At 35.0% G+C, this 119,979-nt stretch overlaps 5 protein-coding genes across 14 annotated transcripts; 4 read left to right on the forward strand and 1 right to left on the reverse strand.

Annotated features, from left to right (window-relative positions):
- Positions 1–7,769: 7,769 nt before the first annotated feature.
- Positions 7,770–14,672, forward strand: LOC123525875 (innexin unc-7-like). Its single transcript, XM_045305037.2, has 3 exons — positions 7,770–7,916; positions 9,286–10,225; positions 13,651–14,672. Exons 2-3 carry the CDS (start codon positions 9,306–9,308, stop codon positions 13,880–13,882), a joined length of 1,152 nt encoding a protein of 383 aa, XP_045160972.2. The 5' UTR covers positions 7,770–7,916; positions 9,286–9,305; the 3' UTR covers positions 13,883–14,672.
- Positions 14,673–19,783: 5,111 nt separating this feature from the next.
- LOC123545290 (innexin-17-like) lies at positions 19,784–25,148 on the forward strand. The gene is made up of 3 exons (XM_045331628.2): positions 19,784–20,303; positions 21,515–22,184; positions 24,618–25,148. Exons 2-3 carry the CDS (start codon positions 21,535–21,537, stop codon positions 24,880–24,882), a joined length of 915 nt encoding a protein of 304 aa, XP_045187563.2. The 5' UTR covers positions 19,784–20,303; positions 21,515–21,534; the 3' UTR covers positions 24,883–25,148.
- A 3,722-nt stretch (positions 25,149–28,870) lies between these two features.
- LOC123545252 (ephrin-B2-like) lies at positions 28,871–29,368 on the forward strand. The gene has a single exon (XM_045331600.2). It carries the CDS (start codon positions 28,871–28,873, stop codon positions 29,366–29,368), a length of 498 nt encoding a protein of 165 aa, XP_045187535.2.
- A 7,374-nt stretch (positions 29,369–36,742) lies between these two features.
- LOC128551286 (monocarboxylate transporter 14-like) lies at positions 36,743–42,791 on the reverse strand. The gene is made up of 4 exons (XM_053532099.1): positions 42,665–42,791; positions 39,185–39,565; positions 38,531–38,656; positions 36,743–36,933 (listed from the first exon to the last, which is right to left on the reverse strand). Exons 1-4 carry the CDS (start codon positions 42,789–42,791, stop codon positions 36,743–36,745), a joined length of 825 nt encoding a protein of 274 aa, XP_053388074.1.
- Positions 42,792–49,056: 6,265 nt separating this feature from the next.
- On the forward strand, positions 49,057–113,019 carry LOC123525784 (centrosomal protein of 290 kDa-like). 10 transcript variants are annotated; one of them, XM_053521712.1, is made up of 30 exons: positions 49,057–49,116; positions 49,528–49,622; positions 54,891–54,973; positions 55,505–55,616; positions 57,921–58,056; positions 62,028–62,105; positions 65,322–65,376; positions 65,886–65,984; positions 66,511–66,566; positions 66,948–67,011; positions 67,644–67,753; positions 68,270–68,351; positions 68,949–69,021; positions 69,269–69,332; positions 69,655–69,765; positions 72,701–72,811; positions 79,207–79,278; positions 83,945–84,080; positions 85,875–85,904; positions 87,926–87,976; positions 89,792–89,923; positions 90,267–90,405; positions 93,642–93,721; positions 97,386–97,538; positions 97,898–98,000; positions 98,722–98,765; positions 99,120–99,282; positions 106,136–106,171; positions 108,834–108,870; positions 112,533–113,019. In XM_053521712.1, the coding sequence occupies exons 2-30, from the start codon at positions 49,562–49,564 to the stop codon at positions 112,645–112,647; spliced, it is 2,586 nt and encodes an 861-aa protein (XP_053377687.1). In that variant the 5' UTR covers positions 49,057–49,116; positions 49,528–49,561; the 3' UTR covers positions 112,648–113,019. The 10 variants fall into 10 exon arrangements, with proteins under 10 accessions (XP_053377687.1, XP_045160875.2, XP_053377695.1 ...); XM_045304940.2 differs by lacking the exon at positions 108,834–108,870; XM_053521720.1 differs by lacking the exon at positions 106,136–106,171.
- Positions 113,020–119,979: the final 6,960 nt, after the last annotated feature.

Consider the following 119,979-nt stretch of genomic DNA (forward strand, 5'->3'; position numbering starts at 1 on the left):
TGATACGTATTCTTCCTCATTGTTTCCGGACTTCTACATGTATGAATGGTGAACTTGGTGAACTATAACACCGGTCCTTGCTATGCATTTTGCAACATAATATAAATGTCAAAACCGATTTAATCAAATCGGCACTGGTAGAAAGAAATGACTTTTATCATTCAACTTGCACAGGCAGAGTTAATGCAAAACACAGCCGAAGCCGAATGAGAAAATAAGGGATAAAACTACGAAACAGGGTAATTTTAGAGTTCATGCATTTTGACTGGTTGAAAAGAAAATGCAAATTCTGTAGAATTCTAGAATTCACTTTCGTTAGAATCTAAATGACAAAACATCATTTTACATAAAATTATATAAATTTACAAATTGAGAGTGGGACTAAGCGGACATACGATGTCGATGTAGACGATTCTACAATAACTAATCATAATTATATACTATGCATTCGGCTGATTTTTAGTGCAATTCGAACAACTTCCTGTATCCAATTTCAAGAAAATATTGATAAAATGTGCATGCAAAACCTAGATCAAATAATGAATGGAACATATCAAGTACAAATATTTTTCGGAGGCATGCTGTGTATAATATGTGCACGGTTGGTCGTGTGACAAGGATGGACGTACCGGCGACAATAACCATCAGAACAAATCAACACCCTTTACAATATTTACAAATTTATTTACATAAAATGATTATTAACAATGAATAAATGATCAATAGAAAAAAAAAACTGATTATAAGAAAGAAAAAAGAAAATCAGAGTTCAGTATCTCTAGATACAAAGTTTTAACACTGACAGTTTCGTTGTAACGTGACGCGGCACAGTTGTTTCAGTTAATTTCGAACTTTAAGTAGCACAAAAATATAACATATCTTCAGATAAAGTCCCTTTAAACCGTGAATACGTTGACTCCGTTTTGGCTCCCTATGATGGTAGGTGATTGCATCCCTGAGCTGACTTCAGGGGATAACAAAAATCAGCGTGTTTGCGGTTTACGGCACAACCATGGGACGAAAGCTCTGCGCTGGGAAAATCACATCCAGGCGAGTAAAGACAAGTAAACCTCGGGCATTGTACTTCCGGGTTATGACATCACCAGGTAAAATCGTCTGGCGGAAGAAGCTAAAATATATAACATATGGTAAGCACCATAGCAAGACAAATAAGTCAGGGCATAACACTGCTCCTTTGGGTACACCGTACCTCCGTAGGCTCCCATAAATAATACGTGCTACTTATACAAAATATATGTGCTACTAAGTTCCTTCGTCACGTGAGTAAAATACGTCACTAATTACTTTCATTATTACAAACATTAATTACTTAAAAGACTTAAGTTAAAGTATAAAAAAGATATGAAAAGTTTATGATGAAAAATTAAAGATACGGAAATGATAAACTGCAGCTATTATTTACAACTACAAATTAACAAAATTCAATGCAAATCAAACGTTATACCATAGTTGGCATCAATATAACATCAAATGCCATACAACAAAACGGACATTATATGTATATGCTATAGACTGGCACACAATTTCAAATTACAGTAACATATTACATACATGGTACTGGACTTGCCATATAGATTTATACATTACAGTGCAATGCAGTATCGGCGTTCCATAACAACGAAATGACATATGTTTTTGAAACAGTACTTTACAATTATCATGTTACACAAATTTCAGTACAAATCTTACATCTTATATAAACGAAACATTTTAGACTCTTCTTTCGAAATAATTTACAAAAGTCTGAAAAATTTAATAAATTATCCTGACATACCGAAACTAGCCAAAATCACATGCCGAAAAGTAAATGTTACAGAATTATGCAGAATGAACAAAAATTTACCAAATAAAAATCGTAATGCAAAAATCATACAAAAATCTAACAAATAAATTTCTTACCTCGATCGAGCATAAATTTCTAGCAAGAAAAATTAATCTGACATAGATTCGTCTAATGTCGGAATGTGGTGTGCGCTAGGCATATCTAGTCCAGTCTATTTGTAGGGTAATGTCCCGCCAAATACTAAATTTCATGGGACTCACGGCTAATGCGTGAGCTCTGACTATTTTTATTTTCGCGGGATTCACGATATAGCCGGGAAATCTGACTACTTTGGCGCGGATTGAAATTGACAATTTGAGGCCCGTTATAATGGTTTTGGGGATAAAAACATGAATTACTGAAGTTTATAAAATATCAACTTACTTATTACTGAACCGAATTTAATAAAATTTACATGGAAATTTAAGTTATGAAATACCGAAAAACATGAGAGGTATTTTATGCGTGAAATCTGACATTTACCTCAATAACTCAAAAATTTACAAAAAGATGATGCAATACCTGCATTTACACTACAGATAAAATAAGGCCCGTATGTCAATTTGTGACAGGTCGTATTCTTTTAATCAACACAAACGTCATTACCGCAACCAACAAAGAAATGACTTTAAAAGCAGTTTCTATCACAGCTCAAATGATCCACTCTAATCAAACTCAAAATATATCACGCACACACGCACAAACGCACACACGCACAAACGCACACACACACACACACTTCCATTAATCAGGTGTCTGTGTATGACCGTTTTTTTTACCAAAACCGATAACACTTCGACAGATAAGATTAATATGAAATCGCTTGATTAATAACATTATATAACTTTTAAATCAAAGCAATTTAATTGAATAAGAATTTCGAGACTGTCTGTATAAAATGTAGAAAAACCTGTATTAAAGGATAGTGCTTACACCAGTCTCTCCAAATATTCACCCTTAACAGAACCAGGTTACACAATGCATACACTGATACACTACCAAGGGCGCTTCTGGAATTGTAGGGATGCCAAGTCAGCATTTTTGTTAAGCAAAGGAAAGAGAAAATAATCCCAGGGTCTTATGTCGGGCAAGTATGGAGGTTGCGGCAATTGCCTGTGAATGCAGCTGTACAATATTGCGCTTGTGTAAAGATGGGTTGCCATGTGTAAGGCATATTCCCTGTAAAGGCGTGTAAAGGCGTGTAAAGGCGACGTTTAACGTAATGTTTTCTAACTGATATTAGGACTATATTGTTTCTGCAGAACTTTCCATTATTAGAGCAGCCGTGTGTATTTGCACAACAGGGCCTTTAGAATTGAAGAAAAGTGTGTAAAGACTCCGTTTGCAACTTTGAGTTTTTTTATGATAACTGATCGTTCTTGCCATTTATCAAGCCACTGTTTGTTGTTTATCCAACTTCGAGGTTCGAAATGATATACCCATGTTTTATCCCCTGTTAGACGTTCATTACACCTTCTTTTAACTGTATTTTTTAATATTTCAAAAAGTTTTTGCAACACTGAATGAACCCTTCGGGCTTTTTGCGCTTTGGTCTAAAGATCGAGTTAAAGGTGTTTAGTCAGTATTTCATGAACACGTTCCGATGAAATGCTCACTAATGTAACTATTTGGGCAACTGTATTTCCCGAGACTTCTGCTATAATAACTGCTGACGTTTTAGAGCGCCCAATACAAGTTAGATTTAAGATCCTTCTTCACTTACCCATCTATGGACAATGGCTTTGGGAGGGACAGAAGCTCCGTAAATGGTTTTAAAGTCTGATTAGCTAGTATGTTCAGAGAACAACACATCCATAATTCTTTTCTACAATGAGCCGCCATGCTTACGATAAAGTAACTTCAGTGTATACGAATGTGGTGTGTTAAAACACATGTAACTCAACTCGTAAACAAAATCAGTTTTGTTGAAATTTTCAACAAATTTACATATTTTTTCAGTTTGTGGATATTAAAAAGCTGATTGTACTTGTAATAATGTCTACGGAAACAAATTCTGAATTCCCCTCGTTAATCCAAACTATGCATCTTTCTATTTGATGTGTTCGTACCGGCGTTTGGATTCAAAATCAAACAACACCGAGATCACACTATTTTGGCTTCTGTGCTTTAGATAGGGACACGTGTGATTCTTCAGGAAATGTTAAATTCACAGCTGACAAGAGGTTTATGACGCCTGACTGACTTATCAAAATTAATATTATAAATATTAGCCAAATCAATTACATTACAAGTAAACACGTACGTCGGTGGCTAATGCACGTTATTGACATTTTAAGCTTAAAGCGGTTTAGACGATCGATTTACTAAGTAACAAACTTTAAGTCCGTTTTTTTTCTGAATATGATGACATTTTGTTAAAAAAAATACAACACTAAAATATAAAAATGATTAAATAATTTCGGCAAACAGAAAAATGAAACATATTTAGGCAAGCGCTTTTACTGAAATATTGTCACGTAAGTTACAATTTATCAAAACTGCCAATTAACTTATTGCTTAGAAAATCGAAATTAGTTAAACGAACACCAAACTAAAATTTAAAGCAAAATTAGTAATATGCTTTAGTATACTACCTTTTAGTTTGCAAAATATGTAATAAACTAAAATGATGGGATAATATCCAACCGACTGGTAGGTTATCTATTGCTCTGATCAAGATACTAGTATGTCATTTTAAGCGCATTTTGCATCAATGCACGAACCGTTGGTTGCCTTGAACAACACGAGAGTCATCCGGCGTACCAGAAAGGGTAAAATCACAGGAAATGCCGGTCTCTTAAACAATTTAAGCAGGCTATACATCCATCTTGCTTTAACTGGCGTCTTAGCAAACTTCATTTCGTAATGTATGTTAAAATTAATAGCCTGTTATAAGAAAAACAAACACAAAAACTCAATTATCATATTATGTATAAAGGTTAATAATGAATATGTTTAGGTGGAATAGTGGACGAAACAAAATCCTCTACATTATCATAATAGCAATTTTCTAAGATTTGTTATTGCCGGACAAACGAATGAAACGAATGATTATTTCTTACTCGGAAATCTCGCTGTCTTCAAGATTTTGCTTACTCGGCCTACATCAGTACATGTGATAGGTTAAGGTAACACCTGAAAAATACTATAAAATATCATATTCCTTGTTTCTTTCTCAACTTTGCTGATGTTTGCCATCGACAAAGCAAGACTTTAGTGATATATGTTTGGTTCTTCAATTGTCAGTTTGTCATACATTTTAGTCACATTGCAATGCTTATGGATAGAATAGTTATTAACTGAGTAAATAATATAAGCTTATCATGGATCTTTCTCTTGGAAAACAACTGACTATCTCTTTTCTATATTTTTCATTGCATTTTAAGGTACAGACAAATTGTACATATATCTAATTTTATAAAAAAGAAAGACATTTAGGCATGTCTGATATAAAAGTATAAAAAAGAAAAATGAATGTCGGTGTTTTTAGAGGTTTAGAGTTCACGCTCAAACAACAAATAAAATGAAATATGTTATACATATTTGTACAAGGAAATGACATGGAGCAAAAGTAAACGTAATGAAGACAAAAGTGTAAGATAAGAAAAATAAGGCTAAAAAAAAGCAACACACGCGGAAAAAAAACATAACTAAAATAATGAAAAACGAATAGAGACATATTTATGCTTAACTCGTCTTATTTTCAAACATTCTTGAGGTTGACCGATTTTCACTTTCAAGACGGCAAAGGGAAATAAGCTGCTATTTTTTAACTGGAAGAATTTATCCGTCTTCTTGTAAATAGGTAAACATTTTCCCACAGTTTTATGTTAGGAGAGAGAGAGAAATTTATGATTGACTGTGCTTCGGGTTGTTCTCCATAATTGTACAATAATTGCAAGTATTTCCGTCTAATTGATATGATGACCAATTACCTAGAATTGTTTCAAATGAAACATTACTGACTGCTAATTTCAAATTATTGAAATTAATATCAAATGACTCAGCCAAAATTTAATTTAGGCCTATCATTACATCGTTTTTCATCCCAGATTTATATTAAATATATTGAAATTTGGCAGATGCTTTTTTTTAGTTAGTAACAGCAAAAAAAAAGATTGTTTTAAAGGAATCGTGCCGAAATTTCACATTCTAACACGATCCGATTCATTTTCCTTTTAAACAAAGAAGGCAGAAAACAGTGAATTATTATACAACAAATCACTGTTCTGACGTCACAATTATTACGTCATGGCATAGCGCCGCGCTGGAAAAGAAACCGATTGAAAACGGGCAAATATTTAATGAATGTCACCAACGATGTACTTAAAAATCCTTAACGTGTTAGAATCGAAATAATATATCTCATTTAGTGATTTGCTCTTGAATAAATCATTGTTTGTCGTTCAGGTGCGTATTATTATATCACGCAGGCTGCGCCCTCGTGATATAATTCCTTCGCATTTGAACTCCAAACAATTATTTATTCAACGAAAAATCACTGGATGAGATATATTATTTCTTAATTAGAAATAAATGAGCATGCACAAATCTACTTCACGTCAGTTATGTGCACAAAATAATTAGGTTTGGTTTGTGTGTATAAACAGTACAGATTGCTGGGTAATAAAAGTGCAAAAAGAACCAGCTGCATTAAGAATGTGTACTATCACTAAAATGCGACTGTTTTGTAAGAAATGACTGTTACTGTATAAAGATTGATTCTGAAAGCAGCTCTTCATGCTATATTTAGTCAAGTTAAATACATTTAATGAGGACATTCTACATTTAAAGTTAATATCTAATGATTAAATATTGCAGTGAACTATAAGAAACTGTGTATTAACGTCAACTTTGTTTTGTTGTATAATGACTTTAAGAATTCATTATACTTATTACATAAGCATTATTCATCTTGTTTTTCGGTCAGTTATAGGTCATACTGAAAAGAATTTCGGGTTGCTACATAATAAAATAATTTCAACATTGGTCATAATAGAAACTGTCAGGTCGTGATGTTTCACTTAGGTTAATTACCCTCTGGCCGCGTTATTGGCCGCGTTATGATTGTTGTTTTGTTACTAACTAATCGCTTTGACAGATGACTAAATGAAACAATGACATGTTTATATTATTATTGTCAATTTGTGTGCCCCTTTTTGAGAAAAACAATTTAGTCACTCCTATGAAGTTTTCCTTAAATACCGCTAATTTCTAGGTGAACTTCAGTATCAAACTTGCTCGTCTGAATGTTAGTTACGTATGCTGATACTCCATACGATATAAGTTAGTTTAGGACCGAGGCAATTAATGATGAAATATTATTGTTTAAGACATTCATGTATTATTAACTCAGAATTTAGTACAATATTAAATAGTAGTTATTATAGTGAACAGTAGTTGTTGTTGTTGCTGAAACTTAATAGAGTGAACTTTAGACCCTGTTACACCACAGTTTTAATTGATACAATATGAAGAAACATCGTACAAGCGATAGTTTGATATATAAAAAAAAAGAATCAGGAATTTAGCTGTCCTTTGAATCACACACATTAATTAAATGTTATTGGTTTGAATAATAATGGTTTGTCTTAGTTATAGGTTATTTGTTTTGTATTGGGAAATATGCACGAGTTCTGCAGCGGAAATATTGCGCGACTTTAGGAGCTAAGGAACGAGTGCGCATATTTCCCGACCTTTTTATCATATAGTACGTATCTTCACGTATAAATGTAATGAAAATATTACAATTTTGTTCAATAGCCTGAATAAGATTGACAATACTGAGCTAAATAAGTATCTGTTTGGTATTTATGTTGATGTGGAGGCATGTCCCTTTAAAACATCCAACGTCACGTAATTTGCAAACCATTTCAAACTACACTACTCATGACCTTTTAGCATTATAAAATAATACTAGATTTTATCAAATAACACATTTCTGTGTAGAAATTTACTCCCGGAAAATTACAAAGCTTTTATAGTTAATTGCCTATTAGTTAGAATGTCAATTGCTAGAGCACATATGTGATATCCACAGATATAGTTGTGAATTCCGAAAACGGCTGGGCTGGTGAGTAAAGCTTTTCTTTTCTATTTGATATATTGCTCTTCTTTTCAAAAAAGTAAAGAGTGAGTTTATGTTGGGAAAACAATACTATTTACATTGTCAGTATTTATGTAGTGAAACAGCATATTTTCCCGAAAAAAAACAAGTTATTTGCCCGTTTTTAAGGTTTAGTTGTGTTGGTTTCAAAGTAAAACAAACAACATTTTAGGTCATGTGATGGCTTTACAGCTTTTGATGGCGGAAGAAGACTCCAGATAATAATCCGGACATTCCTTTAGCCATGAGTACATTCCTGGGAAGAATCAACCGTCCATAAGTCTGACTGTTTATTAATTCAGAACTGAACACTTCAAATGAACAGCGTTGAGAAGTACAAGGTTGTAAGGCAGCACCATAACTATGTAGATCCCGTTTTTCATAACCAGTAAACTCATAACATAACTTCAAAATAATTGACGCTAAAAACTGTTGATCGAAAGTTTCTTATTTATTTTACAATTTTATATAACTTCTGCTTTACAGCAGCTTCACAAGCAATAACAAAAAAGAAAGAATGGTTTTTCGGGATGCTTTTTCAGAAACAGGGGGAACATTTTATTTACCCGGACTGGCGTTTCAGGTAAATTTACCCATGCCGGCAAAACCATCTGGCACCCCAATACCGGATGACTCTCGTGCTGATAATGACAACTAGCGATTCATGCATTGATTATGTATTGTTTATGTTAAATACGAAAACATGTACCTTAATAGTTTCATTCCGTTCCTTTCGATTCAAAATACCTAATTTTACGGTGAGAACATACCGTTACACTTCAAACGAAACAATTTGAGTGGAACTTTATTACTGTGCGTCACTGAAACGTCATGACGTCATTTCTGCTTACGGACGTTAATTTCCCGCGCTTTGTATACATACTCTACTAGAGTGCTACAAAGAAAGTAATTTATTCTATAATTTTTATAAAGGGTATGCAAAAATATCAGTCAGAATAAAGCTTATATGCAAGAAAAAATATCATTCATGTTTTATAATCGGATAGGAACATCCGTTCTTCGGCCACCTGCGCTCATTACCGCCCAATGCGCAGGTGCCCCCGGGACGGATACTTCTATCCGATTCGTAAACACATGACATATATTATTAATCTTATGTTACGAAATAAGTGTAAAACTATTGTTTGAACTATGATTTCTTTGTTGCGTAATGAACAGTGGACCATATTTTCAAATACGAGCGTAAAAGAGCTCGTAACGAATAAGCCAATGGCCTCCCAAAAGGTCACGATTTACATTCTGTATCTGCATTGCAAATTCTTAATAAAAACTGAATCAAGAAAAGAATTAGAAATTATTTGTATTTCCTTTGCAGATTCCTGTTGATAGCATACAATGCCGACTGTAAGTCATGGTTTATTTAGATGGCTACTCTGGCGTGGTGCCACCCTGGAAAACTTTGCCGACAGACTGAACCACTTCTGGACCTTCGGACTCCTGCTTCTACTAGCCTGCATAATTAGCTGGAACCATAACTATAACAAACCTATAAGCTGTTGGGCACCAGTCGAGTTCACCAAAGGTATGCAGCAATATGCTGATGAAATTTGCTGGCACAAACAATTCGTATATCTTCCTCTAGATGCTGAACTACCATCTTACGCTCAAACCAGATTGCCCATGAAAAGATCATTGCATATGTGGCTACCGATTATCCTTTGCTTCCAGGCTTTTCTATTCAAACTGCCAAATCTTCTAATGTATATTCTACATCAGTATTCTGGAATAAGTTTTGACAAGCTCGCACGTTTGACCAGCGGATTTGAGAATATGAACATGCAGGAACGTATTATTTTGAGTAAGCAGACATCACGTTATATCTACAACTGGTGTAAACAGTTTGCAAATTGCTTACCATGGCGACTTCTTACGATCCTCTGGTTGATCGTCAAAGTTCTATACTGCATCAACATCATTGTACAAATATGTCTCGTCAACACTTTCCTGGCTTCAAGGGATCCACTGACTGGATATTCAATATCATATGGTAAAGCTATTACAAGAAATATTTTTTCTAGCGACTCAAGCTTATGGGCGGATTCACCAGCCTTTCCTCGTCTGATTTTGTGCGATTTTCAAATAAGAAAACTAAGAGTTGTTCAAAGATATACTGTTCAATGTAACCTAAATGGAAACAACTTCAACGAGCTTGTTTTTATGTTCCTGTGGGTATGGTTTGTGTTTGTTGCCGTAGCAACCTGTCTTAGTCTCGTGGTGTGGACACTAAGAACAATTATCCCAATCTTTCGGAAGCGGTAAGTAACTGTCTTATTTATGAAGGATTGAAATGTATGATTCTATCGTCATCTTAACCTGGTGCAGTCGTATGGCCAGTAACGTTATTATTACTTTACACATAGGTAGTAAGTTCTACCCTTACTGTGGTGAAAGGTCCCAGTCTGGCTTATGAAATGTAGTACAGAGACATTGATAAAAGCGAGTTTAAACTCTAGAGAATAAACTTATAGAATAGGGCTATGATGGCCCGAGTAGCTCACCTGACATTGACTGTTTACCTTTGAGTATATATGATATGCCAAAGTGTATAATAAAAGGTAAAATTGTGTTTAGTACGAACTAGAAGAAAAAGAACGGTTTATGGTGCACCTAATCTCACTCTTACGCCCACCATGTTCCAAAGTCACAGGACAGAGCAACAAGGGAAACACCCTTAGGGGCCCGACGAAACAGGCCAGAAGACGGAAATCAAAATAGCTCAGTCCTGGTAGGATTTAAGAACTACCTATCATAGAGTCCTCCACCTGTTCCGTCAGACACAACCAAAGAGGAAAACGTAGCGTCCAACTGTAAAAGGACTGAACATGCGGTGTGTCTGAAAACAGTTAGGTCATAACCTCTTTTAATAAAACGTTTAATGACTTTACTTAATACAGTTGGAAAATTGCCATGACCCAAAATCTTACGAAGTTTGTAAACCACATCCTAATAAAAAACGGGTTTTGATATACCTTCTCGCAGAACTGTCTTTAAATTGCTACTGTATTTAAAAACCAAATCTGAATTACGATACTAAAATTTAGCAAAGTATTTACGAAATTTATAATAACGGTAGCCCTGTTGAAGAAGCTTACTTGTAATTTATATTGGTGACGTTCATTGAAATCCACTCTTGCAAACCGAATTAACTGAGAAATATATATCCCATAAGATGTAGCCTGTAGTACATCCCCATCCAAATGGGGGAAAATTACAATACTAAAATTAAAATCATCCCTCTTGTCGTAAATAGAGAGACGTAAATCTAGTAGTATCCAAGTTGTTATTTTCATTTAACTGCAGCTCCCGGGGATAAATAGTATCCACCAACTGAGCAAAAAAACGGATTATCATCTAGATAGCGTGATGTACTATTAAATGCAGTAATAATGTCTGCTTGTGTATCTGGAGAAAGGCCCTACATAAAATCTCTTTCATAACAATATAAAAACAAATCTGCGACAAGGGGTGCACAATTTGTTCCCATGGGAATACCAATTACTTGTCTGAAAACTGCATTCCCAAACCTGACGTAAATATTGTTCAATAAAAAGGAAAGGGCTTTACAAACTTCGTCACAGGTCCAATGCAACTAGTAAAAAATGCTTTATCGAAATTGCAAGCGAGAAAAGTAGCATTTTCCCTGGCAAAAGTCTTTTGAATTAGGGCAGTTAGTTTTTTATTTATTAAGTTATGTGGTAAAGTCGTATACAAAGTAGAAAAATCGTATGTGCTGACTGAAGACACCTTGTAATTATTAAATCTAAATTTATCCAGGATTTCGCCAGAATTTTTTACCGACCAAAATACGTTTTTACCAGAGTTTTCGTATACTTTGTCACAATAACTTTTCACGTGGGCTTTTACAGCAGTAAGGCATGATGTTAATAACTTGGAAATATTTTTGGTGGTACAAGAGCTTTGATAAGCGATAAAACGAGCTTTATATGGTTGTTTATGTAGTTTTGGAATCCAGCACATTGTAGGAAGTTTAATTTGCCGGTCATCTGTTGGAAACTTCAGTGATGTGATCAGTGATCATATGTTGTTCAACAGAAGACAAGTACTCAGTGTATACACTTAAGTACTATTTAGTTCGTTTCGTAAAACATATATATATAATGTAGGCGTCAAATGATGATAATATTGTTAGCCGCCTTGTCTGCTGGAACTAAAACATATTTAGAATGAAATTCTTGGATTTCTTTTTTCAGATGTCTTAAAGTGAACTTGGGCTTAGGTTGAAGTAGGCGCTCATTTGTTTATAACATTTAATACAAATTTGTTTAGTTCCGCTCAATGTTTTCTCGCTATGGGCGGACCCATTATTTTTACTTGGGACCATACGCCGCATTTCATGGAATTGCACTTCGTGTATCATTGAAGGTCCAATGTACACCGCCGTATGAATACATCTGCGGAATACTCTAAATAGTATTTTGCACTTTTAACATGTAAAAAATGTTACGTTCTGCTCAACCCGGGGCTAGAAGGGATGGAAGGTGGCTTGCACTTCCACTACCGTCCACGAAGAGGCTCAGTTTAACCTAGCCTGCAATAATTTCATTTTTGTTGCGTCTGGCGACCTGTGGTTTTTCCACTTTTTTTTTACTGTTTTATATGTTTTTTTTTTTCTATTTTATTTATTTCAAGATGATCCAGTTTTAAAAATGTCTTTAACATACAAGTTATGACCAAGTTTCATGTCGTTCGAGTAGGTAATATGTCCTCCAAAGAGTTTCTTTGATGTGACATAGTAACCTTTGTGTAGACCCAGATTACCCACTTTTAAAAAATATCAATATTTTTACCAATTTGTTTCATATAATTTTTACAGAAAATAAGGCCTCTATAAGGTTAACATGGATTTTCTGATTTAAACATGTAACCTACGATTTTTACTCTTGACAACCCAGTTGTGCATAGATTTCATAATAACAAAGACGAAGTTTCAAAAAATTTGGTAGAATATTTTGGCCTTTAGAGTGTTAACAAGTTTTTTCTATGATTTGAGGAAGTGAAGTTTTTTCTGATCCCCGATGACAAAGTTCGAAATTTGTCCTAGATATTCTGACCATGTTTCATATAGATCAGTTAGAAAATACAGTCTGTGTGGTGTTTCAATGATTTTGACAAAGTGACCTAGTTTTTACCTAAATTGACAAATATTTAAACTTGGCCTAAATCTTACAAAGGTAACATTCTGACCAGGTTTCAAACTAAATTTATGACATCTAGATGGGTATCAAGGTTTTTCTATGATTTGATCTAGCGGTCTAGTGTTTGAATTAAGATTACACATAAGATTTCACAAAAGCAATTATTCTGACAAAGATTTGGGAAAAGCAAGTACATAATATGTTCTGATGTGTTAATAAAGTTTTTCTATAATTGACCTAGTAACCTTTTTGCTACCCAAGACGACCTAGATTCAAACTCGTCCGAGAGTTTATTTTTTTTTAAATGGCCAGGTTTCATTAAGACTAGACTACGATTATGACATTTTGGGTGTTTGTGTTTACAAACACATCGTAGACGCCGGAAGATTGAAAATAGACGACGAATGCCGGAACATTCGACTATACTTATATGAATGGACAGTGGAAATGATTTAAGTAATTAGTAAATCAATCCTAAACAAAGATATCGAAAATACAGTCCTATGTTGTTCAATCCATTACAGGTATATAAAGAAAGTGATGGAACTTGCAGATGACCCTAACTTCACAGTCATTAGGCCACATGACCTAGATCAATTCTGTAACTTCATTGGTGAGGATGGCACTATGGCGTTGAAGTTAATTGGAGCTAACTCATCGGAACTATTTGTCGGCGATGTCGTCTACAATATGTGGATGCTTAGAAGCCGAGGAGGCAATCCGCAGCAGGCGTTACAACCTAGTGCCCCAATTTGACATGTAACATTACGAAAACATGTAAAATATTAAATAAAGATTTCTGATAGAATTCTGTAGGTTACAATCTGCAAACTCTGTAAATTACTCTACACAAAAATAGCCCTAATATTGCTGATATAACAATTACTGATGTAAGTGACATTGCCGTAATTATCAATAGACTGGTAGCCGAATATCCCATAGATCTACAAGTGTTTATTGAATTTAGATGCCATTCGTTAGTCGGCAAAATAAATTCACGGTACCCATAGCTACGACACACCAGGACATTTCTTTAGGATTATATCGGGCATTTTGCATTAAATCGGGTAGGAAAACTGTTGCAGGACCAAATATGAACTATGAATGCAGTTACACTCGAGATAAAGAACAGCATGAATTTATAGTTTCACAGAACTTCCACTAAGATCTTCTTCACTTCAGTAGTTTCAGCCCTTTGTCCCTGTTTGTCTATGAGATTGAACAAAAATATTGATACAACAATAAATGATATGTAAACATTTTTAAATGAAAGACATCTATTTAGCCATCAAACTATCGAAGGAATTCAGTAAAAACAAGGACATACGTCTAACAGGAAAAGCCACATTCAAAGAACACTGTCCTCCATACAGACTGTCGAAGCAGAAAACAGTTCGACGTTTAAGTGATATACATGTTAGCAAAGAAATGATAATGCGTTAACATGGGTGTTTTGATTGATTTGTACAAATGACTTTGCAACCCCAAAATAAGGTGATATCTGCTGCACGTTTGCTTAAATAAATAAATAAATGAATTATTTGAGTCTGATATGTTATAGATATTTAACAAATAGATAATTTAGTTTAACGTGAATTTAAAATGGATCATCTCGCTCTAATATTGTTAATTAAAAATTATCTTAATGAAAATTACAGATAATTCAAAATAACATTAAATGTGAACATTACAGATAATTTTAGATTACATAAACTGTGAAAATTACGGATTTTAAAATTACCCAAGATGTAAAATTACAGATACTTTGAAATTACCTAAAATGTGAGAAATTACAGACATACATAAGAATAACGGTTTTAAGTATTTCTACAGACATATATCACTTGGTGTATGCCTTCGCGGGAAGTAATTTCGGTGGTTTGCTCGCTACCATTGTAACAGTTATATATTCGAGTTGGATTCATCAACCGGTGAACAATTCATATCTTAAAAATGAAAATGTACATGTGGAATAGTGGACGAAACAATATCATAATTATTACAATATTTCTAAGATTTTTATTGCCGGTCATACGTAGTCACGAAACAAAAGACTTGCCATTTCTTACTCGGAAATCGCGCAGTTTTGAAGAGATTTTGTTAGCTCGCCCTACATATGATAGGTTATAACACAGAAAAACGAAAAAAAAAATCATATTCCGTGTTCCTTTTTCAACTGTTTACCGCCGACGGAGCAAGATAATTAGTGATAAATAGTTGGTTTTTTAATTGTCAATTTGTCATAATAATGGTTACGCGACTTAACATATAGTCATTTTGCACTTTTTATTCAAATTGATAGACTTAATTTCTTAAAATTGTAATTGACTGAGTAAATTATTTAAATTTACCATGGATCTACCTTTTGAAAAACAAAAACTGTTTATCTCATTATATATTTTCATTGCGTTATATGATACAGACAAATTATACAAACATCTTGTTTTATAATAACAAAACACATTTAAGCATGTCTGGTATAGAATTTGTACAAAAAAAAACATGAATATCGGTGTTTGTCAGTTAGAGTTCTCAAACAACAAATAAAAAGTAAAAAACTATGCATATTTGTATAACAAAATGACGTCTACCAAAAGCAAACGTACTGCAGTAAAGTGTACGATTCGGAACACATAAAAAAAACTAAAAAGCAACACAAGATAAAAATGATAACTTAAATAATCGTGTTTTTTTTACCGGTGCTGGAAAAATCCAACTTACACCCTAACGTGTTGTACATGACGTATATCGAACTGCATACATGTTGAAAATTTATGTAGTAATTTATATTTAATTTCATCAACAAATACCTTGACAGTTCCTCTTTGTTCCTGATTGTATATTTCTCGATTTAAAAGTACGGTATCTTATCAGAAAGTCATACCGTTACGTTGTTACCGGTAAAACAAAACCGGAACTTAACATTATTGGTCATGGCATCCTTCCTGTTTACGGACGTTGGTAACCCGCGCTTTGTTTAGATACGCTGCTATAAGAAATAGTTCTAAAAATGTCGTTCGATTTTTTTTATCATTATTTTTTGAATATGGTATGCAAGAAAAAGATTCTATCACTGGCTGTAGGTGCAGATAGAAATATCCGGCTCTCGGGTAAATGTTTAAGCGGTAAATCGGCAGCGCCTCGTTACCGCCGAAACAGTTATCCTCGAGACCGGATATTCTTACTTGTACCTACAACCAGTGACATAATCTTATATTTTGGAACTGGAAAAATTTGTCTGCCTTCTTGAAATTTTGTTAACATTTTCTCTTGGTTTTATGTTTAGCAAGATTGAAAGAAATAAGGAGAGAGAAATGTATACTAAATTGTGCGTGCTGGAGGGTGTTCTCCACATATAATGTATATATATTACAGAAGAATGTGTAATAATAGTATTTTTCACCAAATTGATATAATGATCAATTAACTTCATGTAGAATATTTCAAATGAAACATTACTTACTGCTAATTTCATGTTAGCGAAACAGCAACAGAAAAAATCTTTTAAAGGGATCTTGTGACCATATTTTCCATGAAAAAATGAATATGTACTATACATCATTTATGTACATATATATGTATGATTAGTTTGCACTATAGGTAATGAAAATGCAATCTCTAGGTTTATAACAAGCAGTAATATAATTTTGTACTACCAATAAAGTATTTTGTTACAAAAATGACTGTTACTAACGGTACATTCAATATTTAGTCAAGTTAAAAACATCACGCCATGTACCCGGATAATCTTAACTCTGTTCAGCGACCCTAACTCAGTGCCAACATGGCGGATGTAAAGCCGATACAACTTTGTTTTCTGTGTAATTACGATGTATAAAGGAATGTTCCTGTTGTTATATCTATCTCCATTGATCAAGTGTATATTTATTTCAAAATGCATCATGTTTAATATATCAACCCTTGTGTTTTCAGGTGGAAAAACGACGAACAAGGCAACTTTTTCAATAAAAACTTTTACAAAAAATCTTTAAAAATACTTCTATGCTTTTGATGCCTCGAATATATTGTTGTTTGAAGGCAAAGATATACTGCTTTATAGGCCCGTTTACACTATGTTGTTAACCCACTACATGTTGACACAATACATGTTCAAATGTACTGACAGCAAGAAAAGGGATAAAAACCTAACTTTGAGTTGATAAAAACCGAACTCAGTTTACATGAGGAATGGATAAAAACCTAACTTACACGAAATTGCGTGATGGACAAACACCTTACTGACTAGTATTCTATAGAAACGAATGAGTTGACATGTACATGGTGTGATTATTGTAAACATTACTTTATAAGCGGTATTGTCGGTTTAATTTCCGTAAACAAGTGAAAAATGTAAGGATAAAAATCTTCATTAATTATTTTGTCATTAATTTTACAAGATGTTATATGTATGCCCACTACAGTCAAATATTTTTTCATAATTTTAATATTGTGCAAATAGCAATGTTTGGAAAAATCTGGATAAACCCTCAAAAATTACTCCCCCCCCCCCTCTCTCTCTCCCTCACACACAAACACACACACACACACACACACACACACACACACACACACACACTGTTTCAGAAGAATTGTGTTTGTTTCAAATCTTGTATATCGTATAGTGTAAGAGATTTTTATAGAGGTGCTAATGGAATATTTTTGAAATTGTTTAAATGGGATTAGATTTATGATTAATTATTAAATATGATATTTTTCAGACGGTAAATAGGGAAGAAAAGTGTGTGTGTGTGGTGTGGTGGGGTCGGGGAGTGATGCATGGACTGACGGGACAGGGGTGTGGGTATCCTTACATTTTTCACTTGTCCACGGAACTTAAAAATCCACTTGTCCATAGTCAAATTTCATTTGCTCTGATTTGTAATATCATACCTTCATGAAAGCGCAAATAGACTGGAGATCGAGTTCTTTATTTAGGACAATGAAAAGAAAAGCATATCGCAGTAACTGTGGTAAAAAATAAGCTGTTGAAATATTTGCCTTTAAACGTTTATAAAAGTCTGAAATCGCGTAAGCAGTTTTTCGGGATCTTTTGAGGTCATGCCTGAAACACTGCCCACGCAATGGGGCAAAGCCAGATGAATTCAGCGAAAGACTCTTAAAACGTTCCGACTTGTTTTAGTCATACTTGCGATCTCTGTGTGCTTTTGATTTTAATTTGGCTCACTACTGGCTCAAATATTCCTTTGACAGTGACTTATTGTCTCAGCAGTTGGAATTCTACTTACAAACTTGTCATAATACTTTTTTTTAAGTTGTTTACGTTTCTGATGTCTTTAAATGTCCTTTTAGTTCTCTGTGTGCAACCCTTGTTTTCCTTTTTTAGTTTTAGTTACAGAATGCTATATGCTGATGATGAAAATATTTTTCTTCAGCTACTTTAAGTAGTTCTTATGTTCCCTTTAGCATGTATATGATTTCTTCTTTTTTGTTTTTTTTTAAATGCAATTGTAAAATGTGACTCTTCTTATTTTTGTGTAGTGTCAGCTAATCTTTTTTATGTTGCTTTAAATGTGCTAAATCTGTATGTGGTAAATTACTTTTTCCTTTTATTTGCTAGTACCTATGTGCTATTTTGTTTTAATGCGCTGTAACATGTATGTGATAATTTGTGATTTGTTTCTTATCTACTTAGAGCCAGATGCTTTATTTGCTTTGATGTGCTTTAACATATTTGCATTTTATTACAGCTGATTTACTTATGTCGAGCTTATTTACATGTGTTTGCCGGAAAATAGCTTTAAGCTAGTGTTATATGTTTATACTTATCCGACGTTAAATAAATCTTCTTGTATCTAAATCTTCTCTGATATTTTATCATAGTCACCGAGTTACAGTGTGCGCGAGAACTAGTCAAAGAACCCATTATCTTTATCACCTCCATACACTTGAAGCAACACACAATCTAAATGATATTTTATGTTTTCTCATTTTATACCTGAAAAAGTATGCTTGTCCGCAGACACCCAGAATGAAAAATGCACTTGTCCGCCAGCAAAAAAAATCACGAGTCGGATAAGTTGGACATAGGAATCCCACAATCCCTGCAGGGATGGGTAGATCAAAGAACTTCGAGCATCAACAGTCCATAAAAAAAGCACAGACGAACAGCCGTTTTCGTTTGGTTAGGTGTTTATCCGTTCTAAGTTCGTATTTATCCAGCACTGTTTCATATACCAGTTAGGAATTATCCGCAAATTTATACCCACCTCATAATCAATACAATTTTAAGCTATAAAAATCAATTTCAAACTTTGATACTGTTAAACATTGTCAAAGAGATAGTTATGGAACTAATACATTTAATAAGTAAGGTCTTACTTCAATTTCTGGTACTTTAAAACAGTTAGAAACATAAAACATGTTCATTTTGAAGACTTTTTTCAGTACATTTCAATGAATTCCAGCCACATAATGTGACATTTCGATTGAAATATTTAGTACACAAAACATGTTATCAATACAGGATATTATGACTATCAAAAGTTTTAAGCTAACATTGCATACTCACATAAAAACATGAAAAAGACAAGGAAATTAACTACATACATTGTCTTTCTGTCAGCCATGTTGGCACTGAGTTAGGATCGCTGAACAGAGTTAGGTTTATCCGGGTACATGGCGTGAACATTTGATGAGGATATTCTACATTTAAATTTAATAATGATGATGATGAAATATTTCAGTGAAAGATGTGCGATTCTTTGCGTTTAAGGAACTATTTATCAATATCAACATTTTTTCCAGTCAATGCAATATGTAGAAAACTCTGACTGGCGTTAGGTACGCAACTGAAATTTAATACAAAATATAAAGACACACACATTAACATGATATCATTTATTTGAACACTACTGGTTCATCTTCTTCGTCGTCTAACAATTATTTCTGTCTGTTTGATATTTTTAGTTTAATTTGGAGGCACTCCCCTTTAAAACACTCAATGTCACGCATCTTGCAAAAACTTCACACTAGTCGTGACCTTTTAACATTAAAAGTATTACCGTTTATCTAAAGTTCACATTTCTGTGTAGAAAATTACATCCAGAAAAAATAATAAGAGTTTATAGTTAATTGCCTATATGGTAGAAGGTCAATTGTCAGTGCACGTACTTACTATCCTCAGATACAGATGCGAATTTCAACAAGTGGTTGGTTGGTGAGTTTAGCTTTTCTTTTTTATACATTTGATGTTTTGCTTTTCTTTTTTAAAACTCAAGGAGTATGTTTAAGTCTTGAAAAAATACTACTAAAATTTGCAGGATTTATGTAGTGAAACAACAGATTTTTCCTGAAAAGCTGCGTTATTTGACTGTTTTCAAAGGTTTGTTTTGTTGGGTTGAAAGTCAAACTGACATATTTTTAGGTCATATGGTACTTTCCAGTATTTGAAGAATAGAAATACTCCAGGCCCCACGTTCACAAACTATTTTTCAGCCTCAGCTGAGTTTGAGTTTGAGACTGAAGTTTTGATTGCAAAGTTTACTATAACTTCATGATTAGATTCCAGTTGAACTTACAAACAAGACGATACTGTCACTTGAATATAGTAATTAATTTAACATATAAACAAGCAATTTTGATATATATGGCAAATAAAGTTTCATTATCAAACTCAGTTGAGACTGAAATTGTTTTGTAAACACGGGGCCAGATGCCAATCCGGGCATTACTTTAGGCATGGGTAGGTTCCTGGGTAGGACTACCAGCCGTCGATAAGCCAGCTTGCTGGCTGTCTCGAAAGACGGAATCAAATTCACAGCGGTGAGAAGAACGAGGTCGTAAGCCGGCAGATTAAGTCACAGATCCCTTTTCCGATGGTGCAAGTCATCAGTGACTAGTAGCTTATGTTTTATTTTATAAAATAGCTGCGAAGCAATTGATGCAAAAAAACTGTTGACTGCAAATTTTCTTAGTAATTTATATAATCTTATAAAATTTCCGCCTTAAAAGTGGTATCGTAAGTCTTATATTTTGGGCTAGGTATTTTCTGGATGCTTTTCAAGAAACTGAAGGAACAATTTTTTTTCTAGACTGATAAATACTGGATAGGAAGAGACCGTAGTTTAACAGGTGTCCAGCATATCATTGGATAATTATCTGAATTGTTTTCAAAGGGATACCGCAATTTTTCTAAGACATTGGAGTATTATCTTTAATGAAATATGTTCAATACTATTGTTTACACATTAATGCCTTTACAGCGTAATGAAAGACGGACCCCTTTTGTCAAGTACGAGCGTAAAAGAGCTCTTGAAAAATAAGCCAATGACCTTTTCCAAAAAGTCATGACTCTAATTCTGCATTACAAGTTCTTAATTCAAACTTATTGAACAAAGGAATTCGAAATTATTTGTATTTCCTTTGCAGAATTGTGTTGATAGCACAAAATGACGACTGTTAGCCGCGGTTTATTTAGATGGTTATACTGGCGTTGTGCCACCTTTGAAAACTTTGCCGACAGACTGAGTCACATCTGGACATTCGGACTCCTGCTTCTGCTAGCCAGCATAATTAGCTGGAACCATAACTATAACAAACCTATAAGTTGCTGGGTACCAAACGAGTTTACCGAAGGTATGCAGCAATATGCTGATAAAACTTGCTGGCACAAGCAATTCGTATACCTTCATCCAGATGTTGAAGTACCATTATACGCTCAAACAAAATTGTCAACAACAAAATTACTGCATCTATGGTTACCGGTTATTCTTTGCTTTCAGGCTCTTCTTTTTAAACTACCAAATCTTCTCATTAATATTCTACACGGTTTTTCTGGTATAAGCTTTGACAAAATCGCAGGTTTGACCAGCGGATTCGAAAATCTGAACATGCAGGAACGTAACATTTTGAGTAAGCAGACATCACGTTATATCTACAACTGGCGTAAACAGTTTGCTAGTTGCTTACCAACAATTTCTTACGGTGCTCTGGTTGATTGTCAAAGTCCTACACTGCATCAACATCATTGTACAAATAAGTCTTGTCGACACTTTCCTGACATCAAGGGATCCACTGACTGGAAATTCAATATCATATGGTAAAGTTATTACGAGAATTTTTTTTCTAACGACTCAAGTTTATGGGTGGATTCACCAGCCTTTCCACGTGTGATTATGTGCGATTTTCAAATTAGACGACTACAAAACTTTCAAAGCTATGTTGTTCAATGTGAACTAAATGGAAATCACTTTAACGAGATTGTTTATATGTTCCTTTGGGTATGGTTTGTGTTTGTTGCTGTGGCAACCTGTCTCAGTCTCATGATGTGGACACTCGGAACAATTATTCCAATCTTTCGGAAGCGGTAAGTAGCTCTCTTGCTTTTGAAAGATTGAAATGTATGTTTTACCATCACTTTTACCCGAAATGATACAATGGCATTCAGTAGTATGCTAAGTAATGTGATTATTGCTTTACACATAAGTAGTAAGTTCGACCCTTACTTAGGTGAAAGGCCACGGTCCTTTATATAGAATGTAGTCTAAAGACATTGATAAACGCTAAACTTTTAAAAGGAGTTTAAATTCTTGCGAATTAGCTTTTAGGAAAAAGGGTCGTGATAGCATCGACTGACTATGACTGTTTACCCTTGAATATATGCTATGCCAGACTTTATAATGGAAGGTAAATAAATGTTTTTAGTACGAACTAGAAGAAAAAGAACATTTTAATGATGATCCATTCAGAAACGTGATTTCTACATGTAAATGTTTTTATCTATCATTTGACCAAGTGACCTAGACTTTATGCCAATGTGACACAGTTTCGCAATTGACATTGAATGTCATGTATTCCTTCCGCTTAGCTCAGGAAGTCGCGAGGAAGTGAGTTCATAAAATTTCACCGGGCGAGGCGTTTGTTCTCCTTGACAACTGTTAAAAGACACTGTGTCTGAAATCATTCGTTCTCCACCTTTGATTTATGCGAGGACGTTGGCAGTTACTTGCAGAGAACAGTTTTAGTAAAGGTACACAGTCGAGGAACACTACCAACCGTTTAAAAACGGAGCTATAATTAAAAATGATGCTAAATAAAAACGTTTTCATTTACATCAGATAGAAAACCATGGTCTCTGATGTGATATTTGTTTCTAAAAGTTAACTTTATGAACTCATATCACAAAGTTTCATACTTGACATTGATATTGTATAAATCACATCTCATGGTCAAGTTTCATGCAAAGCATGTAAAATGCCGCTACTGAAGTTTTATTCAATCTTTTCTATTTCACCTAATGTATAGAATTTTTGATACCAACTCAGCGATGTCGGACCTTTTTGTGTCAATTTCACATAAAATCCTCCTCGCTCATTTTGATCTAGGATGACGAGTCTCCACTTTGGTCTAGATAACATTAAGATAAATATTCTTACAAAGTTTTTTTTAAAAAGTTAGGTCTCAAGAGTGTTTATGTAGTTTTTTCTATGATTGTTTGATATCTAGATGATCCAGTTAAAAAAAAAAATAAACATATAAGTTTTGACTAAGTTTCATGACGTTAGAGCTAGTAATATGTCATCCGAAAAGTTAACCATGCGAAAAGTTAACTATGATGAAACATAGTGGTCTTTTTAGATTATCTAGATTTATGAGGATTACTGTTTGACCAGTTTTCATGTAGATCATTATTAAGAATAATGTCAATAAGTTTGTAAACTCAGATGACTTACTTTTAAAAGAAATCAAGATATTAACGGCATGTTTCATACAATTCATGTAGAAAAAAGGCCTCTGTAGGGTTTACAAGGATTTTCTAAGTTCAGCTTGTTACCTGCGACCTTGACTCTAGACAATCCAGTTGTGCATAGATTCCATAAAGACAAAGATTAAGTTTCAGATTGGTTTGGTAGAATATAATGGACTTTGGAGTGTTAACAAGTGTTTCAATGATTGGTCCAAGTACCTTGTTTCTGAACCAAGATGACAAATTTTGAACTTTGTCCTAGACATTGTGACCATGTTTCATATAGATCAGGTAGAAAATACCATCTGTGTTGTGTTCATAAATGTTTCAATGAGTTGACCCAGTGACCTAGTTTTTTACCAAAATTTCCATATATATAAACTTGGCCTCAATTTTATAAAGATAACATTCTGACCCTGTTTCAAGTTAAATATATGGCATCTAAATGGGTATCAATCTACAACATATGGTTTTATGTGTTAACATTTCTTTCCTATGATTGACCTAGAAACATTTTTATTACATAAGACGACCTAGTTTCAAACTCTTCCGAGATTTTATTAAAACATTTTTGACGAGGTTTCATTAAGACTAGACTACGATTATGATATTTTGGGTGTTTAGGAAAAAACATGTAGACGCCGGATGATGGAAAATGGACGACGAATGTCGGCACATTCGACTATACTTATATGAATGGACAGTGGAAATGATTTAAGAAATAAGTAAATCAATCCTAAAAAAAGATATCAAAAATACAGTTCTATGTTGTTCAATCCATTACAGGTATATAAAGAAAATGGTGGAACTTGCAGATGACCCTAACGTCACAGTCATTAGGCCACATGACCTAGATCAATTCTGTAACTTCATTGGTGAGGATGGCACTATGGCGTTGAAGTTAATTGGAGCTAACTCATCGGAACTATTTGTCGGCGATGTCGTCTGCAGTATGTGGATGCTTAGAAACCGAAGACACAATCCGCAGCAGGCGTTACAACCTAGTTCCCCAGAAGTTTTAGGAATCCCACATGGAGCGAAAGTGGTATAGATATTCTTAATGTTGGCAAGTCTTCGGACGATGTTAACAATTGCAGACAACAGTCTATTTGAAATTAGTTTTTGAGACTCACTGCGGCATAATTTTGAACAGAATAATAACAAGAGGGATATGAAACCAGATATTCCTGTTTCCTCTTTGACCTGTATTTCATTACGACAAACATTCTTACATCGTTTTATGTAGATCTGGTAAAACGTGGACTCAAGAGTGTTGACAATATACTTATCTTTTACCCTAGAAGACCAAGTCTCCTATTGCAAATAAATTCTTCAACGTAGACATTCGTATCATGTTTAAGATCAAGTGGAAAATATGACGTCTGGAAATTTGACAAGTTTTTCTCAGCTATTTTACAGAGAAACCTCTTTTTGCCTATTAACCAGTATTTTTGCCTCCGTTAGATGACCAAGTTTCAGTCCCAGCATAGAATTCATCGAGAAAATTTCAGAACATGCTTCCTATTGATGTCTTTAGCGTTTTAAGTCAGTTGTTAGGTCTTTTTATGTTTTGACAAGTGATCTTGTTGCCCTCGTATCAATGCGTGTGTGTGTGGGTGGGGGGGGGGGTGTATGCGTCTGCGTCTGCGTCTGCGTCTGCGTCTGCGTCTGCGCGCGTGCGCGCGTGCGTGTGTTTGGGTTTAACGCCCAATTTTAAAGTGTGTGTGGGGGAGGGGAGGGGAGGGGAGGGGGGACAATGCCCAATTCTAAACTGCCCTCGTATCAAAGTATGCGGGGGGTGGGTTCGTGCGTGCGTGCGTGCGTGCGTGCGTTCGGGTTTAACGTCTTTTTCAACAATTTTTCAGTCATATAAACGACGGTGTCTACTTGTACCAGTGAGCACAATGCCCAATTTTATAGTACTGACTCACTGGACTATCACACCGTAGACATGGAACATGATACCCCACCCAGTCACATTATAATGACTCAAGGCTGACCAGTCCTAGTACTATCCTCTTAATGCTGAGCGCCAAGCGAGAAGCTACTTGTACCATTTTACGTCTTTGTATGACGCGGCCATGGATCGAACCAACGACTTCACGCACTCGAAGCGGACTGCTACTAGACTACCGAGGCGGTCATATCAAAATGTTCCTGAATATTCTTGAGACAAACATTCTTGCTAAGTATCATTAATGTTGGGTCAAAATTATAACCTTTTTTTGTGTTACCTGTTGAACTGTTGACGAGGTACAAAGACAAACACACCATAAAACACACATAGGTGAACGAACTAGAATAAAGACATTCATCAAACATGTATTGTCTAGAATTCAACAGATTGTAATGCTTGATGGGATAAATTTTGTATCGTCCAGATTCAAAATACTCATACTTTAGGAATTAACGTTTCTCTATCAATGAATAATTGCAAATATAGTTTTGAGTACTCTTGTAATGCATTCTATTAGAGAGCCACCGCCCTTCTGTTTACCATCTTATCAAATAATTCTACATACGTCCACAGCGGTGCGAGTGAGGGGTGATTCGAAGTCAGTCATCTTAATCACCCTATCTCCGTTATACAAAGTTACAGGCTAAAAGTATATATAACTCAGTAACCAGTCTCAGAATGAATTGCCACTAGTCAGTTTGAAGATTGCAACTGTATATGTTCAAAACTCACATTTTTAACTTTGGACATGGGCAAGTCTGGCCTTCTTTAAGGATATCTGTAAACATAAATAGAAAAATAATCAAACTTTGGACTTTATTGTATGCTTCTGAAAGTTCAGCAAACACTTTAAACATACAGGAGATGCAAACATTTTCACAAACTATGTAATCAAATGTTAAGGCGATGCCCCTGACTCAATGTTATTGTTATTCTAGCCATTTGTGTTCATGGAGTCCTTCTATACTTCTGTATAATAGAGTTACGATCATCGGTGCTAGGAGCGCGTGTTATTCGTTCTCATGAAACAATATTTCTAACCAAATCTGCTATCATTTTGCTTGGTTGAGATCTTTGCTTCAGAAGAATCTTATTCGAGATTGTATAAACTATCAAAATTTGTAACAGCAGTTATCCTCGGTTAGAAAAACAGCCCTCAAACCATGGACAAAATGAACCACTTTGATATCATTGAGTCTACTCAATGTATTTTCGGTAGCCGTTACACAGGGCCTTGAGGCATTTTCTTTACCCCTCTCATTATCATACAGAATAAAAATGAGTCAGCATATGTACTTGGTTAAAAAAATGAAATAACTTACAACAAAGAAATATATATAAATCTAGTTTTAAAGTCGATAAATTGATTATTCAATTGCTTTGGTTTTGACATCTATTCAGGTAGTGATCAAAAAGTGCCATACGAAGGCCAAAGTAAACTATCACCATTCACTGTTATCATATATTTCACAACCGTGCCGTGAGATAATTCTATATTCAGTCTTAATGTTCACATTCGCTGCACTTAAACACTATCATTTGATACGATTAAATGACGTTACTTACTGTTTACTTACTGTTTACATATTAATAACTTTTGTTACTTAATTATATATATAGAAGAAAACAGGTCATATGACATTTTCAAGATCCTTACAATACAGAAAATCACTCTGACAGAGTAAGTCGCTATGCAATTTCCCTAGTAACTTTTCTTCTGTTTATATTCATTTCTATAGATTTAAACATGCTACACGGCATAATATTAAAGAAATAAAGTCGCGGCCATTTCCTATCTAGCTGTTTGTGTTTGTTGTTATTGAATGTTTATAAGAATACTCTTAGAATATTTGGACTGACGTCATGCAACGTCTGTCATAGATATAGTGAATCCTATAAAATATTCTACCTTGGTGGTAACCTGTCTTAAGTTGGTCCTTGCACCAAGCAGTCACGGTAGTCACACTACCCGAAAGATGTTATTCTCAACGTCAATTGACTTGGGCAGCCACCTGCCTTTGGCAGCCACCTGGGTTCATTCTTCTGTGGACTGCTTAATACAGGTCTTCTTGTGATTGAGAGGTTGCGATTTTGAACTTGTGCGGGTACGCATACGTGTAGGTTCAAAGTGCATCTCATGTGATAAAATACACAACATTCTTTCATTTATTCGTTTATTTTGTCCTCTTGTATTTGCTTTGTATAGGCAAATGTGTATTTTGGTCTTTTGCACGTTAGCGTGCTGTGTGTTTCAATTCAGGGAGGCTGCATTTTTCGAACGTGGCATTCCCTACCGGATATTTATTCTTTTTTCTGTTATAATCCGGCTGTAAGTTAATTGTTCGCTTGACAGCCCCTTTCCCGCCTCAACATTCACGCTCAAGTGGGATGTTACTTTGCGCAATAATCTTATATTTTTCTGCCTTCTGATTTTAAATGAAATAGTTATCTGTTGGACTTCCGTGGCTGAGTGGTTCAGGTCACTTTTCCCAAACAGGTCTGAGATCGAAGGCACTGGGAGTCTAAAATTCCTTTACGCGAGGAAGCTATTCCAATAGCTTAAGGTAGGTCGGTGGTTTTACTCAGTTATCTGCTCGTGACTGAAGTAATGCCCGGAAATCTTCCACCACCATGTAAAACTTTAAAGTCGCTATATGACCTATAATTGTGTCGGCAGTGTGACACTAAACCTAACAAAAACAACATTCAGCAAAAATACTAATCTTGTACTAATCAAGCTTGTTTGATTGTTTAACTCAAATATCTGTTTTCTTTTTATTTTGCCTTCATAGTCTCTCATCCTTTTCATATATGTTTCGGGTATATCATGCACAATTCATATTGCCAGAAATGTGTTACAGAAAAGGTTGTGGATTTTATATTGAAACGTCATTTTATCTAGTCTTTGTTCCACTCTGTTGTAAGTAACGAGAATAGACATCATCTTACCTCGGCTTTACGATATAGAGCATATAGTAAACAGTTGGGTACGGTTACACCATTGAAATATTTTCATACTCCATTTATTTTAACCTTATACAGTTCCGATTAGTGAACAAAAATTTTAAACGTGTCTATAATCATGACCCAGGATATGATGCATGTTTGGATTTTATCTTTGTGCGTGTGGACCACTGTGTTAGTATTTGTATTGGGAAAAGATGAAAATTCCCAAAGTTCTATAAATTTATGGTGGAATAGCTCAAACCCAATGTTTATGACTGGTGGTGCAAAACTCAAAGTGGTCATATATACCACTCTTGACATAATATGTCCTTATACACCGGATACTACAGAATACGAGTACTTCACGCTGTATATGGTATCAGAAGAAGGATTTCGGGACTGTGTTTTTGCTGAAGGTAGCATACCTGTGGTTATCTGTAGTACTCCTGACAGACCAAAGCGATATACTCTTTTGTTTGAGCCATTCAGTTCTCTTCCCGATATTATGGAATTTAGTTATAACAAAAGTTATTACGTTGCAACGTTCTCATCGGAAAGCAAGGATGATCTGAATACGGATAGGCGCTTGTGCAGCGAACAAAACATGAAACTCAACCTTACTGTTGTCCCATAAAGTCTCCTAACATCACAAGAAGCACTCGCTCATGAATGACAGAAATACAAAACAACACAAATCTTCGGTTCTACTTCATAATATTAACTGTCAGACAGACATATATAAAAGACAATACGAGGATAACTTCTGCTTAGTCTTTGCATTTAACACGTTATAACGTTGGTCACCTTTTATTTCACGTTTATCACGTGTTTTATAGTTACAGTCGCATTGACACAAAAAAAAAGTTGTGCGTCCGATAGAATGAGTCACACCGGGGGTTGATGGATATTTATACATGTTTAGGAGTTTTGTTCTAAGAGAAATTGCAACTTCTTTTTCAACAACTTTTTACAAGAAAAGGGGACTATGATGCATTTGAAAGCATCTTAAATTTTAGAAAAGATTTTGGTTTCAAATATCTTGACAAATTTACACATTGTGTGAAATACCATTCTCCGACTGCGTTTCTTCTGTTTGGAACATACGCAATGCTACGATGTATTTACTTGATTCACACCAATTCTCATTACGATTAGAGACACTAGGTGGATATCAAGTTTATACAGACATTGAATCGTATGTGTTTAGAGGCGGTTTGACCATTTTCGGAAAAAAATAAAAGGTATCTTGAAAGTTTCTACAAGACTATCCATAGGACTGAAGTGTATGGAAAACTCATCATAAATCGCGAAATAAAAAACAACAACATTATATTAAAGGCGAAGAGGTCAGCGGCTGCTTCCGAGAAATGCGGTATTGTCGCTTTTACAGAAGCTGTGGTTCCAACGCCGTGATGATTAAAGATTTATTGTCGCTTTTACAGAAGCTGTGGTTCCAACGCCGTGATGATTAAAGATTTATTGTCGCTTTTACAGAAGCTGTGGTTCCAACGCCGTGATGATTAAAGATTTATTGTCGCTTTTACAGAAGCTGTGGTTCCAACGCCGTGATGATTAAAGATTTATCGCAGCAAACTTGGATAAATATGACCGGATGTTAGTATTTCTGCTATCATCGGTAATAAGTTTTCAAATAACATTTTTCTTTTTTTGTGTGTCTTCCTTTTTTTTTTTTTTTTTTTTTTTTTTTGCTTTTAAAGGTAGTCAGTCATATTTGAGCAACATTTCATGACATTTTTCAGTTTTATTATATTCTTTTAGAGATTTATTTATGGAACAAAAAGGTCCGTTACCTAGAGTTAGATTCCTAATGGAAATATATATCTTATTAGTTTTTATGCAATTGTGTAATTACCTCCCTTAAATATGAAATTATTTAAATATTGATGTTTCTTTTGATTCCAATGTAATTTCTAGTTTTACATTTGCATTTGATAAATATTGGGATATTTCAACTACCTAAAACAAAAAGCAAGTTTTAAAACAGCGTGTAGCTTCGGAAATCGTCTATATTCACTCTATCTTGGGTGTGTGACCTAGATAGACAAGGTAATGATAATTTTATAAATTTGCATTTATAACTGATTTTGGCAAAACATGTACTTTTTAATACAAATCTTTGACCATTTTAATACAGCAGTGCTTTTATTGTTCCTAAGGCAAAATATGTTTATTTTATTTTACATATGCTAAAATAATGCTATCGTGGTTGGGCAACCAGGATAGGTAAGAACACTTCAGACATTTAAAAAAATCTGACATGTATTAAGAACTCGGTGAACATAAGTAAACTGCTGAAGTTTTGAACAAATCTATTAGTTGACCAAAATCTTCTTAACCATTATAACAAGTGGGAGAAAAGCCTCTACATAGTATCTTATCTAGCCACATACATTTGTTAACTGCACACGCTTCACGCTATACACCACCCGCCCGCTTAGCTCATTAGGGAGAGCGTTGGTCTACGGATCGCGTGGTCGCGAGTTCGGTCCCCGGGCGGTGCGTATGTTCTTCGTGACGATTTGATAAAAGACATTGTGTCTGAAATCATTCGTCCTCCACCTCTGATAATTCATGTGGGGAAGTTGGCAGTTACTTGCGGAGAACAGGTTTGTACTGGTATAGAATCCAGGAACACTGGTTAGGTTAACTGCCCGCCGTTACATGACTGAAATACTGTTGAAAAACGGCGTTAAACCCAAAACAAACAAACATCATCACGCTATACATGCAGAAATGTTTAAATCAATTACACAAAAATGCACTGAATAAGTGTAAATGGCTTGAAAACAAATCTAGACTCCTGACGCACTCCTTGTCTCCAATTAAAAGCAAAAATGTAAGGTAGCACTCCTTGCACAAATTACCAATGACAACGACAATGCTGTCTACCATATGTATCCACCTCTCCAGGGACTAATTCTCCATCGGCGCGTCGTTAGAACCACCGCTTTTGTGAAAACTATTGCCAGTGTGAAATATGTTCAATCAAATTATAAACAACAGAAAACTTGCTTTTCGAAATTATTTTATTAAAGCATTATAACACCCCAGTGTCTAAAATGTTACGCTGATTTTAATATCCGTCAAAATAGAACGTAAGTCGAGGTAAACAGAGCATAATTTATACGATATTTCATATATGCTTGAATAGTACATAAAAAGATATACTGACAGCTTATTTAAAAGAGAAAAGATGAAATGCACTTTATATTTTAAATTTTTAATAGTTTGGAAATATTATTAACCGTTCTATGTATTCATAAAAACCTTTGCTCATGCGGCAACTACTTAACTGGCATATTTAAGTCATTTATACATACAACGAGATCAGGACTTCAAAATGAAATTATGTTCGTTTATGATTTAAATACAGATAAAGCAAACTGCTTGCATTAAAATCATCTGAGGCCTATTTATGAAAATGTTTGAGCTTATGATACTGTTCTATGCCTGTATCGTTAATGATTCAATATGAATGCATCAGTAAATAAACATTAACTGTTGGTATAATTATCTTACATATCTTGAATGAAAAATGAAACAACTCAGACGTGATCATGCCAATATGATATTACATAAGTATTCTATCTAGCATGTTTTATGGGACTCCAACATTGCACACACAATTTTGCCACATTTAAAAAAAAAGTTCTTCAGAAACTCATCTACCCCGAAATAAAGACGCCATTTACTGACAATTTTGTTAAAAGTGAAACTTACAGGTTCACAATCCCTTCATATTTGGCAAGCAGAAATCAGAAAGATATGTTTGTTAAATACGAATGCCCACTATGATGACCTCCCGAGATCACACTGACATTTCTCCTTTGACCAACTGACCGCAAAAACAATAATGCGTTATCTACTGACCACACGCAATCACCCTGACCTTTGACCCAAGAAAAATAGGGGCCATCTACGGACCACAGGCAATAATCCTATGAAAGAGACACCATCAGGCCAAATCGTCCAGAAACGGTTTAAAGTCTCCGGGCTACTATGACATTGACCTTTGGCCTAGTGACCCCAAAAACAATTGGGGTCTTCTAAACTCACCACGGGCAAACATCCTATGAAGTTTAATCGCATGTAGGCAAAAGCGTTCTTCAGTTATCAATGTTATCGATCGGAAATCATTTTCAGTCAAGTCTGAAGGACACTATGACATTAACCTTTGATCTACTGACCCCAAAACAAAAGAGTTTATCTACTAAACACTGGTTCAGATTTATACTGTCATGAGTCTATATTTGTACATGTAATATAGCGGTAAGACGCTTCGCTAAATGCGTCAACCGGTTTATTGTGTGGCGGTGGCTAAGCTAATAATTTGCGAAATTGCTAAAGATAACTTAAGGACTATGCTATTTTGAAATAATGAATTAGGTGGGTAGGGGTACATGATATTACTGCTGAGGAATTTCGAAGTTACTGTAAAACAAACTTTTTTCCAATGTGACAATACATTAAAACCATGAAGTGCTGAACTCTTACTTTAATTAAAAGACTAAAGTGGGAAACTTTTCTAAAAAACACATTACAATTTACCAGGTGTTGGCAAAATTTGTCATTTTAAACTATAGGTATGGTGTGCGAGATATATATAAAACTTTATCATAAGTCCGCAAAGTGCAACAAAAGAAATAGCAGTATTAACAATGTAATAATATTATTTATTTACAAGGTATGTCTGACAAATGACATCGAGAATTCTTACTGGCCTTTTAGAAAGCTGCATTTTCCAGTACCTGATATTTTCCACTTTGGTTAAAAAAGCATTTTTACAATAAATAACTGACTACAGAAGGTAATCAAAATACCCTTGACCTAGGGAATGCTACAACTTACTAAACTTCAAAGTTTAAGTTTAAAATTATATTGAACACGTTTGCTTTAATCTAAGGTGAAAAATAAACTAGAACTCTATGATAAAAATCCAATAGATCATTTCGGACATGTTAGACAGTGAGAAAGCAAACATTTCGTACGTATTATTTAGCATGGATGATTTTCACTGTGAACACATACTTTTTACACTTAACATATAATTCCACGAGTACCTACTCATATACATATAAATGAAGGGTGTTTGTCATGGAACTCGATCCGATAAGGCCGGTCCTCTTCTATCTGCATGGCGCCTGGCATAGTGGTAGGAGTTGGGAGGTAATTGGAAAGCACACAACAAATTGGCTGGCCCTTTCAATAGAGGTGGCACTAATAAACAAGACCTTTACCTTTACCTTTTATACACTAGGAATATGTTCGTTTTACATGTAGGTCAAAGCATTAACCCCTCGTGAAAATATAATGCATGTGACGTTCACTGTTGATATATAATTGTAATAATATATTTTCACGTTACACTGAAACAAACAAATACCCTTTTGCATATTCATTTATATAAAAATATAAATAAACAAACAAACAAAAACGGGAACAATGTTTATTTTGTTTGATTGAGAGCAACAGCGAAACGACACAATGAACTTTTCCCAGGTTTATTTGGCGGGGAAAGACTCCAAGTGCCCCTCCAGACATTTTTGGGGGCTCAGACTAGTACCTAGATCGAGACACTAACCTCAGCTGAATGGCTTCCTTACGTGAAAAGTTTTACACATCAAGTGAGGTTTCCATCCCACGCCGGTGATGGGCGGAGAATTTGAAGCCAGCGACCATGACCATCACGTTTTTTTGTTGTTTTTTTTGCAGGTATAAAATTTAAATATTCAATTAAATTTCGTGAACATAAATGATACTCTCAATGATATTTACCGTCAGAAATTACAAACATTTTGCCGAATACACCATACTTTTAATTACAAAACGTTTACACACCATGTGGGTCGGAAAGCACGAAATTACGTTCTTGAAAGTATATGTGAATCGTCATGTTTGAAATGTAAACAAAGGAATAAAAGTTACTGTTTTCATATTCGTGGAAATAATCGAACTGTGATTGTCAATGTTCCCGATACGGAATATATATGAATGTATAAACATGAGCCGTTTCATTTTACAGGACTTACAAGGACATAGTAAGCGATTGTTTATTTATTGTATTTATGTTCTAGTAACCTTTGACACTGAATTCGCGGACAAGCCGGTTTTGTGACATATACATGTCTGTTGTTGGGCTGGAAAAATTTAAACTAAAAGCTATATTGCATAAATTCTTCGTTATTTCTGTGCATACAATTCGGTTGTTTAAAGGTTAGAATATCAGAAAACTACAGGAAATAAAACATATCTTTGAAAAAGTCCCGATCTTTCATTATTTGTTTAGTTGGCGCATGATTACAAATTTAATATTAGTAGGCCATGATGTCCATGAAGCCGTGTAAAGTGATAATTTTGATGACACGTTGGTTTTATTTTGTAATTGTGAGTGGTCGTTAAGTGATCAGAAAGATCGGACAGTGGGATGTTATAAAAAAGTGATGCTTTTGTAACGGTTTTGACTTTTCTTTTTGCTAATGTGAAGTTTAGTTACTCCTACTTAATTTTGTAATATCACATGAATTAACTCCCTTTTATTCTGAAAATTTAGTTACATTTGTTTCACAGCAAATATAAAGTTTGTTAGAATTGCATATGAATTCTTACAGCATTTTTATTTTTCCTTAAAATGTAATAGAATTGTATTTATGATATGAATTAAATATTTATTACTTATGAATATATTATTAAAAATATGTTATATGCTAATTTCATACCAGTTTAACTGTTACTGAAAGTTTACATATATACTTAGGAAATTTCTGTATCTAGGTCAGCAACTCTGACCCTACGTCTAGTATATTTGTTTGTCACAAATCCGGGTTTTCTGGCAGCCAATTTCTGTCATAACCCTAGTTGGTACAGACAGCCCAATTCTGTCATAATCCTCATATAGTATATGGTACAATATGGGTTACGGACGGCCCTCTTCCGTCACAACCCGCAAGTTCCTTAGCAAAGCCTCATCTATGTCCTGTACATAGTATTCATGATTTTACTTATCACATTTTATTTTATGATGGTATTCTCGTATAATAACTTAGCTGTTCACTATTGTTAAGGGTTTTGTAAATAAATTTGAAAACTGTTATTCAGCTTGATCTTTACTTGGTCTAACTTTAGAGTAAACTTGATATACCAAGTGTACGAACCTAGGGTAGTAACCACCCTGCTGAAATATCTGCTCTTTGGAGCTATAGCATGGCTGGAAAGTTGCATGCTTAGTGAACCTTGAGTGTACTTGAGGGTTGCTAGTTACGTGCATCCTACAGGATCAGCTTAAGTTGGCACTAATTTCGCCGTTTAATCTTTATGTCCCGACATTTACGTGAGGGCATACAGCGTTGCTGCTGTTTCTCTGTACGTCTGTATGTCCATACGACCTGCGTATGTACATCCGTACGTCCCGTAATCTTACGTGTCACACACTATTAGCCCGCTTTGCTTAAGACATTCACAGATGAACAATTTTGATGTGCAAATGATCACAAGGGAAGGAATAGTGCTGGGACTATTTTTACCGCAGTTATGGTCCTTTGTAGAAAGGATATGTTTGAAAGTTTACAGGTGATGGACCTTGATGTGAAGATGACCATATATAATAGAACTTTTTGTCTGTGGTTATTTTTCTAGAAGTACGGCCCTTTCTTAATTTCACAAAATAGGTCATATAAGACATTTGGTGTGTTCAACTCCTCATACACTTTTTGAAGGAATGGATTCAAAATTGCTAAGATGCACAACCGTATCTGAATACAATTTGATTCAAACTTTTAGTCGAACATCCTTCATGTAAAGATGGTCTGAACTAAGATATTTGATATTTAGAGGATTGTGCAGTATGCGGGGGCATCCGTGTCCTGTGGACACAATTCTTGTTATAAACACATTTACTGTCATACAATGATAAGATCAGACACTAATAGTGTGTTATATCACAGTTCTAGTTATAAACACATTTACAGTCATATAATGATATGATTAGACACTATAAGTGTGTTATTTCATTTTCATAGTGAACTTCAACGTTATATTCATCTTTAGCTTCGACATCAGAAGTCCATCGCACAAAGAACTCTTTCACCATGTTGACGGATAAAACCAGAGCGGCGATGAACATCACGCAACCTCCAAACACAAACGAGCCTTTTTCACCATCGAATGCATCAGACACCAGACCTAGTGAATATTAAAAAAATCAAATATACATCTAAAAGGTTATTTCTACAAAGTATCAGTTTATACGTACATTTTGTGTTTGTAAATGATATTTCTTTTGTATTACTGCTCAGAATATTCCTTTTCACTCCTTTAAGACCTTGAATGAATAAACAAGAAATACTTGAATAAATCTAGTTCTTATAAAGCAATTATGTACTAGTATGTTCCCACAATTGATTTTAAGCTATTCTTACATGTATAGACATTCTAAAATATACTTATTATAAATTGTGTAGTTACTATTTTTGTATAGAATCGTAATGAATATTATACCTATATATACTTCGTTACTTTGCTGTTTACAATGTGTAAGCATTATTTAATATAGAACATTTAAGGGTGACCTTAATACCTTATTGAATGAAAATAATAAATAGTGGTCCAATCCACTTGAATACTGTAAGTGTACTTATATTAGCGCAGCTAAATTTTAGCGCAAACGCCTAGAATTAAGTAGTTTCGACTTATTAGCGCGTACTTGTACTAACGCAGTATCACCAGCGCTAAAATAGCCAGTTGGTGGCTGAATGGTATTCGTAATGAAATCGACCAGGCACGCAAATAAAAATGCATAGGTCTAAAGTATGCAGAAAATCTACATTCGTTTAGATCAGTGTTAATCTGTATACTGTAAATTTGTACATTTACACAGTGCAGAATGGTAATAATTGTTTGTTTTCAAATTTACACTTGGTTTTCAAAGCAGTAAAATGTTATGGTGACACTTGTTATAAGCGCGACCGGTCAAACTTGCGATCTACTCCGAAGGTGTTATATACCATGTTTATGGACTATGGCGAAGAAAAAAAATACAGATTAATTTACAAAAATAGATGACTTTTGTACTAATATTCAAACAGCTTAAATTATTCTATTCAAAAAAACATTCTGCAGAATAATAGTTAGGAATGCATTTATTGTCATATTTACACAATAAATATATATTTCTCTGTGTTCTGTTGCATTGTGATTACGGTATTTTCAATACTATAAATATCACTTTTTTAAGGAAAGCCTTTCATTTCTGTCTAATATTAGCGCTAGACATGAATTAGCGCATGCCCGATCCCGCTAATAGCGCGAAAATTAGTACTCCGCTAATATTAATACACTTACAGTATTTTATTGTTCTTGTTCTTATTATGAGTCATGTTCCTTGAAAACAAATGCAAAGAAATGTTATCAATAACAAAACCGATATGCACACGCTGGCCAACAATATGTACACATACGCAAGAGAAACGCATTATTTTTAATTATTGGGTCTGTTAGTGAGCTTCCCTGGCAATATGTAGGGTCAGTATGATAAATGACAGGCGAGGTGTCAGCCGAGTCCCCATAATTATCATACTGACCCCACATATTTCCGTGGAGGGTCACTAACAAACCCTATAATGACCACTTATTTGTAACTAAGACAGACATGAAAATCTACTGACACTTCACAGAAATATAGGGAGTCACCACGTGACCGTCTTTTAACAATTGAATTATGATCACTTTTCTTCAATCTAGAACGTTTCTATCAAACTAATAGAAAAGGGCGATACATTACCAGCGAGTGGAACCCCAGCGGTTGACGAGACACCATTTGCTGCTACTATCATTCCAAAACCAACTGGGATCTGGGATCTTTTAAGGTAGTGGGCAACTACTGCCATATGAAGACCAAAATAACCACCTTAAACACAATTATTACAAGTAACATAGTAAGCATTTATATATTTCATAGCAATGCCGTTAAATAATTCTATATTCAGTCTTAAGTTGTTCAAGTATTTACAGTATATACAACTAACATTCTATACGTTTAATTGATTAATTTGCTGTACGCTTTAACTATGATCAGCTATTTTCTTTAAATACTTCTAGATCTACAGCATTCGTATAGGAACGAACCAGTTGTTTAGGTCATATGGTAACGTTCTCCGGATGGATACCTGATTAGAGCCACCGCTTCTGCAAGCCAACTGGAAGTTTGCAGCAGGTGAAATAAAACGATTTTACCAGCTAGGCTCAAAAGATGGACAAACGACTAGAAGTCAGCCATGTTTACCTGTAAGCCACAGAGGCCTCTAAATACTTTAACATATTTTCCAGGCAATATTATAAAAACAGGTGTAAGATGTAAGCTTATCCGGTAAGTATATGTATTATTTATATAACTATCTTACAATATTTCATTTGCTAATTATGTATATTACTTTACCTGAGAACAGTCCTAACAGGGCCGATAATACTATTAATGATGTTAACGAATGTGACGTAATGGTCAATGTAGTGGTAGCAGCAAATCCTAAAAGTGTGATTCCATGGATCCACGGCACGTGGTTGTTGAATTTAGATGCAAAGGTACCATTTATTAGGCGACCAATTAAATTTCCGAAACCCATTATCATGACACACCAGGATATTTCTTGGAGATTATATCGGGCATCTCGCATCAAATCCGGTAGGAATGTCGCAGGACAAAATACAACAGTGAACGTAGTTACGCTAGATACAAAGAACACCATAAATCTACAGTTCTGGAGAACTTCAATCATTATTTTCCATATGTCAGTAGCTTCTGCCTTCTTTCCCGATTTGTCTGTGGAATTAAACAAAAATGAGTAAATGTAACAGTTTAAACATCTAATATAGTTAAAAAGGAGCTGCATAATCAAAGGCAATTGTTATTCACAAACTATTTTAAACTGGTAAATATAAAATATCACAAAATTGTGATAACATGCTTTTATAAACAAGACTTGATGTATTGTCTCTACTTTGTAACTAGCTCTTCAGTTTTGCACATGTTATACTATAAGCATAATACTTTATTACAAACATAACTTGATGTACAGTTCGTTTTTGTAAATATCATGTTTGTAAACATTAAAGATTGCGTTTTGTAACCTTAACTCCGGCTTCCATATTTTAGTATTTATAGTATAAGAAAAACGTGAGCTCAAGCTAAGACAAAACATAAGCAAAAAGTAGAAAGGTCATTTTGTAAGTAGAGAAATTTTGGTGTGAAAACGTGTAAACACGTATGACCTAGTAATCGAACTGTATTGTCTCTACTTTGTAACTAACTCTTCAGTTTTGCACATATTATACTATAAGCATAATACTTATCATAACTAGCCGTCTACATAACTTGATGTATTGTCTCTACTTTGTAACTAGTTAACTCTTCAGTTTTACACATGTTATACTATAAGCATAATACTTATTGGTTTATTACAAACATAACTTGATGTATTGTCTCTACTTTGTAACTAACTCTTCAGTTTTGCACATGCTATACTATAAGTAGAATACTTATTGGTTTATTACAAACATAACTGATACGTTGTCGTTACTCTGTTACTAAGTCTCCATTTTTTCACAGCATAATTACTAATTTGTTTATTACAAACAGATTATTATAAACAAGTCTTGATGCGTTGTCGTTACTTTGTTACTGACTTTTGAATTTTGCACAGTAATATCTATTTTTCTTTACTTATTAGATCTTTTAAAGGCTGTTTTTTTTTGTTGTTGTTTTGTTTTGTGTAGAAATTCCTGCTTTTGATAGAAATTACTATTTATTCTATGTAGCATTCTTCCTGCTAGTAATATATCATTATATAATAATGTTTTATATTAAAACTACAGGTATGAATTTGAAGTTTATGGCTGTTAAAACTTTTGTTTGAAATTACTGTCTTGATTATTCAAAATTTACATTTGTAGATTTTATACAGTATCATTGATTTTACAATTGTAGATTTCACTTCACAGCCGTAAAACGACTAAAATATTTCGACTTATGAAAAATAGTTGCAGTTGCTAAATTTAGTAAGTGTTAGACTTGTTACAACGGAATACTTGCAGCTGTAGATATTATACAGGTGCTGAAAGGGGAATTTTATTGCAGCGGACGAATCTTTAGGTACAATACGTTTATGTATGAATAGTGATCCTCTAGAAAAGGCATGGACTACTACAAAAATGGTTAAATTAACGACTTATTAAGTGAAAAGAAGTAAGCAATATGCTTACAGTATAGCAATTTCAAAATTCAATAGTTACAAGGCAGGACTTTGTTTTTAAAAACCTGTTTGTCAAGAAAACGTTTTACAATCTTGTAATTAATTCACTTTTACTTACCAGATTACACAAATATTGTAAATACTTAATGTCTTTGTTAAAACAATTTCTGCTAAAATTCCATTAACTAGTATGGAAGTTGTGGTGTCTCTCTGAATGCCAGTTACATGCCACCAAAGTGCATTAAAGATGGTGGAAAATAGTCCTATTTCCCTCCAAAAGTTTACAGCTGTAATTTTGATACATGAAAGTTTTGCAACTGTAATTTTCCGTTTTACGCTAGGCAAGATTTGTATGATGTACCATTTTTGTCGAAAGTCTACTTTGCATGCGCGCACATTTCAAAATATACATGCACGTATAAAAATATGCGTGCACGCGTAAATATATACGTCTACCTTTATAGTTTATTTCGTGCACACGTAATTATGTAGATGCACGCTTATATGTACGTGCGCGTGTATATATACGTGCACTTGTAATAACACGTGCACGTATTATAATTTACGCGTGGACGTCCATATATGCGTGCACGCGTATATATACGAGCACCCAGAATTACGCGTGCACGCGTAAAATTATACGTTCACATATATATTTACGCGTTAATTTGTAAATATGTAGGTGCACGCGCATATTTAAGTGCGACTAGAATGTGCGTGCACGCGTAAATATATACGTCCACGTGTATATTTTCTTACGTGCACGCGTAAATATGTAGAGGCACGTATGAATCTATACATCTCTATCTTCCAATAAGAATGCAAACCCCTGCTGGGGACCTAGACTTGACGCGCGTCAACCGACAAGAAATTAGTCAGATAAGAAATAAAAAAAAGATGATAAAATATTGAAGGAAGTTGGTTAAACGGATCAGGTATATTATGGAGAGATATGTTCAATCTGACTTATGGCCAATCTGAACTCAGGGTCAGACAAAGTGAAAACGTCCGGGGGCAATGCATTCCAGTGGACAACGGTTCTAGGGGAAAATGAGAATTTGTGATAATCTGTTTTGGTCTGGGTATGCTGGAATGCTAAGGAATGACATGAACGTAAAGATCTAGAAACAGAGACAAGGTAGTCTGGAAGAGCGATGGCAACCTGGTTGTACAAGATGTTGTGAAACATGGCCAGGCGTTGGTCAATTCTGCGAAGGTCAAGGCTTCTCCACTGAAGGGAAACCAGCATGTCTGAAACAACTGACATTCGGCCGTAGTCGTGTTTGACCCAGCGGGCAGCTCTGCGCTGTACGGCCTCAACGGTTGTTCTATGAGAGTTTCCAGTATATGGGACCAAAGCTGAGGAGCAGTACTCTAATTGAGGCCTTACAAGTGTCCTGTACATTAATATGCTGATGACTTTAGCCCTTCTGAGTGCACTTTGATGTTACGTCTTAAGAAGCCCAGAGTTTGATTTGCTTTTTGGTAATAGTTTCTATGTGATTTTTCCATGTTAGATCATTTGAGAGAGTGATGACAAGATACTTTGATACTGTTTCGAGGGTTGTGTTGTGCAGGATGTATTTTGTGTGGATTGCAGTTTTTCGTTTTGTGATTTGGATGATTTGGAATTTGGATGGATTGAATTTTAAGCTTTATTTAATCCGGACCTGCAGCCTTGTGGGGGTCAAGGTATTTAAGGAGTTTCTCTACGCCATTTGTAGATATATCAATATCATGCATTGGGTTATGGGGACTAAACGGTGGCTGTGGAATCTCAAGATCCTGTACGTTCATTTTTTTATATTTTTTTTGTTGGATTTAACGTCGCACCGACACATAATAGGTCATATGGCGACTTTCCAGCTTTAATGGTGGAGGAAGACTCCAGGTGCCACTCCGTGCATTATTTCATCACGAGCGGGCACCTGGGTAGAACCACCGACCTTCCGTAAGCCAGCTGGATGGCTTCCTCACATGAAGAATTCAACGCCCCGAGTGAGGCTCGAACCCACATCGATGAGGGGCAAGTGATTTGAAGTCAGCGACCTTAACCACTCGGCCACGGAGGCCCCTGCACCTTTATTTCAGCCAGAGTCTTAAGAGAGAGTGGATATTTAGAGGTAAAGACGGACTGACGTTGTTCATTGAGTACTGTGGCTTTTCAGTGTCTGCAGTGTGTGTGTGTGTGTTTGTGTGTGTGTGTGTGTGTGTGTGTGTGTGTGTTCGGGTTTAACGTCTTTTTCAACAATTTTTCAGTCATATAAACGACGGTGTCTACTTGTAGCAGTGAGCACAATGCCCAACTTTATAGTGCTGCCTCACTGGAATATCACGCCGTAGACACGTGGCATGATACCCCACCCAGTCACATTATACTGACACCGGGCTGACCAGTCCTAGCACTATCCCTTTAATGCTGAGCGCCAAGCGAGGAAGCTGCCAGTACCATTTTTTACGTCTTTGGTATGACGCGGCCGGGGATCGAACCCACGACCTCCCGCACTCGAAGCGGACGCTCTACCACTAGGCTACCGAGGCGGTTCAGTGTCTGCAGTGTGTAAGTTGTTGTGTTTTTTTGAGTGAATCAGTGCCAAAGGTGTCTTGCTTTGAATGCTTGAGGAGGGAAAACAGCTTCATGGTGTTAGGTTTTTTATGTTCTTGTACTTCGTGATCGCCAGTGTTCATTTCTGCGTAATTCATGCGTAATTACAAGTGCACGTATATATACACGGGCACGTACATATATGCTTGCACTTACATATATACGCGTGTTCCTATAAACATATACAGGTTGACATATATATTTACGAAGGCACGCATATTTCTGTATACGTGCACGTATATTTTGAAAATGCGAGTACGCAAAGCACACTTTCGACCCAAATGGTACGCCATAGATTTGGATATACCACCAGACGGCCTTAGAAACATTGGGTCAAGCGTTTTAATCGGTCAACGGGTTTTATCGTATCAAAACAGTTGTTGCATCGTCTAACCAGCGCGGGAGCTACCTGAACATATAATGGTGAATAGGTTATTGAACACGATTTTTTTTTCACTTGGGATAGCCACAGATATCCAAATCAAGGCCAGTTAAATATCATTATGGATGTATTTTTGACAATTTGGGAGAAAAAAGGAATGACAGAGAATGCTGTATTTGGTGAAGTAAAACTACGTTTTAGTAGGAGTAGTGATTGGGATTTGGTGGGATTTCGCTGTTAGCAAATATCTTTTAGTAGATATACGACCCCTACTTTTTCTTCATTTTATGTCAGTTTTAGGATAATTCTTCAAAATGAGGTACGGATTTGTTCCCTGAAGTAGGTTTATCTATGTTTGGCAGTTCTGTGAACATCGTCAATTTTGTATAGAATTTATAGAGAATAGCATTTAGGCCATTGACCAATATGGAATATAATATATCAAATACAGAAATACAATGGACGGTCAGGCAGTAAAATTGCGAATCGATGATTAAAAAAGAAAAAATAGGTATACAATAAATATATGTAACGGATGGTTATTGGATCAATTCTAAATTTGGTTAAAGCATTCCTGCTATAGTATAAGTTTCCAACCATTGTTTTCTTTATCAGGTGACGTATCTGTAGCAGTATCATCAACTTCCTTCTGTGGTGGAACAAAACATGCAGCGGAAATCAAACTGACAGCTGAAATTCCACCAAGTACCATGAATGTTGTTTTCCAACTGTACGCTTGGATACAGGCTGTCAATATTGGCGGCAAAATCAAGCTGCTGACAGCGGAACCGGAATTGGCAAGTGTTACCGCTAGGGGGCACCACTTAGCACTGAAATGGCGGACTACTATTGTATTTGCACAATAATGTACGGTACCAGCACCAATACCTGACGAAAAACAATATCGATGAGATTTCACTTGCTATATCTATTCTTGGGCTAAACATAACGTCTAAGACTCATCTTTTTAATATGGTCTTAATCACCAGGGTATGAAATAAATACATTGGTAATGTGATATTAATACCTTTTTTATTGCTGGTGCCTAAAAAAGCTATATACATTATTTTATTTAAAAAAAAACAACAACAATGGTCCTATATAAAGTGAATGCTGTATTTTTATATTGAAAGTTTTACCATGAATGAAATAAAAAAAAAATGATTTATAAACAACGAGGATTTTAACATACCACTAATTAGACCGTATGTAATGTATATAGTGCTGATTCTGGATGCGAAACTACTTGTGATCATTCCGGTAGAAAGAAGAATTGTGCCAGCGACTGTGAGCCATCTTTCCCCTGTTTTGTGAAGCAGAAACCCTAACGGCAGCCCTGTAAAATCCGAATTTAAAATTCTGATTGAACTGCATTCGCGTCGTTGACCTAGAACTTGAATTTGGTTTATTGGATAAAGAAAAAATTGTCAGTTAACCTTCTTTGTATTTTTGTATTATGTATATTTTGTATGATTTTTATACCATTGTATTTTAGATGTATTTCACGGTATTTCTGAAACCTTATGTCTGATAAAGTTTGCACAACATATGTCGAGCTCTTTACTCCGTTTAAGGGGTCAGTCTTGTCTTGTTAATATCTATGGTTGTTCTGATGTGTATAACCAGAACGTATGAGCATGTACAATAAAATGTTTGGAAGAAAGACACACAGTTCATCTATGCAGTTATCTTTACACATTGTGAACATAACCAACATGCCCGCCAATTTGCCAAAGCGTGTACTAATTTCATATAATACTGCATAATCAATTTAAGTATTTCCTGTAAGATAATAAATGCTGTTTTTCTTAGGGAATTTTTAAATTTTGGTATTGTTAGATTTAAAGAATAACTATAAATGAATTTTATGGCGGCTATTTTTAAATGCGTTTAAGGTAGTAACAAAACGTCCCAGTATTATGTGACCCTACAATTTTAATAGCTTCTTGTGATATGATAAAAAAAAAGTCTTATCACGTTGCGTTACACAAATGATACATATTTTCGGTAATATGCTCAATTTATTTTTTTAGGATAAAAAGCAAAAAGTGACTCCTTACCTACAAGTCCAATTAGACCGCTAAATATTGACACTATCCAGGCAGCCTCTGAATGCGAAGTGTTGAAATCCGCACGTATTTCACTGTATAAAATACCGAAAGATATACACATTCCTATGGATACAATATGAGCCAAATGACTGCCTATAACAATAAGAATTTTAATGCAATTTGATTTCATTTTAGCTGACGATATCACATCTGAACAGAAACTGCACTTAGTGAAAATGCAGTCATGAAAATAACGGTTGAGTAACGGATAATAGATATTTAATACACCGGGCCAACTCAAATTGCATTCATAAAACATGTTTTTTATGAATAAAGTAAATAAAACTGCATGATGTTAAGGGTCGAGGCGTGGTCACATGCTTCTTAAATTGAAATGAGTTTTTTTATAGTTTTGAATGCAATTGTTTTGTTTTTCTTTGCTTAAGTACATTGTACCTTGATCATAGAATTTGTTTTATAAAAGAGGTATTAATCTTTGAACAGAGCAGACCCCGGGATAAATTACTACTATTTCTATTTCGTATTAACGGTCGAAAATCAATGGCTGAATGACTAGGCATGACATCTAAATGCCATTTGTCAATTTAATTACATGATGTGAAATCTTTCATTTTAAGGACCATGGTATTTCTTCAGTTACAAACCTTTGCAAAAATGTTTATATGCAATGAAAGACATGACTCTGCCGAAAAAAGTACAATCACTTTATAGATGAACGTTGGCATGTGTGTTTAACACATTAGAATTTGTGTTTTGAAATTGATGTGCTCGACATTAAATGCTGTTTTGTTGTTTTCATTCAGATTCTTAATTGACGCGGCATGTCGTCTTGTTTATACGCACTTTTTTTCCACTTAGGTAACGTGAGACTTTTTTTATTTCGTTTTAACCTGGGAAGAAGATAGAAATCATTGCTCCAGTTTTAACGAATTAGTTATTTCGTTAAAACGAAATGTTATTTCGTTTAAACGAAATCATTTCGTTTTAACGAAATAACTAATTCGTTTAAACGAAATCATTTCGTTTTAACCGGGCGAAATAACTAATTCGTTTAATTAGAATTATTATATACTATAGATTCAGAATATTTCTTTGCTGTCGGCTTTAGATATGGTTTATTTTTCATATGTATAAAATTTATCATTACCGTATCTTGATTAATAACTCCTTTTTAAACATATTGTTTGGCGTTAATTTACCGATGAATAATTGCTTTCGCATACAAAATGGCGCGTGGAGAACGCGTTACTTCCGGTAAACGAGATCTCATTCAGTTGTCACGTTTTTTTTTTTGGCGAGATTTGCTCTATATGCCTTTCAAGTTGCCTATCTATTTATTTTTATAGCTCTTTGGTACGAGTAGTGTGCGTCGTCATTTCAGTTATAGTTAGAGAACACTAATTGTTTTCCCATAGCGTGTACCGCCTTTCATAAATCGCAACATGTATATATCCAATAATTTTTGTTCTTTTGAAGAACTATCTTAGTTTCACTAAAATATCGGACGAAAAAACATATGAATAGTGATACTTTATTTAATTAATTTTCACGTGAATGAGATGAGCCCCTGTTTACTTCGTTGGCAATACTACGGTGCCCCTAAAGTGACATGTTACACACTTTTTTTCAACTTAGGTAATGTGAGACTTTTTTTATTTCGTTTAAACGGTCAAGGATATGGTGCAAAAAGAAAAGTAAAGTTAAAAGCATGAGAAGTGCCTTCCAATACATCCCATCTGAGTGACCAGTCCGGCTTGCGTGGCGCTACCAGGACCCAAGGTCCCGCCGGCAGTGCTCCCATTAGGTTATATACATTGTAGCAGTAATTCGGTGAAAGTATGTTTCCGTGGTGTAGTCGAAAGAAGTCCCTGATCAATAGATCCTAATGTTTCCATTTTTCACGCATGTGCGCATAAATCGGGGGCCAAATGGGCTGTATTTCACACGTGGAATGAATTTTACATATAATAAGACACTTTTCATGCTAATATTCGCATGTTTTCGAGTTGTTTACTTGAAAACGAAAGTAGGGTGTTTATTCTGCAGACCGCTCTCTGAAATGCGGCAATATGCCGGTACCTGACTTTAGTTGACTTGCATTTCACTGCATACTATTCAACACCCCTTTTTCTTTTAGTTTTCTCGAAGCAAATGTATTGATATCTTTTGGAAAATAGGTTTACGACGGAGTGAAAATCTAGAAACTGTATCAAAATTGTTCTGAAGTAGATGAATTTTATATGAAACAAAGAACAATTTCTTTTGTTGGTATATAGCCTGTAACTTGAGTGGCAGGGGCCAGTTTCGCATTTGGCCCGGTACGTTTTTTAAATAAAATAGACATATGTTCTTTACAGGCATATATATTCAACTAGTTATTTATGATGTTTATAGAAATAAGGATTCCTGCCCTGCGTACGAGTGGTTATTGTGTAAAATAAATACGTGCATGTATCGATTTTCCTAGCTCCATGTAGACGGCCGGGTCTAAAACTTTACCGGACGTAACGGAAGTCAGACGAATTGGAAACGGTCGTCCATCCATCCAGCTTCGGCTCAAAGCGGAAAAAGTAAACGGTTATGCGATACTTTTCTTCCCACCATTATTTTCGTCTGGCCACATGCTTTAAAAATATATATGTGTTTTAGGTCAGTCATTTGCAGATATTACGGTGCAGGTCGCGCAAGGTGTGCATTTTGGGCCATTTTTGTCTCAAAATTTAGTGTCCTGAAACCTGCGTTTTACTCGTTTTTATCACAGAAGCAACAGAATCGGCAGATTGAAAATGTCACATAATGAAGTGTTATGTATTTGCAAGACATTCGCTCAAAAATTGCCTTGAATTTGTCGAAATTGGATTTTTTTATGATTTTTTTCGCACTGGTATCAGCGCAGAGTTGTGGAGTTTTCAAATTTACTGTCCCTTGCCCCCATACATTCTTCAACTGGTGGTCTCTGATCTGATACCCAAATCAGAGCTAGGAACCAGCCTAGGTTGCAACGGAACAGCGTAAATATCCGAGGTTTATCGAGGAGATTGTTTACAAATGGCGACGGACATTGGATAGCGTGGGTGCGACCCTTTATGTACCAGTTCATTTATGTACCAGGTACTTTATGTACCACTTTGAGACTTAATGTACCACATATATTATATAGTAGCTATACTTTCTATCTATTGTGCATAGGTGATAATAGGTGATAATTTGGTTGTAATTTACTGTGAAATTGTTGATTAAATCAACAATATGGGCCAACATTTTAAATTGACTTAAATTAAATATTTAATGTGATTAAACAGTTTATCCTAACAATGAATTTCACAAAATTGGAATAAGGAACAATTCATAGAGATCAATTAATGCTGGATTTTTTTAAATTTTATTTTAATATATATGTGGTACATAAAGTCTCATAAAGTGGTACATAAAGGGCTGGTACATAAGTGGACTGGTACATAAAGTCCCACATTCGGATAGCGTTAGTCTCCTCAGCGTTTGGAAGAAAATGGCATCACAAGTAGAGATTCCTGGTGTCAATAATGCAGTCGAGCATTTGCAGGAGCTAGGTATATTTTATGAAAGCTTGCATTGAAACATACCGATCGAATACGGAGATGTAAATTATGTCAGTCAGTGCACGCACCATACGATTTGTCTCCGCGTTTCCCAGTTTTGTTAAAATTTTATTTTGAGTTCTATGTAAAGATACATAATGTACTAGGTATATTTTATGAAAGCTTGTATTGAAACATACCGATCGAATACGAAGATGTAATGTCAGTGAATGCACCATGCGAGATTTACAGTCAACTCGTCCCCTAGTCAACTCGTCCCTGATTTGGTCATTTCGTCCCCTCGGCGATTTTTTGGCCCCCTTTTTTAAACTTATTTTTTTTTTATCTTAATGACAAAAATGAATATAACATGTATAAAGCATGTTGGTTATCTTAAGTAATACATATATGTGACATATATTATCAGTTTATATTTATTTTTTATTATATTTCTAATTAAAACTCTCTTAGTTATGACCAGGGATAAGGATTTATTGCTCTCTCTTTTCTTACTATGATTCTTAAAAAGTTAATAATTATATTATATTTTTATTACTAAAGGCATATTGTATTTATTTTTTATTTTATTTCCATTAATTGTGTTATATTTTCAGTATTTATATTTTTTTATTATTTTATCCAACCAAATTATTTAAAGTTAACCATTTCCAATTATATAACTCCTTCAAAACTCACGATTACTTTATATACCAATTTTCAAAGTCAAAAATATCATAAAAAAGCAAAAATGCTTCATATATTTAGGGGGACAAAATTACCAAAAGGGGGACGAATTGACAAAAGGGGGACGAGTTGACCAAATTTTATCATGAGGGGGACGAAATGACCAATTTTGGGGGACGAGATGACTGGGGGACGAGTTGACTTGATACCCCATGTGATTTGTCTCCGCGTTTCCCAGTATTGTTAAAATTTTATTTTGAGTTCTATGTAAAGATACATAATGTATTAGAATGTTGCTATCATACAAGCTAGCCCTTACAGAAGCAAGCCTCTGTGGCGTACATGCTGCGTATTTGCTATGTATATGCCGCGAACACAGTAGTACGCCAGAGGAGTACATTTTACATACACCGCATGCCGCGTACATGCCGCGTACTTTTTCGACGAGTACACAGCATGTACGCAGGAGGTCACTAGTACACTTCAAGTACGCAGCACAGACTCTGAAAATTTAAGGAGTACACTGCATGTACGCAGGAGGGACTTGTACAAGAAAATAGTACACTGCATGTACACCGCAGATACTTCGAAATTTATAACACTTATATTTAGTTGCATTAAAGTTGTTTCCCCTTGATGCAGTTACGCCATTTTCTTCAGATGTTTACCAAATTACATGCTACAAAAATTGATTTATTTCATTGAAAAGTGGATGAAGAAAAGCATACTAATTTATTTGATAACATCAATCTACATTATTTTGGTAAGGGTAAATACTTATTGATGCATGTCACTTATCTTTTTTCTGTTTTTTTCTGTCCAAATGATCAGCATTTGCATAAGAAAGTTGGTGGGGTAAGGAATTTACATTATCACAGCAGTTTCGCCACAAGAGTACACAGCATGTATGCAGCAGGAGTACACAGCATGTACGCCGCAGGACTCGGGCCAGGAGTACACAGAATGTATGCCGCAGGAGTACACAGCATGTACGCCGCAGGACTCGGGCCAGGAGTACACAGAATGTACGCCGCAGGAGTACACAGCATGTACGCCGCAGGAGTACACAGCATGTACACCGCAGGGGTAGTACACCACAGGCTCATTTGCATGTGAAAAGTGTATGTGCCGCGTACATGCTGCGTACTATTTCCCGCATACTAAATTCCTCCAGCGTACATCCTGTGTACTATGTAGTCCACAGCATGTACCCAGCAAGTAGTACGCGGCAGAGCTCATTTGCATGTCAAAAGTGTACTACAAACGTACTATCGGTGTATGTGCGGTGTATATCCTGCGTACTATTTAAAGCCCTTGATTTCAGTACACATCATGTACGCATCATATACGCTGTATGTACACAGCAAGAGTACGCAGCAGGCCTTTTTCTTCTGTAAGGGAGGCTCTAAACCAAGTTAGGTCATGCATTTCTGGTATCTGAAGGAAACCTGTTATTTATCACTCAGAAATCTATATAGAGTAGATTGGGCATTTATAACTGTCAGACACATCCTGTAGTTCTGGCTACCATAACTTAAGTGACTCTGTCTTAATTTTCTAATGGTCATGTACATTAAGTTATGGTGTAACCCCATTAATGGTTGCTTAACCTGAGTGTTGATCCGTAACATCAGTGTCGTCAGTGCACTGGCTCTTGTGAGAAACTGACAGAATCACAGATGTCCACCAGGGATTTTGTGGAGTATCTGCATTGAACTTGATGCAAAGATTATTTATATACGCACATGGTGAAAATCAAGATCAACATTTTGTGATATGAATTTAATTGAATTATAATTATAAACTGATTTTCAACAAAGTTCATGAAAAAACATACCTGAGAAGGTTTTAATGATGGCAGTGGCTAGGGGTCTGGTAACCGGACCTCTAGATCCATTTACCGGACCTCTAGACAACCCGTACAGTGCAGGCTAGAGGTCCGGTAATCCATATGAATACTGAGAATTATATTGCAAAGAGCAGACTATATTTTATAGATGATTTCAAAAGTTTGTTCTATCTTTCTTGATGTTTTAAATACATGGTTTAGTCACAGGAAACAGAAGTATTTATAATTCTTTAATCCCAGGGAAAGTACGATCGCAAATTCGACAGATAAGTAATAGTAATTAGTACGCTTTTATTGTTCATCTTGTTTTTTCTTGGGACTGATGAATAATAATAATAAACTTATATAGTATCTAAGACATGGATTTTGCTCATTACTTGTTGAATTTGTTTTACTGCTTGTGTAAATAAATTACGGTGACTACCGGAAATGGCTGTTAAAATTTCATACATATTCGATATGCATCGACCCGAGTGAGAGCTAAATATGCAAAAAATATTTACAAAAGATAAATGTAATAAAGGCAACTTTATGACATTTAATCATAACTTTTACCAGCAATTACCTCACCAGCAATTACCTTATAAATATATACTGGTAATACAGTTTGATATCATAATAGTACATGCATATTGCTAGACTCTGGGTCTTACCGTTATCTATTTACTCAAACAGTAAAACCAAGTCAACAATTCATGAGCACATCCTATGTCTTAAATTCTAAAGAAAAAAATAAGTTTATTATTTTAATTCATGCAGTCCCGAGAAAAACGAAAAAAAACAACAATAAAAGCTTCTGATTACGGTGTACGAATTGCTGTTAATTATTTGTCAAACTTGCAATCGTGTTTTTCCAGGAATTAAAGAATTATAAATACCTGATAATGATTACCGGACCTCTAGCCTGCCCTGTATGGGTCTAAAGGTCTGGTTACCGGACCCCTTGCCACTTCCTTTAACGATTCTGTACCGCCTATTTGTTTTCAAAATGATGAGTAACCCAGCTGATCACTTCATAAATTTCTGCAATAGTTGGCAAAATATTGCAGGCAGCAGTACCCATTTGAAACTTGTGTCTAAAACTTGTGTTCAGATTGTGTTGCATGGTTTATTTTACATTGGATCAGAAGAAAAATTGATTAAAGATATTTTAAAGTGAAAGATTAGGCCATGGCATTTTATTTGCTAGAAATACGGCAGATGACTGATTTCTTGAATAATTCCTGGTTATGTTTCAGTACGGGGTTTGTTTAAGCACAGTATGAACATATATTAACATCTCTGACACTGAAATTTTGTCGCTACATTGGGATGAGTCTAGCTTAAAAATTTCAGCCTTACAGATGTTTGTACGCTGTTAGGATCACCTTGATATTGAAACCAAACCAGAAATCATGCCAGAAATCTGTAATTTCATCAAATGAAATGCCATGGACTAATCTTTTACTTTAAAAAATCTTTAATCTGATCATTTGTGAAATCATCTCTTGTATCTTGTTATGGTCTGTCAACGAATATGTGGAAAACAATATACCCCCTAAATAGAGTTTGTCACAACATAATTTTAATACCATTTAATGATTTTGTCTAATCTATTTGTGCCATTTCAGTTCTTCCTGATTGATTAAAGCCATTTCAGTTCTTCCTGATTGATTAAGTCCCTTTGTTACTTGCGTTATAAAAGAATCTGTAAATAAACAGTTGAACACTTGTAGACCATTTAGATTCCAGTTTTAGGTGAATATTGTTTAAATCTTATTTGATATTTAAAGAACAATTAAGACTGTCTATTCCCAAAAAGCTAGGCTAAGTTAGCGGACAGGCCTTTCTTATCTAAAACAAATTTCTCTCTATCTGTTCTGGGGGCTTTATTATTTCGCTCTGTCCCTCTGGTCAGATTGCTCTTTGTCTGTACTAGTAAAGTACCTTTGAATGAGTTTACCATGAAAAGGGCATTATATAAATCTGGTATAATAATTATAATAATACTTTCTTTAAAGTCTGCCCTTTAGCTCAGTAGGGAGAGCGCAGATGTACGGATCACGGGGTCATGAGTTCGATCCTCGGGCTAGGCATATGCTCTGTGATAATTTGATAAAAGATATTGTGTCTGAAATCATTCGTCCTCCACTTCTGATTCATGTGGGGAAGTTCGCAGTTACTAGGGGAGAACAGGTTTGTACTAGCTGGTACAAAATCCAGGAACACTAGTTAGGTACTGCCCACAGTTACATAACTGAAATACTGTTGAAAAACGGTGTTAAACCCAAAACAAACAAGCAAACTTTCTTAAAAGTCCGATAGTGCTTATAATATAGTTTTATGTAAAAAGTAGATAGAGCAGCTATCCAAATAGAGAATATATGCATATAATCACATACTTAGAAAAGTACTTTTTACAGTATCACACATTTACTTGCATAGTTTGAGTCATAAAGGGAGGTAACCAAAACAACAAATTTTAAAAGTAGTACCTTCTACTATGTTAATCAATAAACAAACCTTTGACAAATGTATGAAAAAACAATTATCTGATTGTTACATTTTATTTTCATGAAAAAAATGTGGCACCCACATTACAAATGATTTAGCATTGAACATACAGCAATATAAGTCTACTGAACAGACTTGTCTAACATTATAAATCATCAAAATTTATCTGAACTGTTTTCTAAGGCGACAAAGATATTAACGAATGGTGTTGAGGTTAAACTTAAACTGTTATAATTTTATGCTTTTCATTGTAGGTGATCGGATGAGACATGACTTTGGTTTCAGTGAAACAGATGTCGGTAATATAGATCAAGTTATTGAAGCTCTCAGGGAGTTGGTATGTGTTTATGCTTTTTTTGTAAATTTAAGAAACATTAACTTTCGTTTAAAGGCCTTGATATCTCTTCACAATCAGGGAAATAATAGTGTAAATAATCTGATGCATAATGAGAAAAAAAATGGTTTTGGAAAAGAAGATCTAGATCACACCTGAATTGTGTTGTTAATTTTGTTTCACAGATTTTGCATTCTGAAAATAATTTTAGCAAATATATTAGAAGAGTAAGGGGAGGCAAATTTATAAAGAAATATTGTCTGAAATATATCAGTGATACAGTTTAAGCCAGCAAGTTTGCAATAAATCTGCTAAGTCCTACTTTCTTTACCACTATATAGTTCAGAGCTTCTTCTAAACCTGAATTAGTTTTTGTTTTCACTTCTTTTAAATAAAATCAGTCCTTAATTATTATAATAATAAAGATATGCACAGATAGTAGCTTCAGTCTATACCTCGGAACATGAATTTCAGTGAAAGGAAGTTATCTGTTCCTGGTTAATAATTATAATATCTGTGCTGTTTGTATTGTAGGAGATACTACGTTCTGAAGCCCATGACAGATTAGAGGCGGAGACTATCCGAGCCAGTATACAGAGGCACAGGCTTCAGTTCCTGCCAGGACAGATCACACAGGAAATAACAGGTATGCTTCAAATATGTCAGTATGGCTGTCATCAGTAATAGTGATGTCCGTGTATTGCATGTTTTTCAATGAATTATCAAAATATTAGAGTGAAATATATCTGGCATTTTCCGGAAAGAAACTATAAAATGGGTAAATTTAGTCAAAATGTGAAATAAAAAGAAAATTTGTTTTACATATAAGATTGAATTTTTTTTTCACTCATGAACACCATATACATGTAGTACATTTTCACAAGTGGCTATGCCTTAACTATCATTCAAAGGTATATAACTTTGAATTTTTATGCCCCCAAAGGGAGGCATATAGTTTTTGAACCGTCTGTCTGTCTGTCGGTCTGTCCGCAATTTTCGTGTCCGGTCCATATCTTTGTCATCGATGGATGGATTTTCAAATAACTTGGCATGAATGTGTACCACAGTAAGACAACGTGCAGTGCGCAAGACCCAGGTCCGTAGCTCAAAGATCAAGGTCACACTTAGACGTTAAAGGATAGTGCATTGATGGGCGTGTCCGGTCCATATCTTTGTCATCGATGGATGGATTTTCAAATAACTTGGCATGAATGTGTACCACAGTAAGACGACGTGCAGTGCGCAAGACCCAGGTCCGTAGCTCAAAGGTCAAGGTCACACTTAGACGTTAAAGGATAGTGCATTGATGGGCGTGTCCGGTCCATATCTTTGTCATCGATGGATGGATTTTCAAATAACTTGGCATGAATGTGTACCACAGGAAGACGACGTGCAGTGCGCAAGACCCAGGTCCGTAGCTCAAAGGTCAAGGTCACACTTAGACGTTAAAGGATAGTGCATTGATGGGCGTGTCCGGTCCATATCTTTGTCATCGATGGATGGATTTTCAAATAACTTGGTATGGATGTGTACCACAGTAAGACGACGTGTCTTGCGCAAGACCCAGGTTCGTAGCTCAAAGGTCAAGGTCACACTTAGACGTTAAAGATCATTTTTCATGATAGTGCATTGATGGGCATGTCCGGTCCATATCTTTGTCATTCATGCATGGATTTTAAAATAACTATGCATGAATGTGTGACACAGTAAGACGATGTGTAGCGCGCAAGACCCAGCTCCGTAGGTCAAAGGTCCTAAACTCTAACATCGGCCATAACTATTCATTCAAAGTGCCATCGGGGGCATGTGTCATCCTACGGAGACAGCTCTTGTTTTTATTTTTTTTAGAGGTCCATTACCAATCTCACTGGGTAAAGTCCCATAACTCTGACATGTATTTTGGCCAAATTTTGCCCCTTTATGGACTTAGAAAATCCTGGTTAAAGTTTTGCATGCCAGTTACTATCTCCAACACTAATACAGATATTGAATTGAAACTTTACATGTGTCTTTGGGGTTATTAAACTAGGTGATAGCATCAAGTACCATATCTTTGACACGCATTTTGGCCAAATAATTATGCCCCCATTTGGACTTAGAAAATCCTGGTCAAAGTTTTGCAATATTCCTGCTTCTGGGACAACAATTCGAATAGTCAAACATTGGCTGTCTTGAGGACAGCTCTTGTTTAATGAATAATTGATATATTTACTCCAATTTTTGACAAAACACTTCTTTAATACCAGCACTTTAAAGGGAGATAAAATATTTAGTACTGAAATTTTAAACTGTTGGGGCCTCTGGGAGAGTACTTCACTGTCATTCACTAGGTATGAAACCCCACTTGGATGTAAGATTCTTTCATGTGAGGAAACAATCCATCTTGCTTACAGAAAGTCAGAGATTTTATCCTGGTACCCACCCATGCTAAAATGTTGTCTGTAGGTCTTTCTCCATTCTTAATAGCTGGAAAGTAGCCATATAACAAACTGTATGGGTATGACTTTACCCTGGAAAAACCCAACAACAACAACAACAGCAACTTTAATTTGTCATAAATTATCTTTAATCTTCTAAATGGCATGTCCCATGTGGTTAAGGGACGATCTATTTATGAAAAGAATTGGAACCACTGCCTTACCCTTGCATGATCGTAAGAGGCGACTAATAGGGTCTTAACACTTAGTTTTGCTGTAACTCTGTGATTCCAGCAAGTATACAAATTTTGATTCCATACCTCATGTTTTTATTTCGATGTAAATGAGATGTGAAACCAAAATTTGTAGTCCTGTTTGGCGCCATATAACCTATTCTGTGTTGGTGTGCCGTAAAACCCGAATAAATAAATAAATAAATCTAAATGCCATGTCCTCCAAAAACAGGACACATTATTTATAACAATTTAAACATAAATTTTAAGAACGCTAAATTGTCTCATTTGTTTGTACAGATGCTATTAATTCTGCCAAGAAATCTAACGCTGATGCTATAGTTTACCTGAAGAAACAGTTAGAAAATGTCAACAAAAACATTGTATACCTGGAGGGCTACCAGAAACAACTAGATGAAGAAAATGCTCAACTTCAGTAAGTAATTTTTATAGGTTTTTACATTTAAAAAAAAAGCTCTATGTTATATAAACTTTATGAATGTTTTTTAAGTGACTGACTCCCAGATTTATGTAAAAAAATTGAATTAAAGAAAGAAGAATTTATTTTTTGGTAATTGTAAATGGAAAGAAAAAAGTTTAATCCAGGAAGTTTCAGGCAGTCATGAAAAAAACCCAGCACACTTATGAGTTTTAAAATGCATGGAGTTTATCTTCACTTTATTAGTTTACTGAGTAGGGGTAAAATGTAATCTAGGGCTGTAAAGGAAATTTAAGGTTCTTTTTTAATGACTTTCTGGTTTAAATACCAGTAATTAAGATGGAAAGAACTCATTCTGCACCAAGATATTTACTCTGTTGTGTAGATTTTACAATTTTCAGGGTTATAGGAGTTCAGCTGTAGTAGGATTTTAGTTAGAATTTTACTGTCTGGCATACATTAAAAATATTATCTTCAGTCAATTACTTCACTTTAACTAAAGTGATTCATTTACAGTGTTGGGAATAAAAATGAAGTAACATCACAAAATGCAGTATAAATACATGTACATATGAATCTGTTCCAATTATCTGGTCAAGTAAATAAGGTCTTTGAAAGGGAGTTTATTAAGTGACTGAGACATGTCTGAAATGATGAACAAAATCTAGACTTTATATAATGGCTTGTACCAGTTTGCACTTCTGTTCTCCTCTGCAGATGAATTCTCTTTAAATCAGGGATAATCTTGCTTATCTAAAATACTTATTTGTGAATAGTAGCAGTGAAGCATAATTTGAATTTGTCACAGAATTGTAAATTGTATTTCCCTTTTCCATTACTGAACATTTAAAAAAATACAAGTAAATTACTGAGTTCTTTTTTCACAACTGTTGTTGATTTGATGATATTCACCAACATTTTATTAGCTCATCTGATTTTTTAAAAAGAAATGATGAGTTATTGTCATCACTTGACCGGCGTCGGTGTCGGCGTTGCCTGGTTAAGTTTTATGCATAGGTCAGCTTTTCTCCTAAACTATCAAAGTTATTGCTTTAAAACTTGCAACACTTATTCACCATCAATAGTTGACTCTGTACAGCAAGAAACATAACTCCATTCTGCTTTTTGCAAGAATTATTGCCCCTTTCGGACTTAGAAAATATCTGATTTCTTAACCGTTTTGCGTTTAGGTAAACTTTTCTCCTTAACGATGAAAGCTATTGCTTTAAAACTTGGAGCATTTATTTGCCATTAAAAGCTGACTCTGCACAGCAAGTAGTGTAACTCTACATTGCTTTTTGCAAGAATTATGGCCCCTTTTAGAATTAGAAAATCAGATTTCTTGGTTAAGTTTTGTGTTTAGGTCAGCTTTTCTCATAAACTATCAAATCTATTGCTTTAAAACTTGCAACACTTGTTCACGATCAAAAGCTGACTCTGTACAGTAAGAAACATAACTCCATCCCCCTTTTTGCAAGAATTATGGCCCCTTTTGGACTTAGATAATATTACACAGAGACAAAAAAATCAGATGAGCGTCTGCTCCTGCAAGGCGGTGCTCTTCTTTTTGCTCATATTTTCTAACATAGGCAAACATAAATTTTTCATAAGGGAAATATTCTTTAATACAGGGAAGCATGAAATTAAAATGCTTGTGAATACTAAGCATTAACATCTATGAAACGCATAAACTTAATGCACAAATTGTGTGCTGTCAATCAAATCGAGAAACAAAGGTGACATAAAACTTTATAATTAAATTATTTTGTAAGTACAGTGCTATAAATATTTATAGGACAATGTTCTGAGAACTGTTGCTTAAAACAGATTAATTGCGAAAAATAAGGGTATTGACATGTAACTAAAGCGTTATAGTATGATATGTAGAATCTGTAATGCACCTTCCTTGTTTTAGTGAGATACATTTAGTTTCAGCTGCCACAACATTTATTAAATATATATGACTGTTTAAACATTTCTGCTTATTTTCTTTATTCAGGGAATGGTATATTGTGTTACATTAGCTAAATGCAAATAGAATATTGTTTGAATTTGTAGACAAACCTTGATTTGAGAGTGATGAATTCTTGTAGATCTTTGCTAGATCTTTCTTATATAAGTTTTCCATTATCTCTCAGGCAATGATGCAACACAATCTTTTAATTATAAATATACATATGAGCCGCGCCATGAGAAAACCAATATAGTGCGTTTGCAACCAGCATGGATCCAGACCAGCCTGCGCATCCGAGCAGTCTGGTCAGGATCCATGCTGTTCACTTACAGTTTCACTAATTACAATAGGCCTTGAAAGCGAACAGCATGGATCCTGGCCAGACTGCGCGGATGCGCAGGCTGGTCTGGATCCATGCTGTTCGCAAATGCACTGTGTTGGTTTTCTCAAGGTGCAGCTCATATACACTTTGCAAAGAAACCATTTATTGCTGCTTTCCTCAGATGAGTTTTTGTTGCTTATCTAAACATAATATTCATAGCTTCTATTCCGTCTAAATGGCTGATCGCATGTATTGACATGCTGCCAGTTGACTGAGGCCCAATAGGGGTAGCCATATTTGAGACTCTATGTATAGATCAAAACTTAAAGCAAATGGACAAAGTAGTTAGTTTGTACTATTAATATTTTTCATCCAAAGTTGTTAAATTTATAACACTAAGTCTGCCTATCCAAGACACCGATTTTTTTTTGTGGGGAGCGGGGAATATTGGTAGTCAGATGGGCATGTGATTACTTTTTTATGGTGTTTCTTTCGCATTATTTATTTTTCCAGTTTAGATACCAAAAGTGGTATTTCTTAAGAACCAATTGTTGGTTTATACTGTTTTACTGATGCTGTAAAATCATTTAATTTCGTGGGCATGAAGTTTCGTGGTTTTGGTCAAAACGGCAATTCCGTGGGGATATGAATTCGTTGATTTCAAATTTTGAACATAAAATGAATGAGAATTTTACTTGTTTGTTGGGATTAAATTTTGTGGATTGACTCAATCCACGAAAATTAGTCCCCAACTATTATTGATGATTTCACAGTAATATTACTGATAATATTTCTTTATTTCATATAGATTGAGATATTTTCACATTGCTAACAATTTGCTTGTTTTAGAAGTATTATTAGTTTGTAAGATGAGATGTTTTGTGATGTATGGCCATCATAGCTAAGATAAATCTGTCAAGAATATTTCTAATCTTACAGTCAGAAATTTGATATTCTCACTACTTTTGTCAACATCATGACATGTCATTAAATTAGCAAATCTAGTCTTTTAATAAGCATAAAAAGTATGTAGTAAAATTTAAAAAAAGATGAATATTTTCAGAATGACATTGTACATTTTATTGACTATAACTTCAAGTAGGCCAGAAAAAAAAGAAATACACGTATTAATCAATTCTAGATCTCTTCATTAAGTTTTCCACATTTTGTTTCTTAGCTCTGAATGATGTGCAGTGATGATGTAGAAAACTTGATCCAATTCTTTTTTTTCTTTCATCTTTCTTTGAATTTATTGTCAATGTTCTCTTCTGTTTATTTCTTTTTTTTCCCCATTTGAAACAGATGCTTCTGTTTAATATTTCCATCTAGTCTAACTGGTCGTTTACCAGGATATGCAGTGTATGTTAGTATTCAGCAGACACCATAGTTAGGGTTAATAGAAATTGCAGTTGTCTTCAAAGAATTCAGTTAATTTCATCTTCAAGACCATATTTCTTCATTGCATTTATTTGTATTATACATGTTTTTGAGAGCTTTGATAAATGACTTGCCACCAGAGACAGACATATATAAGACTAGGAACTCTAGCCCTTATTTTATGACAGAGGGGCTTGGATATTTTAATTGTGCATATTCTTTGTTTGATTTAAAATTTTCATGTTTAGAATATTTTTTACTTCATGATTTCTTAGTAAGTATTAACACTCTGAGATGTTGTGTTGTCATTTTCAGCCCAGAGAGAGAACAGGTGAGACAGCAACATGAGGAGATTATCTCACAGCTCAACCAGAGAATGGCTGAGAAAGCCAGGTAACATTTTCTTCTTTTTTTTCAGTTTTCTTACTTGCAACATTTGATATGTTCAAAAACTGATGTATCATTTTTAGAAATGTTTGGTTGGTATTTGCTTTACCATTTCTTTATAATGTGAAACTATTGTTTTTGCCCTGTCCGTCCGTCCGTCCTTCCGGTCGTCCGTCCGTATGACACACTTCATTTCCGAGCTTTAACTGGAGAACCATTTGACCTAGAACCTTCAAACTTCATAGGATTGTAGGGCTGCTGGAGTAGACGACCCCTATTTTTTTGGGGTCACTCTGTCAAAGGTCAAGGTCACAGGGGCCTGATCATTGAAAACCATTTCCGATCAATAACTAGAGAACCACTTGACCCAGAATGTTGAAACTTAATAGGATGATTGATCATGGAGAGTAGATGACCCCTATTGATTTTGGGGTCACTCCGTCAAAGGTCAAGGTCACAGGGGCCAGAACATTGAAAACCATTTCCGATCAATAACTAGAGAACCACTTGACCCAGAATGTTGAAACTTAATAGGATGATTGGTCATGAAGAATAGATAACCCCTATTGATTTTGGGGTCACTCCGTCAAAGGTCAAGGTCACAGGGGCCTGAACATTTAAAACCATTTCCGATCAATAACTAGAGAACCACTTGACCCAGAATGTTGAAACTTAATAGGATGATTGGTCATGAAGAATAGATGACCCCTATTGATTTTGGGGTCACTCCGTCAAAGGTCAAGGTCACGGGCCTGAACATTGAAAACCATTTCCAATCAATAACTAGAGAACCACTTGATCCAGAATGTTGAAACTTCATAGGATGATTGGTCATGTAGAGTAGATGACCCCTATTGTATTTGGGATAACTCTGTCAAAGGTCAAGGTCACAGAGGCCTGAACATTGAAAACCATTTTCGATCAATAACTTTAGTACCACTTGACCCAGAATGTTGAAACTTCATAGGATGATTGTACATGCAAAGTAGATGACCCCTATTGATTTTGGAGTCACTCTGTTAAAGGTCAAGGTCACAGGGGCCTGAACATTGAAAACCATTTCCGGTCAGTAACTTGAGAACCACTCGACCCAGAATGTTGAAACTTCATAGGATGATTGTTATTGCAGAATAAATGACCCCTATTGTTTTTGGGGTCACTTCGTTAAAGGTCAAGGTCACAGGGGCCTGAAATTGATAACCATTTCCGATCAATAACTTCAGAACCTCTTGATCCAGAATGTTGAAACTTCATAGGATGATTGAACATGCAGAGTAAATGACCCCTATCGATTTTGGGGTCACTCTGTTTAAGGTCAATGTCACAGGAGCCTGAACATGGAAAACAATTTCCGATCAATAACTTGAGAACCACTTGACCCATTATGTTGAAACTTCATAGGATGATTGAACCTGCAGAGTAGATGACTCCTATTGATTTTGGGGTCAGTCTATTAAAGGTCAAGGTCACAGGGGCCTGGTCATGTAAAATCATTTCTGGAAAATAACTTGAGAACCACTTGACCTAGAATGTTGAAACTTAATAGGATGATTGGACATGCAGAGTAGATGACCCCTATTTATTTTGAGGTCACTTGATCAAAGGTCAAGGTCACAGGAGCCTGAACAGTGACTTGAGAACCACTAGGCCAATAGTGTTGAAATTTAGCGGGATGACTGGACATGCCAAGTAGATGATCCCTATTGCAGCCAACCATCAGTGTCTCTTTGACTTTCGCTCCTGACCCCTATTGACTTCTTGCCTATAGGACTTTGCATTGGGGGAGACATGTGCTTTTTTACAAAAGCAATTTCTAGTTATATCTGTATATCAGATTGGGTACCTGTGATTTTAAGGTAGTGGACCCCTAATGTCTTTTGGTAAATTACATATGTTCTGTATACGATATTGGTATTCTCAGCTTCTTTTACAGAAAGCAATGTGTGTGTTAAGCTATATTTACGTTCGCAGAATGCCTAACATGAATAAGTAATCATACGGAAAATAGCGAGTGTCATTACGCATCCATTACCGTAATGGATTATTTTTTAGCTCGACTATTTGAAGAATAGGGGAGCTATCCTACTCGCCCTGGCATCGGCGTGAGCGTTAGCATGAGCGTCACACAAATGTTAAAGTTTGCATACCACCCCAAATAATTTCAAAGTCCATTGAGATATTGCTTTCATATTTTGCATACCTGTTTACCATCATGACCTCAGTCTGTAGAAAGGAGGAGGCAACTCTATCAAGCATTTTGACTGAATTATGGCCCCTTTTTGACTTAGAATAAATGTTAAAGTTTGCGTACCAACCCAAATATTTTCAAAGTCCATTGAGATATTGCTTTCGTATTTTGCATACTTGTTTACCATCATGACCCCAGTCTGTAAAAAGGAGGAGGCAACTCTATCAAGCATTTTGACTGAATTATGGCCCCTTTTCGACTTAGAATAAATGTTATAGTTTGCGTACCAACCGAAATATTTTCAAAGTCCATTGAGATATTGCTTTCACATTTTGCATACTTGTTTACCATCATGACCCTAGTCTGTAAAAAAAAAAGGAGGCAACTTTATCAAGCATTTTGACTGAATTATGGCCCCTTTTCGACTTAGAATAAAAGTTAAAGTTTGCGTACCACCCCAAATATTTTCATAGTCCATTGAGATATTGCTTTCATATTTTGCATACTTGTTTACCATCATGACCCCAGTCTGTAAAAAGGGGGAGGCAACTCTATCAAGCATTTTGACTGAATTATGGCCCCTTTTTGACTTAGAATAAATGTTATAGTTTGCGTACCACCCCAAATATTTGCAAAGTCCATTGAGATATTGCTTTCACATTTTGCATACTTGTTTACCATCATGACCCTAGTCTGTAAAATGGAGGAGGCAACTCTATCAAGCATTTTGACTGAATTATGGCCCCTTTTCGACTTAGAATAAAAGTTAAAGTTTGCATACCACCCCAAATATTTTCAAAGTCCATTGAGATATTGCTTTCATATTTTGCATACTTGTTTACCATCATGACCCCAGTCTGTAAAAAGGGGGAGGCAACTCTGTCAAGCATTTTGACTGAATTATGGCCCCTTTTTGACTTAGAATATGCTTATTGTAATGTTAAAGGTTTACTCATTGCTTATATTATACTATCAGGCACTGAGAATAGTCGAGCGCGCTGTCCACTGACAGCTCTTGTTTATTCATATTATAGTATGCAGATACAACTGAATGAAACCAGGGACAAAGTGAGACAGACAAATCAAGACGTAAGTTATATAATGTCATCTCAGATTGTCATCTCCTTGAATATACTTACTGTCAAATTCAGTTTTTCTTGTGAAATTAAGTAGTTTATACATCTCTGTTTTGTGATTTTCTCACCTTTTGTGGAACTCTGTTTGTCACCTTCATTGATGGACTAAGTCAGCAACCATCTTGTTCATCTTGATATCCTATACACCTACTTTTTAATAATAAATATTGTATTTTCATCTATTTCAGTGGATTTATTATATGCTGCATAAGAGATTTTTTTGAAGAGTGAAAAGAAAAAAAAATGTTTTAAAGTTAAATCTGCTATAGCAGCCAGCTGTATTAAACAACCACTTCCTTTCAGAAGCCAGTCAGTGAACTTCCTAAGTTGACATTTTGTTCTAATTTTAACTTGTCTTAAGTAGTCACCTGTCTTAGGCAGCCAGATTGCATCACTACATTGGCTGATTGTATAATACAATTTGGGCTGTAATGTAGTGTAGAAGGTTATTTTTATGACCAGATTGTAGATTTAGAAGATGGTATACTCCAACTGAAGGAAGATCTCATACAAGAGAGAGGGGAAGCCAGATCAGAGAAAAGACAACTGAAAAAAGCTGTAGTAAGTATAAAATTCATGCATGTTATGTGGGAAGGGGCTTTAATGTCATTTGCTTTCCACAGCTGCGCCATGAGAAAACCAACATAGTGTGTTTGTGACCAGCATGGATCCAGACCAGCCTGCGCATCTGTGCACTCTGATCAGGATCCATGCTGTTTGCTAATGGTTTCTCTAATTGCAGTAGGCTTTGAAAGCGAACAGCATGGATCCTGACCAGACTGCGCGGATGCACTCTGTTGGTTTTCTCATGGTCCGGCTCATATTGCAGAAATTCTATCTCTGAAAGCCATTATAACAGCATAGAACATGATCTAAAAAGAGGGAAAATTTGACCACATCTTTTATTATTTCTGAAATGAATATTAAACAAAATAATCTGAGATTATTTTTTAACATTTTGAAACATTGTTTGAAATAAATATGGATTTAAAAGTGCTGTAAGTATTTTAGAAGGAAATAGTAAAACGGTTATGAACCTAAATCTGAATGTACAAAAGTCTAAAACATTGTCTATTACTTATTACAGGCAAGCACCACAGAAAAAACAAAGGAACAGAAACTGGTTAATGTGGAAAAGAAAAAGTATGTTACTGTATTATTTGCCTGACCTTTAGTCTTAGAAGATTGATTCTGCTGTAACTTTGAAACTATAAGAGATTTTTTCATGGAACCTTCTTTATAGAGGAAGTACAACTCGAGAATATGCAGGTCATATCATTTGGTTGCATTGTTTAAAAAATGCAGCATTAAGAATATGCAGGCTTTTTAATTTTTTTCCTAAAAACTTTTTGGTGCTATTAACTTGTACTGGTACAGTATTTGGATTGCTCGGCAATATTCTTGTTAACTTTGGGCAGGATTGTATAATGCAGTATTTGTTTGACCTTTGTACCACAAAAATCATATTAAATTTTGATGTTTACGTTTTTACTTTATGGCTTAAATTGGTTCATGTATTCTCAGGGATTTGGATGTTTTACATGAAAAGCAGGTAGATAGTGAAGGAAAACTGGATGCTTTAAGAAAGGTAATCAGATTTTTGTATACATTGTAGTTCCTAGTATTTAAACAATAGTTAAAACAGAAATGATCAGAACTTTGTTTGCCTTATTGAATGATTTATGTACAGTTTATACATATCTATGAAATCTTAAAATTCTTTGATTGTTCTATTCCCTAGTTATTTTTACCAATTTATCCATAATGGCTGTTAAAAGCTTGGTTTGAACATTTTTCTTTACAGTAAAATGTCAGTTTCTTGCCAATATTGGTTAACAAAGATAGGTTTAAGGGCTTCTTCAGATTTATAATTGTTGTCAAGTGAATCATATCTTTAAAAGCATTAGAAGGTTGACATTGGTAGAAAATGGGGATGGATTGATCTAAGTTTGAAACATCTTGATTTATTTAATGGCAGAAAGTTTCCAAGACCCTGTAATACAAGTTGTTTAGCAATCCTGCCCTATATAATAAACAGGTGCATATTGGAGTGTTACCTGTATACTTTCTACTTGTAGGTCTGTCTAGTGATTCCTTGAAATGACTGAAAGAAATTCCGGCTATAACTGAAAAATAACAAAAAATTTATTAATCCCATAGTCCCATGTGAAAGATGATCATACCAATTTGTCCAGTAATTGTAGTGTTTGTTTTTTGTAGAGTTTACGTAGATATGAAACATCCAAAGCAAAGCTTGAAGGTCAGGAAAGAGCTCTTACTGCACAATTACAGAAACAACTCAAACAAAATGAAGAACTTAGACAAAAAGGGTGGGTATATCTTATAAACATTATATTTAAATGTATTGCATATTGTGCGCAAAATAAGACATGCGAGAGGACACAGTGCTATTTAGATGGAAAGTCATTTTCCCAGGAGGTGATAGGTTAAAATTTCATTGACTGGTTCCAATCACGAATTAACCAGGTGTTTTTAAAAGCATTCATTAACTGTAGTTTAGTTGACATGAGTTGTGAGAAGTCATTTTATGAGTGATTTAAAACTTTTCAATCAACATTTTTGTCTTTTTACTAAATATAAATTACGTTACATGTGAATTAAATTTTATTTTGTAAAATGGAGTTTTGAAAAGAAAATGATCTGATTGTGCAATGGTTAGTTTTTAGAGCACATTTATCCACATATGGATATGGAAAGTAATGTTTTTAAAAATAGAATTGTTTTTGCACAAAGAAATTTTCTGAAAATACAAGAGGTTTTCATTGTAGTATAATAATTATCTGTATATACCTTTTTTGATATTCAGTCTTTTCCTTCAATTTCAGAGCAGCTATTTTAGCTGAAGATGCTAAGACAGAGAAGGAATTTGAAGAGAATAAAATGCAACTAACAAATAAACTCCAACGGGTAAAATTTTATTATGATCATACCACCCTTTTATTGACCCTATGTTATACATGCAGAGATTTAGGATAACATAAAGTTCTGATTTTTTTCAAATTTTGTTAAAATATTGATTTTTCATACAGGTAGAAATGTTTTTGAACTATTAACACTAGTAAAAGAATACTTTTTAATTTAAACTTGATGTTTTTTTGTGTACTAAGTGGTAAATGATAGCTAAAAATTTGCTTTTTTTGCTCTGTTTGTATATGGAATGCTATAAATTTGCCCTAGTATTGGAAGAGGCGATGACCTTTGTGGCTGAGCGGTTAAAGTTGCTGACAGAATCACTAGCACTCTTACTGGTTTTGGTTTGAAACTATGCCAAGGATGTAGAATACTACAAGAGGGTTAGCCATACAGTGGGCATATAGAATGTCAGTGGTCCTACCAAGGTGCCTGCAGATGCTGAAAATAATGCCCAGAGGGCATAGTCTTCTTCCTATCATAAAAGTTGGAAAGTTGCTAAAACATAAATTATATGTGTATTTCTTAAAACTTAAGAACACAATTTAATGACAAGTTCCTGGTAATAAAACTGTGCAGCTTTTTTTCTCACAGATGGAAAATGAGATTGTACATGAGGAAGAAAAATATTACGAACTTGATCTACAAAGAGAAGGTCTAGCGGAAGGTAAGTTTTAGTGTTAACTCTAAACCACTTTAAATGAAAAAACCGTCCATCTTCATTTGCTCAAACTTGTCAAGCTTGCCATTATGTAAATTTAGTCAAAAAATCGATAGTTTCGATAATTTGCAGATAGATAATTGAGTTAATGTGAATCCTACTAGGAATAATGTTTTATTTGTAAGAAGTTTCAAAATTTAATCCTAACATTCATTTCTGATTGTACAATGTATGGATGATGGTACCATTTCAGAGTTGGAAGGGAAAATGAAGATCAGGATGGACGATGCTGAAAGGGTAGCAGACCTTGATTCTCAGTAAGTGCTAGAACCTGCTACATTATACAATCATGCTGTGTTTCCAGATTCATCTACCTGGAACAAACGTGATTTGTACTTTTAAATTGATAAAACACTGTTTATCATTCAGATGCATACTTGTATTACCACTTGGAATGCGCCCCAATAATATAATTCTTTCTCATTTGGACTCCATCAAAAATCATCCCATATATGATTGCTTCATATCTGGCACTCTACAGAACTAACAACCTTCTGAAATGAGAACATCTTCCATATTTTCAGCTGTCAACCAGTTAAAATTACTGTCATGCACATTTTGTTTTTTGTTTATCTTTAGATTACAAGCAGATAAGCGTAACTTGTCATCCAAGGCAGAGGAGGTTGGTGAAATGCAAGGACAGAATACAAAAATGTTAGAGGATATAGAAACACTTGGAGAAACTCATAAGTATGCATTGTTGATATGACAAGATAGTGATAGTATATAGAGTTGAAACAGTACTTTATACACCTGCTTTTACACATTTGTCAATCATTTGCACAACTTCTTCTTTGTTGATATTGACATTTTTATCAGTTATTCTACATTGCTCAGGTCCAGCTTTGACTAATGTTCACCATTCAAGAATTGTTTTCAGAAAAAGGTTTTGAAAGTGTGTTAATTCTTTATATCAGATTTGAACTACATAGGTAGCTGAGCTTTAAAAAACACAAAATGTTAAACCTTTACATCAGTTTGACAATTGACAACATAAAAATATTAGTGAAAGTAGGACCTATTTGGCATTGCTGTTTGCACTGAAGTAGCCATTGACATGTTTACAACATATTTGACTGCTACTATTATATCAGTTGTGATTTCTTTCCCAACAGAAGTCATTCTATGAACGAAGCATTAGACTGAGTTTGCCTTTATAATTCTGAATATAATAAAATCGTTGTGTCACTATTCATTTTATGCTGAGAATTGACTCTTATATAAAGAATTTGCCTCCATTGCATATGTTAATCAATCAGAATATGCCAAATTTTAATATTTTTTCAAGATCCTAAAAACAGCTTGCTGCCTTGTTTGCTTTCTTTCTGACCCTGCATTTAACTGCACACTGAAACTTACATGTTTTTAGCTCACCTGTCACATAGTGACAAGGTGAGCTTTTGTGATCACCCTTCGTCCGTCGTCCGTCGTCAGTCCGTGCGTCCGTCCGTCCGTCCGTGCGTCAACAATTTCGTGTCTGCACTATAGTGGTTTCATTTATGATTTTATTTTACCCAAACTTGCACACAACTTGTATCACCATAAGATCTCGGTTCCTTTCTTGAAATGGCTAGATCCCATTATGGGTTCCAGAGTTATGGCCCCTGAAAGGGCCAAAATTAGCTATTTTGACCTTGTCTGCACAATAGCAGCTTCATTTATGATTTGAATTTAACCAAACTTACACAAAACTTGTGTCACCATAAGATCTTGGTTCCTTTCTTGAACCAGCCAGATCCCATTATGGGTTCCAGAGTTATGGCCCCTGAAAGGGCCAAAATTAGCTATTTTGACCTTGTCTGCACAATAGCAGCTTCATTTATGATTTTATTTTAACCAAACTTGCACATAACTTGTATCACCATAAGATCTTGGTTCCTTTCTTCAACTGGCGAAATTCCATTATGGGTTCCAGAGTTATGGCCCCTGAAAGGGCCAGAATTAGCTATTTTGACCTTGTCTGCACAATAGCAGCTTCATTTATAATTTGAATTTAATCAAACTTGCACAAAACTTGTGTCACCATAAGATCTCGGTTCCTTTTTTAAACCGGCCAGATCCCTTAATGGGTTCCAGAGTTATGGCCCCTGAAAGGGCCAAAATCAGCTATTTTGACCTTGTCTGCACAATAGCAGCTTCATTTATGATTTGATTTTAACCAAACTTGCACACAACTTGTATTACCACAAGATCTTGGTTCCTTTCTTGAACTGGCCAGATTCCATCATGGGTCCCAGAGTTATGGCCCCTTAAAGGTCCAAAATTGCCTATTTTGGGTTTTGCAGCCATATAGATACTTCATTTATGGTTTTATTTGATACAAACTTCCTAAATATCTTCAACAACAATAAATCTTGGATTCCATGACAAATCAGATCCAATCGTAGGTTCCAGAGTTATTTTATATCTGATTACCTCCCCTGATTGTAATCAAAATGGATTTATATCAGGAAGTACTTATAGGACTTATTTGAAATTTCATTATTGTCTTTAGTTGGACTGAGCCAATCAGGGTAGATAACTATGGACTGATTTTATGTCAAATTACCTCCCTTTATTTCAAGTTAAAACTGGTATATCTTCGTAACTAATGAAGATACTGATCTGAAATTGCATTTATGTCAACAGATTTATTTGGCAGATCCTTCTTTTGTTCACTTACAATAATTTTTTTTTTTTAATTACTTCCCTTTTTACGTTACTATAAATAGCTTATTTTTAGTAACTTTTTTATTATTGGCCGTAAGGAAAAACCGAGACCACTTTTCTGTGGTACAACATGGATGGTACCTCCAATTTTTAGGTGTATTTTGACATATCTGTACCTTGTAAGAATTTTTTTTCTTTTTGGTTAAATTTCTTCCCTTTGTTGTTCCTGTCCTTTGGACCTAGATATTTTTTCTGAGGACCTTCTTGTCCTCAAGTGCAATGATAACAGGTGAGCGATATAGGGCCATCATGGCCCTCTTGTTTCATCTTGCCTTCCCTTAACAGCTTTTCCCACCTCAACTTAATTTTTTACAATGACATATTCATAATCATTTTGAATACTGTGAAATCGTTTAATTTCATGGACACAGAATTTTATGGTATTGACAAAATGGGGACATGATTTTGTGGACTTCATAGTACATATGGAAAATTTTCCAATTTGTTTAATGATGAATTGGAATTGTACTTTAATGTGGTTGCATTAATCAATGCAACCACAAAATCTGTGAAAATTAGACCCTCACAAATATATGTGATTTCACAGTGTACTAAATGAAATGGCTTTGCACAATTTCAAACTTATTATGCTGGACAAGATTGATTTTGTCTTTGCGACCAGTGTAAATCATGATCAGACTGCATGGATGCGCAAGCTGATCATGCGCATCCATGCAGTCTGATCAAGATCTGCACATTCAGTCAGTATCTTTTTGGTAAGCACCCTTTTTAACTGTTAATGGTATTGTCTAAATTGAAAGATGGACAAGTTCATTATAGAAATTTAGCAGGATAAGGGTTAATTTAGAAAGATTGAACAAGAATTTGTGTGTAGTTTTGCAGGCTTTTTTTTTTATACATTTTTTAAAATTTGCATTTGTCGCTAAATATTTATTCCAATGGTGAAATAAACTAGGGCAATGGAGACTGAGTTAAGGCATAGAGCTGGCATTCGTACACCGTCACCGCCAGGTTTAACGGAAGAACAAAAAGCTGCGTTGGAGCTTATGGATGAGGAAGAGAGGGCGTGAGAATCTACGTGTAGTTGTGTGATTCTGTGTCATAACATTTGTGTATAACTTTTCATTTTAACCATTGAATATTGTGTCTACATTAGTTGTATGAAAGAATATGCTGTGGAAAATATTAAAATTAGAGATGATAATTTATGTTGAGATGGTAATTTGTAATGGAATAATGGTGAAAGAATGTTATAATTCATTGACAATTAAGTTGAAAAGGGGAACAGTAATGTACAACATATCACATTAAAATATATGTCAGTCCGCTGAATATCATTACTGTAGATCACTATTTATTCACAAGTGTCTTATTGTTTCTAAATTTCTGAAATTCAGATTAGCATGAGTTAAAAGAATTAGGCTCAAGATGGCATTGTAGATACAGTTTTTTTGCTTTAAAAAATGTGCTTTGATTGTTGAAATTGTGAGTATGTTGCTGTGTAAGATGTGGCATTGGCTTTTTGTTTTGAAAAGGTGAAATTGAGCTGTTTTCCCAAAATGAAACACATGTGAATTCAAAGTGATCTACACTGCATTTTTAGCTCGACTATTTGAAGAATAGGGGAGCTATCCTACTCGCCCCGGCGTCGGCGTTAGCGTGAGCGTCACACAAATGTTAAAGTTTGCGTACCACCCCAAATATTTTCAAAGTCCATTGAGATATTGCTTTCATATTTTGCATACTTGTTTAACATCATGACCCCAGTCTGTAAAAAGTAGGAGGCAACTCTATCAAGCATTTTGACTGAATTATGGCCCCTTTTCAACTTAGAATAAATGTTAGTTTGCGTACCACCCCAAACATTTTCAAAGTCCATTGAGATATTGCTTTCATATTTTGCATACTTGTTTACCATCATGACCCTAGTCTGTAAAAAGGAGGAGGCAACTCTATCAAGCATTTTGACTGAATTATGGCCCCTTTTCAGCTTAGAATAAATGTTAAAGTTTGCGTTCCACCCCAAATATTTTCAAAGTCCATTGAGATATTGCTTTCATATTTTGCATACTTGTTTACCATCATGACCCCAGTCTGTAAAAAGTAGGAGGCAACTCTATCAAGCATTTTGACTGAATTATGGCCCCTTTTCGATTTAGAATAAATGTTAAAGTTTGCGTACCACCCCAAATATTTGCAAAGTCCATTGAGATATTGCTTTCATATTTTGCATACTTGTTTACCATCATGACCCCTGAGTCTGTAAAAAGGAGGAGGCAACTCTATCAAGAATAGTCGAGCGCGCTGTCCACTGACAGCTCTTGTAATAATATTTGGTGCTTTTAGCGATTATTGATCATAGCATCTTTTTGAAAGAAATTTTTATGTTAACTTTTTTGTCCAGAAATTGAAAACACAAGGACAGAAAGTGAGAAACAGTGATTTTTCAGCCAATGTATTGTTTGCTTTTTTAGCTCGACTATTTGAAGAATAGGGGAGCTATCCTACTCGCGTCGGCGTGAGCGTCACACAAATGTTAAAGCTTGCGTACCACCCCAAATATTTTCAAAGTCCATTGAGAAATTGCTTTCATATTTTGCATACTTGTTTACCATCATGACCCGTCTGTAAAAAGGAGAAGGCAACTCTGTCAAGCATTTTGACTGAATTATGTCCCCTTTTCGACTTAGAATAAATGTTAAAGTTTGCGTACCACCCCAAATATTTTCAAAGTCCATTGAGATATTGCTTTCATATTTTGCATACTTGTTTACCATCATGACCCCAGTCTGTAAAAAGGAGGAGGCAACTCTGTCAAGCATTTTGATTGAATTATGGCCCCTTTTCAACTTAGAATATGCTTATTGTAATGTTAAAGTTTTACTCATTGCTTATATTATACTATCAAGCACTGAGAATAGTCGAGCGCGCTGTCCACTGACAGCTCTTGTTTGGTTACTTTCCAAGTGTTGTTTTTTGAAGGGAAGGGTCATTTATATTTCTAGATTACAGATTGTAATTGTCTTAAAGATGGTAGACTCAAAGAAAAATGCAGAGGTGACTGTTAATGTGACTGGCTTTAAATCACGTACTCTTTACCTCCGTTGACTGAAGATCCTGTGGAATGTAGAATTGTCTCCATCACAGGATTGTGATAGCAAGTGCCTGCCAGTGCTGGAAATAATGCCCTAAATAACAAATGGAAGAAAAGCAAAGCAAAAATTTCATATGATTCCAGTGAAACCTATGCTTAGATTATTACATTCATGATAAAAGTTTAAGTATGTTTGTCATACGCATATTGTACACATTACATCTAACTGATAATGCAGAAATACCAAGGTCATAAAAAACCAAACCAAGAAATCATTTGACGTAAACTGTATTATGACAGAGCTCTTACGTTGGATGTAATGCAAATCTTGCTTGAGTCTAAGATTCGTTATTGCAGTCATGGAGAAAGAGTTTCAAGACTTGTCTGACATTTGGTCAGACGAGCCAGGATAACCCGTCTGACAGAATGTAAATTCATCAGACCAAAAACATGTTGTAAAGAGTAACTAAAAACAATTAGGTATTAGATTGATGAAAAATGAACAGTTGCATAAGTAAACTGTTTTGTAAAAAAACTCTTTGGCAGTAGAAAAATCCAACACTCTCCATACAGGTCTGACGGGATTTTGCCATGACTGTTTATTGTTGTTATTCAGGTTTTTTATGCCCCCGAAGGGAGGCATATAGTTTTTGAACCGTCTGTCCGTCTGTCGGTCTGTCCGCAATTTTCGTGTCCGGTCCATATCTTTGTCATCGATGGATGGATTTTCAAATAACTTGGCATGAATGTGACCCACAGTAAGACGATGTGTCGCGCGCAAGACCCAGGTCCGTAGCTCAAAGGTCAAGGTCACACTTAGACATTAAAGGATAGTGCATTGATGGGCGTGTCCGGTCCATATCTTTGTCATCGATGGATGGATTTTCAAATAACTTGGCATGAATGTGACCCACAGTAAGACGACGTGTCGCGCGCAAGACCCAGGTCCGTAGCTCAAAGGTCAAGGTCACACTTAGACATTAAAGGATAGTGCATTGATGGGCGTGTCCGGTCCATATCTTTGTCATCGATGGATGGATTTTCAAATAACTTGGCATGAATGTGTACCACAGTAAGACGACGTGTCGCGCGCAAGACCCAGGTCCGTAGCTCAAAGGTCAAGGTCACACTTAGACATTAAAGGATAGTGCATTGATGGGCGTGTCCGGTCCATATCTTTGTCATCGATGGATGGATTTTCAAATAACTTGGCGTGAATGTGACCCACAGTAAGACGACATGTCGCGCACAAGACCCAGGTCCGTAGCTCAAAGGTCAAGGTCACACTTAGACATTAAAGGATAGTGCATTGATGGGCGTGTCCGGTCCATATCTTTGTCATCGATGGATGGATTTTCAAATAACTTGGCGTGAATGTGACCCACAGTAAGACGACGTGTCGCGCACAAGACCCAGGTCCGTAGCTCAAAGGTCAAGGTCACACTTAGACATTAAAGGATAGTGCATTGATGGGCGTGTCAGGTCCATATCTTTGTCATCGATGGATGGATTTTCAAATAACTTGGCATGAATGTGTACCACAGTAAGACGACGTGTCGCGCGCAAGACCCAGGTCCGTAGCTCAAAGGTCAAGGGCACACTTAGACGTTAAAGGTCACTTTTCATGATAGTGCATTGATGAGCGTGTCCGGTCCATATCTTTGTCATTCATGCATGGATTTTTAAATTAACTACGCATGAATGTGTGACACAGTAAGACGACGTGTCGCGCGCAAGTCCCAGCTCCGTAGGTCAAAGGTCCTAAACTCTAACATCGGCCATAACTATTCATTCAAAGTGCCATCAGGGGCATGTGTCATCCTATGGAGACAGCTCTTGTTTTTACTTTGAAATGTATTGCATTTATTACAGTATTATGAAATTATTGCAGGAAAGATATTTTTTTCTATAAACTTAAATGTGCATTGATTCTGCAGAACTTTGTAATATCCTGTTTTTTATGTTGTCAGCATTATAACATAGAGGAAGTGTTCATTATAGTTTGGCAGTAAATTGTATTTACACTAGTTATAATAAATGTGTAGTTTGTTGGGGTTATAATTGTGTAGTATTGTGATAATAACCGGCTATAAATTATATGTTCATGGAATTTATTCAGTTTATTTTGTGGATTTCAAAAAAGATTTATAATAATTGATTTTGAATAATACCAAAAATGATTAACTTAATCCTTAGCGTGCCGGACACGATTGGTTCTGCCTTTGCGACCAGTGTAGATCATGATCAGCCTGCACATCCATGCAGTCTGATCATGATCTGCACTGCTCGCTATTCAGTAAGTATCTTTTTGGTAAGCACCTCTTTTAACTGTTAATGGTGCTGTCCAAGTTCAAGGATGGACAAGTTCATTATAAAAATTTAGCAGGTAAGGGCTAAGGAGCAGGTTAATGTTGTTATGAGTGCCCTTACAGAAGAAAAAGGCCTGCTGCGTACTCTTGCTGTGTACATACAGCGTATATGATGCGTACATGATGTGTACTGAAATCAAGGGCTTTAAATAGTACGCAGGATATACACCGCACATACACCGATAGTACGTTTGTAGTACACTTTTGACATGCAAATGAGCTCTGCCGCGTACTACTTGCTGGGTACATGCTGTGGACTACATAGTACACAGGATGTACGCTGGAGGAATTTAGTATGCGGGAAATAGTACGCAGCATGTACGCGGCACATACACTTTTCACATGCAAATGAGCCTGTGGTGTACTACCCCTGCGGTGTACATGCTGTGTACTCCTGCGGCGTACATGCTGTGTACTCCTGCGGCGTACATTCTGTGTACTCCTGGCCCGAGTCCTGCGGCGTACATGCTGTGTACTCCTGCGGCATACATTCTGTGTACTCCTGGCCCGAGTCCTGCGGCGTACATGCTGTGTACTCCTGCTGCATACATGCTGTGTACTCTTGTGGCGAAACTGCTGTGATAATGTAAATTCCTTACCCCACCAACTTTCTTATGCAAATGCTGATCATTTGGACAGAAAAAAACAGAAAAAAGATAAGTGACATGCATCAATAAGTATTTACCCTTACCAAAATAATGTAGATTGATGTTATCAAATAAATTAGTATGCTTTTCTTCATCCACTTTTCAATGAAATAAATCAATTTTTGTAGCATGTAATTTGGTAAACATCTGAAGAAAATGGCGTAACTGCATCAAGGGGAAACAACTTTAATGCAACTAAATATAAGTGTTATAAATTTCGAAGTATCTGCGGTGTACATGCAGTGTACTATTTTCTTGTACAAGTCCCTCCTGCGTACATGCAGTGTACTCCTTAAATTTTCAGAGTCTGTGCTGCGTACTTGAAGTGTACTAGTGACCTCCTGCGTACATGCTGTGTACTCGTCGAAAAAGTACGCGGCATGTACGCGGCATGCGGTGTATGTAAAATGTACTCCTCTGGCGTACTACTGTGTTCGCGGCATATACATAGCAAATACGCAGCATGTACGCCACAGAGGCTTGCTTCTGTAAGGGTGTTCTTGAGATAGCTGTAATGATAACTATGTGATAAGCATATTCCTTGTCTAGAAGTAATAGGATACTGCTTATATGACTTTACAATAATTGAGATACAGAAAAAAGAAGTTTACTTGTAATTAATATATACATGCAGTGTCCTGTAAATGTTATTTATATATATGACAGAAAAATAAAATGTATTGTCTTGCAGTTATTTCAGAAAGAAAAAAATGGACTATAGTCTGCAGAAATTAGTTACATGTATTTATTTATCTGTTTAAATGTTCTTTCAAATTACTCCTATTTCTGTTGAAAGTAATGGTTCCATTTAACTCAGTTATTTACAAAAATTTGAAGAGAACAAGGCTGATGTAGACAAAGTACCTGATGATTTATATAAATGTTGGAAAGACATAATATATTGTTTTAGTATGGGTATACTACTTTTGAAGAGAAACATAAAATCTGAGAGACAGATGCTCTTGTCATATTTTTTTTTTCAAAATGGAGACATTTAGAAGAACAAGGGTTCCAGATGGATATCATGTTTTTGTTAAAACTGGAGCAGAAATGTATATATTACGGGACTTAATCTAAGAGTTTTGATATCACTTCAATTGTTTTCCCAGCTAATATTATTTATGAAGAGTTTGAAGTGTAAGCTCTTTCAAGTTTTTTCTTAATGCGATAGGTATTTCAACAACAACACGTATTATGTATAGTTTTTTTATCTCATCAACGTTTCGGCTAACGCCTTCATCAGGATAATACACATACAAATATAAATATAAGTTTTTTCTTAAGAATAATACACATACAAATATAAATATAAGTTTTTTCTTAAGAATTCACTGTATTTATTGTTTTACAGGGCAGTGATGGCACAACTGAACAAACAGGTTGAAGAATACAGGGAACAGCTGGCTAGAGAAAGAAAAGAAAGGTAAATACATGGTCATGAAACAGAGATATCTGGACAGTGTTTCATATCATACCTATACTTACAAACTTATAAGTGGACAATCTTTTAGTTATAGACATGTTACTTGTGCTGTATTTGAACCTTTAACGAAGTTATTTACATTCATACTTCATATTTATTATGCCCCCCTTCGAAGAAGGAGGGGTATATTGTTTTGCAGATGTCGGTCGGTAGGTCGGTCGGTCTGTCGGTCGGTCGGAATGTAGACCAATCCGTTTCCGGATGATAACTCAAGAACGCTTGGGCCTAGGATCATGAAAGTTGATAGGGAGGTTGGTCATCACCAGCAGATGACCCCTATTTATTTTGAGATCTGTATGTCAAAGGTCAAGGTCACAGTGACCCTGAATAGTAAAACGGTTTCCGGATGATAACTCAAGAACGCTTGGGTCTAGGATCATGAAAGTTGATAGGGAGGTTGGTCATCACCAGCAGATGACCCCTATTGATTTTGAGGTCAGTATGTTAAAGGTCATGGTCGCAGTGACCCTGAACAACTAAACGGTTTCCAGATGATAACTCAAGAACGCTTCAGCCTAGGGTCATGAAAGTTGATAGGCAGGTTGATCATGACCAGCAGATGACCCCTATTGATTTTGAGGTCAGTATGTCAAAGGTCAAGGTCACAGTGAACAGGAACAGTTAAATGTTTTCCGAGCAATAACTCTAGAACGCTTGGGCCTAGTTTCAGGAAAATTGATAGTTAGGTTGGCCATGACCAGCAGATGACCCCTATTGATTTTGAGGTCATTAGGTCAAAGGTCAAGGTAGCATTGGCCAGGAACAGTTAAACAGTTTCTGATCTTCTTGTCCAAAACCATAGGGCCTAGGGCTTTGATATTGGGTATGTAGCAAAATCTAGTGGTCCTCTACCAAGATTGTTCAGATTATTTCCCTGGGGTCAAATATGGCCCCATCCCGGGGGTCACATGGTTTATATAGACTTATATAGGAAAAAAAATTGAAAAACCTCTTGTCCAAAACCACAGGGCCTAGGGCTTTGATATTTTGTATATGACATCATCTAGTGGTCCTCTACTAAGATTATTCAAATTTTTCCCCAAGGGTCAAATATGGCCCCGCCCTGGGGGTCACATGGTTTACATAGACTTATATAGGGAAAAACTTTGAAAATCTTCTTGTCCAAACCACAAAGAATATGGCTTTGATATTTTGTAATGTAGCATCATCTAGTGGTTCTCTACCAAGGTTGTTCAAATTATCCCTCTAGGGTCAAATAGGCCCCGCCTCAGGGGTCACATGGTTCATATAGACTTATATAGGGAAAAACTTAGAATATTCATGTCCATAACTTACATCATTCAAATTTGGACCACATGTATAGTTTTGAGTGGCAAGATGAACCTTGACATGAGTTGACCTTGATCTTGACCTAGCGACCTACTTTCACATTTCTTTAGCTGCAGCCTTCAAATTTGGACCACATGCATAGGTTTGTGTACTGAAACAAACTTTGACCTTGTTATTGACCTAGTGACCTACTTTCACATTTTTGAAGGTACAGACTTCAAATTTGGACCACATGCATAGTTTTTTGTTCCAAAATAAAATTTGGCCTTGATTTTGACCTAGTGACCTACTTTCACATTTCTCAAGCTACAGCCTTCAAATTTGAACCACAAGCATAGTTTTGTGTACTGAAATTAACTTTGATCTTGAGATTGACCTAGTGACCTACTTTCACATTTCTGAAGGTACAGGCTTCAAATTTGGATCACTTGCATAGTTTTGTGTTCCGAAATAAAACTTGACCTTGATTTTGACCTAGTGACCTACTTTCACATTTTTCAAGCTGCAGCCTTCAAATTTGAACCACATGCATAAGTGAGCATATAATTTGTTCCTTGTGCAATTACTAAATGCATCAAGGGGGGCATTTCATGTTCGACAAGCTCTTGTATGTGGATGATTTAATGCTAATGTAGTGGATTGTCATTGTTTAATCATGTCATTTTGTCTACAGCATTTCAAAATCTGTTAAATTGGTCATTTTATGTGATCACAGGCAGTAGCTGGTGGGCATTGGGTGGGCAGCTTCAACTAAACTTTTCTATTATCAAACTTGAGCAGTTCTTATTTGGTGTTCACCAAACCTGGTCACAATGTTTATGGGCTTACTATTTTGGCCAGTTTTGATAACCAACTGGATTGTCTCTTGGCTGTGGAGTAACGGCCGTTGAATTACTAAAAATTGCAAAAATAGACAGTGTCCGTTCTATAACTCAAGCAGTTCTTATTGAATGTTCACCACACTTTGTCACAGTATAAAATTTATGTGGGTGTAATTGCCATCCAGATTATCCTGGTGGTTCGGGAGTTATGGCCCTTGAATTACTAAAAATTGCAAAAATTGACAGAATTCACTCTCTAACTTGAGCAGTTCTTATCTAGTGTTCACCAAACTTGGTCACTGTATTTATGGGCATACTATCTCAGCAAAATTTTACTGGCTCTATAGTAATGGCCCTTAAATTATTAAAAAATGCAGAAATTGACAGAGTCTGCTCTCTTAAAATTACTTTAGTAGTTTTATCAGTATTTGCCAGACTTGGTCAGACACAGTGTTATGGGCATAGTATCTCAGCTTGGTTCTATATCTATCAAGATTGTCCAAGTGGTTATGGAGTAAGGGCCCTTGAACTACTAAAAATTGAGTGTGTTTGCTGTTCTTACCCAGTGTTTGCCAAACTTTATCACGATGACAATGGGCATATTGTGTTAGCCAGCTTTGATAACCAGCTGATTCCTCTTAGTTTTTTAGCTCACCTGAGCACAAAGTGCTCAGGGTGAGGTATTGTGATCGCTCACCGTCCGGCGTCCGTCCGCCGTTGTACATCCGTCCGTCCACACTTTCCTTTAAACAACATCTCCTCCTAAACCAACAAGCCAATTTTGATGAAACTTCACAGGGATGTTCCTTGGATGGTCTTCTTTAAAAATTGTTCAAAGAATTGAATTTCATGCAGAACTCTGGTTGCCATGGCAATCGAAAGGAAAAACTTTAAAAATCTTCTTCTCAAAAACCAGAAGCCCTAGAGCTTAGATATTTAGTGTGAAGCATTGCCAAGTGGACATCTACCAAGTTTGTTCAAATCATGACCCCGGGGTCAAAATTGACCCTGCCCCAGGGGTCACTTTATTTTACATAGGAAAATCTTAAAAAATCTTCTTCTCAAAAACCATAAGTCCTAGAGCTTAGATATTTGACATGTAGCATTGCCTAGTGGACCTCTACTAAAGTTGTTCCAATCATGACCCCTGGTTCAAAATTGACCCCGCCCCAGAGGTCACTTTATTTTACATAGATTTCTATAGGAAAATCTTCAAAAATTTAAAAAAAATAAACCAGAAGGCCTAGAGCTTAGATATTTCACATGTAGCATTGCCTAGTGGACCTCTACAAAATTTGTTCAAATCATGATCCCCGGGGTCAAAATTGACCCTGCCCCAGGGGTCACTTGATTTTAAAGGAAAATTTCAAAAATCTAAAAATAAACCAGAAGGCCTAGAGCTTAGATATTTGACATGTAGCATTGCCTAGTGGACCTCTACAAAATTTGTTCAAATCATGACCCCCTGGGGTCAAATTGACCCCGCCCCATGGGGTTACTTGATTGTACATAGAAAAATCTTCAAAATTTTCTTAAAATAAACCAGAAGGCATAGAGCTTAGATATTTGACATGTAACATTGTCTAGTGGACCTCTACAAAATTGTTCAAATCATGACCCGGGGGTCAAAATTGACCCCACCCCAGGGGTCACTTGATTTTACATAGGAAAATCTTCAAAAATTTTCTTAAAATAAACCAGAAGGCCTAGATCTTAGATATTTGTCAGGTAGCATTGCCTAGTGGACCTCTACACAAATTTGTTCAAATCTTGACCCCCCAGGGTCAAATTGACCCAGCCCCAGGAGTTACTTGATTGTACATAGGGAAAACTTCATAAATTTGCTTAAAATAAACCAGAAGGCCTAGATCTTAGATATTTGATATGTAACATTGCCTAATAGACTTCTACAAACTTTATTGAAATCATGACCCTCGGGGTAAAATTGGCCCCGCCCCAGGGGTTACTTGATTGTACATCGGAAAATCTTCCAAATATTTTCTAAAAATCATCAGTTTGACATTTGAAACATGTAGCTCATATTTCTCAGGTGAGCGATCCAGGGTCATCATGACCCTCTTGTCTGGAGTTATGACCCTCTTGTCTGGAGTTATGACCCTAGAATCACTCAATATTAAGAAAATTGACCATGACTAATCACTGACTTGAGCAGTTCTTAACCAGTATTCACCAGACTTGGTCACTGGAATTACTTAAAATTGCAAATATTGACAGTCTCCTCTTAATATATTAAGCAATTCTTATCCGGTGTTCACCAAATATAGCCAAAATAGTTATGGGCATATCATTGAAGTTAGATAACCAGTTGGATAATTTACCCATGATTTAGTCAAAAATTAGAAAATTGCAAACTGGCTGACTCAGTAAGTAGAGTATTTTAGAAGTCACAGGTATTTGCTGTGACAGGCATATAGTGTGACAGTATGACCGTCTTGTTTCATTATTATAATGTTCAAAACATTTTTTTTAAATAGACTTGATGTTCAACAGAAAAAGAACTCGGTATCGAAAGAACTGGAGGATTACAAGACAGACAATCAAAGATTTATGCAGGAAATGAATACTACTATCACACAGGGAAAGCAAGATCATATTGCTCTCTCAAATGAGGTAAAACTATTATCTTTTCAAATGAGATATTACTCTCTCTCTAAATGAGGTAAAACTATTCTCGTGTGAATGGAATCATATAGCACCCTGTAATGAGGTAAGACTATTATCTTTGTATATAAAATCATATACATCTCTGAAGAAATAAAACTATTACTCTAGTAAATGAGATCATGTAACTCCCTGTTGAGGTAAACTATTATGTTTTATAAACAAGATCATATAGCTCTTTTCAATGAGGAAAAACCATTCTCTGTAACCAAGATTACATAGCTCTCTCTAATGAGGTCAAATTATATTCTTTGTAAACAAGATAATAGCTCTCTCTAATGAGGTAAAACTATTATCTTTGTAAATGAGTTAATATAGCTCTCTCTAATGAGGTAAAACTATTATCTGTATAAATGGTCTAGATAGCACTCATGAATGAGGTAGAAATATTACCTTTGAAAGAAAGGTCATATGATAATTCTCAGGAGGTAAAAGTATTATTGCAGTAAACTGGATCATAAAGTCATTTCTAGTGAGATAGAAGTAACACCTTTGTAAACAAGATCATATACATATAGTTCTCATGTAATTCTTGTAATGCATGTGACAAATAATACAAGATGTGAAGCTTTACATTTTCTTTATGATAAGATGCTGATAAACATCCTTTTTAGTCTAATCCATGTACTTTAGTATATCTGAATTTGAAGTTACTTTGTTATCCCTTTATACTACCTTCTAAGGTTAATAAATTGGAACATTTTTCTGATTTTATACCATATTCCAAGCCTAATAGATTGGGACTAGCATTTTCTGATTTTATACCATATTCCAAGCCTAATAGATTGGGACTAGCATTTTCTGATTTTATACCATATTCCAAGCCTAATAGATTGGGACTAGCATTTTCTGCTTTTATTTCATATTCCAAGCCTAATAGATTGGGACTAGCATTTTCTGCTTTTATTCCACATTCCAAGCCTAATAGATTGGGACTAGTATTTTCTGCTTTTATTCCACATTCCAAGCCTAATAGATTGGGACTAGCATTTTCTGCTTTTATTCCACATTCCAAAGTTAATAGATTGAAACTAGCATTTTCTGCTTTTATTCCACATTCCAAGGTTAATAGATTGAAACTAGCATTTTCTGCTTTTATTCCACATTCCAAGGTTAATAGATTGAAACTAGCATTTTCTGCATTTATTCCACATTCCAAAGTTAATAGATTGGAAGTAGCATTTTGTGTGATTACCGGTATACCACATTACAAGGTTGATATATTGGGACTTGCATTTTGTTCAACATTTGAAGTTTATTAGATTGGGACTAACATTTTATGCTTCTGTACCACATTCCAAGGTTAATAAATTGGGACTGACATTTTATGTTTTTACTCCACATTCTAAGGTTAACAGATTGGGACTAGCATATTTTATGATTTTATTCCACATTCCAAGGTTAATAAATTGTGACTTGCATTTTATACTTTTACACCATATTCTAAGGTTAATAGATTTGGACTAGCAGTTTATGCTTTTATACACATTCCAGGTTAATAGATTGGGACTAGCAGTTTATGGCTGCGTTTGGAAACCATTCTTGGAATGGAACTTTTCAATATTGAGCTAAGAATTAATAAGAAAGTTGCTGGAGTTTTTGGACTAGCCTCTCAAACTCAGTTATTAGAGTTCTCAAATGAATAATTTGATATCTGGCACTTTAGAGATGTTATTGATCCACTTTTTTTATGGGATACCTATATCTATTGATACATGACCTCATACAATTATATGAATACAGATGAGAACCCTGCATGAGTTAGAAGAAGTGGTAGGTATAAGACATTGAAATCTGCATGTATCTTTTATATGTCTGAAAATAAACAAATCTTTTAATACACTAGCATTGACTCATTTGAAGACTGTATTACGATCTCCTTGATTTATGGAACTGTGTCAAATGTAGTAGATAGCTATGCTAACATTTTTTTAATTCTTTGACTGACAGGTCATTTCATACATGTTGGAGTATTGTCAGAAGCTAATTTTAAAATAACTAGTATTTAAAAGTAAAATGTATGGTAATTTTGTGAAATAAGTGTGCTGTTTGTTTTGTTTGTATTGTAAGTGTGGTCATATTAACATGCATGTATTTCTATAATTGATATCATTTCTGATGTACCAACAAGTAAAAAACTTTTTCATGCCCTTTCTGAAGTAGAAGGACTTTATATATGTATATATTTTGGTTAATTTATGGCATTGTTTTTAATCCTGAACCAGAGACCTTTGGCTTCAGTCATATATACTCTTTATTAACTTACATGTGGTCAGTGCAAAAGTCTTACTGTTTTGTTGTTCAGTCTATTCAAGGTCAAGGTTATGATTAGCTTGAGGATTGTAATATGTAAGCATTTGTTCAGTGTACTTTGTAATGAGATATGTACAAAGATAAAACAACTTGATCCTTTATCTCACTTAAACGTTTTCAGGATGAGCTATCAGTATAGGTTCTGTCGCCCATCATCTTGCATCAATATTTTTACTTATATCTTTCTCAAGTTTGTTCAAGTGAATTCACTTGAACCATTTCAGGTGTCATCAAAGCTCAGATTAGAAAAATCTGTAAGTAGCTTTCTTGTCATCAGCTGCTTGATGGATTTTTGTCAAAGTAGGTCAGAAGCATCTGTGCAAGAGTATTTCTTTAAAAAAATGCTTGTACAAATGGTTCCACTTGACTGCCTGGGTCATAGCAGCATTATTTTGTGATGAATGTTTTCATTGTAAACAAAATTGCTGTATTTCTTGAGATAGTATGTCATGACAACTATTTAAGGTCAGAATGTCAAAGTCAGTGAGTGACTATGAGCCCCACCGTTACATAACTGAAATACTGTTGAAAAGTGGTAGTAAACTAAAAGAAAAACTTTAGGGCCATCTGCCATATTCCCAATCAATCTGTCTTAAATTGTTGTCAGTAATGACTAAGGGAGGGAGGGAGGGGGTGGCAGGGGCAAGTGGGAGGATTTTCAGCAATCAGTGTTATACAAATAAGTTGAATTTTGACTTTCTGGAATGATGTTAATTCATTTAGATGAAACAAATGATTATTTCTACTGTGCTCAAAAGAAAGATTGTAAATATATGATATGTGAAGGACATGAAAAAATGGTATCCGGTAAGTTAACAATATTGGTAGAAGCAGTACTGTTAATAGTATTTCAGAAATCAACAAAAATTCTCAGATAGATTATTATTTAAAGAAAATACCTGTGAGGTAATGCTAGTTTATACACCCCAAATATGAATATTTGAGAAAATTCATCAGTTAAAGGGAAAGGCAACCTTTTTTTCAAATGTTGAATCTGTCTGCTACTTCTCTTTTTTAAATTCATTTAAGTAACTGAAGGAATCTCCAAAATTTGCTTAAAATGAGTCCTACCTCCACCTCCCCATATTTCAATATTTGATATTACTGACAATCATTTTGTTAAACAAAATAGTGGATTGAATTTATTTTTGAATATTGATTTGGCTTTTCTTTCCTTTTGCTCTGTACAATAATCTCTTGCAGCTTTTTTCAATCAGAAAAAAAGAAATTATCAAGCTTTAGAAATTATCTTTCTAAAGGTGTTTTGCTAAAAAAATCATAGTATTTAAATGATGTTTTAAACATACTAAAATGGCTATCTCATAGACATTTTCTTAAATTTCAAACTGCCATCTCTTTTTCAAAGGCTTGATGGTGGCTGATTTTAGGCATCTCTTTCCCTCAAAATATTTGGCAAGTAAGGATAGAATGTGTGGAAAATTTCCAAAATCTCTGTATGAAATATGACTTATATACCCTAGGAAGAGGAAAGCGAAGCTACTAGCTCTGAATATGATGAACTTGAAGCAGGGGTAAGATCAGAAAGTGAATGTATGACTGAATGTGAATACAGAGTTATATAATTTTGTATCGTCAGCTTTAAGTGTCTGAAGTAATGTTGCTTTCATGAAATTGTCAAATTTGTATAGCTAACATGTGTTCTTTTGTACAGAAAAGAAATTAATACAGAAGAAGTTTGTTACCAAGCTGTGATGTGTGTATTTGGACTTTCTAAATGTCAGATGTTTTTAATGAAACTTTTTTATGTATGTTTTGCATTTAATTAAGCAGATATTGATCATAAAGTAACAAATTATTAGAGGTTTTTTATGCAGATTTTTTATTGGATTATCATTTTGTGCTTGATTGAGATATTTTGCTATCCTGATATTGATTTTGCAATCTTCATACTTTTATTCAAATATGTTCTTGACATCATTCTAATATACTTGTCATAGAGTCCTCTACATCACTAACAGATGTTCTCAATGTATTTTATTGCAAGGTCAATGAACTATGACATGTATATTGGAGAGATTATATGTTTTTAGCTCCACTTTTCGAAGAAAATGTAGAACTATTGCACTCGCCCCAGCATCGGTATTGGCGTCGCTGTTGGTTAAAGTTTTTGATAAAGTCAAATATCTCTGTTACTATCAAAGCTATTGACTTGAAACTTAAAATAGTTATTTGCTATCAAAGTCTACACCAGGAGAAACAATCCCCATAACACTGAATTGAATTTTGACAGAATTATGCCCCTTTTTAACTTAGAAATTTTGTTAAAATTTTTGGTAAGTCAAATATCTCTGTTACTATTAAAGCTTTTGACTTGAAACTCAAAATAGTTATTTACTATCAAAATCTACACCAGGAGACACAATTCCTATAACTCTGGTTTAAATTTTGACAGAATTATGCCCCTTTTTAACTTAGAATTTTTTAGAATTTTGATAAAGTCAAATATCTCTGTTACTATCAAAGCTTTTGACTTGAAACTTAAAATACTTATTTACCATCAAAGTCTACACCAGGTGAAACAATCCCCATAACTCTGATTTGAATTTTGACAGAATATTGCCCCTTTTAACTTAGATTGTTTTGTTAAAATTTTTGATAGAGTCAAATATCTCTGTTACTATTAAAGCTTTTGACTTAAAACTCAAAACAGTTATTTACTATCAAAGTCTACACCAGGGGTCACAATTCTCATAACTATAATTTGAATTTTAACAGAGTTATGTCCCTTTTTAACTTAACTTTTTTACTGGCATTTAAGCTCTAATTCAGAGTCAAGAACTGAGAAAAGTCAAGCGCGCTGTCTTACGGACAGCTCTTGTTAAATATGCCGAAACTGGGCCCAGTGTTACATCAAAACCTGGATATGCATGATACTTGACTTACAGTGTATGAATTTTTTTTATATGTTTCTATATGCTTGAAAGTGTGCTCAATTATGGCATGATCTATTAAATATTTCATACATTCCATATGCTTGACAGGGGTCCCAGGATAAGCTCTTGATTCTGTAAAATATATCATATTTTCCTTATGCTTGATAGGGGACCCAGTTACATTGTGATATGTTAAATATATCATGTATTCCTTATGCTTGATAGGGGGCCTAGTTACATTGTGATATGTTAATTATATCATATTTTCCTTATGCTTGATAGGGGGCCTAGTTACATTGTGATATGTTAAATATATCATATTTTCCTTATGCTTGATAGGGGGCCCAGTTACATTGTGATTTGTTAAATATATCATATTTTCCTTATGCTTGATAGGGGGCCCAGTTACATTGTGATATGTTAAATATATCATATTTTCCTTATGCTTGATAGGGGGCCCAGTTACAGCGTGAATTGCGTGCAGATGATGACGAGATTAAAGACTTAGAAGAAAAGTTGGAGCAAGAACAGGAAAAATATCAGAAGTCTTTTACTAAACGACAAAATGAAGTTGATACAATGGAGGTATGTGTCATTGAAAAAGAAACTTTTAATGATTCAATGTGATGTCACCAAATTTCTTAGGTTAAGATCATGCTGATTTATTCTTCCCAAAGTGACACAGTGTATCAAAAATAAAAGTCATGTGAATTGCCTTGTTGATACACCATTTTTTTCCTGATAATACATTCTTGGATCCAGTGGAAGAAGGTAGTTTTTATGCAAGAATGGATTTAAATACATCAAAATTTTGTGTCTTTAGACCCAACATTTAAATAAAATAGAAGTGTATTTTATGTTATAATGCCTGTGAATTGAGAAACTGTGAATGCTTAATTTGTGACTTTTGTCTCTTGTATTTTCACAGAGAGAGGTAATAGAAATGGAGAACAATATAGCAGAAAAAACACAGAAAATTCAAGATGTAACCCCTGCATTTGATGATCTTGAGAAACGGTTTGAGGAGCGAACACAGGCCTATGATACACAGAAGAAAAGCATAGTTGGTAGGTGTGGTACCAGTCATTTCACACTGCACTTGCAAAGCTTGGTGTATACCACACTGGTGTAGTGATGCACATAAATGTATCATACTGGATACATACTAGTTTCCTCATCTTTATAGAGTTTCAAATGCCTCTCAGATTTTTTCAGACTGTTGTTAATTTCTCATGTTTTTGTTTATATGTGAACATGAGGATGTTTTTGTTTATATATGAACATGAGGTTTTAATTTAAAGCACATTGTGGCTGAATTTATGGCTTGTTGGTGACTGGATACAGAGTATACGCCGTTGAGGAAATCCACCCTAGGTGAGAGCAGGGTTCTCATCAGATATGAATTTTAGAGAAGGAGTTTATCCCATATCCAATCAACAACAATCCCTGGAACAATTTTATCTTGCTGACTACTTTTCTGATTTTGGACATTACTAATGCAGTTTTAACAAAATCCTTTTCTTTCTGACTACTCTACTTAAGCATTTGCTCAATAAATATTAAATGTACAACATAAATGGTCACAAAATAATACAAGCTAAATACTAGCGGATGTGGTTTGGGGTTGGAGGTTGTGGGGGTGGGGTTGGGTGGTAATGGATCGAGACATTTTGTAAATTAACATACTTATTAGCTGCTTTCACTGCACACAGGAATCTTGCAATCATAATTTGTTTAGTATATGACATGTTTTGTTTATAGTTGAGTAGCACCAGTCACAAAATGCATAACTAACTGTATTTTGACTGAATAACAAAAGCTCAATTACACATGTTATGAACTGGTTCTATTCAAAAACACCACAAATGTTACTTTTTCATCCTTTATGGAAGAAAATTTTTTCCCCAAATGATTTCAGAAGGAAACAAATGAGAGGCATTTGCATACATAAGTAGGCCATTCAGCAACTTTGATTTACAAATGTGTTGTTTATACTAGAATTAGGCAATTCTTGTCAGTTCATTTTAAAAAGAGTTGAAGATTTAACTCACCACAGAAAAATTGCCAAAAGCCTCAGGTTTCTTCTGTGTTCCTTGTTAAACATCGCTGTTTATTTACATGTATAATATATAATTAAGTGAAGGATATTTTCATGCAAAAAAAAATGGAAAAAAAATTGTGAATTATAAACTAAGAAAAGATGTTAATGTATCTGTGTCGTTTATAAAGTTGTTGAATGGTCAGTAGAAACATTCCTCTATAAACTTACAGCACCCCATGATTATTGCACTTCTAAATAATTAATATCTTTTCACTTGCTTTTACTCATTTCATGGTTTCAAACTTAAAGAAACTCTCTGAATGTTTGTATGCAATAAATGAAATGCAGATGGATAAACTAGTTGCTGAAAGGCATTAACAGTTATATGGTAAGCTTAATTGAAAAGAGCAGCTCAAATTGGAGTCTAGATTGTGGGGTTAGTCTCATATGGGACAAATGGTCTTAAAATCAAAAGCAATATATCTTTCGTCATTTGTTTTCCTGCATGACTTTTTTTTTAATTTACAATGTTTTGTTGCCACTTGATCATTATGTGTTTGTCTTGCTTGAAAAGTTTAAGGTCCCCTTATTCTTGAAAACTATGAAAACTATTGCTTTGAAACTTTGTACACCTTTCATTTTTACCAGATGAGTTATAGGCCAAGGACTATAACTCTGACTTGCATTTTTTGTACTTAGAAGATGTAAAGTAGAAATAGAATCAGCATTCTTATGTGAAGTAGAAAATAAAAAAACAAACCTGTAGTAAATACTATTATGTTCAAAGTAACTCAAGTTTAAAGTCATTATGGAGGTTACCTGAATAGTTTTGAAACCCTCAGTATTCATGAAACATGGTTCATCAGTTCTAAGATCACTCATAGAAGATGAGTAAAAGCAAGTGAGCATTTAGCACTTTTATACCCTCTTCCACTGTAATATCATGGGGGAGAAATGACTGGCTATCACTACCAACCTATGTACTCTTATTACTGTAGTCTTCCTTTCTAATCACTTGTAGTTACAATGCTTATTTCTGCAGGATTGCAGCGAGCTGTAATTCACTCTGATTCATCATCTGTGAAGTATATCAGTAAACATTTTCTTGGTAATGCATATTATTCAGTTAAACCAGTTTAGTAAAGAATTTGTTCATTTGTGTCTGTATAGAGTATAAATTACCCTCTCAGAAGAGTTGAACATCTCTTTACAAACTTTAAGGCTCTTAATATTTTCTTGCTTATTCGATGAATTCCTGTGTATGTTACGTCTCCACACCAATAACTTCAATGCTACAAAAACAGTTTATTAGATGGCGCCTTCTATATTTTGCTGGTCAATAATTTGTGCTTTTGGCTGGTCCATAGTTAAAGACAGCTTTGGGAAAAAAAATGAAATTTTTTCTGATGTAATTTAATAAAACATTTATCTGTGGCTTGTTGGCCGACAGACAAAAATATATAGCCTTTGTTGATCTTTTATAACTGAGGCAAATAGTTTTGACTGTTGACCTGCAATCTGCTTAGTATTTGCTCTGGAGAAATTGCACAGCAAACACACTTGATACAGCATTATATAATAGTCACATAAGATTTGAATTTGAAATATGATTAAATATTGAAATTCCTCTTAAAACCCAGTCTAAATAATACTTGAAATTCAGTATGAAAACCTGGCTTTATGATTAAGAAATGAAATGTTTTCAAAATGTGAACTAGTTAGGATCAAAAGACTTTTAGTTTAGATTGGTTGTTCTGGTTGCTTCATTACAGATGATGATGAAGATGACAATGATGATAATGATGATGAATTATTGTAATGGAATAATTTGAAGTAGCTGTATATATGTTTGTTAATGATATTACTTTTATTTTGAAGAAAATCAGTAAGATAGTTATATAAAAAGATTGATTGAATAAATAATCTAGATTACAATAGACTTTAGGTGATACAGTTGAAACTTGGAATCTTTAACTCCAAGGGATTGAGCATTTTACTTTGGGATAACAGAAAATCAACACTTAAATTAATAATTTTGCACACATGTTTTCGGGAAGGGACTTGAAAATGTTTTCAAGATAGCCAGAATTTTGAGGTAAGCATGTTTGAGATAACGTGTTTCAATTGTATAATAAAAAAAGAGCAAGAAAAGCTTCACTTCAAGTTTAGGGATGTAGCCCTTTAGATTAATGTTAATATTTTTTCATAAATCAAACAATTATGATGTAATGTATGTTAACCTTACAAAAAATGCTCTATTAGAACTGAAGACTAAAAAGTCTCAGCAGGAGGAAAAACTGAAGAAATTGAAGGAGAAGAAAGAAAGAATGACAGGACCCCAGGTAAAATTTGAATTCATATGTGTGTTTGTATAGACTGTGCATTGAATAGTCTGCCTTAAGTGCTGCCTTTAAGTTTGAGTAAAACAATTGCAGTCATTTTTTTACCTTTGATTCTTAACTGTCAGTTACCTTGAATTTGTGTTGTTGCAGAATTAATTATTACACAGGTTTGTTAGTTCAGGTGAAAAGAATTCTAAAAGGATGAAAGGCCCAACATCATATTCCATTTAGTTTCTGCATGTCGTTCTCAAATCTGGTGGCATACATTTCAACTTAATACTGAGTATCATAACAAGAATTCATAGCATTTATTTTGCAACTAAACATTTGCAGTCACAGCACACATGTTTCATATGTGGTACAGTTACATCATGTGATACTTTAATAGTTTTGTGGCATTGATTTTGATTCACACCAACCATTTGTAATAAGTATTGACTACTTAAAATTCTAAGAAACTTATATAGATCTTCTCTCTCACAAACACAATCGTTTTTTATATTCCTCACAGCTTCTTCATGTACGTACTTTCATTTAGTGAGTTGAATTTCAGCATTGCATTCCTTGTTTGATATTTGTCATTGTTTTTTAATTTTTTAATTTTCAATTTTCTTTGTTGTCAAGGGTTGCAAGTTTAACGATAGGATTTTTGCGTCTGGAAGTAGGGATATTGTACTGCCAGTTCTTGTTGTCTTACAAATACTGCATTCAGCAAAATTTGCATAGCTAAAAAAAGTGATCAACAAGAAAATTAGTTGGCGCCTTACTGTAACTTTGTAAAGTAAAATATGTTCTGTTTTTGGTTTTATTTCTACTGCTCTTAATAGACAATAACTTACTATCACAAACTTGCTTCTCGGAAACATGTTTGCAAATACCGTTGTTATATTCAGTGGTATTTCTTAAGATACAGCTTCAGAATGACGAAAATAGTTTCTATCCGAAATACACATCAATACAGGTGTGTTGCAAATCTTGCATGTATTTTCTTGCCTACAGCTTAATTGACAATGCTATGTGTTTGTATAAGTAATAAAATGATAAAATAACCTGTATAAGCAATCTCACCTATGCATGACGTGTAGATAGGCATTCTAAGTATATTTCAAACATGCTACAACTATGCATATCCGCCATATTTTGTTGTGATCACATGCATGTAACTGTACATTCTATTGGTTAAAATGGAGTTAGAGCAATTCTGGATTAAGTTAAATGGAGATAGAGCACTCCTTTACAAAGTCTAATGATGATCACATGATGTTAGTTTATGTGTATAATTGGTCAGAATAATTTTAAACATTAAAGTGCTTTAAGTCCTGGAGATAGAGTACTTTAATCGTTACTGTTACATTCAAACAGAGGACATGGAGCAAAGTATTACGCAGGATCTTTCTCTATGACGTCAAATGTTACGTTTTCTTGCTCCAGAGCGATAGAGCTCGGTGAGACAAACAAAATGATGTAAAAATCTCATTTTTTCCAAAAATGCAGATAGAGCACTATAAGAATCAGGCGACGGTATTTCTTGTAGCATCTATAGGATAAGTTAAGACATGATACATTAATTGATGTATTTCTTGTGGCATCTACAGGATAAGTTAAGACATGATACATTAATTGATGTATTTCTTGTGGCATCTACAGGATAAGTTAAGACATGATACATTAATTGATGTATTTCTTGTGGCATCTACAGGATAAGTTGAGACATGATACATTAATTGATGTATTTCTTGTGGCATCTATAGAATAAGTTAAGACATGATACATTAATTGATGTATTTCTTGTGGCATCTATAGAATAAGTTAAGACATGATACATTAATTGATGTATTTCTTGTGGCATCTACAGGATAAGTTGAGACATGATACATTAATTGATGTATTTCTTGTGGCATCTATAGAATAAGTTAAGACATGATACATTAATTGATGTATTTCTTGTGGCATCTACAGGATAAGTTGAGACATGATACATTAATTGATGTATTTCTTGTGGGGTCTACAGGATAAGTTAAGACATGATACATTAATTGATGTATTTCTTGTGGTGTCTACAGGATAAGTTGAGACATGATACATTCATTGATGTATTTCTTATGGCATCTACAGGATAAGTTAAGACATGATACATTAATTGATGTATTTCTTGTGGTGTCTACAGGATAAGTTGAGACATGATACATTCATTGATGTATTTCTTATGGCATCTACAGGATAAGTTAAGACATGATACATTAATTGGTGTATTTCTTGTGGTGTCTACAGGATAAGTTAAGACATGATACATTAGTTGATGTATTTCTTGTGGCATCTACAGGATAAGTTGAGACATGATACATTAATTGATGTATTTCTTGTGGCATTTACAGGATAAGTTGAGATATGATACATTAATTGATATATTTCTTGTGATGTCTACAGTATAAGTTGAGACATGATACATTGATTGATGTACTTGTGGTGTTTACAGGATAAGTTGAGACATGATACATTAATTGATACATTTCTTGTGGCATCTACAGGATAAGTTGAGACATGATACATTGATATATTTCTTGTGGTGTCTACAGGCTAAGTTGAGACATGTTACATTATTTGATGTATTTCATGTGGTGTCTACAGGATAAGCTGATACATGGTACATTAATTGATGTAAGTCTTGTGATGTCTTCTGGATATGTTGAGACATGATACATTAATTGTTGTATTTCTTGTGTCATCTACAGGATAAGTTGAGACATGATATATTAATTGTTGTATTTCTTATGGTGTCTACAGGATAAGTTGAGACATGATAATTGATGTATTTCTTGTGATGTCTACAGGATAAGTTGAGACATGATACATTGATTGATGTATTTCTTGTGATGTCTACAGGATAAGTTGAGACATGATACATTAATTGTTGTATTTCTTGTGGCATCTACAGGATAAGTTGAGACATTATGTATTAATTGTTGTATTTCTTGTGGTGTCTACAGGATAAGTTGAGACATGATACATTAATTGATGTATTTCTTGTAATGTCTACATGATAAGTTGAGACATGATACATTGATTGATGTATTTCTTGTGGCATCTACAGGATAAGTTGAGACATGATACATTAATTTTTGTATTTCTTGTGGTGTCTACAGGATACGTTGAGACATGATACATTAATTGATGTATTTCTTGGGATGTCTACAGGATAAGTTGAGACATGATACATTAATTGATGTATTTCTTGTAATGTCTGCAGGATAAGTTGAGACATGATACATTAATTGACATATTTCTTGTGATGTCTACATGAAAAGTTGAGACATGATATATTAATAATTGTTGTATTTCTTGTGGTGTCTACAGGATAAGTTGAGATAAAACATTAATTGGTGTATTTCTTGTGGTGTCTACAGGATAAGTTGAGACATGATACATTAATTGGTGTATTTCTTGTGGCATCTACAGGATAAGTTGAGACATGAAACATTAATTGGTGTATTTCTTGTGGCATCTACAGGATAAGTTGAGACATGATACATTAATTGATGTATTTCTTGTGATGTCTACATGATAAGTTGAGACATGATACATTAATTGACATATTTCTTTGGATGTCTACAGGATAAGTTGAGACATGATACATTGATTGATGTATTTCTTGTGATGTCTACAGGATAAGTTGAGACATGACCTGAAACAGAAACGCCATGAGATCATATTCCAGTTGAAGCATCACGGTGAGGAGACCAAGAAAATTGAGTCAGAGATATATGTTGGAGGCTGTAAACTGAAGACTGTTCTTGATGAAAATCATAAATTAGAGGAGGTAACTATGTTTTATTCTTCAACAGCTTAATTTCTATAAAGTATACAGTGTGGATCTATAACTGGTCAATAATTGTATGAATTTAAGACTTTACAACAACAGGTAGGTTTTAGAATTCTATGTTTAAAAAATGACAAAAAAAGGTACTGTAGCAGAAATATGGTTGATTTATAGTACAGTCTTGCAAACTGTTTAATGTTGTCTTTAAAGTGTGAATGTGATATTGGTAATTTTCTCATTTATCAATACCTTTAGATCATTGGCTTCAAATCAAAACAAAACAGTGTTGATATGCAGTGCTTAACAAGAATCAAACATGTGTATATTGTACTAAGTGATGTTCTATTTTTGTTCATCAGGGGTGTAAACAGTTCACAGAGGAAATAGATGATATACAGTACCAGATGGAGTATAACGAGAAATTGAAGGCAAAACTGCTTGAAGAACTTCTAAATACCAAAGGTAAAATTTACATATGAACAATTCATTTCTAAGGAACTGCTAGATGCAAAGAACACTTAAGGTTATATAAAGGAACATATTAAAGACACATATGTTTCACCTGTACAATTTTACCTGGATTCTTTAAATACGAAAGTTCAGTAGAACCTCTGTTAATGGCACCTTTGAAGAGCAGACACTTCTCTTCAGAGACGGATTGATTTTTTCCTTCCCAGTATGCAAAATCCTCATAAATTAATCTCTGCAGAGCAACAACCATTGTACAACACCACTTTTTAGTCTTCACAGTGGTGTTCACTGGAGACAGGTTACTCTGTATATGGACTTTCCATATAATCAGATTTATTTTGAAACTGTTGAAAAATAAACAACTGTGCATTAGAAGTTACTTTTTAAAGTGGGCATGCTGCAGAGGTATATCACAATTTTAGAACTTAAAAAGTAGATAGCAATGTATGTATAACATCAAAGATTGTAAATCACATAAATTAGTATCACTGCTGGCATTATAAATAACTATATACAACTAAAACAAAAGAAAGTTCTGCAAGTTATCAAAAACTTGTACATGACATTTGTGGGCTTTTTTATTCACTAAAACATATATAGAGTCTTTAATTAAGCAACAATAATATTCAAATCATTGCTTAGACCTGTCTTTCCCTGGGAAGATGTCTGTACCTATTACACTGAATCAGGTTGTATATTTTTCTTCTTGCAGAAATTTTGGGGAAAACCTGGCAGGAAGATCATGATACCCAGCAGGTATGGCATGGCTAAAACCTGACATTATTTATGTAGTTAGATTAAATTTCCTTCCAGCAAGATCTAGCTGGCTTTCAGTAGTATCTTCAGATTAAAAATTCCCAAAACTCAAAATTTGATATAAGAATTTCTCATCAAAAGAGGTTATGAACATCTACATTTAATTGTTTCATGTCACCTGCCAATTTGAAAAAAAGAATATAATCTAAAAATACAGTAATAGCTGAGACTGTTACAGTTGAAAACTTTGGAATATTATTGTATGCCTTTGCAATAATTTGTTATGTAATACAATGTGTAATTAATTGAGTTTTAAGAAAAAGTCCTATATAGTATGTCAATTTGTCTGTGTAGAAATTCACAGATCGAGACCAGTGTGTAGTGGATGAATTTGGTAACCTCCTCGACCGGACATCAAAGCGAGAACAGAAGATTTCCGGTATAACGAGTCAGCTAGAGGTGGAGTTAGGCTACCTGACCTCATTCCTGGACAACCTTGCCAGCAGGAGACCAAAAGGTGAGCACACACATTTGAGATATTTGTAGTGATTGATGAAGGTGATACAATTATGAAAGTAGATATAGCACTGATAAATAATTGTAGTCAAAAGTCAGTGATTGGAAGTCATTTAGACCTATTTTATGTGATTTAGAAGAAAGTTGAAAGTTTGAAGGAAAACTAAGACTTAGTGTAGATGATATTAGACAGGAGTTTGACTAAACAGAAGTTGTGTGTGAAACTGTATATTTTTATGTAACCTGACAACTGTTAGTCTTAAAAGAGTTCAAGTATGTATCAAATGTATAAAAGTTATGTTGTATATTAAGACTGACCATTGATATCATATCTATGTTCTATATTGTGATACCCAGAACTGTTTTTATATAGCAGAGTTTATTTCAGTGTGAGATCAAAATATATTTCACCAAGTGAACATTCAATGCAATATTTTCACAAGTGGCACAGTCAAGTGAAAAATAAAAAATCTGATATTTTCCCCGTTGCAAATAGCTATTGCAGACTTGCAACAAAAACTAAAATTGATCAAGCAATTTCAAATTACCTGTATCAGATGTTTGATTTCTCTCTAGATTTGGTAGAAAAGTGAAAGTATACAGTGAAACCATTACTGTTTCATAATTTTCTTGAAGGTTTTTTTTTTTGCTTATGATCTTAATTTCTGTCATAGGAAGCTTGACATACATCAACAAGTTTCATGCCATGGAAAATATATTAACATCACAAGGAATGTTTTTAATTCTATTCAATACTGTTACATGAGAAGTATTATCAAAATTAAAAACAGGGAACAATTTTGGATGACAAATATGAAAATATGTTTAATCTTTATTATTTGAAATGTTGCTAGAATTACTCATTACAAACAGAAGAAATACATTAAAATATCTGTATCACACTAAGATACAGAGACTAAATTACCAGTAAAGCATTTTTTCAACCATGTTTAAACAGATTCTGAATAAAGATATAAAAGAAGTCATCTGGAGACAAAAATAGCATAACTGCATAAATGTGGGGTTCCTATAAATCTTAAAAGGTCCTGTTTATTCCTGCTGGAATTCCAACAATCTAATGATAAATTAACATCTCTGTTGTGACGATCTTTGAGAAATAATAAGAATCTTTACTGACAATCTTCAATTCATATACATGTATATATTAAAAGGACTAAATTTTTATGCCCCTGAAGGTGGGCATATTAAAATCGCACTGTCCATCTGTGTGTCCATGTAAATTCTTGTCCGGGCTGTAACTCTGCCATCCATAAATGGATTTTGAAATAACTTTGCATAAATGTTCACCATAATGAGATGACATGTCATGCGCAAGACCCAGACCCCTAGCTCTGAGGTCAAGGTCACACTTAGAGGTCAAAGGTTAACAGGGTCTGTTTCGTTTCTGGTCCATAACTCTGCCATCCTTAAAGGGATTTTGAAATAACTTGGCGTAAATGTTTACCATAATAAGGTGATGTGTCATGCACAAGACCCAGACCCCTAGCTCAAAGGTCAAGGTCACATTTAAAGGTTAACAGGTGTCCGGTTCATAACTCTGCCATTCATCAAGGGATTTTGAAATTACTTGGCATAAATGTTCCCCATAATGAGACGACGTGTCATGCGCAAGATCCAGATCCCTAGCTCTAAGGTCAAGGTCACACTTAGAGGTTAAAGGTTAACAGGGTCTGTTTCTTGTCCGGTCCATCACTCTGCCATCAATGAAGGGATTCCAAAAGTACTTGGCAGAAATGTTCCCTATAATGAGATGACATGTCATGCGCAAGACAAGGAACCCTAGCTCCAAGGTCAAGGTCACACTTAGAAGTCAAAATTTAACATGGTCTTTGTCTTGTCTGATCCATAACTCTGCCATTTATCAAGGGATATGAAAATTATTTGACACAAATGTTAATTGAGAAGGTGTGTCGCGCTTATGACCCGGATCTCAGAGGTCAAGGTCAAGGTCAGAAAATGATTCATACCTGAACTATTCTGGCATTAAATTTTGCGCAGAAAATTGTAGCATTCTTGGGCACGCTTCGGGGGCATTTGTCACCAATAGTGACAGCTCTTTACAGTTTAATACTTTCTCTGCTTCTAAAGCATGTAACATTAAATACATAATAACAATCTGGTAATATTTTCATATTTTAGAGAATTACACCTTTTAAAATGTTAAAATTTACTCACATCTAATTTGTTTATATTTTGATATTATAATTTCAAAAACATATTTAATGATTTTTTATATGCCCGAAGGGACGTATTATGTTATACCCCCGGTGTTCGACTGTCTGTCCATCCGTCCGTTCATTAGCAATTTCATGTCCGCTATGTAACTCTTGAACCCCTTGAAGGATTTCAGAGAAACTTGACATAAATGTTCACCACACCGTGACAACATGCAGAGCACATGTTTTGGATGTCTCGCTTCAAGGTCAAGGTCACACTTAGGGGTCAAAAGTCATATCAGATTGTTTCGTGTCCGCTCTGTAACTCTTGAACTGCTTGAAGGATTTCAAGGAAACTTGGCACAAATGTTCACCACACCGCGATAATGTGCAGAGCACATGTTTCGGATGACTCACTTCAAGGTCAAGGTCATACTTAGGGGTCAAAGGTCATTTATGACTGCTTTGTGTATATTGCTCTGCATTGCAGTGCTTTTGTTTTCATTTGGCAGATCCCATTTTCAATGGATGGTACCTCCAATTTTTAATCCCCCGCCGTGGCGGAGGGATTATAGGAATGGTCTGCGTCCGTCCTTCCGTCCGTCCTTCCGTCCGTCTTTCCGTCCTTCCGTCCGTCTGTAACAAAATCGTGTCCGGTCCATATCTCCTAAACCCCTTGAAGGATTTTCATTAAACTTGGGTCAAATGATCACCTCATCAAGACGATGTGCAGAACCCATGAGTCAGCCTTGTCGGTTCAAGGTCAAGGTCACAACTCAAGGTCAAAGGTTTGAGCCTGCCATTTTGTGTCCGCTCTATATCTCCTAAACCCCTTGAAGGAATTTTATAAAACTTGGGTCAAATGATCACCTCATCAAGACGATGTGCAGAACCCATGAGTCAGCCATGCCGGCTCAAGGTCAAGGTCACAACTCAAGGTCAAAGGTTTGAGCCTTCCATTTTGTGTCCGCTCTATATCTCTTAAACCCCTTGAAGGAATTTTATAAAACTTGGGTCAATTGATCACCTCATCAAGACGATGTGCATAACCCATGAGTCAGTCATGCCGGCTCAAGGTCAAGGTCACAACTTAGGGTCAAAGGTTTGAGCCTTCCATTTTGTGTCTGCTCTATATCTCCTAAACCCCTTGAAGGATTTTCATCAAACTTGGGTCAAACGATAACCTCATCAAGGTGATGTGCAGAACTTATGAGTCAGCCATGTCGACTCAAGGTCAAGGTCACAACTGAAGGTCAAAGGTTTGAGCCTTCCATTTCGTGTCCGCTCTATATCTCCTAAACCCCTTGAAGGAATTTTATAAAACTTGGGTCAAATGATTACCTCATCAGAACGATGTGCAGAAATTATGAGTCAACCATGCCAGCTCAAGGTCAAGGTCACAACTAAGGGTCGAAGGTTTGAGCCTTCCATTTGGTTTCCACTCTGTATCTCCTTAACCGCTTGAAGGATTTTCATCAAACTTGGGTCAAATGATCACCTCATCAAGAACTCATGAGTCAGCCATGTCAACTCAAGGTCAAGGTCACAACTGAAGGTCAAAGGTTTCAGCTCTGTATCTCCTAAACCCCTTGATGGATTTTCATGAAACTTTGGTCAAATGATCACCTCATCAAGATGTTGTGCAGAATTCATGAGTCAGCCATGTCAGTTCAAGGTCAAGGTCACAGCTAAAATCAAAGGTTTACCCTTTCACTATCTATAGCAGTGGCGGGGGATTTAGCTGTCTTTCAGACTGCCTTGTTAGGTGTATTTTGACATACCTGTACCTTGTAAGGATTTTTTTTTGGACTTAGAATTTTTTTTTTTTGAATTTCTCCTCTTTGTTGTTCCTGTCCTTTAGGCTTCAACAGTCAAGTTCTTGGAATGTTGCTCCTATCTTCTGATGTAACCCTTTGGGCGTATATTGCCCTGCTTGGCAGAGCTCTTGTTATTATTTAGACTATTATGAACACTTTCCAATGATCCCAAATTTTATTGTGATTAGTAGCAATGCAGAGTTCTGGTCAGCTTGCATTTTCCAAGTAGAGCAGAGGTCAAGGTCACAGCAATTTCAAATTAGAATAACATACCCAGTTACCCAAGACAAGTTTTATAGGGTGTATATGAATGAAAATGTTTGACATTGCATGCTTAGACTTTGTTTGCATTGTTAATAAAACTTAATCTAAGTAAAATGGTACATACCTTATACGTGTTTTACTATATTAAGAAATCTATTTGGGAAATTACATGCAAACAGGAAAACCTTGGAAACATGTAAGAATATGACACAATCCATTTAGACTGCATGAACATCCAGTTATATAGCACATGTATATACTTCAGATTTGTAATTATCCATGAATATTTCAGCATGAATATAGAAATATAAATATCCATGTAGCCTTCAAGCATGCTCAATAATACTTTTTTTCAGACTTTATACAGTCATGCTTTGTACTTCTCTTTTGTGATATACATGTGTATGTTTATAACTGTGAAAATGAAGTGTTACAGATGTAGTTGTACCAACCACATTTTATTAATAAATAAAAGGCAACAGATGTGAAATAACTGGCAGTTAAAATGGCAATATTAGCTTTTTGGTGAGCTTTTGTGATTGCCCTTCGTCCGTCGTCTGTCCACAATTTCTTATGAACACGATAGAGAGCACATTTTGCAATCAGTTTTAATTAAACTTGCACACAACCTATATTGGCATTATATCTTGACTCCTTTTGAAAACTAGCCAGATCCCATCATGGGTTCTATAGTTATGGCCCCTTAAAGGGCCAAAATTTGCTAATTTGGCTTGTGAACACGATAGAGACCGCATTTTGCAAACAGTTTTAATCAAACTTGCACACAACTTGTATTGGCATAATATGTCAGTTCCTTTCGAAAACTGGCCAGATCCCATCATGGGTTCCAGAGTTGTGGCCCCTTAAATGGCCAAAATTTGCTATTTTGGCCTTTGCAGCCATATAGAGACTTTATTTATGGTTTGATTTGATACGAACTTGCAAAATATATCTTTAACAACAATAGATCTTGGATTCCATGATGAATCCATCAGATCCATTCATAGGTTCCAGAGTTACGGCCACAGATTGACCCCAGAAAGAGCCAAAATTTGTTAATTTTTACCATGTTAACATTATAGAAGTGACATTTTACATTCGATTTTAACCACACTTAACACAACTTAAGTCACAATAAGATCTGAGTTCCCTTCGAAAACCTGCTAGATTCCATCATGGGTACTAGAGTTACCGCCCCGGAAAGGGGCAAAATTTTCTGTTTTGGCTCTTTGAGCCATATAGAAGTTTCATTTATGCTTTAATTTGATACAAACTTGCACAGAATGTTTATCTTGATGATCTCTGGGCCAAGTTAAAACCTGGGTCATATGGGGTCAAAAACTAGGTCACCAGGTTAAATCAAAGGAAAAGCTTGTTAACACCCTAGAGGCCACATTTATGACCATATCTTCATGATACTTAGTCAGAGTGTTTATCTTTATGATTCCTATGCCAAATTTAAAACTTGGTCATAGGGGGTCAAAAACTAGGTCACCAGGTTAAATCAAAGGAAAAGCTTGTTAACACCCTAGAGGACACATTTATGACCATATCTTCATGATACTTGGTCAGAATGTTTATCTTGATGATTCCTATGCCAAATTCAAAACTGGGTCATAGGGGGTCAAAAACTAGGTCATCCGGTCAAATCAAAGGAAAAGTTTAACACTATTGAGACCACATTTAAGACCATATCTTCACGAAACTTATTAAGAATGTTTATCTTGATGATTCCTAGGCCAAGTTTGAAACTGGGTCATGTGGGGTCAAAACTAGGTCACCACTAAAATCAAAGGAAAGGCTTGTTAACACTGTATAGGCCAAATTTATGACCCTATCTTCATGAAACTGGGTCAGAATGTTTATCTTGATGATTTCAAGGCCAAGTTTAACAGATGAGTGATAGGGTCATCATGACCCTCTTGTTTTAAAACTTTGTTGTAAGGTCTTTTTCAAGCATAAAATATATGATTCTTATGAAAATAAAAGCCTCACAATTTCTAAATACATGTAGATGCACATTTTTATTGTACACGGTAATGTATTATTTTGATGAAAGTGTTGATTGTAGCCATGAATAGTATTTTTAAGATGGAGGAAAAATGACTGTCACATTGCCATTTTGATTGAACTAGCTTTTATAATAATTTATTATAAGCAATATATATAAGCAATTCCATTCTGTCTTGAGATATGAGCAACTTTGTTAATCAGCAACAAAATTTCTAACACAATACTGGTGCATTTAAGAGTATATTGCGTTTCATGTTTACATGAAAGAGAAGTGCTAAGTACAATATAATGGCATAATAGGAAACTTTGGTTCATACAGTTAAGACTATATCAAACCCTCCTTCTGTATACAGTTGAATCTCAGTATCTCGAATTCCAAGGGATCAAGGGTTTTATTTCAAGATATCCAAACTTTGACTCAAATTGATATTTCATTTTGCTGTGTTTTCTTGAAAATATCTTCAAGATAGCTGGAATTTTGAGGTAAGCGAGTTCGATATATTGAGTGTCAACTGTATTTTGATTAAAGTATATTTAAAATTGAACATATTGCATGTTTAAAAATGTCTGTATCTATATTTAGACTCATACTTGAGTCAGTGTCGCACTCCGCCTCCAGGTAAATGTAGAGAGCATTATATCCGTTTTATACCTTTTCTTTATTCTTGAGCACTTGTTATTCCATCCATATGCACATCCTTTTAACTCTTGTTAATAAACTGAAACTCTTTTGTGTAACTGCAATGTTTTGCTCTTTAACAGTATACTCATAAATTATATTAATTGCATTTATATTAGGCTGGTGGCTGTTTTCAAAATATAAAACATTAAATTTTTAGCATAGTGTTAGCACATATATTAGGGATTTAGAATAATAAAGGATAGTTCAACTAAGGGTCTTTTGTATGGACTAAAACAAGGCAAATGAATTTACTACTTTTTAGATAGAATATGTAGTGTTCAACTAGATTTTAAGGTAAAACAGGTTTATAGAAAAGTTTTATTTGCTTACTTTATTCAGTTTTAGGGAAAGGCTTAAAGTAGTTTATTATGCCCCCCTTCGAAGAAGGAGGGGTATATTGTTTTGCAGATGTCGGTCGGTCTGTATGTAGACCAATCCGTTTCCGAATGATAACTCAAGAACGCTTGGGCCTAGGATCATGAAAGTTGATAGGAAGGTTGGTCATCACCAGCAGATGACCCCTATTGATTTTGATATCTGTATGTCAAAGGTCAAGGTCACAGTGACCCTGAACAGTTAAACGGTTTCCGGATGATAACTCAAGAATGCTTGGGCATAGGATCACGAAAGTTGAAAGGGAGGTTAGTCATGACCAGCAGATGACCCCTATTGATTTTGAGGTCAGTATGACAAAGATCAAGGTCACAGTGACCCGGAACAGTTAAACGGTTTTCGGATGATAACTCAAGATTGCTTGGGCCTAGGATCGTGAAAGTTGATAGTGAGGTTGGTCTTCACCAGCAGATGACCCCTATTGACTTTGAGATCAGTAGGTCAAAGATCAAGGTCACAGTGACCCGGAACAGTAAAACAGTTTCCGGGCGATAACTCAAGAATGCTTGAGCCTAGGATCAAGATGTGGGTCATGACCTGTAGATGACCTCTATAGATATTAAGGTCAGTGAGCTAAAGGTCAAGGTCACATTGACCCTGAACAGTTGAACCCTTTCCGGATGATACATTGAGAAAGCTTAGGCCTAGGATCATGAAACTTAATAGGGAGGTGTTGATCATGTCCAGCAGATGACCCCTGTTGATTTTGAGGTCAGTAGGTGAAAGGTCATTGTCACATTGAACCAGAACAGTAGAACTTTTGTTTACAGTGAGCAAATAATTTCTGTTCCTTGTGCAATTACTGAATGCATCAAGGGGGGCATTTCAAGTTCGACAAGCTCTTGTTTAAAGTTAACTTTATGATATGGTGAGCTGTTGTGATCAGTTTTGTCTGTCATCCATTATTTTGTCCCAGATGATATTGTTCCAGAAAATGCTGGGCCAGTTTCTTTCAGATGTTGCAAGAATGATCCCTGTGGAGTTGCTATACATAACAAAAAAAAGAAAAGAAAAAAAAATTGAAATAGATACCTAGGTTATTAAAAAAAAGCCAGAGAATAGTGCTATTTGGAAAAGAGACAGTTATTTCTAACAAAACAATGGTCAAAATCAGAAAGTTTTGCAGAAATGACTAGCTGCTAGATGACCCTCTAGTCAAAAAAGGTTACAGGTGGCTTTACCCATCAAAAACATGGCTGCAGAGTGGGAGGATTACCATAGATTACCCTAATTATGGCTTTTATAATCAAAGTGCTGAAAGTACTGATGGTAGCAGCCAAATCATCGCTTATTATTGCGTAAAGTTTTATGACATCCTGTAACCAAAAACTATAAAAAGTAATTATACTCAGAACAATAGCACATTCTGTCACGTAACATAAAAACATGCATAGTGAGCAGTATAGGTTCTTTATGCCCCACTTGTTTATTTTTTTTCTGTGTTTAGTATAAATTCTTAAATTTGGTTTGCTTTATTGATTAGTAATAAATTTGGTTAAAAACGCAGTTTCTTATGAGTTTGCTTCTTGGCTTCGCATTCTTTAAAACATCTTCATGAAAAATTCTATTCAGCTTAAGTTTTAGATAGAGGCCTTTCTAACATGCAGTAGCTAAAAATTGAAAAATATAGATTGTATTCTTTTGCTATGAAATCATTTCATTTTGTGGGCAAAATATTTGGTGTTTATGGTCTGAACAGCTTTTTCGTAGGGACATGAAAAAGTATATTTTGTTTTTTCAGGGCATTTTTATTTGTTCTTTGCGACTTTATTTTGTAGAGTGCAGTAACCTCTTTGAAAATTATATGCACACCCCCGACAAATGATAATGATTTCACAGTACACTGTCTAACTTCATTTGCGCAAACTCGTTTAATTCGAACACTACCCTTCTTTTGAACTTGTCATCAGATCCCAGCAAAATTGCTATATAACATATATTGTTCCAATGCTTGAGTTATCAATAACTCAAACTAATTTTGTCTGTTCCGTTGAGTTTGAGCAAACAGAGTTTGACTGTGTTTTGTAAAGAATTGTTGTAATGCATGAATGTATGTTGTAAAAACCTATATTCACTGATAGCATGTAATTGTTGTTATTTGCTGGACACCGTTGGTGTGGGATGCATGAAACACTCTAATTATAACATTTTACCATATTTATCGTCGTGACCAAATTACCATATTGTTCTGTCTAACCACTAACAGGAACCCCTAGAACTGGGAAAAAACCATTGAGTTTCAGGTAACATTCACCATTTTTTCCACTTTTTTCCTGCATGTATTTATTGTTTGTTTCAAGAGATTTTCCGAAGTTTTTTGAATTCCTTAAATTTGGAATTTTACATGCTCAGTACTGATATCCATGTTTAAAAAAAAATGAACTAAAACAAATCCCATTTAACGATTATTAAAGGCATATTTGTGAAAAGTTTTCCTCAAAAGTTGTAAAAAATCGCTATTTCAGTACTATCTAAAATGCTTAGTATTATTTATACATTTTATATGTCAAGTTCTGTTGTTACCTTTCATATTTAAACAAATTTGCCTCTTTGGCCTCTACAGCTAAATAAACACATTTCATATTTCATTAAGTAATAAAGGTCCAAATTTTTTATGTGTTGTAAATGTTAAAAGCAAAGTGAAACATTTCATCAAGTGTCTGCAAAAGGTTTAGGCCAGACTGTAACAGATATCAGCTAAACACTGACCTTTTCAATAAAACATGGATGTCAAGATGGACATGCATTTCTTTGTGGTGGCAAGAATTGCAATAAACAGTTTTAATGATGATTAGTATGTATATGTATGGGTGCTAAGCTTCTGTCCAGATGTCAATGTATTTTTGTGTTTGCAGCTCTACATTAAAGGCCAGACTAGTGTCTTCTCATGTTTTTATTATATTGCTGACAATGTTTTTATTTTGAATGCAGTGAGTGTATACAGAAGAAATACCAGAATGTTTAAGTTTAGATTTTTTTTAACTGAACATTTAACTGGACACTTATATTCTTTAATCAGAATGCCATTTTTCTGTGAAAAATCTTAATCATGAGTAACTTTAATGCATGTTAGTTATATTGTACTACCTGATGGTATAGTTATGTTTTACAGGTAGTTTTTTTAATGTATAATTTATTTTGAAGATTGATTTGGACTTTTTAGGCTAAGAATTTCAGGGGATGAAATACATGGTAAGCTAGGTCTACTATGTTACTAGATGAAAATATAAGTTATACTTCTTACAAAACTAAGTAAAGAAATGGAACTAACAGTCAGCACTGCAGATGTTTATGAAATTATTATACTACTGCATTGAATTACTATTGTAAATGTTTTAAAATTTCAATATGAGATGACCAAAAGGTATTGGTTAGTGAAAAGTATGATTTAGTGGAAAAGTTAGGGAATTTCATTTTCTCAACTAAGTGCCCTGATTAGTCATATATGAGAATTCTTCTGGATACTGTATAGATTTTTTGTTTGCATCACTTATCTTTCACAATTCTATATTTGGCAGCCTTATTCAACGTACATTATTGAGAATTTGCGATCAGTGACCGATCATTTTTTACGTGAAATGCTGGTTAATAGTCAGTCTTGTTTTAAATTAGTAACTTTTACAGTATAACCAGTAGTTGAAATTAGCTAGGTGAGCTCTGTCTGAATGATGGAAGCATCTTGCAGAGCAGTGTAATAGGCTTCATTATCATATTGAATAATTTCCTAGGTACAAATGGTATTGATATTTTAGTATCTTGGAACATAGTTTATCTTGGTGATGGCTTTCTTCCTATGTCAAGGAGATACATATTCAGATACCATTGTGACACAAGTGTTTTATGTTATATTTTGGAACATTGACAAACAATTTTCTTTAATTGCAAATTAGTTTTTATTTAGATAAGGGCTACAGAATGTTATTTTGTAGTGGGTTTCATGACTGTGACAGACATATTTGTCCCACCCCCCATGAGTGGTGGTGGCATATAGATTTTGTCTTGTCCGTCTGTCTGAAGTTCGTGACACGCCTAGCTCAAAAAGGATTTGATATAAATTGATGAAACCTTGCATGAGTCTTTATCATGATATGAACTTGTGCACCTCCTATTTTTTGTCTGGCTCCGCCCCCTTTTTCCAGAGTTATGGCCCCTGAAATAGTCAAAAATGCACATTTTCATCTTGTGACACGCCTAGCTCAAAAAGTATTTGATATAGATTCATGAAACCTTGCATGAATCTTAATCATGGTATCAACTTGCGCACCTCATATTTTTTATCTGGGTCCGCCCCCTATTTCCAGAGTTATGGCCCCTGAAATAGTCAAAAATGCACATTTTCACCTTGTGACGCGCCTAACTCAAAAAGTATTACATATAAATTGATTAAACCTTGCACAAGTCTTTATCATGATATAAACTTGTGCACCTCCTATTTTTTGTCTGCCTCCGCCCCCCTGTTTTCAGAGTTATGGCCCCTGAAATAGTCAAAAATGCACATTTTCGCCTTGTGACGCGCCTAACTCAAAAAGTATTATATATAAATTGATTAAACCTTGCACAAGTCTTTATCATGATATAAACTTGTGCACCTCCTATTTTTTGTCTGCCTCCGCCCCCTATTTTCAGAGTTATGGCCCCTGAAATAGTCAAAAATGCACATTTTCACCTTGTGATGCATCTAGCTCAAGAAGTATATGATATAAATGGATGAAAACTTGCATGAGTCTTTATGATATAACCTTGCACATCTCTTAATTTTTTTTGGCTGGCTCCTTCCCCTATTTATAAAGTTATGGCCCCTGAAATAGTAAAAAAATGCACATTTTCACCTAATTATGTGCCTAGCTCAAAAAGTATTTGATGTAAATTCATGAAACCTTGCTCGAGTCTTTATCATAAAGTGACCGTGCACACTTGGCATTCTTCTTGAGAATCTTTGCGCTTATTACAGAGTTATGGCCCTTGAAATAGCCAAAATAGTGGATTTTTTGTTTGTGATGCTCATAGCTCAAAAAGTATATGGCCTAGAATAATGAATCCTTTTCATAAAATGTTTGTTGAGGCTATACCCCATTAAGACTGCAAACATTTGAATTATTTTTGACAAATGTACCAGTGGGGGGCACACCCTGTGTCCTACAGACACATTCTAGTTTAACCAGACTTATGCAGGTTTTCTCTAAATTATTATTAGCTGTCAAAAGTCCATTGGTTCATTTAATATATTTTTGTAATTTTATTGAAATTATGATTTATGGTTATACATGATAGTGAAACATATAGAAATGAACTTTGTCAGATATTAAAGGCAGTAATTCTGTAAGTTTTAGAGGGAAGTTCAAATGAACAAAATGTATATTTCTAAATACTTACTATAATAACATTATATTGCATAAAAACTAGAATTAATGTTATTTTTCATTGTCATTTATTACAAATTGCATATACTGTATTCCCCCCACGTGAACGCTTCTGTTTTTTTCACAAAAAAGGATGTTTTTATCATTAGTGAAATTTTAGCATTACTTTGGCTATAATTAATAAAATTCATTCCTTAGAAAGTTTGATTTACAGCTATGTAAAAAAAAAAGAAGCCCCCATTTTGTAAAATAAATTGTCTCCACAGGTGTTTACTTGGAGGTGTATGGTACATGTATCAGTCATTATTAATAATATGGCTCATTGCTGTACTTACTTTTATTTAATCGAGGGCAAATTTGCTTCTATATCTAAGCCATTATGTCTTTAAACTTCCATAAATAACCTGCCTGTTTATCATTAAATAATGTATTGCCTGCCTTAACATAGACTAATATAATAATCAATTTACTGGAAAGTATGTATGTATAGCAAACCTCATAATTTCTGTATGGTTGTAACTAACATCTTGCTGCGTGTGTTTCAGACTCACGAGGAAGCAGTCGACTTTCGAGTCGGGAAGGTCGTCTCAGCCGACTAAGCACAAGAAGTCAAACCTTGTTGGAGATGGTAGCGGAGGCAAATCAAGCAGAGAGTCATAAATCATCAAGACCTGCAACATCTAAGAGCGCTAGAAGTGCAAAAAGTGTTGTCATTTCTGAGGAAGTCACAGAAATACAAACTAAACCAAATATGGTCACAAAATCTTTAACAAAGTTATCTTAACAGCGATATATATGAAATCTGTTAGAATAGCTCTCCTGCTTACTGAGAAAATAACATTTTTTATCTCGCTTAGATGTAAATTTTAAAATTTCAGACTATTAAACGTATTCAAATGAAGCACTTCTTATGACTCACAAATTGTTTAAAAATTAAGCACCTTTGCCTTGCATTTATGTGTCTGTGATAGTTTTATTTATGTAAAATAAATTTTCTGAATAAATTGATTTCTACTTGTTTCACTTTGAAAATTGTAAGATATTTCTCAAAGAAGAAATTATGTGATTATCTGTCTTAAAAAATAGGGTCACAAGGTCAGTGTGTTCTTCCCCTATTCTGAGCTTTGGATTTGTTTTAAATTCATCTTGTGCATCCACTTGTGCAAGTTCTGCCACTTAACCTGGCGTATATGTAGTACTACACTGTTTAACATTAGTTCCTAGACATTCATAGAATATGCATCCTAAGGGATATTAAGGCCTTAAATGGCATACCAGTCTGCTTACCCCAGAAAAAAATACCAAATACAAATTACTTCATGATAAACATATGTACAGTTTCATTAGAATCCCTTCAGAATCATGGACTGAAGTAGTTTGCTTCATCAACTTGTGGGAATATGCATACCCTACTGTACACTACCTTAATCCAACCAAGAAAAAAAAATGTTGTGCACAGTGATCACCTGTATGAAGTTCTGTTAGAATCCCAGGGAAAACAAGAGGCCCAAATGGGCCCCAAAGTAGCTTGAAGAGAACTTTAACCATCTGACTAGGTTTGTTGAAAATCCTTTGAGCTGTTAATTAAATAAAAGGTTATTTAAAGGTTGTTTTTTTTCTAAATTTTGCTGTCACACACCAAAAACGCATAACCATCAGAAAAAACATAGGTATTTCTATTTTAACTCTAGTGACGCCTACAAGGGCCCAAGTGCCCCCATTTGAACAAATTTGGCATAAGACCTTATAATGATGTTACAGACCAAATCTGATGAAGATCCATCAAGCTGTTCATGAGAAGAAATACTTTAAAGGTATTTCTATTTTAAATTCTAGTGGCCCCAAAAGTGGCCAAGCGCTCCTTACTGAACAAACTCGGTAAAAGATCCTATAATGATGCTCCAGACAATGTTTCATGAAGATCCATCAATCAGTTCATGAGAAGAAGTTATTTAAAGGTATTTCTATTTTTAACTTTTAACAGCCCCTAAAAGGGGCCAAGCGCCCCCAATTAAACAAATCTGAGAAAACTTTATATGCTGATGCTCCAGACAAGGTTTGATGAAGATCCATCAAGCAAATCATTAGATGATGTTATTTAAAGGTATTTCTATTTTTAACTAGCAGCCCCTAAAAGGGGCCAAGTGTCCTCGACTAAATAAAGTTGGTGAAGGACCTTATAATGATGCTACAAATTAACTTTGATGAAAATCTATCATGAAGTTCAGGAGAAAAAGTCATTTAAAGGCATTTCTATTTTAAGCTCTCGTAGCCCCTAAACAGAGCCAATCATTCCCGTTCAAACAAAATTGGGAGAGAACCTTATAATGATGCTTATATATGGACTAAGTTTGATGAAGATACATGGAGCGGTTCATAAGAAGTTGTTAAAAGTGTTATTATTTTTAGACCTAGCAGCCCCTACTGCCCCCATTTTGAACAAATTTGGGAGAGGACATAATAATGATGCTACAAACCATGTTTTATGAAGATCATGACAAGAAGTTGTTCAGCCAGTCAAGGTCACAGTCAAGTGACATCATATTACTTGGGATCATCAGGTAATTATAATCAAACAGTCTTGGAAATAGGATCAGATAATTATTTAAGTATTTTTTCCTATATAACAAATGACCCCGGGGTGGGGCCTCTTTTAACCCCAGGGGCATAATTTGAACAATTTTGGTAGAGGACTACTAGGCAATGCATCATACCAAATACCTAGGTCGTGTGGTTTTAGACAAGAAGATTTTTGTGCCCCCCATGAATGGTGGGGGCATATAGATTTGGTCTTGTCCGTGCATCCGTCAGAAGTTCGTGACGCACCTAGCTCGAAAAGTATTTGATATAAATTGATGAAACCTTGCAGGACTCTTTATCATGATATGAACTTGCACACGTCCTATTTTTCGTCCGGCTCCGCCCCCTATTTTCAGAGTTATGGCCCCTGAAATAGTAAAAAATGCACATTTTCACCTTGTGACACGCCTAGCTCAAAAAGTATTTGATATAGATTCATAAAACCTTGCATGAGTTTTAATCATGATACGAACTTGAGCACCTTCAATTTTTCATTTGGGTCTGCCCCCTATTTTTAGCTCACCTGAGCAATGCTCAGGTGAGTTTTTCTGATCGCTCGATGTCCGGCGTCCGTCGTCTGTCGTCCGTCGTCTGTCAACATTTAGCTTGTGTATGCGATAGAGGCTGCATTTTTCAATAAATCTTCATGAATATTGGTCAGAATGATAACCTTGATGAAATCTAGGCCGAGTTCGAAAATGGGTCATCTCGGGTCAAAAACTAGGTCACTAGGTCAAATCAAAGAAAAACCTTGTGTATGCGATAGAGGCTGTATTTTTCAATACTTCTTCATGAATATTGGTCAGAATGATTGCCTTGATGAAATCTAGGCCGAGTTCGAAAATGGGTCATCTTGGGTCAAAAACTAGGTCACTAGGTCAAATCAAAGAAAAACCTTGTGTATGCGATAGAGGCGGTATTTTTTAATTAATCTTCATGAATATTGGTCAGAATGATAACCTTGATGAAATCTAGGCCGAGTTCGAAAATGGGTCATCTCAGGTTAAAAACTAGGTCACTAGGTCAAATCAAAGAAAAACCTTGTGTATGCGATAGAGGCTGTATTTTTCAATACTTCTTCATGAATATTGGTCAGAATGATTGCCTTGATGAAATCTAGGCCGAGTTCGAAAATGGGTCATCTCGGGTCAAAAACTAGGTCACTAGGTCAAATCAAAGAAAAACCTTGTGTATGCGATAGAGGCTGTATTTTTCAATTCTTCTTCATGAATTTTGGTCAGAATGATTGCCTTGATGAAATAAAGGCCGAGTTCGAAAATGGGTCATCTCGGGTCAAAAACTAGGTCACTAGGTCAAATCAAAGAAAAACCTTGTGTATGCGATAGAGGCAGTATTTTTCAATTGATCTTCATGAATTTTGGTCAGAATGATTACCTTGATGAAATTAAGACCAAGTTCGAAAATGGGTCATCTGGGGTCAAAAACTAGGTCACTAGGTCAAATCAAAGAAAAACCTTGTGTATGCAATAGAGGCTGTATTTTTCAACTGATCTTCATGAAATTTAGCCAGAATGATTACCTTGATAAAATCTAGGCCGAGTTCGAAAATGGGTCATCTGGGGTCAAAAACTAGGTCACTAGGTCAAATCGAAGAAAAACATTGTGTATGCAATAGAGGATGTATTTTTCAATTGATCTTCATGAAATTTGGTCAGAGTGATTGCCTTGATGAAATCTAGGTCGATTTTGAATATGGGTTATCTGAGGTCAAAAACTAGGTCACTAGGTCAAATTAAAGAAAAATCTTGTGTATGCGATAGAGGCTGTATTTTTCAACTGATCTTCATGAAATTTAGCCAGAATGATTACCTTGATAAAATCTAGGCCGAGTTCGAAAATGGGTCATCTGGGGTCAAAAACTAGGTCACTAGGTCAAATCGAAGAAAAACATTGTGTATGCAATAGAGGATGTATTTTTCAATTGATCTTCATGAAATTTGGTCAGAGTGATTGCCTTGATGAAATCTAGGTCGATTTTGAATATGGGTTATCTGAGGTCAAAAACTAGGTCACTTAGGTCAAATTAAAGAAAAATCTTGTGTATGCGATAGAGACTGTTTTTTTCAATTGATTTTTATGAAATTTGGTCAGGTTGATTGCCTTAATGAAATCTAGGTCGAATTTGAATATGGGTCATCTGAGGTCAAAAACTAGGTCACTTGGTCAAATCAAAGAAAAAACTTCTGTATGTGATAGAGGCTGTATTTTTCAGTTGATCTTCATGAATTTTGGTCAGAATGATTGCCTTGATAAAATCTAGGTCGAGTTTGAACATGGGTCATATAGGGTCAAAAACTAGGTCATATCTAAGAAAATGCTTGTTTTATCGCAAGAGACCAATTTTTTGGTCCAATCTTAATGAAAATTGGTCAGAATATTTGTTTCCATGAAATCACTAGGTCAAACATGTTTTACACTGTTATGGAGTGTTTCTTAGGTGAGCGACCTAGGGCCATCTTGGCCCTCTTGTTAAAGTTATGGCCCCTGAAATAGTCAAAAAAGTGCATTTTCACCTTGTGAAGCACCTAGCTCAAAAAGTATTTAGTATAAATGGTTGAAAACTTGCGTAAGTCTTTATCATGATATAAACTTGCACACCTCTAATTTTTTGACTGGCTCCACACCCTATTTTTAAAGTTATGGCCCCTGAAATAGTAAAAAAATGCACTTTTTCACCTAATTATGTGCCTAGCTCAAAAAGTATTAGATGTAAATTCAGGAAACCTTGCTGGAGTCTTTATCATTATGTTACCTTGCACACTTGGCATTCTTTTTGAGAATCTTAGTTCTTATTACAGAGTTATGGCCCTTGAAATAGCCAAAATAGTGGAGTTTTTGTTTGTGATGCTCATAGCTCAAAAAGGATATGGCCTAGAATAATGAATCCTTTTCATAAAATGTTTGTTGAGGCTATATCCCATTAAGACTGCAAACATTTGAATTATTGCCCCTTATCTGTGACAAATATACCAGTGGGGGACACCCTGTGTCCTACAGACACATTCTAGTTAAAAAAAAATTCCTATATAAGTCTATATAATACTTGGGACACCCAGGGCAGGGCCTCTTTTCACCCCAGGGATACATTTTGAACAATTTTGATTGAGAACCATAAGACAATGCTACAAATCAAGTATCAAAGGCTTAAGTCTTGTGGTTTCAGACGAAGATTTTTAACATTTTTTTTTCAATATAAGTATAGATGTAAAACTTGGGAACCCCGGGGTGGGGCCACATTTAACCCTAGGGGCATAATTTGAATAATCTTGATAGGGGTCCATAAGATGATGCTACACATCAAATATCAAAGCCCTTGGCCGTGTGGTTTTGTTCAAGAAGATTTTCAATGTTTTCCCTATATAAGTCTATATAAACCATGTGACCCCCGGGGCGGGGCCATATATGATCCTAGGGGGATAATTTGAACACTCTTGGTAGAGGACCACTAGCTGATGCTACACACCAGATATCAAAGCCCTAGGTCCTGTGGTTTTGGACAAGAAGATATTTAAAGTTTTCCTTTTGGTTGCAATATATTGGCAACCAGAGTTCTGCATGGAATTCAGTTATTTGAACAATTTTGAAAGGGGGGCACCCAAGGATCATTCCTGTGAAGTTTGGTGTAATTCTGCCCAGTGGTATTCAAGAAGGATTTTTTTAGAAAATGTTGACGGACACACGACGGACGACACACAACGACGGACGACGGACATTGAGCAGTCACAAAAGCTCACCATGAGCCTTTGGCTCAGGTGAGCTAAAAATTGGGTAAGGACCTTAAAATGATACTACAGACCAAGTTTGATGAAGATCTACCAAGTGGTACATGAGAAGAAGTTGATTAAAAGGTATTTCTATTTTTAGCTTTAGCGGCCCCTACAAGGAGCCAAGTGCCCCCATTTGTATACAAGAGGGCCAAGATGGCCTATATCTCTCACCTGAGTACCATTGCTCTTAATCAGAAGATCAAGTTTTGACATAGATCACATAGGCATACACTTTAAATATCATCAGGATAAATATTTTCTTGCAACAGTCCCTTTTGACCTATGGGTCACGTACTAGTCGGGGCCAATCTCCATGCCAAGTTTGAGGGTCCTAGGCTCAAATGCTGCATTTTTAGCTCGACTATTCGAAGAATAGTGTAGCTATTCTACTCACCCTGGCGTCGGCGTCGGCGTCGGCGTCACACCTTGGTTAAGTTTTTGCATGCAAGTACATACAGCCATCATTTAAAGGCATATAGCTTTGAAACTTATTTATTCTTTTTCTAGGTCAATTACCAACCTCACTGGGTCAAGTTCCATAACTCTGACATGTATTTTGAGCAAATTATGCCCCCTTTTGGACTTAGAAAATTCTGGTTACAGTTTTACATGCAAGTTACTAATGCAGATATTGAATTGAAACTTCACATATGTCTTTGGGGTTATAAAACTAGTTGATAGCAGCAAGTCCCATAACTCTTACCTTCATTTTGGCCAAATTATGCCCCCTTTTGGACTTAGAAAATTCTGGTTAAAGTTTTGCGTGCAAGTACATACAGCTATTACTAAAAGGCATATAGATTTGAAACTTATTTATTCTTTTTCTAGGTCAATTACCAACCTCACTGGGTCAAGTCCCATAACTCTGACATGTATTTTAAGCAAATTATGCCCCCTTTTGGACTTAGAAAATTCTGGTTAAAGTTTTACATGCAAGTACATACAGCTATTACTAAATGGCATATAGCTTTGAAACTTATTTATTCTTTTTCTAGGTCAATTACCAACCTCACTGGGTCAAGTCCCATAACTCTGACATGTATTTTAAGCAAATTATGCCCCCTTTTGGACTTAGAAAATTCTGGTTAAAGTTTTACATGCAAGTTACTATCTCCAAAACTAATGCAGATATTGAATTGAAACTCCACATTGTGTCTTCAGGGTTATAAAACTAGTTGATAGCAGCAAGTCTCATAACTCTGATATGCGTTCTGGTCAAATTATGTCCCCTTTTGAACTTAAAACTCTTTTGATATTTAACATTTTGGGTAATATTTTCCTGCTTCTGGGACAATATTTCGAATAGTTGAGCTTGGCTGTCTTACGGACAGCTCTTGTTGTACTAGCATGACTATTCCTTACCCTGGAAGACTTAAATAACATTTAAAACCAATCTCATTAGATGCTGCTGAGGTATATTCATTTACATAAAATGAAGGAAGAAACTTTGTCATAAATTCAGTCAAAAGTTATATACCCTAATTGTCCGAGTCCATCTGATGACATAAATGACATTTCAAATTGGTATCTTCATTGGTTACTGAGATACACCCATTTTAATTTGAAACAAATGGAGGTAATTTGACATAAAATCAGTCCATAGTTATCTACCTCGATTGTCTCA

This window comes from Mercenaria mercenaria, chromosome 1 (assembly GCF_021730395.1).
Source record: "Mercenaria mercenaria strain notata chromosome 1, MADL_Memer_1, whole genome shotgun sequence".
Classification (NCBI taxonomy): domain Eukaryota; kingdom Metazoa; phylum Mollusca; class Bivalvia; order Venerida; family Veneridae; genus Mercenaria; species Mercenaria mercenaria.

Coding starts and splice junctions, on each gene's coding strand:
- LOC123525875 (XM_045305037.2), top strand. CDS start 9,306: ATGCCGACTGTAAGTCATGGTTTATTTAGATGGCTACTCTGGCGTGGT. Junction 10,226..13,650: donor ATCCCAATCTTTCGGAAGCG/GTAAGTAACTGT, acceptor AATCCATTACAG/GTATATAAAGAAAGTGATGG.
- LOC123545290 (XM_045331628.2), top strand. CDS start 21,535: ATGACGACTGTTAGCCGCGGTTTATTTAGATGGTTATACTGGCGTTGT. Junction 22,185..24,617: donor TGGAAATTCAATATCATATG/GTAAAGTTATTA, acceptor AATCCATTACAG/GTATATAAAGAAAATGGTGG.
- LOC123545252 (XM_045331600.2), top strand. CDS start 28,871: ATGACCCAGGATATGATGCATGTTTGGATTTTATCTTTGTGCGTGTGG.
- LOC128551286 (XM_053532099.1), bottom strand. CDS start 42,791: ATGAACGTACAGGATCTTGAGATTCCACAGCCACCGTTTAGTCCCCAT. Junction 39,566..42,664: donor TGACCCCCACAAGGCTGCAG/GTCCGGATTAAA, acceptor TTAATTCCACAG/ACAAATCGGGAAAGAAGGCA. Junction 36,934..38,530: donor CGCTGGGGTTCCACTCGCTG/GTAATGTATCGC, acceptor AATATTCACTAG/GTCTGGTGTCTGATGCATTC.
- LOC123525784 (XM_045304940.2), top strand. CDS start 49,562: ATGGCATCACAAGTAGAGATTCCTGGTGTCAATAATGCAGTCGAGCAT. Junction 49,623..54,890: donor CGAGCATTTGCAGGAGCTAG/GTATATTTTATG, acceptor TTTTCATTGTAG/GTGATCGGATGAGACATGAC. Junction 69,333..69,654: donor GTAGCAGACCTTGATTCTCA/GTAAGTGCTAGA, acceptor GTTTATCTTTAG/ATTACAAGCAGATAAGCGTA.